General features: G+C 30.1%; 1 protein-coding gene across 2 annotated transcripts; it reads right to left on the reverse strand.

The window, feature by feature from the left end:
• Window positions 1-31,270: 31,270 nt before the first annotated feature.
• On the reverse strand, window positions 31,271-108,433 carry LOC121130356 (potassium voltage-gated channel protein Shab). 2 transcript variants are annotated; one of them, XM_040726111.2, is made up of 5 exons: window positions 107,570-108,433; window positions 107,059-107,117; window positions 106,824-106,871; window positions 73,392-73,969; window positions 31,271-32,325 (listed from the first exon to the last, which is right to left on the reverse strand). In XM_040726111.2, exons 1-5 carry the CDS (start codon window positions 108,248-108,250, stop codon window positions 32,060-32,062), a joined length of 1,632 nt encoding a protein of 543 aa, XP_040582045.1. In that variant the 5' UTR covers window positions 108,251-108,433; the 3' UTR covers window positions 31,271-32,059. The 2 variants fall into 2 exon arrangements, with proteins under 2 accessions (XP_040582045.1, XP_040582046.1); XM_040726112.2 differs by lacking the exon at window positions 106,824-106,871 and having other exon boundaries at window positions 107,570-108,401.
• Window positions 108,434-144,179: the final 35,746 nt, after the last annotated feature.

Consider the following 144,179-nt stretch of genomic DNA (forward strand, 5'->3'; position numbering starts at 1 on the left):
TTCTACGTTCATTCTCAAGAAACTTAATGGTTTAGAAACAATTATATATTAATTGTTTCAAATAAAATTATTACATAAATGGAGACAATATGTTCTAAGATGTCTTACATGTTTCTCAATTTTTTTTTAATAAAAAGAAATAATAATAGGAGTCATTTAAGAAATAGCAAAATATGGTGAAGGTCACTTAGAATTGGTTGATGTCCTAGAATACATCGATGTTGTGCATGAGCTAATAAAACAAGATTGTCTTGTGAATTCCCAAGATATCGAAGGACTTTTTGGGGATCGGTATGCCCAGCATCCAAAGGATATTGTCTCAAAATTTGGCTAAAAAGAAGAATTTTTCACGTTAGATCTCACTTAATCTGACAAATAATCAAAAGAAGGCTCATGTCAATTGGTGCCAGGGAATGCTAGTAACTTTGTTCGATATGCATCAAAAAACGTGTATAATATCTCCAAAACTCACAAATCCTGGAACACAGCATATACACCATACACAAATAGCAGTCGACTGTACATATGAGTCTTTCAACGAGCAACGTAGAACAGGTAATTCTGAATGGTACAAGACCATTTGTCTGCCAGAATTCGTTCAAGAAGTTCGAAAAAAAGAAAGAAGAGGCGAAGTATTCTTCATCATGGAAGTGCAAGTTAGCAGTTTTCATAACCAAGAAGAGTCCACTGAAGCATTCAATAACTATGTTTTGGACTTACCTGAATAAGAATGGGGAAAAAACCCTCTAAAAACTAACTCAAACGTATGCCAAAGTATATTGATCTATATGGATAATATTTTGGAAATGAATATAACCAATTTCACTAGTATTTATTTGATTTTTCATGATTAGACCAGAAATATAAATACCATTAGTGTATTTTGCTTTCTGACAACTATAAATAATTCAATTGACTTTATTTATAGATAATAAACAGAACAAAGGATATGAAGCAGAAAAACACCATAACATAGAAGTTGATAGATTAACAGACATATATTGGAAAAACGGTTCATTTCAGTAGCTTACAAATATTCAAAACTCGCTTTTGACTAATTATTAAAAGATATGAAACATAGTTTAACATCTGAACTATCCAAAAAGAAAAGAAAGTTCAATATAAAACAAGCACAGGAACCAATATTGAATTTCTGGGACACTGGTGTCCCAAGGATGCAAAAGGGATCTTATAATGTAAAATAACTCTCTTGCCTACTCATAAAAAAAGTTTGTGGTCCTTCTGTTTACTTGTCCTTGATCTTAATCTAAATTTTAGCTGTTCACAAAGATACCGAAAAGTGAAGATTTTGAGAAGAGAAGAAATATTATTAATTAAAAAGTTAATAATTATACCAATAGGGAGTTATTGTTATGGTCAATCATTAAATCAATTCTATTAACTCAGTTGTTGTAAAAAAAGAAGAAGAAAAAAAACAACAACGCAATGAGTTTGGTTAATGTTGAATTGTTGAATTTTTATTCTCCTGTTTGGTGAATAAAGACCCTCTCTTTCTCCTCACACACCCTACCAATAAATGTACCTTAATTATCACGTACTTATTTGTGAGCAGGGAGCGTTTAATGAGCCTGTAAGTAACCCAGTTTGTGCAATAAGAAATTGGAGGGCATTGAGTGCTTTTTAAAATCATCTGGGTACATTTGTTGATCCCCTATATCTTCCTGAATTTTTCGATAAGACTCAAACCAGATGAGGTAGGTAGAGTTATGTAACAGTTCTTGATCCTCTCCTTCGAAATACTTTTTATTGAATGGAAAAATGCATTGACAGGTCTTTCAGGATAAACCAAAAACGCATTTTTATTAAATAATAAATTTATTTTTAATTTATGCTTGAAGACCCTTATTGAGTATATTATCAATAAGTTTTAGTAAATCATAAATAATAGTTACTACCAATCCTAATGATTAAGTAGTATATCATTTATCCTAAATAATAAGTTTAGTAAAAAGAGATCCTTTATTTTTCCATCATTGTCTTTAGCAATATACACATATATTACATTTTATAAGTGTGATTGGTTTGCACTAGGCGTTGTTAGAAGGATAAGATTTTGTACTAAAAAAACTTGAAGTATACTTTTGTGATTGTTCAACTCAGTATTGTTTGACTGGCTGTCAAAGGGAATATACACTTTTTCCCCAAGTTTTTCTTCAATAAAGCCCAAAACTCAAGTCAGACCCCTAAAAATGTGAATAGTACAAATGGTTTTTATATTGTTGCAGCCAATCATACAGTTTCTTTGTTTTGTCGATTACTTTTCAATTATTTTGATGTTAAAGATGCACTACGCTCTGGAAGGCCAATTTTCGAAAATGTGAATAAAAAAAAAATGGAAATCTTCCAGTCCAAACGTCAGGTAAGCACCGTTTGGAAAAGTCCGTGCAAAGTTCGAAAGATGGTGCGTATTGAGGTTATGTTTAGTTAGTAATATCTTTTGGACGAACAAACACCAAATTTCAGTCAGATTGATACCTTTCTTTCTCAAAATTAATGGAAAAAGGTTCCTACTCGAGATGCCCATAGCACTAGTAATCTCACACACATTCATTCCTCTGTCATCAATTGCAGTATCATGGATTTTATCAATAATTTCTGGAGTAGTAGCCTCAAAAGGGCGTCCAGCATGTTCAGCGTCACTTGAGCCCATATGACCACTCTGAAAATTTTGAAACCACTGATAAAATGTTTTAATCGAAGGTGAAGAGTCCTTATTATGTTTTTAAGTTTCTTTTTAGTATCCTGAGGCGTTTCACCTTTCATAAAGTAATGTTTAATCAACACAAGAAATTCTGTTTCGTCCATTTTTTGAAATCACTCTAGTTCATCGATACAAGCAAATTCCAAACAGACAGAAATATACATATCTGGCAAATAGCTGGTGTGTGCTCTTCCAAGAGATGCTATTAAATAAACATATCCTCAGTACGCACCAGAAGTGCCATTTCTCGGACATTGTACGGAATTTTCGAACAAACATCGTAATATACAAAGCAAAAATTGATATTTATGAAAAAGTCTTTCAAATCACCCAAATATTAATTCATTTCTTGATTTCATTTCAAAGTATATTTTGTAATCATTTATGCAATTATATAATAATCATTTTGATTAAATAAAGAACCATTCTTTGGAATTTATAAGGCAATGCAACATTCAAAAATTACATCTGTTGGCATAAAAAACGTTAAAGCACCCTTATTATATACCTACATATATAAGATGAAAGTATGGCTTTTTATTTTTATATGATAGTATTAGGCGGGAATGTTTTTTTATATATGAAAAAAGAACAAAAAAAAAAAGTTATATTAAAATGAATAGGGGATATGCAAAAAAATAAAAAGAAAGAAAAAATTCGTATCTGTTGAATAAAAACACTTGTTGTAAAGATTATAAGGGGGTGTTCACATTTACTTACACTTTCTTTTCATAGAAGTAAATATGTCTTTAGTTTACACGAAATCAATCTGAAACAAAAATTAAGAGAAGGAAGCCAAGAACATTTATATTTTATATTATATATATATAAATATATACAGGCTATCTATACCACCGCTTGGGTACGCTCTCTTGTTTTCTCTGTGTTAGAGAGTTTGTTCAAATTTGCACCAGTTGGGAAAAAATGAAATACATTGGAGGATTTATTAGCCCAAAATATTTGGAAGGCCCCTCCATGGAATGCACACTGGAAGCGACAACAAAACACTTGCCCTGACTGTGGGACTCAGTGAGACGTTCTTGCAAGGTTGGAATGAATAACGTCTGGTTGCAAGACTTGGCTCCCTTCCACACCTCGAAAAAAAGTCTGAAATCTCTCCAAGACATTTTGACGGCTTCATCTCACCGCATATTTGGCCTCTAAACTTGCCAAATCTGAAGTTTTTTTTTATAGGGTGCGATTGAACGACAAACCAACGGAAACCCATGTAACAATAAAGACAAACTTATCTGTTGGATCAAGAAGGAATATTAGGGTTTACCTACGGAACAATTGGCGATGGCTTGTGCTTTTGGGCCGTTAAGAGACTATAATTTAGGCTGGTGGTGATTTTATCGAACAAAATAAATCAGAATCATATGAGCTTCTTAGAATCAGATTTATTTATTTAATCTGATGACGTGTTGCAGAGAAAATCGCATTTGCAAAAAATTGTTTTTTTGTGGCCCAGATAACTTGTATATATATATAATTATATTGGAGTAAGAGTTGCTCTCACAAAAAAAAAATATATATATATGTATATATATTAGTAGTGATGTGTCACGCGCAAAACTCGTAAATTGGTACTCAAGTGTTATGAAGAAAATATAAAAAGACACAAAAAAAAACCTACTCGTGGGCATAAAAAGCCGAGTGTTACTCGTAACTTGTCAAAACTTGGGATTCTTTGTTCTTTCTTTTTCGAGTCCATTATAACATGTGCCGTTTCCTAGACTGACTTCTTTTCTTTGATATATTTATAATTAATGTTTTTTCCGAGATTTTTGTTGACTTTTGTTAAATGTTTACTTATAATCCCAGTTCGTTTCAAATGTAATCCTTGTTTAAATGTGTAAGTCTAGCAGGAGTACTCGAAATTGCTTGGAATTATGCAGTTTATTTAGCACATACTCAAAAGTCCTCCTCAGACCAAAAGCCATGAGACAAAATGCCTTATAGCTCCGATATCTCACAGAAATCTAAGAAGAGGCGAGAGGACGTTTCCCATTCGTATTTGTAGAAGCTACACTTTCTGTCTTCTTTAAGGGGTGTGTGGAATTCGTGAAGAGAGAGAGCCCGGCGCCAAACGGTATCGAAATAAGTTTTGATGCAAGTTTATAAAGGGGTTATTATACGTTTTGTGTTATTGAGAACTGAGTCGTCAAGAACCCTGTCACTCTGAAGTAGCCGTTTCTTCAGCCAATCTCTGTGTTTGATGTCCCTTAAACTCCTTGCTATTACCATTTTAACAGATCTGCCGGGAACATTTCCAATAGCCAAGAGACCAGGAATATGTGGTTCCTAACAGCTTTGCTTATCTTTGAAGCTCTACCAAAGCCTTATGACATGACCTCTTACCAGGAAATTGTACGAGGTGAAAGTTGGTTTTCTACATATGTTGTCTAAGTTGTCCAAAAGAGGTGAGCCCGTCAAATTTGAGTAGTTAGGTTTGGTTTAATTACCTATTGTTGTAATTTAGGTACTCGTGTGCACCAAGTAACGGGAGAACTACTGGGAAAATCGAGATTTAGTCAACTTAGTCCCTAGTCTCTTATGGGAGCCTCTAACCAACTTAGTGATATGTACGGTCTCTTTGTATCCCATACGAAGTCCTCTCGAATCCTTTTTTATTTTTTTGCAAATATCCTCTCTGAAATGAGTGTACCATAAAAGATAAATTACTTTTGGGATCATAATGGAGTTCCAGACCTTGATTTTATCTAAAGATTCAAGCGAAGTGATAAGTTTTTTATATTTTCTAGTTGGGATGTTTCAATGTTCACACCGAGGAGCAAGACGAAGTGGAGAACTCGAGGTGGGAAATTTTTCCTTAAGTTAAACTCATTGGACGTGAGGACCACTATTTTTTCGAAATTAACTCTGAGTCCAGAGTTCTTATTAAACCTCTCTAGTGTGAGAAATACTTCTTTTATAGAGCTTGTTAAGGTTTCCACAGTGTCCTATACGGTCGTGAGGTCATCTGCGTAACAGAGTAATTTATAAACTTTATCAACTTGTTGAAAGGACTTTTTATTTTTTTCATTATGTCTCGTTGAAGACTTCTAACAGCAATTAGAAACAGAGATGGGGACAAACTATCCCCTTGTCGACACCACCCTTATGCTATGGAAACTGGGCATATATCCCCCTATTTATATTATACTAGGAACACTAGTACTCCCATTATCCCAAAAAAATTCTAACCCCTTTTCTCCAACCACAAATGTATATTATTGATTATTAGTACTGTTCTTCGGTATATCAAGATACTTGTGCATTCAATATGGTACAATTCTAAATTACTGTTGAAAACAGTAATTACAGCGTCATCACAAGATTTGCTGGTCCATGACGATGTCGATTCTTAATTTTACTCTGAGTCTAACAAGGACTTACATTTATATAAATAACAAAAAGGGAAAAAAAGAAAGCTAAATCTGAAATATCAACAATTTATTGGGTGTGTAAAAAAATTTCCCGGCTAAGTAATTAGCTTTATAAGCATAAATTAGTGAACTCTTCTAAATTAATGACGTTATTTGACTCCTTAAAGGTTAAGTTTCAAAAGAGGTGTAACACGTGGAAGCAATATTGGTTTATTTTATATAAAAAAATATTCGGAGTGACCGAAAGACTATTTAGAATGTCCAAGAATGGATAAAACTCAGGATAAAGCCGTGGTACGAACCCCCAGGGATTCGGAATACCTGGTTGGGACGATTGAGACGAACTGATCGCTAAATGGTTAGATTTTGACCAAACTGTATGACCCTGAGCTATGGGTAGGGAATTTTCCGTCATCCATAATACTGAACGGGCCCTTTTGAAGAGGATGGGCCTCAAAAGCTATGCCTGTCATCCCATCCCATTCTTAATGTTATATTTAGGAAGGTTTACTATATTCGTCATTTAAGTGTCAATTCACTCAAGGACTCACTGAGATAGGAGATGTAAATGTACACAGAAAAAATCTACTAGGCGAGTCGGAGTTTTTATCCTTGTCTAAAATAAAGGATGACAGCTAAGGGCTCAAATTTTGAGCTTTAAATGAATTGAATATGCTTCAAACTTTATATTAAATTTAATAAATATTTATATTGATTAATTAGTTATCGAGTTGTCCATTAAAATCTGAACCCCTTGAATATTAAATTTCAATAAGATATAATTTATTAATTTGCAGTATAATTTCAAAAAAATTATACAATAAATATATGTGTATCTGAGCACTCTTAATATTTAATGTAACTGTCTTTAGCGGTAACTAAGGATTCCAGGTGCCTACTGAAGGCCTGGCTATACGCTACGGTGTAGTCCTGTGTCTCAACCTCACAATTTTTCCTGATAGTGGCTTTGAGAGGATTGGGGATTGGATGCCAGGTACTGCAGGCCTTGCCCTCAAGATGTCTTCAGAAGATGTAGTCGAAAGGGTTAGTATCACGGGTGTAGGGGGGTCAAAAGTGTCCAAAAAAGAGTTCAAAAGCACTCAAAAGAATTATTCAAAAGAGTTTTGCAGCAGAGATCTTTTCGCCCTTTGACAGAGCCCTTTTTCCTCTCTAACGTTTTGGACTTGCTGACAGTATCAATGGTGGTCCTGTGGACCCTCAACTTTTTGGAGTGTGCAAATAGCAATTTGTCGATCACGTCAAGCATTAATTTTTCGACTTGTACATAAGCTAGAGAGGTGTTGTCTATTTCTTTGTAACTAACTGTTTATATTTTAATATATTGAAATGTGAATTAATTTAAATCACTTAACCTTATTTGATTATTGAATTAGTGAGAGTTCAAATTTTTATGAATTCCCCGGTATAAGGACTTATTTATTCAGTTTTAGAAACCGGAAAGTTTATTGTTGCCCCGATGTATTTTTCATTCCATATTAATGTTGTGTAAGTCCTAATTTATTTGGTCCATCCCCAGTCTTATGACCACTGTGATCAGTCCTGGGGACTGCTCTTTCGGACTGTCAGTAAAAAAGAAAAAATTGAGTTGAGTCACATCATCACCTTTATCAGATTTAGGACTGATGTCCATGACTGAACTGGACCGAACCGAGACTTAACTGTTTGGAGCTTCAGTCTTCGACACAACACAAGCCATTATCAATATTCTTTAAATCCTTAAGAAAAACACCTAAAAATAAAGTAATCATGAAAAAAATATTAATTTTGCAATATATGAGAAAATATACATATGAATTTCATTGTTTGCTCCTTGATATACCTACTTGAAGTATCTCATACATAACTCATTTAATATTATGCATCTAAATTACATGGAGTTTATATTTTAGCAAATTATGTACACATGTATATCATATATATCTATAATAAATATGTCTATATGTTTATGTACTAGTTATAGTGAAGAATATATCGAATTTTCACTTTTTTTAAATTCCATTTTGGAACGCTATAACACAAATGGTGTCAACAAACGGAAAAATACAGATTAACTTTTTTTATGTATACGCTTAACTTTTAAGTATGCTTTAAGTTTTTTTATGCAATGTACTAATCTTGAGATATGGCTAACAAAAAATGCTCAGAATTTTGATTTAACCCAATGTATGGGATACGGCAATCAAAATAATTATACTGTTTTTGGTAGAGGTTTTTAATCAAAATAATGAGTTTATTGTAAATTAGATTTTGGAAAGATAAATAACTTTAAAGAAACTTTGTTTGTCAGAGAAGACAAATTTGTACTAGGGATAGTTGTTTTAATTGTATAACAATATTGAGAAATGTTTTTAATGATTAAATGAAAAATAGGTCAATTATTAGATCAGATGAAGAAGAAGAAAGATAGGGCTAAGCTTACATTATTCTAGTAATTAAAACACAAATTGCAGAACATATCAAATATATAAAAAAGATAAATATATAAAATAGATTAAGCGACTCAGAATGAGGACAACGCACTTGGTTGAAAACTGAATAAAGTATTTCAATGCTCTGGGTGACAGTATGGCCAATACTATAGGGTATTATTTAGCGATAGGACAATTAATCGGAACTGGATAATCGGGTGCTTCTTTCTGGAATTGAAATCGGTATCGGGCAAAATAAATTTGCATTTCCAATTCGTATTTATTACTGGTATTTATGTGCTAATTGTACAAGTTACAAGCAAAAAAATGAGATAAAAGATTTACAATACTTAGGATGAGGATAATAAAAGAATTGAATTTTCATTCCATTGATGAGGGTAGGGCAGACAACGTGGAATGTTAATGGATGTTTATTTTCTCATTACTATGAAAAAGCTTAGTTTATTTTTTAATATTCTGTTTTGTGCCGTCCTTTTTACACAAACAAACTATACCAATCATTTTGTCATTTCATCATCATGAGCAAGCAAAAAAACAGACCATCTCAGATTTCCTAGATACTGCAGTTGATGTGATGAATATGAGGGACATTGTTAAGTACTCTAGGAGCCTAGTTTTTATGTTGGCAAGATGAAAAAAATAGAGAAGACCTCTCCAGGTTCTAAGGAAGTGGAGGGTATAATTTAAAGAGGGATACAAATTTCTTGTTAAGTTTGGGGAAGAATAGGAAGGAGGATCCCACTAGGTCGATGAATCGCCTCGTCTACGCCTTTTTTTGCTCTAAAGGATTATCAAGAGGCCTATAAAGCAAATTTGGGATTATTTTCTTTCACATTGAATCCACACACCCCTTCTGACAGAGGGCATTAAAGCCAAAAGGCTCGAAAGGTGCCTGAAAATCCAGTTTTTCCAAAACTGTTGGAACGACTTCTGGCTTGAGGAAACAAAAGAATAGACCCAAGGTGTTAACCACAATAAATATCCCCCAAACATTAGTCCTCAGCGTTGTGGCCTCTGATGAAATTTCAAGCTTGGACACAAAATTAGCCAGGAAGCTTACTCTAAGGAGCTTGCCTTGGCTGAAGGCCAACTACCCGGTGGGAAACTACGTTTGGACTTTGGTGCCCCCTCTCATACATCCACAAAGTCCCAAAAGTTCTGCACAGATAACATGACTCGATTCTGGTCCGAGAGATATGGCCCCTTCCTCACTAGATTTGAACCCAACTGAATTTTCTATACGGGATATATTGGAGAGGGAAACCAATAGGAGGACCTCATTCTCAAATGTAGAATCCCTTAAATCCTCCATAATGACTTTATTGGACAACTTGTCAAAGTTGTTTGTCATCAACTACTGCATGGCCTTCAGGCAACGTGTAAAGGCTATGATTGATAATGAAGGTGTCCATATTGAGAGTAAAAAGTTTGCAAAAACTTTGTCTACATGTTTTGTTAACATTATTTTTTTTCTTATTATTAAAAATATCAAATTATTCATATATTTCTAGATCCATCTCTCGAGTCTACACTTTGCTAACCTACCCTGTATATCAATCATGCAATTTTTGACAATTTAAATGAAAATTACTAACTAATAAGTAAATATGTATTTAAAAAAAAACAAGGGTGCTTCAAATTTTATTTCCTCTTTAAGGAAGCAAAAGTTTTTTTCTATAAATTTCAAAATTGAAATAATATTAGGTATAAATGACTATCATTTTTTAAAGTATTTTATTGCTTTATTTTTCTCACAAAGTTAAATGTTTCAACTATCATTTCTAGACATTTCATGCAGCTGACATGAACCATCTATATAATATTGTATGCCAAAAAATCATAATATCGAATTTTAGTTGTACACTAATTTTCAAAAGAAAACACAATATGAACAAAATGAAATTTTTCTCATCGGTAATAAAACAATCACAATCCGTAATCACATTTGATAAATATAATATTTATCTTTTGATAAATATATAAATAAAAACACACACGCTATGAAAAATAAGCTCATATTGAAAGCAATTTTCTCCATTTTTTGATTCTGTTTCTTTAATGTCCAGATGAAAGACATTCCATAACTTTTTCACATTTTTGTGGGAATCCATCATGCTTCGTGCTCTTTGTTTTGGGGATTTTTAGGTTCCTTTAAGATATGATCTTCTCTGAGCATGGCCATAGGATCTTTCATACCCTAATTGAATTTGTGAAATCTTTGTTCACATTTAAAATTGAGTTCTTTTTTACATTTCTCCAAGCGTGTGTTGAGAATACAGTTGTTTCCCTACTGGAAAATGTGTTCTTTTCAAAAGGTTCTTCAATTTTGATTTGATTGACTTTTTCACATAAATCATTCCATCAAGTTGTTTTGTTTACTTATACGTATTCTTGCCAATGATTTATTTTTTTGGAACCATAGAGCTTATTCTTGGGGCATAAAAAAATAAACAAAAACTTCATTCTGAGATCAAAGTTAATAATTTTCTTTATACAAAACATACATCCGTATATGAGTTGTCTAAAAGTTGCAACTTGTATAAGCAAATTGTACAAGTCGCTAATAGAAAAGGAGATGAAGGATGAAGGTATTTGGGAGAGAAATTATATAATAATTGAATATTCCATGGATGATTCATATATCAATAATGTCATTTGACTATTTAACATAAAATACTAAAGTACTAATAAGTGTTTTGTTGAACCGTATAAAATTCAAGTACCCATAGTTATATTACTGATAAATACATAATACACAAAGTAGTCTAAAATGAAATGAAATTATTTATGAATAATTGGTAAATTAAATAATTAATTGTCATGAAAGTATGCGTTTTAAAATGAAGAAGTTGTAATAATATGTTTATACAGGTTACACTTGTACAGAACATATACGAATAAGGAAAAAAGGAACTAAAAATCACTTTTTATTAGAAAGTGATTTTTTGAAGAGTATATTTTAATGTTATGAAATTTTAATTTGATGAAACTTTTGAATTGGATAACTACTTCTTAGCAAAAAAGAAAAAAAAAATGTTTCTTCGTGTATAACTTTTTTTTCCTTTAAGAAAAAATCTATTTTTGAACTTCAAAGTAGTCTATTATAAGTCTACATAATAAATAATATTTTTAATAAAATATTGAGTTCATTAAAGGAAAGTAATATTAATAATAATAATAAAAAAAACAGGTTAAATTCTTTTTACGTTGTTTTTGCTTTTTCTTTTTCAATGGAACAACGTAGCTCAATGGACACTAAGCTCTGGAGAAATTATTCTCTTCAACTCAATGTACGTAGGTTCACGCTCAGAGAAATAAGAAAATATACTGAACTTGTATACAGCATGCGCAAGCTGTCAATACTACCACTTCCGTGCTGTCTCTCAGGCAAATGCAAACACATATGCAACTCATTTTGTATTCTTACATAAGTTGTTCAAACTTTCACCAGTTGGAAAAAAATGGAATTATTTGACGAATTTTTTGTCCCAAATATTTGAAAAAAGGTACGGATCCCTCTTTGGAACCCACACCAGGAGGGACAACATAACAATTGCTGGGACTCAGTGAGAGTTTGTTTATAAGATTAAGAGGAAATTTGAGGCATCTACAGGTGAATTTGAGAGAACAATAATACACACTGAGGTCAAAGTTGAAGTGACATATTCAGTACACCAGAATCCGTTGTCAAAATCCAGCAAATATTCAATGATGACCCAGGGAAGTACATCAGGGCGATTTCTCGAGAAATTGGCCGATGAAATTCGCTGATCTGGCTTTATATTCACAAAAACCTTCTTTGCACCTTGAAAAAAGTATCAAATGGCTCCAAGACAAGTTTGCCCATTCTATCACGCCGGACTTTTGGTCTCAAAACTCGACATATCTGCATCTGATGATTTGTTTTTTTTTGTGTTGGCACAATAGAACAACGACTCAACAGAACCCTCTACAACACCAAAGACGAACTTATCAGTCGAATCGAAAGGAATTCACGGATTTTCCAAACGACCAAGTGGTCAGGGCCTGCTTGTACTGTTGGTCTCTTATAGAGACTCTGATTTAAGCTGGATGTTATTTTATGGAAATAAATCAAAGTCCATCATGTTTTTGGCATTTGCTTTTATTTTTGAATCTGTTAACTGGTTGAAGAGAAAATTGCGTTTGAGAAGAAATCCCTTTCGCGGTATAAATAACTTGGAGTGAATATAATTTTATAATGTTTTCTTGTACTTAAACAATGCAATCCCATCTGACCAAATAAGGGAGCATTTAAAAAAAATGCTTCATCAATGGGAAATAATAAATAAAAAATCATATAACATCAGAAATAAAATAAAAACCTGTCGGAAATACTGAATGGTAGAGTTTGTTTATACATTAGCTTTCTATTTATAAAATATGTATATGTAGTTTCACAACGCATAACACACTAGAGATATCATAATCAGAACGTTTCGTCTATGTAATAGCTACGTTACCTATCTTCTCATTTTTAACTGAATACAAGACCTGATAATCATCTTTCTTCAAGTAATAGAAAACAAAATGTTCACCGATGGTGTTACAGAGTGCCAACGAGTAAAACTGCTACACTTAAAACAAATATGTCATTTGAAAACCCAGATGTATTATGAAAAACTTTGATCAGTATTTAATGCAGATACTCTCTAAACCTATAAAAAAAATGAAAATCGGACAGACGACAAGAATGAGGGAGACAAAAGGGCAAAGACTAATGGAACTTGCCCACGCCCAAGTGAGCAAAAAGGGGATTGTAGAAGAGAGGCCATTCTCTTATTAAAACCGTTGTAGGAGTCTTCTTAAGGACTCTTCAATTAATTTCTGGCTACCCCGGAGCCCGGATATCGAATCGCTGGACTATATCACCTGTTACCAATTCGAGTCTAACATCTGTCGTGTCTACCATAGCAACATCGCCTATCTCAAGGTATTTGTGAATAATTAAAAGAAGAATATAAGCCATAGGTACATCTCAAATGAATTTGCAACCATCTATACTCGCTTGGAGGCTGACTTTGTTATCTATGGTGGCCATGTTTACTTATAATGTTCCTGTAAACATATTGAATTTTTTTTATGTCTACCATGCAAAAGTTCATTCAACTTTATTATAATCAAAATGAAGAAAAACATTGCAAGATGTTGCTAGATTTATTCACTAATTAACAAATCCCTCCGTCTTTGATAAGGACACACAATTCAAGCTCATATGCTCATTCGTCAAAATGAAACAATCATTATTTGAATAAAAAATAAACCCTGTATTGGTCTCCAATTACAGAAAATATCCTACAGTAATAAATGTTTAGAATTAATAACTCACCAAACTACAATATAAATAAAGGTTTTTGTATATTTTCCTTGTTTGAGGAAAGATTGAGAGATACAATGAAGATTACTACGTGATGATATTTCCTTTGTTCTGGGTTACTCAACAAGAAAGTTTTATTGCTTTCATAATGTAATACGTTCATTATTATTATTTGCTGTCATTGTTGAGGGCTCTTAACATTTTTTTAGATGTAAATATTCAATTTCAGTATTATCTTAGTTCCAAGACATCTGACTTGGTTATTTTGTATTATTTTCTAATAATATATGCTTGTATGTTGTATATCCTTTGTATCTTCAAAAAGTATTGTTGTGGCGTACTGATTGTATGTAACAGAAATCAGAGTAGATTTTAAACACAAAAAATTATGTTATATTTTCAATAGTAACGACTAGATTTGTAAATTATTAGAACTGCCTGACTGTGAAAAAAGAAGGAGAAAAGTGTTTTGATAACCTAGACAATTTGAATAATGTTTAGGAGGAAATTAGCTAAGCTGACATGACGTTTTAATCGATCAGCTGTAAGTAGCTGCTTTCATAAGAAGGAAATAAACACAAATCCCATTTCGTATATTAATGTTAATCCTCATTCTGCACTTAGTCGAACAAGTTATTTTTAAAGATGAAAATCGATAACATTTTGGACATGGAAATGCTGACGATTTGCAGCCATCGTGATAGGAAATAAATAAATACAGATTAAATTCCATAAAGACAGCAAAGCCATATATTTTGAACTTAGTCCGATATCGATTCTCATTCTACTTGGCCTTTTTACATATAACTACTGATGCAAATTGTTAACATTTTGGGCATGGTAACCTGGACCACCCTGACAATTTGTTCAATGTTTGGTCGGGGGGAAGAAGCTTAGCTTTCATGAAGTTTTATTAGATCAGCTGCAAGCAATTTTCGGGATGTGGAAAAAACCAAACTGAAAATTAGCATGGTAACCCAGCATTCGGAAGACTGTTTGGAAGGAGAGAAGTTCAGCTGTCGTAACGTTTCATTAGATCAGATACAAGCAGGTGCAACTAGAAGGAGAATGAAATATACTAGGGCATATCTTAGAATGAAGTTCCTTAGAACACCAAGGACATATCATTATAACTTTGCAAGAAATCCTGAGGCTTAATTAATTTTTTTATGAACAAACGCAAATGTTCAATTCGGTTTTGTATTACTCAATAATATGGTTTCAGTTATACTTAGTAGAAAAGGAAGTTCACATCTCAGTAATTACATAATAATGATAACAACTTAGACATAGAAAAATAATGTTCAAGTTGCTCAGTCCAAAAAAAAATGTGGAGGCATAAAAATACTTTCTATTGGCATAACTGCTTATAACAAAAATTAGTAAACACTTACAGGGCATCCACACAATTTTTTTTTTTTTTTTTTTTGGGGGAGATAGAGTCGATCTCTGTAGTTTAAGGAAATTTTTAAATAAAAAAAACATTACGTTCGAGTTAACAGCCCGAGTTTGAGAGTCTTAAAAACTATTTGGTTCCATTTTTTGCGATGAAAATATTATCAACAACCATGGAAGCAACGCAAAGGTCGACTATTTCTGAATTAGCTCCATTAAGAAATATTGTCATGATATGATTAACTCCACTAAGTACCCCAACACAAACGTCTATGACGTTCTAAAGAACCTAAATGAGCCAAGTAATGTCACCAGAAGACCTTAACAGCTCAAAAGTGACCAGAAGAATATCTCAAATCTCAATATCTCTGGTCTGTCTGAAAGGATCAATTGATGCAAATTTAGCAAAGTCCATGTCGAAGCTGGCTAAAGACCTCTCTGTGAGTATGATGGCGGTGAATAGGAACTTCAAAGACTTTGGCCTTTCTCCTTTGTCCAGAGCCAGGCACACTTCCTATCAGCCCCGTCGAAGACATGCTCCTGGAGCCATCGTAATGAGTTTAAGAAGCTGAATCCTGCTTACGTCAGAAATGCATGCGCCAGCTTCAGGGGCAGGATCAAGCGCGTGGGAGTCACTGAAGACAGCGGAATATAATGTATTTATTTTATTAAAGCCCATAGATCTTGAATATGTTATTATTTCATACTTGTGTCCAGATTTATCCTGTAGTACTAACATAGTGAGCAACAATAGTATGCTTCCATTCGAAGAATAAACGCATTATTTCTTTTGAATTTTCTTGATGTATTCTGTTCCTGACGCCTTTTCAGTCAATCATTCATTACTTTCCATTCAGTAATCACTATAGTATGTAATTTGTATTTGATGATAATACCATTGAATGAAGCGTATAAGAAATAAGCAGGAATAAATTTCATTTACGATTTATTTTATTTATGATTTGACGTTAATAGAAAGGAAAGTTAATGAGATGCTTAATGGAAGAGTAATAAAGGTTAATCATCCTGTTTTAGAGATAGTTTATTGACATCAAAGATAATATTATATAGGATGTCGTTACCTTTTTTGTATCTTTATTCCAAAAAGAAACAGGAAAAAATCCCAAAATTGATTGGTTAGCCAAATAAGTCAATAACGCCAAATAATATTTATGAATAAAGTACTCCCAGATTATTATTATCATGTAATTAGTTTTTCATCTATTATGATAGGTCGTCCAATGCGCCTTTGTTACTCCGATGACCTAATTTTTATTCTTTGTGGCAAACCTTCATAAACTGGAAGATCTATCAAAAAGAGTAAGGCGATACTATAAAAGTTTTTATATATGTATATCGGGATTGAAGATCAACTCTGATAAAACAGAGATAATGAGCCCTTACCACAGCCTAATAAGAAAGGTTTGACCATGTTTCCGAATATTAATTAACATTAACCTTCTTGGATCCGGGATTGGAGGTAGTAGTAGTCGTCTACTTAACAATGAAGTTATTACCAAAATCAAAACTGCGAGTTCTTATTTCTTCAAATTCAACTCGAATATGTGGGATAGAATCAAAGTGGGGAATATTTATGTAATCCCAACAGTAATGCATCTATTAAAAGACACACCATTTCAAAACAAAATAAGAGACTCAGTAAATCAAATACAACAATCCTTCCTGAAACTTGAAAAGAAACAAAATATTTCCTATAAGATGATTCACAGAAAACTCAAGTGAGGTAGTCTCTCGGTGAAGTTTATCTCAAAGATGAATTTATAGTGTGTGAGGAAAATTTTGTGTAGCGATGAGTTTTGGAGTAAAGCGTTAATCGATTTTTTTTACAGAAAAATAACCCTCTTTTCATGGACAATCCTCATGATAGTTACAAAAAGTTCTTGAAAAACTAGCAATATACTCTGAGCGTATGCAATTCTTTTGTGGAGGTGCAAGAGTAGCCATTGAAAATCTAAAGTCATATCTTAATTGGGAACGTCCTGTCAAAGAAACCATAAGTCTATCTGAAATCCGAACGGTCAATGCTGATATTGTGGTGGATGTTATATCCTCAGCTAACTTGATGGACAGAATCTTCGGGCAAGCCTTCAAAGGCTGATTTGGAATTTCCAAATTAGTTCAGAGGCCTTTGCGAATGAACCGTGGATATGAAAAAATGTGGAAAGAGACCAACAATGAAACCATTTCAATGTTCATTGGAGAGGAGACAAATAAAAAAGACCCAACACACAGCTCCCATTCCATGTGAAACGAATACTTAGGAGCACCTGAGAATTTGTTTAAATACTTCCTTTTATCATTTTATTTTGGAACTTTAAAAGTTGGAGCCAAATTTTTTAAAGACCAAAGACTTTTGTGCTCATTTTGTAGCACAGATAACGAAACAACGAACCACCTCTTCTGGGACTGTGACATATTGAAGTACCTGCGCAAACGGATCTCGCAACTTTTCTTAGAGAATTTTAATCCCAAGACTAATCGGTACGACTTTTTAGCACCGTTTGAAGGCAAGGAAGAAGATAAAGTAAACACCATAACAATAAAAACCCAAGAGGTTATTTATGTTAAAAGGACGACAAAAGATACAGATCTTTAAGGCGTAATTCTTACGATAAAATTGGCAATCACAGTTCTTAAATCAATGAAATAACTGTTTTAAATTCTTATTTAAATGTCGCCTTTATTTTCATTTTAATCTTTATTACTTTGTTTTATATGTTCCCTAGTACATCAATGTTTCTTCTGTTGATCCTTTTAACATAGTTTTTACCTTACTTGGTGCTGTTTGGGCCAAGTAGGGAGCGGAAATAACATTGGCAATCATTAAAATAATTAAAAAAATATTTTGAAATTAACTCTATATACAGAATTATTTTATTGTAGTTATAATATGAATGTTTCGTTGTTGCCGAGAAAAATACAGATCATTCTAATTGTCTTGCTATGATAATAACGATGGAGTAGGAAATTGACTATATTTTATACTACATATAATAATCACACCATAATTCTTACCATTGGCTCTTGTTAACATAGTAGTATAACTACGAGTTTTTGAACAAAAATATTGTTTTAAAAACTTCAAATAATATATAACATATTTACAAATTCAAATAATATGTTTTAAAAAATAAACCAAAAATTATCGTGGTCAACCCTAAAATTTGAAAAATCTTTGGAAGGAAAGGGGAATTTGATTAACCGCAAGTAGCTGTAAGATGAAGGAAATAAATATGGTAGTAACATTGGTCAGGTTAGAATTACAAAAAGAGTCATCTTCCAAGGTCATGTTTTTAAAACCGTTTATATATTTTTACTTTAAAAAAAAAAATCAAGGACTTTATGTACATCATAAAGTAATACTTAACAATGATTGATACCTACCGAGTGGTCCATTGAAATCTGAAGACTTTGAATTTCAAACTTTAAAAAGATTTAATGATTATTTAAAAAAAAATATAATTTGGACAAAATAAGTACAATAAATAAATGTGTGTTGAGCTCTCTTGATCATTTATGTAGCCGGTCTTAGCGAAAATGATGGATTCTAGAAGGCGGAGGAAGGCTTAACACCCGCTACAGATGTATTCCTCTGTTATGTCATCCAAGTGACTTTGAGGCCATGGGTGTTTAGATGACAGACACTGCACCCAAAAGGTAAGATGAGAGAGTTGGTATTTTGGATGTAGGGTGGCCAAAAGTACCAAAAGAGTTCAAAAGAGTCATGCAACGAAAGAGATGTGGTTCTTTCATTACTGGTGTCAAAGATGACTTTTCCACCCATACAAGGATTTTTCCACCCACTTTTTTGATAGCTCTTTGGATAGTCTGCTGTGAAATCCAAAGATCGCCTGCATGCGCCCTCATGGACTTCTTTAGCTCCTCGTGACCCAGTATTGGTTTGACTCTAACGTTTCAGAACTTGCTGACAGTGTGGAATGTGGTCTTGGAGACGCTTAACTACTGGGAGTGCTCAAATGGAAATTCTTTGATCAAAGCAAGTGTCATTTCCTCGACTTGTACGTAAGCTAAAGAGCTCCTATTTTTTTTTTGTCATGACTTTTTTATACTTTTATATATGGAAATTTGAATTAATTTGAATCACTCAACTTTAATTAATTATTGAATTAGTATATGGCCATATTTCAATGGTCCATGCAGTACTTACTGCTGTTAAAACGTTGATCAATAAATTAATAATTGTAGCAAGTATTTGTATAGTTAAAGACACTTAGATAGCCGGAAAAAAGTTAAAAAAAGGAGCAACATTACGTTTTTATTTTGTAAATGACAACTAAATAACAATTTAACATTTCTCTGTTCGCTATCTCCTTTCCAAGTATTAGCTGGATTATTTATTTAGTATTTTAGGAAAAATATTTCTTGAGAAATTGTTCGTTCATTGTTTCATTAGTATCAATGGGAAAGTTAGGTGAAGATTGTGGCTTACTGGGAAGTTCCATGACCTAATTATAATCGATAATTCATCGATTATATATCCAATAAATTAAGTTTCATAAAACGATGTATAAAAATCAACATATCAACACCCTTCAAACGCTCCATTCATGCCACTTAATTCTTGGTTAAGACGTATGTACAAAATAAATCCAAATATATGTTATTAATCCATCAAATGTGTCTATACCACACTTGAAAAAATGACAAATCCAGACATCATTCATCACCGAATAAAACACATTTTTATAAAAAAACAGTTAAAATATTACCTAAAGGTTCCATTTTTTAGTAGGTCATTAAAAACCATATTTAAAATTGGTACTACATTTTATATCTGATCAAATCATTTTCATTTAAAAAAAAAAAAAATACAATTGCTCAAATATGAGAAGATTTGTTCTATAATTAACATATCCAATAATGGAAAAAAATAGGGGTTTTTTTCCTCCACATAAAAGAATATAAATAATGCTATTTGCCTCAATTCTGTACATTAAATGAAATATACAATACAGACAGTTTGAAGTTAGTTATTTCTCAGAGAATAACACTTACAAAATCTAGTATAAATATGTATAAAGGTAGGGCAACGAAACGTGGACTCGACAGATACATTTAGAAAAACATGTAGACAAGGTTTTTGCAAACTTTTTATCCTCAATATGAACAACTTCATTATTTATCATAGCCTTTACACATCCCCTGAAAGCAATGCAGGTGTTGATGACATACTTCTCTAACAAGTTGTCCCATGCATCTACTATGGAGGACTTAAGGGAGTCTACATTTGGATCTGAGGTTCTGTTGGTTTCCCTCTCCCAAGTGCCCCATATAGAAAAGTCCAGTGTGTTCAAATCTGTTGAGGAAGGAGGGCATATCTTTTAGACCAGCAATGAGCCATGTTATCTGCAGATAACTTTAGCAATTGACGGACATGTAAAAGGGGACGGCGTCCTGAGTCCACACGTAGCTACCCTCCGGATAATTGTTCTTAATCCATGGCAAGATGGTGTACATATGTGCCTTATAGAAGGCCTATTGGCCGAATTTTAGTCCAGCCTTGAAAAAAAATAAAAAATGGAGGCATTTTCTTTCCATCAGAGGCCCCAACGCCGAGGACAATTGTTTCGATCATTTGAATGTTTTAGTTGGTGTGGTAAACATCTCCAGGATATCAGGATGTAGAGGCCAATTGTTTTCAGATTGGTGTGGTATCTCTTCTTTTGTTTCCGAAAGCCAGTGGCCGTTCCGGCTGTTGATCAACTGTGAAAATCTTCTTGTCCGAGAAACTTTTCACAATTGATTCATTTGCATTTATCCATATGAAGATTTTTTTACACCTTTCGAGCCTCCTGGTTTTCATGCCCTCTTTCAGAAGGTGGTGTGAATCCCAAGTTGTGTAGATAAGTCTTTGGCAAGGCAATTAATCGACTTAGGGGGATCCTCCTTTAATTTCTTCTTCAAACTTAACAAGAACTTTGTAAGCCCTCTACATCCTGATATCCTGGAGATGTCTTCTCCATTTTTTATATCTTGACCAACTTAAAACCAGGCCTTAAAACATTTAACAAATGCCCGTAATCTTCATCACATCAACTCCATCATATAGGATTCTGAGATACGCTGGCGTTTTGCTTCTTGCTCGCACATGATAATAAAATGACTAAATGATTAGTATATCTTATTTTAGTAAAAAAAACTGCGAAAACATAATATCAAAAAGTAATCATCAAACCTTTTCATAGTAAGGAGAAAATACACATTTATTAACAGTCAACGTTTTATTACCCTTCCCTGTAGACAAAACATTTTCATTCAAATTTTCCTCCATTTGGGTCAACGACTTTTTCCACACAATCCCTAAAAATAGAAACATGCCCTAGTTACTTCTGCGGGATCAAGATTCCTGGCTCATAAAGTAATAAATTGCTACAGGGAGGTAATTTTGTTTTGTTGAGTCTAGCAGGCAATTGGTTCGAAACTTCCCTAAAGATAGTCATTGCATGGATTTAAACTTGTGGAGCTTGTAGGCCATCCCTTAGGCGGGAAAAAGTTTTATAAATTGATGTCCAACATTCAGTTATATTCTGCGTTTTCTGTTTGGGTTCAATGTTTTGCTGTAATTTGTACGGTCTCTAGCAGTCATAGTCTTCTTCCAAATTTAGGAGTTTTGCAATGTTTTTTGCTTTCATGGCTTGCATAGAATAGAGTAACAACGACATCTCTTTTGAACACTTCCATGTTTATCAATGGTTCATAAAAGAACAAAAAAAAACATTTAGATAAAAATATAACAAATTATCATAAGATCTATTCTATTTTGTAGTTTTTGATTTGAGTTATGATTAAGATTTTTGATGGTGATTAAAGATTAGGACAACTTACCCAAAATTTCTGAGGGGGAGCGGCTGTTAAATAATTCCTGTAAATCTTGAGAAGAGATCCTTTATGATATTTCGGGGCGGCCTTGTTGGAGGGATGAAGAATGTGGGGTCCTTTAAGGATCTTGGAGTGCTAACATCTTCTAATATGAAATTCAGCATTCACATTTATAATATTGTTATAAAAACAAACAGAGCGCTTGGGCTTATTAAAAGAAGTTTTAAAACCAGAAATATAAAACTGATGAAGAAGCTTTATGAAGCACATGTGATGCCTATTTTAAACAACGCTTTTGAGTTGTGGACTCGAATGTATAGAAAGGAAATCAAAGCTCTCGGAAATATATAGAAACGCATAGATGGTATGCAGCGATATATCCTATGAGTTTATTTTACATCTAGTCGGGTTGTTGTTGCTTGAAAAGAGGAGGAAACTTCAGGATGTGGTTATGATGTTTAAATTTATTAATGGACTGACTAATTATAATATCATGCCAAAAGTATGTAGTAAAGGATACAACCCTAGGTCGTATTCCGATTTTTACTTAGTTCAACCATTGGCAAATACTAATTACCTCCAACATTGCTTTTTAATCGAAATATAAGGACATGGAACAGCCACTTTACGGTTTTAAGAGACTTTTAAAAAATAGTCCACATCTACTTTAATTCCACACCACATTATATCATTTCATATTACCATATAATGAACACATTTTTTCTTCATTTTGTTTTATTATACTCTATCATAATGTTTTATAATATTTTATCATGAGTCGACAATATTTGGCTTTTTTTTTAGTCCCTAGTCGAAACTAAACAAATACAAAATAAACGTCTTTATTATCAATTCTATGAATTACAGAAAATTGTACTTATTTGAAATATAATCTCTGCAAGTCTAGTTTCAAGTGACCTAATACTTCCTGAATCAAAGTTTTTACAGAATCTTTCTTAATATAGCTGTGTAATCTACAATGTGATATATTTCACCTTCTACAAAAAAATAGGTCTCAAAGCTCAGAAAGAAATTGTGATAAACAATGTTAGCTATAAATTGGCTTGGATATTCATTTATTAGAATGTTTGTTTACACAACTATTGAAGGGTTTCATTGGTTAATTAAAATAATTTCTCTTACTGAAGATTAGTGCATATATATATATATATTGTGTAGTTGAAACTACATTTGAAAAATATATATACGGAGAATGAATATGAGAAAGTCCGCTTATCTCAAATTGCTAGGGATAAAAAAAAGCTTAAGTACTCTTTAGATTTTCAATCAATGCTTGAATGTTTTTGTTTAAAGAACATATTTAAATAGGATTAGTACAAGCTGGAAATCTCCCTCCAAAAATTAGTAGCATCATGGGGTTAGATAATACTTTAATAGTCAACAAAAAAAAAAGAGTCTCGTATAAAGTTATAGGAGAATTATCTTGAATCAACCTGTTTACTCATGTTGAGTAAAGTAATACAGTGACAGGATTACTATGAATTAATTTCTAATACATTTGTACATAGATTTTATTTCCAGGATCTTCAAAATAGCTATTTTTTTATCATCCTTTCACAAAAACAAAAAGACCACTAAAGGTCAATAATTTAAATTTTAAAAACAGATCAATAAAAAATAGAGTGTTCTCAAGTTATTTAAAAAACAAACAAACATTAAAGTTTGAAAAAATATTAAAATGATGGGATAACATTCTCCTATATAAAATTAAAAATTTGTTCACTTGAAAATTTCATTTTTTCTACCTATTTATCTTGTAATTGCTTTGTTTAGACCTGCATGAAGTGGAGTCATTTTTGATCTACAAGCATAAATAATCGTGAGAGTTTTTGATACTATAGTCTCCACTCTATAATTATTTTCTCCTCTCGTTGAAAGGGCAATGAGCTGATGCCTTATGAGTTATATTAAACCTATCTGTAATTATACTCTCCACCATCAACAGTAAAGGTTTCACTCGATCACAGAAATAAAATATGTGGATCGAAGACTCCTCTGCTTCTTTACAGAAAAAATTTCCGCGGTCCGTTTTATTTGACTGGTTGGTGTATATCAGCCGAAACCGAAAACACATATGTGACAATGTTGTACAAGGGTTTGAGTGTATTATTCTTGGATTGATTTGTTCTTCTGCCATATTAAGTTTCTTCCTGCGTTATACCACCCACAGGCTTGGTGTTCATTTTTTTTTTTTACGTTTTTTTTTGGTTTCTTTCCTGTCCGCTATACCAATTCCTATAAAGAAGGAGATTAGTGGGCCTTGTTGGAGGAAATTAGCAGAACGAGTCATAGAAGTGACCTCTGTGTGAATAATCTAATCTCTAATTTTTCCTGAGAATAATTTCAGTTCGCCTATTAAAGTTAAGGGATGTTCTTTATAGTATTCATCGTCTATAATTTTAAGGTGTGGGTTAAAGTTGAGTAGTTCATCTGGACCATAGGCAATGAGAGTATCAAAGATTGAACTTTCTCAAGAAACTGGCATTCTATACAAATAATTACCCATGGTTTTTATTACTTTAAAAACTCTGTTCGGTCAGGAAAATATTCAGTATGATAATTCATATCAAGTTGATCTTGTGAACACGTTTGATTCTTGTTGCCCGAACTTTGTTGCTTTTTATGATCTTTTTAGCCAACTTATTTTTAGATTTTTCCAAAATACTTCTATGTTGGCTGAACTCAGTCCCCAGCTATTAAGTGAGGTAATGAGGCGGTCATATCGTTTGTCTCCCAGACAAGGTATTTCATGGAACAGTCTATTTTCTTGCATATGTTTTTGGAAAATGGTGTGTATTTCAAGAGATATACAATTTTGGCAAGTACCAACAGACTTCCTTTATAACTGTCTCCAAACTTTTTTCGTGATTCTCTTTAATTGTATGTATTTGGGATATCAACGAGACCACAACACCAAGTAGAGTGCTTGAGGATACGTGAAAAAAGTTTTGAAATAACATTTCTAGCTCGCTTTTTAGAGAGAGGACTAATTCTGTTTTAGTTTTGTTCAATTTCAATACTGATGTTCCTTCAAATTCGGCAAATTCGGCTATAAAGTTCATGAATTAGATTTGGATTTCACTTTTTTACGGGATGATGCCAGTGGTCATGAACTGAGGTACAACTCCAGTGTGAAAAATTTCATCGTATACTTTTTCTAAGATTTTGGATAATGGCTTATTGAAGGTTTGACTAAATCCCAAAGGGACACCCGAAGGTCCAGCCCAATTAGAATGATTGACTTTTATTTTATATTTCTTCAATAAAATCTATTATTTTGTTTCTGACCTCACGATATGTAAAAACAAAATGTATATAACTTGCCCTCTATGCTATACTATTTCATGAGTATTTATTATTTTTTTAATTGAAGAAAGCCAAATACATACATTAATTATATTTCCTTCTCTATGAAAAACCAAGACACAACACAACAACCTACACACATTAAGTTCAAGATAATATTTTCTCCTGAGCGCGTTGTCCATTGAGGTACATTGTTCAATATGGAATTTTTACTTAGTAGTAACATTTATATTAATAAATGCCCACTATGATTGAAAAATTTCATTTATTATACGAGCGATCGAATTTTAAGCTCTTGGACTTTCTAGTTCGTAATAACAAATGTACCATTTGTATCAAAATTACATTAATTGAGTATCTGAGGTCTAACTTAAAAAAAAAAAATGAAATGAAACAGACCTAAAATTAATCAATAGTTATTCATCTCTTCGTTGCAGCTATAAAACTATTCTTCATCTAATACTATAAAATATAGTTCATAACTTAAGATGAATGAATTTGAGCTCATTTATTCAACATTTTGGGATGTACTAAAAGACTTATAGTCCAAGGGAAGATTTTAGATAATCCTTTACTCTTCAAATGGTTCAAATTATCCAAAGCTATACACCAAGTAGTGCGCACATCTGTTAACTTGAGTAGATTCCTTGGTTACGTGAAAAAAAATTCCTCGGGTTTTATCAGGCAGATTACGTCCACTATAGTATATATTTGTTAAAAATATGCACTCTCAATATGCTAAAAATAAAGAAACTGAAGATATGACAATGTTAAAATGCTTAAAGGAATGCACCTTTTCTATCATGAGGTCCAGTTAGATTAGCTGCAAGTACATATAAATTACGTAAATAGTTCAAAGAAAATAAATTTTTGTAACAAGGAAAAGTTTCATTTATTCTGGAATTATATTTCGGGAGGATATTAATTTTATTTCTAGCATTAAAATCTATTTTAACCCGATTTTAAGCAATTTTATCAAAATTGTGCTACAGAAAATCCCGGATCATTAACGAAGTTTAAAATGTCCAGAATGAAATACACTTAGCTGTCTTTTAGATTAGTTGCAAGGGCCTCTGCGTGGAAGTAAATAACGATAACAACTTCTTTGTATCTAGCAAGAACATAGATAGGTGGGAACTTCTGCTCTCTTTGGGCCATTCTTTATATAGTTCGAGTTACTCAAAGATGTAGGACAAGACGCGATGCACGTCTGTTAGCTTGAATTGATTCCTTGATTAAGGGAATATTTTTTCCCTTGCTTTTTATAATACAATGACGTGCCATTATAGTTTATAAAAATATATATTTTGAATGTCCTGGTCGTATGCTAAAAAAAGAGTACAGAAGAATGATATGTTAATTTTTCCCATTTTTAAATATGTTTTGACGAAAGCAGCTTTGCTATCATGCCGTTCTATGAGTAACTATGTATGCCAGGAAATAAATATACCTCGGTTTTTTTGGTTAAAATAATTTTTTTATATTCTACAATTCTACAAAGAAATAATTACAATTAAAAATAATGAATACACATAAAGATAAAAGCAGATCATATAAATAAAAAACAACAGGACAATTAAATTTAAAAAAAAACAACATAAATGAACGTTATATTTCATATTTAATGTCCTGAAGTAAAATAACCTGAGATAAAAAAAAAATTCTAAACATCAGCTAAAGTTAATAAAAAACGACGATGTCTTCTTATCATTGACTTGATGAGATTAAAATATTGCACGGACCCCGAAGGAACAAATTCGATGATATTTCCGGCCCATGCCTATGACAAAGATTATGACAAATGGATTTTGATAGAAAGTGCTTCCAGGCATTATCATTATAGCTCTTAATTCTTCCACATGTAATGGAGAGTCAATATTTAACTTTTTCGCAGTCAATGGTTTAATATTTAATAGAGCAAACTCCACGGCCTTGTAAACAGGAGAAGTATTTTTATTTCTCTTATAAGCTACAAATAATATATTTGCCTTTATTAAGTTAGAAGTAATCTCTTCTGTCACACAAACCTTGGGTTGGATAAAATATTTGACTACTCTCAAAACCGGGCAATCAGCAAAAGCGTATAGGCTAGAGTTGAGCATAAAACCGAAGTCTTTGCACGGATAATACAATTTGATATTAATGAGAGATTGTGCTGTAAATTTGGTCCCGTCTGAAATTCCAGAAATTGATCGGAGAATTCTTCGTTCCCATGAAGGAGGAAGATTGAGTAGTATCATATGTATATCTGACACAGACTTCACTTCCACCGATGAATTTTAGCAAAAGCTCATTTTTAAAAACCATGGTTTTGAAGGAGTGAAATACTTAAGAGACCTCTCAAGAGGAACACGGAACCTCCCACCCCAAAAGATAGATTCCAGTCTTCAGTCATGATAACTTAAAATTCTATGATGGAGAGCAGTCTTCCCTAATAGAAACGGATTCCCAAAGTTATTAACAAAATGCATTTTAGTCCTATTTTCGTGAATTTTATATATAATTGAATCTGAATTAAAATTATCTGAATAGACGCTAGAAGTGGTGAAAAAACTTTCAAATCCCGATTATTTAAGGGTGTTCCCATTTGGATCCATTCATAATATTTAGAGGACGTGTAATTCACCCTATAGTCTCTCAACGGGTATACACCTAATTCCTCCATACCCTTTTTGTAACATTTTGGAATTATACTAGATAAAAGGCAGTCTGTATTTATCCACTACAGAGGCACTCCGATGTCGATCCTCAATTCTACTCTGAGCCTAACAAGGACTTACGCCTATTACAAATCTTCCATGTAACTATTTCAATATTTAACGGGTTTTTTTACGTTACCGTAATGCTTAGAATACATATTCCATTTTATAGGTAGTGGAGATGGGGAGGATTTTATTGTATAGTATCATTTTAGATAATAGTTATTTGGTGGCAATTTTTAGAAAGGACAGGGAGCATCGCTCATGCACTTTAGTTATTTCCACTGTTGCCTCTGTCTTACTTTATAATGGATAAATTATAATACCTAGAGTTGTATTGAATATGACCTGTCAGTAAACCCGAAAAATCGCATGTTAACCGTGATATTTCTGTGAAGAAAAAACTAAGTTAATAAACAAAGAACAACGCGGTATTTGCGTGTACTCTTTCTTCTTCTTTTGTTCATTATCTAATAGGTCATTGTGTTGTGACATTCTCCCTCTGAAGTAAGCATTCTTTCATATCTTTTAATTAAATGGTTTTTAATAACACATAATTAAATTATATGTGTTGAAATTTAAGTATGAGAGGTTAATTTTTGGTGGAACAAATGGGAAAGAAGAAATATCCCTCATTGCCGTATGGAACCTTCCCAAAAGTTTGTATCCTTTTTTGTTTTCGATTTTTGACGTAGTATCGGGTAAATAAGCATATTAGAAATATAAAATCCTACTCCACAAAATCCACGAACAATGATACAAACAATAGTTTTACTTTATTCAATGCTCAACCAAAAAACTACCTAATATTTTCCCTGCACTAATGATACTTTAAATATAGAATGTTTTCTTTTTTATGGCAGAGAATACATTCCCCCCTGTTATATAACAAGCTGCTAATAAATTAAGAAGGTATTAATTCATTAGTACCAAATACTTGGCTCACGCCTACTCCTCGTGCTTGTACAAAAATCCCATCCCTACTCTTATATTTTGATCCATAGACATATATAAGTAGATCATATATCTCCCAACAACAGCTCGCCAGCTTATGTAATAATAGTCATATCACTAAAATTTAGTTACTATCACAACATTCTCCCCGCGCTCGTTTTTTCTTTTACAAAAATGTCAACTCCAGGCATAAGTCCCTTTGATGTCAATAATGAGCGTACACACTCGTCGTAACTATATATTTCAATGCTTTTTCAGCAAAAATGAAAGGAATATATGCATAAGAACAGCTTTAGAAAAGTATTGCACTCGTGTTAGGTCATATTTTCTTATATCCCCACCCCCTCTGTTTTACTTAAATAACGACACCAAACATTTTGTAAATTTTTTTCTCGTTTTTTTATTCAAGATCTTTATTTATTAAAAACATTTAGCAAGCATTAAAATACATATATTTGTATACATATATTGTAATGAATTAATTATATGTAATTGAATCTACATTTTTGTTTGTTTGTGTTTGTTTGTTGAAACAATACATTTATATTTTTTACAAAAAGAAAATGAAATAGATCTATATGTATTGATGTACTCAAAACTATTGAATACATTATATACCATATACATATTGTGTTTTTTTTTTTTTTTTTTTTTTGTTAAAGTTGTCTGTTTATAATAGTCTGAAATCAAGTGTACATATTGTATGATAATTATATTACTAATTTTTTTTAATAGTATAATAGAAAGTTCAATCATTATTTTGATACATTTATAAGTATTATAAAAATGAATATTCACATTTAAAAAAAAAAAAAAAAATATTTGAATGAGATTTTATATTTTGTAAATATTTTTTTACCATTTTTTTTTAGGTAACATAGAAATTGCACTAAAGATAAAAATAATATTACTATAATAACATCAAAAAATTCATGCCTTATGAGTAGAGATATATATATATATATAGTTTTACTAAAGTTGGTTTTTAATTTTTTTTTTTAAATCTCAACATTTACTAAAATTTAATTAAAGTTTTTAATGTCAATTTTATTTAATTATTCATTCAGTAATACATCAAAACATGCACTTTATACATATAAAGGATTTGTATATATGACAAAATTTACTTGGAAACTTTTTGTTTAGATATCAAAGTTGGAAAATTATTAATCTTTTTTTGCATAAAAATATTTTGTTAAAAATAAATTCAAAATAAGGATATGTATTGACAAAATTTTATAGTTTTTATTTGTTTATTTGCCTTTGTTTTGAGAGAATGATTTCTTTTTTGTATTGAGTGTCTCTGGCACCAACGTTTCAGCTTCCTAATGACACATCAAAAGTAGTGGTAAGTGGTATGTTTCTTCCTTGCTTATAATAGTCCATATTTACAGAGAGAAATAATTCAATTACATGCAAATTTAAAAAATAAATCAAAATCAAATTCGGCTTCTGAAAAACCATTGAGCTTTAATATATGTAGTAGTGGAGTTTTAGGGGGGTAGGGGGCATCACTGGGTGAAAATTAAAATTATCAATGAAAAAAAACTTTCCCGCCAATTTTTTGAATTTTTTTTGTGTCATAGGAGCACCTATCAGAATAAATATTTACAATGGAAAAAAACAATGAATAATTGACGAAATTTGTATGTATTTTTTACCTTTACTTTTGAAAGTCAATAACAGCCACATGATACCAATTTTGTGTATTTATTTTTTTGTTTTTGATAAAATGAGAAAAGGAAATTAGATGATGATGTCATTTTTACAAGAAGTTTTCGTTTTTTTAAAAATTTTTTGACGAATATTTTTTGATAAAAATTAAAAATCCATTTTGTAGATCGGGAATTAAAGTGTTTAACAAAAAAATTATGTAGTATATTGTTGTCATTTCTGTGTAATTGAAAGGATTATATTAATATTTGTTAATTTTATATTTTTATTTTTCTGTCAAGTTTTTTTGAAAGCCCGTTTATTGATACATCTTCTGCTACAAATAAAGTTTGGTTTGTTCCGAAAAAAAAAAAAAAATACAATATCATTAACCCTTCGCTATTGAACTGGGATTTTCTGTGCCCTAACGTTATAAAATTGCTTCAAATCTATTTATATTAGATTTTATTCCTCCTAAAACATAGTTTTTGTTTTAATAAAAAATGTATTTTCATGGAATAATTTATAAATTTTATAATTTTTAATAAAAGTTTGTTGAGTTTTATTAATTTGTTGACTTTTAACTCTTCTTACAAATTTGATATCAGCTGAAATTGTATATATCAGACTCAACTTCATCAAAATTAATAAGTATATTCTTGTTACTTAAAATTCGTTAAAAGTAATTAACATTTGATAGAAGTTTGATCAATAATGAAATTATTATGTTTAAACTATAATAATCACAAATGATATCTTGTTCATATCCTCAACTAATATTATTCAGATGAATTTACAAAAAATAATGCATATTTTCTCCTTCTCTTAAATCAAATATGTATTTATAAGAATTTTAATTAATATTTTCGAGTACAAAATGAATGAAATTGCCAGGAAAGTATTACAAATTTAATCAGAGTAATTTTGAATCTATGTCAACTGTGTATCAACCAATAAAATTTGCTGAATGTGTAGGATAACCCCAGTTCCCTAACTACATAACGGAGGGTTAAAAAAAGTTATATATTTAAAAGTGGCTTTAACACCATCAAGTCAAAGTTACACAGAAAAACACAACAGGGTTAAAACAAAGGTACTTTTATTAGGATGTACACTGGCGTCTCTCAAAAAAGTTTGCCTGAATTAAATATGATGTTTTTCTATTTCCTGTTTTTGTATAACCCTTCCCTTCATTTTTTGTTATTTTAATTTGTTTTTGTTGAAAAAATTATTCTGCAGCTTTTGTAGTAGTTTTTGTAGTAGTTACTTGATGTTTAGATCCCATTCATTTCCATAATCATGTCGCTGTTGTCCTTATTGTCTGAGATTCTGTTGAGTGAAGGGAGATTGGGTGGGGTTTGATTGTTTGCAATACGTTCCTTTTTCTTAAAAGCCACTTCGTTTCTCCACAGACGATTTCGGTAAAAGGCTGCGAAACTGTTGACCACAATAGGAATTGGTAGAGTAATTGTAAAGATGCCAAACAGTGCACAGAATGCACCAATGAATCTCCCTGCTCCAGACGTAGGGGATTTTGTTCCTAAGGGAGGGAAAATAGAAAGTAAGTTACTTTACTTTGATTATATTAATTTTGGGCGTACAGTAGACCGCTTTGATTTTCTACTTTTTTGAAAATGAACTATTAAAATTACATTGTCCTATGTACTTATGTTTAAGTCGTTCATTTCGATCAAATTATGAAAAAGGTAAACAACTCTTTACTTAGTCAATGTAGATACTAAGATGATTTTTTTAGTTAATTTATATAAATTATATATTTATAATTTAGATAAAGTGTTTCGAAAGTTTAGTCTAAAATTCTGCAATGGAACAAAAAAAAGAAAAAAAATATTAGGGAAATTTGATGATCTATTTATAGCGTGCATCCTTTTTTTTATTTTTCATAAAGTAGCTTCAGAAAAAAAAGTTAGATATGTTTTGAAAGGCTAGAATGATGTCCATTTTAATCCTCATACTTAATGTCTCCTTCAAACTTTGATCAATATGTGTTACCTAAAGAAAATATAGTAGAAAAAATAAATTTTGCATAGGTCATTTTCATACCCCAAAAAAACTTTTCCGCACTATCCGTAATCAAAATTCGAAAAAGTTGAAAATCAAACCGGTCTAGAGTACAGGTTACAATTTGACCGTATCATAACTAGTGTTGTGTCATTCCTTATCTATTCGATCAATCCAGTCTTAGTACAGCTCCAATCAGTCCTTCGGACTGTCAGTACTACAACGGACTAAAAAAGAAGTTGAATGACGTCATCAAAGACTAAAGTTCAGCAGTTTTAGAACTAATATGCAGGACTGAACTGGACGGGACTACTGCAGTCCGGAATGAGGATCGACACATTACTAGTCATAACGACTAATTTAATAATAACACAAAAAGTATTTTATTTACTCCTAAATAAATTAAAATGTATTCACAGTGAGATATAACTCTCTAAAGACATTTTTTGAAAAACACTCAGAACTTTTTATTTAACCTAATACAATGCCTATAAATACCTTAATGCTGGCCCTTTGCTATTATTTTATATTTTGTAATGATTGCTGACATGCTAGGTAAGTTACAACTTATACAAAATCGCTTCTTGACAAAACATGTGTATACTCATATACAATACCAAATGCAAGTTGATTTATCACTATTTAGGGATATGAATCTGGTCATTAAAAAATCATGATCCACACTCTCATACATACATCTAATTCAATTAAGAACATCTCTAAGGAAATCACTTAGTTATTAGTGGGGTTCTGTATTCCTACACTCGTATATAAATAAGATTATCATTTACGGCATTATGTAAGTTATGAATATCTTTTTGATGGAACTTTATGGGAGAGATTATAATGGGGGGGGAGGGGTTCTTTGTTTCCCTTTTATTCCTCCCCCCTTCCCCTCCAAACCAAAACGAGGAGAGCTCACTCATTCACAAACAAAGAATTAATAACAAAAAAAAAGTTCTATTCTGTTAACATTCAGAAATGTATTTGAGTACCATTAATTAAAATGTTGACATTAATTAATGAGTCAATTAAATTGACTAGATATTCCATTTTAAAAATTCTGAATTCCTTATTAATTACTTATATTCATGTATACAGTCTACATATTTATATTTGAAATCACTCTGATTAACCTATGGTTTTTTTTAATTTATCACAAGTTTCTACGAGTTTTACTCCGTAACTTTAATAAAATTCCTACCTATAAACATTACATTTGCAATGTTTGTAGGTTTGTTTCATATACTACCTAGAATTAGTGAAATATATATTTTTTCTACAGTGCGTTCAAAGAAAAAGTAGGAAATTTACCTGTACAAATAAATCGGTAATTTTTTTAATGTCTTACAACCTACAAGGACAATTTATACTTAATTTGATATAGTTTTAATAGATATTTCAAATGATACCACAATAATAAAGATCAATGGCAATAGAGACAAGGATGAAGTTGATTTTGAGGTATTCATACATTCCAATTTATTTTTAATGCTGTAAATATAGACTAAGGTCTATCCATCTGGAACTTTAGCCAAGAGGATACGCTGTCACATGCTACTATTTCAACTTTTTCTGGTTCTTGGGCTTTGACCCTGATAACATTAGAATATAAAAATCATTTTTATGGAATCAAGAAAATATAACTTAACCCCAATTTGTGATATGTTCAAATATTATATTTAGCTATATTTTGTATTCAATATGCCCTCCTTTATAAGCATTAACCGCCTTTACACGTAGGCGAACAAATTGTAAGACGATGAAGACCATTTGCAAGGCCTACCTCACTAAGGCGATGACAGCTCGGAGAGAATCCAAATTTGAACGAGAGGTGTGCAAAATGTTGCTCTTCACCACACCTAAAAATATTAAGTCCAGGGATTGATGTCAGGGAAGGGGGAATCCCAGATGGAGGCAGGCCAGAAATCCACCATAATTTTCCTGTACAAGTTTTGGTTCTTTTTGGCTATATGGGCAATTCAACAAATTTCAACAAAAAGACTACAGAATGGGATGGGAGCCCCAGTGGAGGGTATTCTCCAAAAAATAGTTTAGAATATTTTTTTTTTTTTTTTTTTCCCACTTTAAGGATTCTTGTCTGGAAGCCATAATATAGCTTTGAGAATAGCGTCCAAAGCTATGGCAAAGTTCAAGACGGTGGTGACGATGAGGGCATCCATGGGATGCCACATCTCAAGAACAGTGGCCCAGGTCGGAAGAAGGGAATTTAATTTTAAAGAAGTCCTTAGCCGGAGGAAGTTTGTTTATGTCAGATTGATATTTTGTTTATTTATACTGTTAAGTTGTCCATCATTTTACTAATTAATTCATTAGAACAATTTTAAAAAACGACGAAACCTCAAGTCTATGAATTGTATTTATAATTATTTTATTATTCATAATGAGATTTGTTATTTGGTTTAATGAAATTTAATTAATTTATTGTGTGTGTTTATTAAACATGTATTTATTATACTTTTCTGTCAAGACAAACTTGTTTATTTTTGTTTCAGTTGTGGTTTGGTTGCATATTGAGAACTTGTAATTAAATGCAACTATAAACTTAGACTGATGTATAAAATATGACCCCCTGCTATGTAAAAATGAATTAAATCTCGCAAGCGTGTCGGTCAATTCATATTTTATACAACTCTAAAAAACATAAACTTATTTTTCTTTTATACTATGACGGCACCCCGATACCATATTCAAAATGCATGCAAGATCTCATAATTCCATTCCTTTTTCTTAAATCACAAATGAATGTATGGATTACATATATACATGTATACAAACAAGTAAGCTTTAAATTGTCTATTGTGTATAAACATTCATTGATAAAGTTTTGTATAAAACGATGAATGATGTTTTAATCGATAGTTCAAATGCAATTTAATCAATGAGGAGATTAATATATACATACACATAGAAGTGATCATTCATAATGTAAGTATCAATCTTGATTCCTCAAAAAATGCTTACTATAGGAGAAAAGATATAATTATGACTATAAATTGATACATTATAACTTTTGTATATTATTCGATTATTGTATGATTAATCATATATAATGTAGACATACTCTAACGATTCGAAGAAGAAAAAAAATACTTGGTGCATTCTTATATTTCTTTAATTACCAATAATGTTATTTAAATATATATACGTAGGCCTTTTGAAAAGTCTGTGCAAAGTCAGAGAGATTGCACTACAAAGGTGGAATGCAGGAGGTTTTTAATTAGTTAGTATCTCTTAAAAGAACCCATGCCAGCATTCAACTAGATCAGTCTATTTCTTTCTGTTTGGCATTCGTTTAAATCCAGGAATTGGCCGGAAGATTATGGGAGTGTCTTTTGGATTCTAAGGAATAATCCTCATCGACTATCTCGAAAAGAGTGAAACATAATAGATGCAAATTTTCATCGTTATTGGATCCTTTAAAAACCAAGCTGCAAGAAAAACGCACAGTATTGGTCCACTAAAATGTCATTTTCTATCATCATAGTACACCAGCTCACACCTCAGCAGTTTTGATTGCAAAATTAATGGACACTGGGTTCCAACTCAAGATGCCCACAGTAATAGCAATATCCAGCACCTTCATTCTTCTTTAATCCATTACGTTGTACATTTAATCAATGCTTTCAGGAGTAGTACCAAAACAGGGTGTCTAGAATGTTCAGCGCCACTTGTGCCCATATGACCACTATTAAAATTTTGAAACCACTTACAAAAAAGTTATTATAAACGGTGCCGAGTCCCATAATCTTTATCCAGCTTCTTTTTAGTCTCTTGAGAAGTTGTGCCTTTCATAACACACAAAATTATTTGCCGACCATTTTTTGAAAATCCTCTTCTTCGATTCAAACAAATGCCAAACATAAATTATATGACCAATCTAGCTAAAAGCTGGTGTGTGTTCTTCCAAGAGATGTTAATAGCCCCAAACATTAACATTTATTACAAAAGACAAGCTTTTTTTTGTTCAATCATAACCTTGACTTCCAAAAGATTTTTTTATTTTTCGATTTGAAGGGATTTTTAGTTTAACTATTTATTTTCTTATAGAATATTTAATAAATAAGTAGAGTTGTAGCTATGATTAAACTCCTGAGTTGTGAAAGTCCTTTTCTACTACTTTAAATTACATATATTCAGAACCTTATTGAATATTCATTTGTGCTCATAAATGAGGGAGATTCACCTTTCGGATTTGTTGCAAAGTTATAATTGTAAGTCCCTGTTGGATTCAGAGTGGAATTGAGGACTGACAACAAAGTAATTCTGGCCAATGTTTATTTTATTTTACCCTCCACCCTTGCCATAGCTAATTGTAGCTGCTCTACTGCAAATAAATCTTCAAATCGTCAGGGTTTACATATTGATTTTTGGATAAGTTTTTTAAGACCCCCTAAATACACATGATTTTCATCACTAGTAATAAGTGACAAAAGTAAGGAGATCAACAACTAACAAATAAAATATAATCCATGGATAGACAAATTCTTCATGCAATAATAATAATAATAATGGTGAAGCTACCATTGTGATGAGTGGTTAATAAAACTCCTCATATAAGAGAGTAAAAGCAACAATTAGAAGGGGGGATAGAAAGCTGATTCAAAATACAGTTTTCCTCTTCTTTTTTATGTGTAATACTATGAGAACACAAATGAATAATTATATTTGAAGTTTCTTACAAAAGAACCATCTCAATATGAAATATCTCCACCCATCATCATGCACCTTCTATCTCCCACCTATGAATATTGTTTGACAATGAAGAAACATACTTCTTTGTTTGCAGGTTACGTACATATGTAAGCATAAAAATTATAATAAATTATTATAAATGAGAGAGGGGAAGGAGACAGTTATGGTTAATTATATTTTTTATAGTATTGTGTACATGGACTTAAACAATTATCGACTCAAATAGTTGGACTCATACCCATAGGGTTGAGATTTTAAATGCGGAACAAGCTTAAACTTCAATTTCCTTGAAACCCTCAGATATATGTTTATGATTAAGTGTGCTCATCAAATAAAGCTGACTAAACTCTCTCTTTTATTACAAACTACTCGACGCTACTCATACATAAAAGGTGGTAAACTTCATTTTCACATTATGAGGTCAATTTTTAATTTGTATAATGTTCCAAATTAAAATATAATTGAAAAAAAAATCAAAAAGCTAATTAGTTATATTGAAATTTAAAAATTATTTTTGGATTTTCGGACTTAGATTTTCAGATTAGGGATTTGCTATACTTACTTAATTGAAAAAGTTAATAATAACTATTGAATGTTGTGTATTCAACTTTGTATTTATAAACTATCAAACTTTTTATTTTCAACCTCTTTTTCACATTCAAAATATACTTATTTCTTTTGAATATCAAAAATAAATTTTTTGATATGGGGCCTTTTTGTAGCCACAAGTCGAAACTAAACAAATAAATAAATATTCTAACTTTATTGGTGTATACTTATAAACATTACTGTTCCTTTTTTTTCAAGTTATTATTCATTTCAAGAATTTTTTTATATCCTTCTTGTATTTCAAACTTTACTTCTACCGAGTAATCCATTAAACTCTTTACAATTAGAATTTTAAGCTTCAATTTTTTAGTAAACAATAGAATTTTAACAAAATTAATTATATATGTGTGTCTGAGCTCTTTTAATCATTTATGTAGCCATCCTTTGTAGCAATGATTGCTTCCAGAACTGGTACCTACTGTGGAAGTAGTCTTCTCTCATGGCGCCCTAATGCTGGCTGGCAGTGGGTCTCTTTGTTTGGATTACACACAATGCAGACCTTCAGACAAATCTTTGATGACGCCCCAGAAGCTCGGTGAGCGCTGATGTGAAGTTCTTATGCATCCAACATAAACTTTTACAAACTTTGTCAAAAATCCATTCAATTCTTCGAATCAAAAATGGCTATGTTACAGAATCCCTACCTCATCAATTTATACTAGTAAGTCTAATCATCAGGACGAGAGTGTAACTTGAAGGGAACTATGCAGTTGGATTCTTGTTGGCAACAAGTTATCAAACAGAACAAGGCATATTTGGCTTAAATTGGATCATTGAAATAAAGGAAAAAACAAAACAAAAACGGAAATACTTTTCCTCAACTTATTAAATATATGAAATTCATTTTAAAAATTTGGATAAATAATATGAAAATGATAGACCGGGAGTACTTAAAAGATAAATAGCCGTTGGTATGATTGACTTATTTAGCTGACTACAAACTGATTTCATGACTTTTTTCTGGTTTTTTTTTAAGAGGAAAGGTTGGGTGCTACTATAAAGGTAACAACGAGGTGTATGATTTTCCCTTCGCTATAAATTGATGACAACTCATATCTTTTTATCGATTCAATGAAGGTTTAAAAAATAAAAGAAGAGAGTGGAAGACGTAGAATAAGAAGAGGATAATCTTTAATCTCTGTGAATATACATAACTCAGATATTCATACTTTCAATCTACATAGGTACACAGTTGAATATATTTTGCTTAACTTTCATATTCAGAGAGAAAATAAAAACTTTTTCTTTAAAGAAAGAAAGTTTTTTTTGTGTGTATGTTTATCAGATGTGTGTGAGTCTATAATAGATTAATATACGTTAGGACGGTCTGTTTTTCCTTTTTTGTTTCGAAATTTCGACTGCGGCTAGTGTGGAAAAGTTGTCCTCGTTTGGTACGATATAAGCCTCCACAGAGTAAGGAAGCAAATCGTGAAAACTTTTAGCCTTGATAAACGTCTTTAAGTTTCCCAAAAAGTACACAGAGTTTTGCTTTAACTTTGACATCTTCTTCTTTTATCTATATATACATATAATGTCCCCAAAATTTTTGTTTCCGTTTGAGATACTTTTCACTTTGTTAGTAGTTATTTGATTAAACTTTAATTGACACGATTGTAAAAAACAGAATCTATTTTTTTTTAAAAAGTTGTTCATTCTATTAAAATGGACTGAAACGTAGCCATAATTTTAACTCAAAACCACAAGAAGTGTTCTTAATTTACGGCCGGCATCTTTTAATGTATCAAAAACAGTTCCTTGAGAGCCTGAATGGTAGATTGCCCAAATGCTTGAGGCCATTGCTCCACCCATCTTCCCCTCAACCTTGCTGTGATTACACTTGAGGGCCCTGATAGCCTTCTGAATGCTTTTCATGTGCTACCTGAAAGACTTGATAATCTGGCGCGTTTATTCCAGCTTCATAATGGTCTTTCAAAACTGCCCTGTTGTCCCAGACTTTGGTTTTGTGGCCGCTGGGTCCCATCCTATAAATACCCCAAAATATTTAAGTATTTGCAACTGCGTAATTTTGGTCATAGATTGATTTGGTAGAGATAATTTGAAACTTACAGTTTTCTTTTTCAATTAATGGTACTTACATTTGCATAGGATTGCGGTTTTTTTTTGGCACAAGATCACTTTTGGTTGCCGAATTTTATCTGGCTCAACTCAGTAATAATGTGCTACAGTACAACAAAATATGAAATAACTTTTACGGAATTTCGATTACATTTATTAATTTTTTCTTTCTCAAAAACGTAAAAAAGATGCGTTCTTTACGTAGATCATCAAAATTTCATTTTGTTATTTTCCTTTTTTGCTCCAAACATTGACCAAGAAAAAAACTTTATAAATATTAATTACAGCATATAACCAGATTTATCTGAATATTTTACTAAAAATGAACGAAAATTATTGTCTTGAGTGCATGTTTTGATCTTTCCTTTCTAAAAAACGTGAAAAAAGATGCGCGAAATAAACAAATCACTAAAATTCCACCTCTTTTTTCTTTCCTCTTTCTGCTAGATACATTGACTTTAGAAATACACTTTAAAAATATTATTTACAGCTTAGAAAACTGTCTAATCAAAGACTATTATTCAAAATAACAAAAAATGTTTTAAGTCTTTATTAATAACTACATATATTTAACCTTTTTTCGAAAAATGACATCATCGTGGAACAATGACATTTTACAAAGCTTCTTTCTTGACGTATGACACAAATTTTCCTTACTAGTCGTATTCGAAATTCGAAGCACATTTAAAATAAAAACCTCCTTAATGTACATACATTTATACCTATTTATTCAAATATATAGAATATATATTGAATTCTTAATAGATAATGATATACGTAAAAAGTATTCAGTCGAACGTTTTTATTTTATATCTTTTTCCAAGTTTTAAAAAATATTTAAAAATGCAAAACATACATTTTCCCGCTTCTACTAAATTTCCTTTGGAATATTTTATTTTTCAATATACATGCTTATAATAAAGTACTTATACTGATACATAAACATAAAGATTTTTAAAGCCATGTAATACTTATTTGTTTGAGTATTTTCCCAGTGTATATAAAAATTCTTTGCATTCGTTATCTAGCTTTTAAATTAGATTGGAGAGGCTTTTATGATATAAATATCTAATGTGTCAAATTCTGTACTTAAAAAAAATTTTTTTTTATGTTTTTAGTCATCAAAAGAAACATTAAATATCCTAAAACAGTGGCTTTAGCCAAAGGGAATTTTTAATATTGTTATTGTGGTCCTTTCTGTCAGGCAGAGGCAAGGGTTAGGACTTACTGCTTTTTGAGTGATGATCTCGGAGACCGACTGGCATATAAGAAAATATGAATTTGGAATGCATCATAACAGAGTTTCTATTATTAATTTATGAACATAAACATAAAAGTAGCTATCCCAGGCCACTCTTAATAAAACATTAAAAAATTATATTAACTTGATGATCCTTCTTTGATGTACATCGTTTGTTTCATTATCTAATTAATTTTATATTATTTAAGTTACATACACGAATTTATTTTGTAGTGCTTCACCTCTTGTTTTTGTCTTATGTAATAATTATGATCGTGCTTTCCACTTTTCATTTAATTAAAATTGTTTCATTCTTACTTTATAATTGTTAATTTCAAGTATTATAATTGTACTTGATCAAGTTAAAGATGTATCTACATAAATGGTAGTAAAAGGTAGAACATGGATTCTTATTATGACGACAGATCTGCTTAGACAACATGAATGGACATCCAGGTTGCATAATCTTTTAGTGGACGGTCTAGTAATTGGAGATACGAGGGTAGAACCATATTTTTTTATCATTTCAATGCTACATTTAATAACATTCAATTGTTTATAATAAAGTCCGTCTCTCCTATAACCTTGGGCACACAGCGACAGAAGCTTTGGCAGGTCCGGCCAACCTTGTGTGGATTGTTCTACATAATCTAATTTGTTAGTTATAAGTTTTAAAATATTTTCACAATTTATTTGTACCACTCTGTTGCTCGCTATTTGTCAACAAAATGTATGTTGGGATGTAAAAGTTAAATTGGAATAGAGTTATGCACTTACCTTTACAACTAAATTGATAGGTAATATAACTTCCGTTGAAAGTTGTAATGTTATTTAAAATGCATAAGATCCATTATTTTGCAGTTTATATTTTAATTGAGATGTCAAAATGAAACAAATAATTTGGATAATGTTTAATCCAATTTGTTTTTTTATAGCAAAATGCTATTTCTTTAAAACATACATTAGTTGACATAGTTTTAGACAAATTTTTTATACAAACTGGAATTAATTTGAAATTACCGATCTACATATGTATGTGTCAATATAAAATAACAAAGGAACACATTCATTTTGTACTAATGAATTCAAGACAATAAAGGAATTTATGACTGATTCAGATTCATTTTTCATTCCTAAAAGAATCCTCAAATTAAAAGTAGGATTAATGAAACATATGTTAAAGAGTTTCTTTATAACTAAAAAGTGATTTCATAGATTCTATATCTTGTTCTGAACTCGATATATTTCCAGTTTGCCTAAAAAGGGATGAAAAACAACACTCTTCTTTATACCCTTATAACTTATTCATAATAAATAGTGATATAGAATATACAAATATTCTATATGTAATTTAAAAAAAATATATAAAAAAAATCTCTTAAAAAAATATGCATCCTCAAGGATTTGTGTTCTATTTTGTACTTTTTAAGTAACACAATTTTGAAATATTTAAATTAACTACTCATTGTGAATGGATTCCTTTATTGTTTCTATCTGGGTATCTCATTCCCAAGGATGAATTCTCCTCCCGTTGTCCCTCATGGAATGAGGAATCCGAATTCGAACATCTCTTGAGACTGATATCAAGTTAGAAATATCTTCCTTCAATTGTTTAAGTCTTCCTTTTACAATTCATGACGTCATAAAATTAGCATTAAAATTAGAACAAAATGTGATGACAAAACTAACTATTTGCTTGAACACCCCCATAAAAAATGAAATCACTACAAAATGGAACAAAAAAACCCACTTCTAATGAGTCTTTCAGTATGTTTAAAACTACCAAAACTGATCAAATCAAAAACTAAAGAAAGAAAATCTTGATTTCGCGGCATAGTATAGTTATTGATTACTACATACATTGAATTGATAAGCGTATCAATAGATTTATTATTTTTGTGCAATTTTTTGTCCAAAATAATTTCCAAACGAACATTAAAATTTTGAAAAATGAGCATCAAAAATATAAAAATGAGGCAATTTGTATTTAAATAAAAATACATAATTATTAGGACTATTTAAATTATCAACCTTTGTTTTATTCTTAACATAATTTAATGATATATTTAGCTGTTATCTAAATAGATACAGTCGGCGTTGAGAGCGGGTACAAAATGTAAAATACAGATGCAACTTAAAATATTAATTTGCGGACTTACATTATTAGTTATAGAGTAATTAATTGTTGCCAACTAAAATTGGATATAAAAATCTATAATAAGGGGAGGGTCACTTGTTAGAACTCGCTCGAGAACCTTGCTTTTTTAATCTGATTAGTTATCTACCTGTTTTTTTTTTCCTCATTCATAATTGTAATTAAACTTATAATATTTTTAATTCTTAAACTGACTTATTTGTATAACTATTATTTGGATATATTTACTGTTTTGGATTACAAGCTTTTATGATTTTTGACTGATGTGATATGTTTAAATATTATGTCTAGGTCTAAGTGAAAAAAAAAAAGTTGCTGTTTCCACGAACTTTTCTCAGGCCCAAAGTAGCACTTTCTTATCCACAAATTCGACATAAGTATCCTATTGAGCCGCTCCTTCCTCTCACCGCAAATAGAGGCCCAATTTTACATGCCCTTTCCGTAACGTAAACAACTCTGGTTCCTATTGTATTTTATTCTCAAGACATGTATCACTGAACCTGCACCCCAGCTTTTTGAATAAGGCACTGGGAAACATGTCACGTGAGAGAAGCTTCAAAATTTAATTCCTTCGTTGCTCTATTTTACTTGTTCTCATTTGATTTATTTTTACTTGAGTCAAAAGATTACATAAGGAATCTTTAATCCCAAAACCTATCTTTCTTTGAGTTTGAAGACAATCGACAAATATATTTTTGATTTATTAAAATATAAATTACGAGTACTACTAGATGAAATCAATCCTGTAATATTTGACGGGATATATAAATTTATAAGAAATTAAAGTGTGAATCGATTTTGATCGAATGCTACAAAATGATCTCATTTAAAAAAAAGTTCTTACTATTCATTGAGTCAATAAGCATATTAAGAAAATTACAGAAAGAAACGCAGAATGCCAAAAAAAACAAACAAAAAACACACAAATATTTTATTCTCCTTCAAATACATACAAAAACCATGGGATTCCTAAATTAGATCAAAAGGCTTCCCAAAAAAATATATATTGATTTAGAAACAAAAAAAAATTAAAGAATTATCTTCCTGTTCTAAAAAAAATTCATTTTCTTCTATTTTTCCTTATACTTTATTCTTCCGTTTCTTTCCTTAAAAAATCTCATTGAAAGCCTATTTTAATATATATATATATATATGTTGCTATAACGATATTGCTTCAAAAAATGTAATACCTAATAAGAACATGATTTAAAATTTAATCATGTCAAGAAAAAGAAGTAATTTAATTAGTTTTTTTGAAATATTTATATTTAAAAATATAGTGTAATTTGTATCATTATATCTCTATAGAATGTTAAAACATTTTAGTTAAGTTCATAGTGTTTCAAAACCCTAAGCGATTCACAACAAAAGTTTAATAGGAGTTATTTCTATATTGTTTCAAAGTTATGAATACGCCATAATTTTTTCTTTGTTATTTATGTATTCATAAAATAGGTCTAATTTAATTTAACGAGATAGAGAGTTAAAACGCATCAAATATCTCTCCTTTACCTTGTTAGTGCTCAAAAAAATGAAATTAAGAGGTTAAGGGTGTATACAAACTCACAAGTATGGTTACGTTGAAGAACTTAGCTTAAACTCTCTGTATCTCATTTTCATTAACAAAAATCGGATGTGAACGAAATTCTGGCACCCTTTAGATCAAATACTCTCAACAAGCGGCCCTTAATCCAAGTCAGGTCCACAAAAACTATTTAACGACAATAATGATAGAAAAATAATTTTGGAATCGACATAGCTCAATGGACACTCGGAATAAATTATTCTCTTGAACTCAATCTACGTAGGTTCAAGGCCCGATCATTCATCAGTGACACTCCATCTGACATATTTCAGGAACCATAAAAAAAAAAAAAAAAAAAAAGAATATGGAATTAGATGAAAGATCTAAAAAGATATGATGGTGGATTTCAACTGGTTCAGTAATTGTTTTCATCCTTACCCAATGGTGTATGGAATGGGCATAGGTTCATTAATTCTAAAAGGTGGAATGTTTAAATCGCCATGTTTGGGCAAGTATTTTTACACTAAAATAAATGCGATGAAATAAAAATATTGTACTAAACTCACTTAGATCAGATAAGAGTAGCTTAGTTGTCATAACATTTTATTAATGCAAATCCCGCTTCATTAATAGCGAGGAAATATTGGCTTCGATAACACATTCTGGTGTCTATTCTCAGTTATACTCCAAGTTCAACAAAGGATTGCAATTACAATCCTGAGCAAAATCTCATTGTTACTAGTGATGGAACGATTTAAAAAAAATCTAACTGCCAATACTTTAACTTTTTATATGACAGTTAAAAAAGACTATTTTTTTATCAGAGGCGTCCAGAGAATTATATATATTTTTGGGTTTTTTGATTTTTAAAAAATCCAAAAATTCAATTTTTTTCGAAAAAAATTTGAAAAACGCCATTTTTTCCAAAAAAATTTCAAAAATCCACAAATGGTTACAATAAAGTAATTTTTTGGGGGAAAAAGTAAAAATCAACACCTGTTAACAAATTTTTTTTTGTATAAAAAATTTTAAAATCTATATTTTTTCAAAAAAATTGTTTTAATTAAATTTCAAAAAATCAACAAATGTACAGAAAAAAGGAAATTAAAACAAAATTTCAAAAATCCTCAGTTGTTTTCAAAAAATAAATTGTTATACCAAAATTTCAAAAGTTTTGGAAAAAAAATATTCAAATTTTAGATTTTTGTTGAAAAATTTAAAAAATAAATTTTTTGGAAATAAACTTGACAAATTAAATTAAACCTCATAAATTAAATTTTAGAAAAAAAATATTTTTTTATTAAATTTTCTATTAAAAAACAAAAATTCCTTTATTTGGGGGCGGGGGTATTCATAATAAGAAATAAAAAATATTTTTCCGATGCTAATCCTAATTTTCCGATTCTAATTAATACTTCTATCATTAGTTGTTACTCTCTATCTTTCATAAGCAGAGGTGCTAGATATTACTATATACTTAGATATTCTCTCTTCATGAATTTAACACTAATGATAACAGCTTTGGAAAAAAAACACCCTGTCAAAAAAAAAAAAAAAAAAAAACTGTTTTCACTTTCAAGGACATAATTTAAACATCTCTGCATATAACTGCTGTCTAAAGCTTTCGAATAACAGGGTTAATGGCTTTTAAGGAAACTGCACTCTTCATAATGTAGAAAAACAATATGGTAATATTGGAAATCTAAAAGTAGAGGAACTGATAGGCAATATGAGTGTTTGAGATACAAATATTTATTGATTGGAAAATGTTTCATACTTTTTCACTACTCTTAATGTGGGTAACTATGAATTATGTACATATAATTATATTTTAAAGTTTTTTTTTTCAGTAATTGATTTATATCTCTATTAGTATTTATCTAGGTACTTGATAAACATACATGGTTTATTATAATTTACTTTAAAGTAGACGTTGTTATTCTAATATTACTAAAACCGTCAAATTGAAGAGTTATTTTTCAAAGTCAAATTATTTCTCCTTCGTTTTTTTTACTATGATGTTGACAAAAAAAACAACATTTTATTCATCAGAAATTATTTAAAATAATTATGTCAGATAAAATACTTGTATAATTTAATTTGATTAACAACCTTTGTAATTGCAAGTTTGAATATTAAGTGTGTACTAAAAATTTTAAGTCTAGTTATCACATCAAATACTTTCGGATCATTCATCCCTCCCCTATTTTGTAATATCATACACTTCTATCATATGAATATATAGACGTAGTTTGAACGAACTCATCAACAGATACAAAAGTTCTTGTTTACCTCAATATATAGTTTATCATTATATATAAAAAAATCTGACATGATAAGAATATACCGCACTATACAGGGAGTAAGAAAAATTCCAAATAGAGTGTTATTGCTAAATCTGCTGTGTTTGAAACTGCCTTATGCGACCTCTTGTTTCAATATTTTTAATAATTTAAGTCAATTTATGTTTCAATTTATTGCTTATGAAGTTTGAGTTAAAAGGAAAAGAGGTAAGGTAAAATAAAATAGTAAGAACTAAATTGATACACTCACGCACATAAAAAAATGACAAAAATAACTAAAAAGATTTACAATATCTACTGAACAGTGGGAGATAACATTATTATAAAATACATTTCTTTGAAGAATATTTTTTTTTGTATAGAACAAGGTTACAAAATAAACTTTTTCTTCTCCAATAGCGCTACGGAAAAAATTTAAGAACATCAAATAGGTAGGTACTTTTTTTTTGACTTAAAATAAATATAGGTATAACTTTCATTTTATGTTGAAAACTTTTATTATTTATTTAAAAAAAAAAATCTGAAGAAAATATACTAAGGAAATATCGAACTCAACCAATCGATACTTTTTATTCATGTGATGTACAGGGTTGATATTTTAAATCCGAAAATGTAAGGATAGTGTAGTACATGGCCTAAAAAGTATCGGCCTTAATAAAGAAAACACTTTCTTGGAACAAAATTTATAACACTTTTCAAACTATTGCTTATCTTGAACAGTATTTTTTCCATCGATAAATAACTTAATGAATAATCCGTTTGGGGGATTTATTATCCTGAATTCAATCTGCGTAGTTTTGCACCACGGTCATTCCTAGAGAAGGAAATATACATTATGTATGTATATGGACTTCCAAGAATATTCTTAGGTAAGATGGAGTAATTGTTTTCGATCCGTTGTAGTGACACACGTACCGCAATAACTCATATACTTGAAGAAAATATTATCATGAAATTTTGACAACCGTCTTTTGAAGGTTGGCACAAACTACAAATGAAGTGTTTCAAAAAAATAAAAATAGTTCCATCTATGTTTGAAGACCATGACTTTTAGCCCTATATCAAAATTTATTTCCAAAATTAATTCTGCAATTCATAAATCTTTACCTCTTATATGACGGTGTACATAGTAGAGTAATAAATCATTTATATCTTCAACTACAACCTCTAACCTTACCCTGAACACGGAAAAGGGTGTCCACTGCACCCAGAGTGAAACCCCTTAAGGAGTAATAAGTCTTATATGTACGTTTATTGGACTCTCTCGCCAATACTCCCCACATACATTAGTGCAAGGGTTTCAGATCTGGCGAGCCAGGAAGCCTCATTTCCTTTTGTCTAAAATATGTCTAAATTGTAGGAACACCAATTTTGGATAAGATGGGAGAAGGGTGGGACGGACTAACATCTTGCTGGAAGACATATGACCTTGTAGCAGCCACCAGATACATCCAGGGGTCGCACGCACCCTCAGGATATCCAGGAGACGTCTTACCCATTAACAAAGAAGTGCAGGGTAATAAAATCACCATTACTGGAGGCATGGAGGAGGACGCGGAACATTTACTGGAAACTTGGTCCTTCCTTTGATTTGGATATCATCAGGATCGTGTGCAATCTACCTGTCATTTCTCCTGGCGTCCACACAAAATATACTTTCTTCGAATCATACCATCTGCTCCATACTTTCAAGAGATTCGGAGCTTCCAACTTCACTCAATTCTCTTCCCCTTCAATGTCTCCGATAATATCTCCCTCCTTGGGGGTGTACCTGGGACGGAGACACACAATAATAGCTGCATGGAGTTCATATTTGGAGCACATCTAAAGGATTTTTATTTTTTTAATCCACAGTTTTGTTAGCTAAATCTGATGAACATACTTTCTTAAGATTATATCTCAGAGTTTCTAAGATATTAATGACGTAACTTGCTCCAGTTTTAAAATATCCAGCCTGTATACGGGCATTAGTATTGGGTTTTGGTTTGAAAATCTAAAACCAAGTTTCAACACAAATCTATATATACATATATCATATTTATTTATAAGTATTTGTTTTACTTTGAAAACAAACTATAGGTAGTATAACTTTATTATGAGTTTCCTTTGAATTTTTAGGTTCATTTTCATCATACTTAATTTTTACTCATTGATGTATTCAAATATTTAAAAAAATAAGAGAGTTATTTCAACTATCGGATAAAAAAATATTAATTATAGCCATGTCTAACTTATATAAAGAAAACAATGGATCTACAGGAATCCTAGGTTCTGACACCTACAAGAATAATGAAATCTTGGTTTAAATGATTTTATAATTAGAGATATAACATCCTCAACAAATGTAACTTTGAGAGATTACATATCAAGTTAAGTCTGGTTTCCGTCGGAAATTCTTAAGCCGCTCCGAAATCGTTATGCTTTTTAGTGGAAAAAACTATTTTTAAAGAAGTTCGGTATGGACCTGTCTCAGAGAAAAATTCAATGTAGACTGGTTTTTACAAAACCACGGTATAAACTAATGCTATAGATGAATTGTTAAATTTGGTCCATAAATCATATTTGTACAATTCATAAATCAGGCTAAATGAGAAGAAAATCGGTCCATGGATTGAGACCTGTAACATTGATTCCCAATTTGAAAACGATTCAATGTGTTTGGGAGTCGTGGCCTCTGCGGAAACTATCTAACCCAAAACTTTGCCGTGCTCTCATGGGTAAACATGAACACGTAAGCAGCTAGTTTTTTATTTGTTTTTTTTGTTAGATAGCTTGTTCAAACTTGCATCAGTAGGGAGAACATGGAATCAATTTAAAAATTAGTAGTCCTAAATTTTGGAAAAGTCACAGAATCCTCGCCGGGAGCAGCAACATCGACTTTTGAGAGACAAATTTGAAGCCTTGGATCGATATGTTTGCTCATGGGAACCCTTAAATATGGCACACTTTGACAAAAATGTTCAAATGACTCCAAATAATTTTTACTATTTCATCTCTTGGGATTTTTGGCCTCTAAACTCCCCAGATATAAATATGATTGATTTTTTTTTTTGAAGCACATTCGAACAAAAAACTAACCGAACAACACTAAAGATGAACTTATACGTAGGATCAAGAAGGATTTACAGGGTTTGGCAAGTGACCAAGTGAGGAAGACTTAATCGTACTTTCGGCCTCGTATAGACCCTGTAACTGAGAATGGAGGTGATTTGATTAAAAAAAGGTTTCATAATCTGGGATTAGTAATTAATTGAAGAGAAAATTGCGTTTGAACAAAAAAATTAAATCATTTATCGCTGGACAGATAGCTTGTACACCCTGTATATAAAATTACTGAGCTTCTTTCAAAATAAGAAGTAAATATAAATCCTCAAAAAATAAAGGCTACTATTGATAATTAAAAGGAAATGCATTACTGGGATCTGTCAAAACAACATGTGAAATTGATAAAAATATAATTTTTATTGTTGCAATATGAAGGCTCAAATATTATATAAAAAAGGTCGTAGTTGGCGAAAAAATATGTTCTTACCTTCCAATCATAAACTTTTCCTTAAAATTAAAGTTTTTTTATAATATCAATTGACTGTTGTTGTCATAGCAAATTGTCATTATAGGTCGTGGAAGGACGTACGGTGTGGGCAGAGGGTTGAATGAAAAATGACACTTTTTCTAATAACATATGTATGCAACAGTTTGGAAAAATATTTAGTATTTTTTTATATGGGACAAAGTGTGATACTAGTTATTATCAGTAGTATTCTGTTTGAACCCCTTTGCTAAGAAAATATAACATATAACTAGAGATAATATCCCAATCCCGAATTTAAAGATAGAAGCACAGAAGAAAAGCTCGAGGTTGACGGTGCTTAGATTAGCCCAAGTACGAATAATGACTAAAGGGATGAGAATACTCTAAACTCCACTGGAAAAAGATGAGGTGAAGATATTACTGTAGATACTTCATGTAGTAACATTTCTTTTAATACTATCGGTAAAGGAGAAGGTGATACAAGAGTTTTAATACATTCAAAACATCCTGTAAATTTTTATTCTGTTTATCACGGACAAGGTGAGGCTCTCTCTCGAAAAGAGCTTCTAAAACTTCTGACTTATCTCTGCAAAAAGAAAAATCGAGCCCCTAATAAAATTTAGAGAAATTAATTTTGCAAATTTTAATCGTTTATCATACTTATGTTGTTTAAAAAGCATACCAAAATGAAAGATTTTTTTTGTTCAACCGATCTCTGGGTCTCAGAAAATCAATGCGGGAACTGTTAAAATTATTTCATTAAACACCAGTGGAGGAAAAAACCGTATTTTTGTCACATTTTAATGAAATGGTATGTTCGTGAAACTCTGAAATTATTTGCCTTCAAAGATATTAGGGCTCCTACTTTTGCTTTTTGTAAAATAGCCTATTTGTATTTCTCGTACTTATAATTACTTTTTAACAGTATGGATAAGCGACTACTTTCTCTAATTTCAAAATCAATCGAAGAACCTAAATGTGATAAAGAATTATCATAATTGGCATAAAATATTGATTCCTTCAAAAAGTGGTAGTTTATATGTAATTAACGCATTTGAACCTAATGTAAAATGTCCAACCTTATTTGAATCTATTATAAATGTTTGTAAGAATGCCTTTTATCCTCGATTGATCATAAGAGATTTAAATGGCTACTTATATAATACGCAAAAACCTCATATTCCCAAAAAGTTGAAAGGGACAGCCTTATCTAAAAATATAATCATAGTTCATGATCTTAACTATAATTATTTCTTCACTAGTGGAAAAATGTTCTTTCCACGGAAAAGAGCTGCAAGCATCCATCTTGCTTAAATTCTGTACCACATAAGAATGAATATTCCTTCCAACTCTGAAGAAGAGGCAGATAAAATCTGCGATGGATGTTTCAATTTTTTGGATTTACGGAAATCATGGAAGAAGAGGATCAAGAGCTGGATATGTAAAATGAGTGATGAAAAGCGATTTACGTCCCAATTTCAAATATCCTTGCTGCAAAATATTCAACACACATATGAATATGTTTGCGAGTTGCACGGCACTCCAGATTGTGAGAGATTTGATCACAGTGACCATAGCTGGAATGACAGAAAATTTTGTAACGTCTTTAATTTTATTTCGTCTCTCCAAAGTCCTTCTTGAAAAACAAAAGCTTTGGAGTTTGCCTTATGAAGCTGTTAAATCATGATTAGAGAGAAATTGATAGTAGTGGAGACTATCGGAGTGAAAAAAATTAGAGCTGTTTTGATTGCAGATAGATATTCTGCCTTCTCTTCTAGGATTCCAAGGGCGTATGAGTCTTCATGGAACTATGCTGGGGGCATATTACATTACTACCACTCATTGTCCGATAAAAACTTAAAATTCTTGTACCGTTTAATGCACAATTATTAGAAATTTTACTGCTATTCCTGATCAACCAAATAATCATTTTTTATCCTTTTATTTAAATATTATTTAGCTACTGTTTATGGTTTTTTATTAAATTTTTTAGTTATTTTGAGGCTTTGTTGTGTTAATTTATTTATTATCGAATTTTTTGAACGTTTTGTTGAACATGGATTGGTTACGAACATCATATATAGACATTAGTATGCAAGCGAATTTCCAGAAAAATTTCTACAAACTTTATTTAAGAATCCAATGTTTCATTCGTGTTTCATTTTTTTGCATCTGAAAAATACAAAATTGCAATTTTCACAATTTTTTTTTAAACGCCAATAAATTTTTGATTTTTAACTAAATACCCTATTTAGTCTCTGTGAGCTTCTAAAAAAGTTTTTGTGCTTTGGGTGTAGCATAAGCCCCCTTTATATGACTCCACCCCCTCCCAAAAACAAAAAATCAAACAAAAACGGTACTCCGTTTTAGCCTGACCTGGTTAAAAAGAGGCGAACATGAAAAATTTCAGTCTCCTAAGTTCAACGGCGTGGGCACCTATAAAGGACACAGACACACAAAAACTCTATTAATAAATATATATATATATATATAGATTATAGTTTTTCTTCAACGTTCCACATAAATTAATTATATATTTACAAAACTAATTAAAACTTATGTTTTAAAATAATTTAATGAGTGATTTCCCTCGAAAAAAAAACATAGAATACTTTATATCCTTTCCTGTTTTTGTACGAAATAGTTTTATTTAATTAAAACGTAGCTGTTAAGTGGAGGATATTTTCTTTTGGTAACAAGAAAAAAAAAGTACTGCAAGATGTCGTATTTAAGGTACACACATATTTATATAAATTAGTAACATAAAATACCTTTTCTCTTGATTTAAGGAATATTATTTGAATCTGTTGCAAAATTCACATTTAATAGTCAATTAAGCAAATTAATTTGCCTACATTCTGCCCATGGAATTTACATCACTCCCTAGTAAGCAAAGAAGTTATTTCGTAGCCTGCAAGCTTTTTAAATCAAATGATCATTTTCATAGCTTGAAAAAGTAGACGAATAAAATTTCTTTATTATCTACTCTTTTGAGTAATGTAGTCATTTTGCAAAACGGTAATACATTACTTAATTGGACTATGGAGTAAAGAAACTTTAAGAGGCCTTTAATTTATTCAATTAACTATATGTGCTCATTTAATTTGATTAAATTTATAATTTAACACATTTATAAAAATCGGATAAATAGACGTTGAGTTAAAACAAATCTACTTTAAAAAATAAAAAACAGTATGAACTATTTCGTGTAGTATACCTTCAGAATGAGTTAAAGTTCTAATTATTGCATCTTACAAGACTGTATGTCGCTAAAATGTTGAGCTAAATAATTCTGACAATATTCATAGAATTATCAAAATTTTAAAATTAACTTATTTAAATAATAATTTATGGAACAAATATGTTGATCTATAAATGTACATTATATTGAGTTTTCAAATGCACTTTTTCCACTGAAAAAAAAAAAAAAAAAAACCTATAAAAAAGTTTTTATCTTATGTTCTACATAAATGAAAAAAAAAATGCCTGCTATGATATCTTATTTATCATTTTTTTGTAGAAGAAATAATCGTTTTAAGAGGGGGAAAAAAAACTATTTAAAAAAACTCTTGAAAAATTGTTTATTCATCTAAAATTGTTATTCTATAAATATATTTTTTTTTTTATTAAATTTAGAAAATTCAAAGACTACAAGAAACTTCTTAATATTGAAGAACATGGTTTGTGCTATATGTTTCTTCATTTTGTAGGAAAAGAATCATTTTTGTACTACATATTTATCACACACATTTAAAAAACAAAAAAAAAAAAAAAATTCGTCAGTTTTTTCAGTGTTTCCATGTTGATGCACCCTACACATTAATGACATTATTTTTAGAATTTATCAGTGAAAATTACTAATAGAAATGTGTTATGTGGCGTATTTTCTGTTATGATAATAGAGTTTGAGTGCTTATTTTACACCTTTAGGCCTACTAAAGGGAAACAATACAATGGGGGCTCTGTTGAGTTTGGTCCGACTTAGAAGCAGGTGCCTATTTTGTAACTCAAATAACGACTGGTGTCGAAAAAAAACAAACAAAAAACAATTTTACAAATTTATTTAAAATTTAAAAAGTTATGAGCAAAAAAAGAAATCATGACATGTTCCGGTTTTTTTAGATGCAAATAATTTATTTTCAATGGAATATTCGATTTGTAGATTTAATAAAGTTGATAGTAATGTGCATATAAGTTCGTTTCTATATAAAATGGACACATAAATATTTGTATTTAAATAAAATATCTATCATTTTTTGTATACTTTTTAATTTTTATCAACGTCAATTTTCTTATAAGAAGAAATGCCACAAAACGTTGCTTTTTTAGATATAAAATTTAAGTTTTTACCACTATTATATTGTAATTTAATTTTAAGGAACATGTAACATATAACATAACGTTGGGAAAATTGAAGCAGTTATCGAGGAACATTTTTTCGGTCTTGCTAGTAAATAAAAATATTCTTAGCTTTGTGTTCTTTTTTGCAATTTGAATAAATGTTAACAACTTTTTTTTTTTGCAAAATCAGTGCATAATAGTTTTTGAAATTTTCTTCACGACTTTAGATTGAGCAATTTTTTGATAAAAATAATCTTCTAAACATTTTTTTGTATGTACATATGTTGGTATGTTTTTGAAGTTTATGAACCCACTTTTTTTGTATGTTCCTTTAATTAGTTTGATGAAGTTGCTCTGATTAAGTATCAGTAAACATTAGAGTATTATATTTACTCCATCTAAACTAGGAATCTGTTGGTGAAATCCATATACATAAAGTATATTTCTTTGTCTAGGTATCACCTGGGCGCGAACGTAGACACATTGAATTAAAGAGAATAACTTTTCTCGATCTCGTTGTCCATGAGCTACGACGACTCCATTAAATTTCATGAAAATACATGTCAGATAATATATAAACGCTACATTAATGCACTAAATATTAACTTAAAGCTTGCTCGTAATGCAGCGGTCTAAACATTAAGAAAAATGCATTGATCATTATTAATAATGTTTCCCGGCCCCTTTTTGGTGCGAGCAACGCCGGAGAACATTTTTTCAACAGAGCATAAACCCCCCCCAGAGATTCACACATAATTACGTATTACGAATTTATTATAATAAATTCGTAATAAGTTAGCATAAAATGAATCAATTAAGAGTTGGTAATTAAAATGACGGATTTTGTAATTCAATAAGACGTTATGAGTCTTATAAATGATAACTTGTACATAAGTAGTTACTTGTATTTCACATATTGAAAAATAGAAGAAATCATTAACAAAAATTAAGTAATTTCTAATCAAGATGGACAATACAAGCATTGTTTTTCACTACAAACTAAAATTGCATTAGTGTTATACATTAACAAAGGTTTTTTTATTACATTGACAGTTATTTGTTCGTATAACTGTGCCAATACTCTTTTAAAAAAAAGTATATTTCAAAAAAAAAAAAAAAAAAAAAAGAATATATATGTATATAGCCTTATTTCAGGGGTTCTATTTAAATGAACACCTTCACTGGATTCCCTTAAAAAAACTCTGATACAAAGATATTACTCCCCAGAGAGTGAATATAAATGGATAAAAAGAGGTCATTTCTTAGAAATTGTGTTTTTTTTTCAATTCAAGTGATAATTTTAATTTAAGTAACGTTATGCGCTGATTTTTTAAATTATTTAGTATTTTTTTACTTTATCTCGACTTATAATTAAGTTAAGAGTTACAGCTGCAAAATAAGTGACGTAACATGCCAGTGGCATGCAAATAATCAAAACAACAACCGTCACAAATGATTCAACTTGCATTTAAAAAAGCTCATCTAAGCAATGATTTAGTTTTATCAATTCATAGATGATAGGTTGGAGAAAAATATCTATGGATATAGGGTAGGTTTTTTTAAAATAATGTTACTTTAATTGTCCATTTGGAGTTGCACTGATTAAGATAAGTAAGTAGTATAGTATAAATAACGCTCCATCTGACCTAACAAGGAAATTAATTATATATGAATAATGGATATTTTGTACCCTTGAACCAACTCACAATCAAATCTATGCACATTCAATTTGCGAGAATAACTTCTCCCAAGCGTGTTGTTTTGTGTTGTAGAAAATATGATTTGACGGTAAGGTAAAAAACCCCAGAAAAATGACGTGAAATTAAATAATGTTTGGAATAAGGGAATCTTCGTTGTCGTGACGTTTTATTCGATCTGCTGAGAGCAGTTATGAGAAAAAGAGAATTAACACGTATCAAGGACATTGTCAGAAATTTCTCCCTATTTGATACTCAGTTATACTCAAAATCCAACAAGTTATCCGTATTACTCTTCATTTTTCATGAACACACACATTAGTGACGGATTTTTTTACTTTTTCAAAAGTTAAGAAAAAAAAAAAGTTTAAAGTTTTTAAAGTTAAGTTATTTCTTTAAAAAAATGATAATGATAACATTATTGGGAAATCAATTTGAATCATGTTACATTCCGGTAGCTTTTTTTCGCATGACGGCAAATCATACTTTCTACAACTCTAAACAATCCCTTTCCTTACACACATTTTGGGATTCACACATAAATGGATCTATTTTTTTAAAGTTCACCTCATTTTCAGTAAGTTCCAACATTCAAAAGGCAGCTGTCAAAGTTTCATGTGAATATGTTCTTTAGTTTATGAGTTACTGTGGTAAGAGTGACCATACTTTTGTTATTCCCCCCGAAAAAAAAGCATCAAAAACAATTTTGTGTTTTAATTCAACCCCACTTCTTGAAATACCGTTCATGCTAAATAATGGCTTCATCAAGTGAAAAAACTTTGTTAAGTACAGAACATTTCAGCGTATGTAATAAGCTGACTAATATAGTACATTTTTTTGATATTATGAAGAGCAATGGTTTATTTTTACAAGCCAAATGCACTCAAATATCCTTCCCTAATTACTTAACAAGATTACATCTAATTGCCCTCTATTATAAAGTGGGGATTTTTCAACCTTTTTTCATTTATGTACCACTTATAAAATATTATTTTCAGCCAAGGGTCCCCTTAACCAGCGCAAAACACTTTTAGGTGAAACCTTCTTCGCCCATGGTAAACAGTTTTCTATTTTTTAGCTATTAGCAAAAACATTGTGCAAGAGGCCTCTAGGGCTTTGGGCGAGTTTGTGTAGGTTTTCTACGTTGTGTCTTGAGATAATTTAAATTACAACATTTTCTTCTTGAAGAACCTAGATTCCCTACCACCATAAATAATATTATGAGATTGGTGTGTTGTCTTGAGATGATACTAGAGATGTGTTGGCCTAATTCCACACTCCATGGGAGGACTAGAGCTGGTGGACGGGAATCCCATCAAGACAGAATACTGTTATAATTTTCGGGGGGCCTGTGTTTTTACATTATTGGTAACCTGCACCTTTGTGTTCTCAGCAGCAGTGCTGGTGTGAATTAACCAGAACTCTACTGTTTGTCTTGTTAAAACGTTATTTACAGGAAAAAAATTTGATAAGAACAAATATGTTTCTCTCTAAATAGTATCAACACGTAAAATATATTAGTCATACTGATCCTTTACTTTTTTATAACTCTCTTTTGCCCTAATAGATGGCGTAGCCCCTGGAATGACGCAAAGTAACCCAAGGGGTAAACGTAACTCGTTGGAGGACCACTACTTTATATTATCTTATTTTCCTAGCAAAGACCTATATCTTTATAATTTTATTTAACAAGTATAAGAAATACAGCATAACTACTATGAAAAACTAACTGCTATTTTTAACAATATTGTTATTTTTCTATTTAAATGATCTTGTTAAAGATCAGTTTTATTTATATAACTAACATACATTCATCTATAATATAACAATTAGTAAGTTATATTATAACTAAATATACTCTTTTACTAATTAGGTAGTTTTATTTCTAAAGTGTTCAATCGTTTATTAAATTATAATACCATATACAAAAAGAAAAACTATTTGGTTCTAGAAAAAAAAAGAATATACTCTGCCACAGGGGAATAATAAACTTATAGCAAAAGAAACCATTCAACTTCATTTCTTATTTATCCACTCGCACCTTCGACTGACAAAAAGGAAATATTTGGAAAAAACATATTTGGCTCGTAAATACAAAAGCAAGCGTGAATGTTTTTTTCCCAAATTTAAATGTAGATTGCAGTCGTATTCTTTGCTGAATTATCATTAAGTTATGCAATAAATGATTCTCACTAACATTTCAGTGTTGTGCAAATTGTACAAAAAGTACCAAAATTCATCGTCACAATAAAAGGACTATTGATTGACATATTTCATTTAAAAGGTCATATTAGGATGAAAATAGATTATTTGAATGAAGCATTTGAGAAAAAAATAGGGAAATTATGAGCACTAATTTCAAATTTAGAAAAAGATAAGAGTGAAAAAATGTACTTTTATGAATGATAGTTTTCTAAATTTAACTTAATTAATTACTATAAAAGTTTGAAGAAGTAATAACGAAATTGTAGAAAAAGTTGAATGAATAATTAACGTCAAGGGACTATATGTTGAGCCTAATAATTATACTGGTCTTGGTGGTTGTAGTAAATACTACAGAGATGCCTTGAAGGACAGATGAGGAAAAAGGTCTTGTGTGAACAGCCGTTGAACACAAATCATTCGACCCTAAGGCTAAGGGGATACCTAATATAATTTTGGAGGTTAGCACAATTCTTTTTTTTAAACAAACATTATAATACAAGACCATCTGGTCCATATTACAGAACCTGATACCAGAACCATTTCGGATTTCCATCCGTCGTAGCAACACGAAACAACTAAGAGACGCACATTTGAGCTCTGGAAAGATTTTTATTGTCCGTATGAGGCACTAAGGCATTGGAAAATTATACTATGACTATTATAAGTCTGTTAAATCTAATAAAGGCTATAAGCAATAAGAGATGGGACGATTAATCGGTATCGGGAAAGTAATGCTTAACTTGCAATTCTGATTCTGATTTATTAATGGTATTTAACTATTTTTGTACTTTACGAAGTTGTGACCAAAATATCCCATTTTTTCTGAACATCTCTGGATTTTGGAAGTTTTTCTCCGACAAATTATTTTTTTAGTTAATAACTGTGGGTTTTGGAATTTTTGTTTGAACAGTAGTGGATTTTGGAAAAAAAAGCTTAATCTGAAGAAAAATTTAAATATCAAATTCTATATTTGAAATTTTTTTATCAAAAAAATAATACTTAAAATTTAATTTTTGAAGTTTAAAAAAAAAAAAAAATTTAATTTCTTTTTATTAAAAAAATCCACCAAAAATTAACCCTGGCACGCCTCCTCCACCAAAAAAATATATATAATCATACGGTACCCCTGACAGCAAAATGCTACTTTTACTACATGACTAATAAATTATAGCTAAAAGTCATGGTGTCATAGATCTATCCACTACTTTGAATACAAGACCTATAATTTACTCAAATATGTCTTTAAAATATTTGCCTATATTTGAAGTGCATAAATATAAAGGGATTGATCTTTTTTTTGTCTTTTGGATATTACATTCAATCCCGTATATTCCTAGAGCTTGAGTAAATAAGAATATCGATATGTAAAAAAAATAATTAGGATAATAACCTTGTTATAACATAATTTTTAATGAGTAAAGAAGCTTAGCTATTATGACGTTCCATTAGATTAGCTGCAAACAACATAATAAGAAATAAATTAACAATATTACTCTATACGTAGCAAGAGCATAAACAGTAATACCGCCGATGTCCATCCTAAAATTATACAGGGAAACATCATTGCAGTCTTTTCTACAAAAAGTATCGGGCTCGCTTAAGGTCATATTTATTTAGAGCTCTATATATCCACTTATCTCTTTTAAAACGTATTCATATAAAGATGTCAATTTGGTACTAAGTAAAAACATATAATGCCAAAATAAGATCAATTACTTTCTTATTCATATAAAAGACATTTAAATACTCATTATGGGCCATAAATCATTGAGAAAGAAAACACAAAAATCCATTTATAGAACCTTGTTGATCTTTTAAAGGTAGCACAAACTATATTTATATTTCTTCTCTAAGACTAGTGCTGTGTTTCTTATCGAATTGAGTCAAGCCTTTGAGGTATTTAATTGAGTAATACTATAAAAATTAATAACCAATACTCATGTATTAATTTCAGTGTTTTTTTTTTTGCATACAAGTTGCGTTGCAGGGTCATATAGGTACGTATCTTCTGCATAATGGGATTTTACAGGTTCCACAATGTGAGTACTAGTTAATATTGACATAATTCATCATTTTTTTGAAATATACTTTCCAAAGTTTCAAAAGATTTCCAATATTTTCACAATATGGAAGAGTTGCTTAAAACCCCACGTGATGCTTATATAAAATTACAACTATGTAATAGCTTCATAATTGTACAAAGATTCCATGAGTAACAGGAATTTCTCATCAGATAATTTCACTACAAAAGGTTGCGTGATCGGAGATTTTAATCATTCAAATAGTTTTAGAATTTATTGGATATTTTTTTAAAAGTATAAGTTATTTCATCATTATTTCCCTTTTTTTATAGCTCTATAACTAATATGATCTAGATACAACTGCAAAGTTAGAACTGATAATATAAAAAAGTGGCAAATATATTATGCGGCAAAATATCCTCAAAGTAAGATTACCAGTGCTAAAAATGTAGGTGGTTAAATTACCGGTGGCGTAATTTCCAGTGACAGGCTGATCCCGGGCTTAACAATGGAAACACGTAATTTTTTCATTCAAAATTGTTTTTTCTAAAAGTATTATTATTTTTATTTTATTAACTCTATGGAATAGAGTCACCATGACACTTTTCAAGTCATTGCTTCGCTTGAACGGTATTTTTCCCATCAAGAAGCAGTGTAAAATTAAAATACAAAATTGTTTCTAATCCATTCTTTTGGAAATAAGAAAATTAGCGTATCACTTAGCACAATAACTCAAAAACTAAAGAAACATATTGTGATGAAACATTGACGGATGTACTTTGAAAATTTGTACAAAATGAAATATAAGTAAATTTAAAAATAGAAAGAGCCATTTATGTGTGAAGCCCGGTAACTTTCTGAATAATATAAGGACAAATAAGTTGTGTTTATAATGTTTAAAATGTTAAACTATAAATTACAATAGAAGTATTTCTTCCGCATAATTTATATATAATAATAAATGATGGATGAAAGTTTGTGTCTGTTAATTTAACCTAAAAAAATATAGTCAAAGAATCATCAAAAGCTGTTGTGTTATTTAAAATCCAATTTTTCGATATTTATTTCATACTAATTAAAAAAAATGAATACTTTTCATACAAAAAGGAAAAATGAGCTATTTTTTGAGCAACGCGAGCAATTGAGTGACCGCTAAAAAATCCAAAGTCTACTGATTAGAAAAAGAATTAGGTTTGGCAGTCCCCAAAAACTCAAAATATCTTTGGACGAGTCTTTTTTTTCGAGTTTCAAAATCCTCTCTCTGCCATTTGATTTTAGTTGGAAAAGCTCTTTTCGCACTGGTTTGAAATGAGTGTTTTTGTTAAATTGTTCGAGTCGTTACAACGTGCCTAGACACCCGCCTACTCTCCCAATATACAAAAAGTAAGAAAAATATTCCTGTAAGGCCAATTCAAGTAGCGTAAAATATAGTAATATTTTTTACAATTAAGTTAAATTTAAACGCAATTTAATCATTTTTCAAATGTATAACAATCAAAATTAATATATATAGAATTAATTTGAGTTAAAATTTATTTCTACCCGTCTTCATATGTATATATATGGTGGGCCTATATGCCCACTTATAAATACATAAATATATCTATTCATTTAATGTATTTTATTTTATTTTGCTAAGTGCTTTATGCTACGAAAGAGAGATGGAGTGATTATATTTTATCACTTATAAGTAAGCATATACAGGGTCTAGCAACATATTTTCTTTTTTACTAATTCATAACAATCAAGCTGTATAATCATGGAAGTCTATTGTATTTTTGAAAAATATCCAAAAACTAATTATTTAATGAACAAATGATCCATAACTTATAATATAATATGTTGTTAATTAAATATTGAATTTACTTTCAGAAAATAGTTATCCTTCTAAAGCAGTCGTCGCGGGTTATTTAGTAAGCTTTTGGGTATATGGGTGTGAATATTATTTGCATGCCATACAGCAGTACTTTTATTTTATTTAATTTTTTGATTTTTTTTCCTAAAGTATTAATTTCTTAATTTTTTTCCAAAAAATTAAATTTCTTCTGAATAGCTTTAATTTTTTGACATTTCTCTTCAAAAAAGGAAATTGCATGTCAAATAGACAAAGAAAAAAGCAAATTGTAGTCCGATTGAATATGTTTTAAGAAAGTATGCTCATATCAGCTTTTAATGTAGAAATATATATGAACACTTTATTGTATACTGCAATCTTTCCTCCGAAATGAAAAAGAATAAAAACCCAAAAACATGAGTTGTAAGACCATTCCCTTCCCCACAATTAAATTTACATATATTTATTCTTGTAAATTGCCCATGGCTTATCAAGAGCTAAATTGAATTAACACAATTAGCGTTTAGAATACTAATACAAGGAAAACAATAAAAAGATGTACAGCTGAAAAAAATACAATGTAAATTTTTATTTTCCCGAGATAACGTTGTCTTTGAGAGTCAATTTAGAAGGGTTATATTTCCATTTTATATTTTCAGAAGGACCTATTTGTATTATATATTTCATTAATGCTTTAAATAACTAAAGAATTTTGTAGAAATTGTCGTTCAATAACGTTTGAAGTCTTTCCATCCTATGGCCATTATAATTGGAATAATAAGACTTAATGTAGACACATAATAAGACTAACTTGCTAATATTCTCCTTCCTTCCTTTTTATAATTCCTTTTTTAATTTGTATTCAACATACGTTCTCCCTTTTTCCGTCAATCCAATCATTCGTTATTATTTTTTTTTTTGTGTATTTCCAAAATCAACAACCTATGCCTTAAAAACACGGGGAATCATTGTTTTGTAAAAAAAAATTAATTAGCAAAAAAAGCAACTTGCATTCCAGAGCCCAGGAATCTGGTCTGATCAGAATGAAACATAGCCCTAGGAATTTTATTTTATCTCTAAAGGATTTATCTGTCTCTGCTTTTGAAATAGCTATCCTCTGGGTTTTTAATAACCTACATACAACTACAATATTATAGTATTGTTGATATTTTAATATATTGCTGCCAAAAAATGTAAGGATATTGGAAACATAGGAAGGCTGCTACATACCTTTATCATGTAACTGCGGTAATGGATTATTTTGAAATCAGTTCATATCATTTATTAAAATTCACAAAGCACTCATTGATGAGAAGTTGGACATATTGTATCACTCAGTATAAAGGGGATTGTTGTAACATTTATAAGGTTGTATTCAATTATAGCATTTATCAAATATAAAATATCAAACATAAGTCGACTAATAAATTGCAAAAAAAGTCAAAAACACAGCACGCCTAAAATAGTTTTAAAAAGCAATATAAAATTCAAGTCATAAATAGTATAAATTTTAATCTATTTGACTCAACATAAACTCGCCTCACGACTACAATCTCATTTTTTAACTTTTTTGCATATACCTATATAACTATGCTTGCAAAAACAAATATAAATATATGAAAGCCACACTTTTTTTGGGGTTATTATTACTCGTATTTTTAATTGAAAGTTTATAATATGCACTCCTTTGTAACAAAAACTAAAATACTTACACACATAGTAAATTCAATATTAAAATGGTTTTTGGCTTTTTACAAAAAAACCTTGAGTGCACATTCATGTATATTTATGCATAAAGTTTTAAATCGTATGCATTTTGACATGATAAAAAAAAAAAAAATAGACCGAAAATCAAAATGGTAATCTTGACAATTTGAAGGATTTTAGGAGAAGAGATCAATTTTAAGTGTCATGACGTTTAATTAGATTTACTACACGCAGAGCTATGAGAAGAACGAAATAAGCAAAATCCCAACTCCATATTTTGCAAAGACATTGGCAGGAATTACTCTGTTGTTAATCTTCAATTCTGCAGTCTTCAGTCCCAAATCAGGACTGTCACAAAGCTAGTCATGCTTACACTTTATTCTTGCAATTAGATGTTCTCCCTCCAATAACTAACAAATAATGATGATAACTATAGAAAACACAAGACTGTTCAGGCTCCCAACAACAAAAATAAAAGAACATATGCCACAAATGGGGTGTGTCAATATTGTTTTTGTTAATAACAAAAGTGGCGTCACACTTACATTCCAAGGAACATATTGTCATGAAATTTTGACAGCTGTCTTTTGAAGGTTAATAATAACTGAGAAGGAGATGAATGAAAAAAAAAAAATCATAGCGCCATCTATGTGTAAAGCTTGGAACGCTTCTGCCCATGTGCTACATACAAGCCAGTCATCCATAGGCAATTTTGAGTCAATTATTGTCTTTGTATTGAAACTTAGGGGATAAGTTAATACATCCAAGTGTTTTAGCTATGGTATAAAGTATTTATTTGATCTAAGAGGCTTAGACAATACAACCCTTCATATTAAATCCGTCTATTCTGTGTTCTTTTATTGTGATAATAAACTTTCACAGCTTTAAGTGCAATTTCCGATGCCCCCAATTGGTTAACAAGAATAATTTGTGTTAGAATTGGACAATAATTCCTGCAAAATAAAAAATGTAATTCACACTCAATTTCAAGAAAAATAAAGACTTATTTTTCCTGAAATTGCTTTTGTGTCGACATATATATATATATGAGTAGGGAGATGGAAAATTGATTTGCTATCTGGTAATAAAACTAATTTAAAAATCGTTTAATACGGAGAGAAAGATCATAATAATGATAGGAATACTATTAAGTTATTTGGGATTATAGTATTTTTTTCCTGAGAAAATCGCGAAAATGCATTATGTAAATATGTATATGTTATACTCTAACTCTATAAATAAATGAGTTCAAATAATGATAATTTATGGGAAGTAAAATCGAAAAAAGTATAAATTTTTGCAATTCTAAATTTATATTTATTTCTTAGATATAACCTATCAATAATGCCCATATTATTTGTGAGTGTATTTAAGGGTAGAGTATATTGCAGAATATTTCCTTAAAATAATTTAGGACTAAATAAATATATTTTTTATTTCATGACGAGGTCCATTATGAAGTTAATCCCTCAGACCCAACCACCTACAGTTTCAAGCACAGCGTCCAACCTCCCCTAGGGTTGGCATATAACTTGATGAGTAACGTCTTACCATGTTGGGCACTGCCTCAAGAATGGAAGCCTGTAAGGAGTGAACAGTGTTCTGTACACGTTTATTGGACACTATGTCTAATCAAAAACATCTAAAAGGAGGACAATGCGGTTTTTATCAATTTCCTATCATTTTTACGAACTCAGGCCTAAAGGATATTAATGTCTATGACTTTTTTATTTTTTTTGTTTATTATTATGTGGGACTGAGTGCGTTGATAAGGGCATGGTTATCATATTGAATTATTATGTGTTGCGGAATTGGGAAACAATCCCACTTTGGAAGATTAAGCAGGAATTCGAATCCGTTATATTTCGCCGATTTTTAAGGATCAACATCAGGATTGTACGTAGGAAGACTAGCAAACTAAAGGTGTGTCGCTTAGCGTCTGCATTCTGATTGGCTGAGCTGAGTGACGTCACAAATGTTGTACTCACTCAGAACAGAAAACAATAATATTAATATAACAACGTGAGTTGAGAATTTATGAAGGGGGTAGATGACATAACTCTCTTCAATGTCAGGGTAGGGTCAAACAATCTCGACCCTTAAGGTGAAATCCAAAGAACAAGTGTTTCACTCAGTGGACCTTATACTCCTTTAATGTAAAGATTGTGCAGGTATCTCTTCTTAAAATGGTGACTTGCCACTTCTGATCTCATTAATAATTGCCCCTATACATAAATTCTTTTAGATCTTCCACAGATTCATCGTTTATTTCAACATATAAGAACTAAGGAGTTCCATAAAACGACAGAATAATCGACTTAGCCACTCAGAGAGGAGCAGAGAGAGAGTTCTCATCCTCCACCCACAGCTCCTTCTTTGAAATTTTTGGAAAACAATTCTGCTTCGTCTCCTACTCTAAGAAAACTATTCCATTAATAAAAGTCCTTCAGTTTCCTGGGTGTACATATATAACGCAGAAAATCACTCATCTCTATCACATAAATAACAATTCCATTTATATGTTGGACTTTGTGATATACGATCTATAAGGATAATTATATAAGCTAGACACTTCAAGTTCACCCCTGATTGCTTTATTACTACTGAGTCACTTTTTATTGGAAAAGAAGTTTGGAACATGATTATAGACTGGTGAAGATAATGTTCTCCATATTTTGGTCTGCAAAGCTATTTTTCTTTTACATATAAATAGTTATTTGGAGCTGTTAAATGATTATGTGTTAATAAAATATATAACAACCCTCTTAACTCTCCTAGACTTATATTGAAATATCTGAATGTCATTAAAATTCCCAATCTTATTGAGTCGGAAATCCTTCTCTAAACGACCAAATTGCTTGTAACCATTTTTGAATATTCCTTTCGAAAATGTGTTGGATCTCAACACAAATAAATAAATTATTAAATGTTTTCCATAGTAAATAATTCAAAGTTGTTTTACTAAAAACAATAATTAAAATGTAACAAAATAATCATACGATTGCTTTAGTATTTATTGAAAATATAATAAGGTATCATTGATATTTTTCAAAATTTACATTCCCCAATTATAAGTTCTCGGATATTTTATTTTTTATATTATTGATTAATTCGGTTTTATTTTGGACATGTAAATGCTATTTTGTTATTGTGATTGTTATTAATAATTTGAAACAGGGAATCTATAGAAAATTTGATTTCCCGAGTATTATTCAAATATTTATTAAACTATATATCTCTTTCTGGAAAAAAAGTAAAAATCACAAGGCAACAGAGGCTTATTCACTGCATCATCTACAGTTCTGCTAGCAAGATTAACTCTATTTCAATATAAATAAGAAATTAAGATCTATCGGTTGTAAGTTTATTTTTTTCACATGAACGTGTCATGTTAAGAAAATATTATATCCACTTATTTTTAATATATAAATGGTTTCTTCGCTATAATTATTACTTTTTTTAATATAAAACTATACGTAATATTAAGACAATTTTGTACATCTCCAATCTAAAGAAAATTGAAACATATTCACAAATGATCAAATACAGTTGTCCAATGTTACTATTACAAGGCAAATAATGGTCATAGCTGTCTACCGTATTATATTCATAAACGTAAATAGATATTAACCTATTTTCTTATTTTCATATCGACGAGGGTATAGTATGAAAATAGAATGTAATTCCCCCTTTAATATATATCCAGGCCCAGTTTGCAAGTAGCAAATCTTATATTTTTAGTTAGATTCCTGGTAATCTTATATTAGGTAACAGGGCCTTAAAACATGGGGTGCCGCTAGAAAATTCTAACCAGAAAATGATATTAGATACAAAAAGGGCTGCAGCTATCTTTTACACATAGTGCGTAGTGCCCGAGCTCCTCCAGGGCCCCCAAAAATAAGGTTGCTTATAAAAATGTTTAGTATAAAGGTACTTCAGTTACAAATGTTTAAATGTAGGGGCCATGGCATAGTTAATTTTTTTTCTCTTTCTTTTTGGATGAAAGGTTGGGAGATACAATACGGGTATCGACATGTTTCATTTACATAAAATAATGTAGATTGAATATTAAAAGGTTATAAATATACCAAAAAATGCAAAAAAAAGAAAATGAGCACAATAAACAAAACGGATAACCAATATATTTCGGTCTTGGTTCGGCTTTGTTGGTTCCGGTTATAGCAGTTCAAGAACTGGAATCGCTTGAACCACTAGATGGATAAGGGAACAACATTGCTTATTAGTTATAGCTATGAAATTAGTCAACTCTTCTGGGAGACACGTGATTTAAAGATTTAATATTAATACATATGCAGTTATATATATTCAGGACATATAGGATCTGAATTCTATATTGTCTCCAAGTTGTAACAAAAATTATATAACATTTATATACTATAATTTTAGTAAATTAATTTGCTTCTTCATTTATTCTCTCTCTCTATATTTAAAATATAGGGCTGAGTTTATATACTCCCTATTTATATGTTCTCCTTGTCTCTAGTACTTCTTGGTATAATAAGCCCCATACATTGTAACCCAAAGGGTTCAGTTCCAGGAAGCTAAGAGGCCATATTTCCTTTATCTAAGCTATGTATGTCTTCAAAATGTTTGGTTTTCTGGTATAAATCCGTTTTCAATAACGCAATTTGGCCAAACCGCACCAATATCAAATTTTGGTATGACATCCGATTAGTTAACATCAATATAAGCTCTCTAGCATCATTATTGATGGAGTTATTTACGTCCTTGGTACATAATAATGGACGGACGCCGTTCGTATTTAGAGGATTGCGAAAGGATTTTGTATTTACCAGTTTTATCAGCTACATCAGAGTTGCCAAAATATTGAGGTTTAAACTTATTCCGGGTTTAAAATCTCCATCTTGTATCAATATGTACTAAGGTTTCTGATTTCCAAATATCCCGGGAATTGTTTTTGTTTTTTTAATCTGAGGATTCCTTGGAATATCATCACACCGTACATATATAATAATTTTGTTGTTGTACTTTACGTGTTGGTGCAGATGTATTTATGCAGAATTATTTAACAAACAACAATTAGTTACTTAATAAAACAAACTTGAGCTATCTAGCTTACGTAAAAGTCAAGAAAATCACACTTGAACGTTATCGACGAATTTCCATTCGCTCACTCCAAGTAATTGGGTGTCTCCAAGACCACCGTTTACGCCGTAAGCAAGTCCAAAACGTTGGAGAGGAAAAATGGGTCTGTCAAAAAGGCCAAACTGGACCAGGAGGAGAAAACAGCTAGGGCCAAACCCCTCATGTTCATGAAGCTATTCAAAAAGTGGGTTGAAAGAACCTTGTGAGGGTGGAGAGGCCGCTTTTGACACCTGCTATTAAAGAAAACTATCCTCCTTCGTTGCAAGACTTTTTTGAAACTTTTGGCCCCCTATATGCCCTGATGCCAACCCCCTGGAATAAACCTTTTGGGTGCATGACGAGGATCTTAAAATTTGAACTGTTCAGATTATGCTGGACCACTCAGAAAAAGATGTCAAACTAATATGTATTCGACGCCAAACAGACGTTTCTTACTATTCTAGAGCAAAATAGCAACCAAGAAAACTTCAGAACCTTGCCTCTAGAATGAAACATCGTCAACATAGCTATTTATTCTACAGTCTGATATCCACCCATTATGAAAATCTAAGTTATGTTGCCCTACTTTATATTAAAAACAATAGTTGAATATTAAAAATTTAATTATTTTCGAACTAGATAAGAAAAAAATAACGGCACACTTAAGCTCTTACTTTTAATGAATTTGTAGAAAATCATTAGAAACTTCGATAACTCACAATATAATCGTTTAATTTTTTTGAACAACGACGTACCGTCGTGCTAGTGGACACAAAACCCACTTAGACCACTGATTTGACAAATAATGCTTCTTTTTTTTTTGCCACTTAGTTTGTAGCTTTGGATAAAACATAGATACATACTAGGCTATCGACATAAAATAACAAATAATCGTAAATGCTACATACATATATATTTCATTTGTAAGTGTGTTTATGGACCGTAAATATGGTGGTTCATCCAATGTGTGAAACATACATTGTAAAAAAACATTAAATGTACATAAGTATACAATATAAAATTAAGAGCATTTCCGTATTGGTTTTCAATTGATTGTTTTTCTGTTACTGTTGTTACATTTTAATAGTTTAGAGTCAGAGGAGGGGGGGGGGGAGGTAAAGGGAGATGTTGGTGACATTTGTTTATAGTCCGAGAAAAATCCATATTATTAAAAGTAATAGCATCTCAGCTGTTAGTCGGTAATTTACTCATAATATAATAGAATAATTCGTTTATAAGAGAAATAATAATGTTCCCGAACAGAGGCATTTCTAAGTTTTCATCATTGGGTGGGGGAGGGGGGAGGTGAGCTTAGTCCGAGAAAATATCAACATCATTATATAATTACTAATATATGTAAATGGGTTAACTTTATATATATACTAGTAAAGAGTTCCCGCATTGAAGGGCTGAATAAAGGAGAATAAAAACAAAGAAAGAAGGTAGAAGAAAAGAGCAAGGGATGTAGAAAGCCACTGCGAGAAAAGATGGAAAAGACAGATGGAAGGATAGATATATAAAAAGAGAGAAAGTTCTTCTTTTGAACGTCTACTTGGTCAATTTCAGACGGATCCGTACGATCATTTTGGATTCCATGTTTGATAACAACAAAACAAACTTATAAATATATATAAGATACAATAAAAAATAAATTACGCAGGCTCCAAATACTTTTAAACCCAAAAAAGGGGTACTGATCTGCAACCATTTCAATTTTTAAGTCATAGTTAAAAAAATGGTGTCGTTACGGCATAAGTTAATATTAGAGTTGATAATCAGTCCAAGAAATATTTTTTTTCTGCCAGGTTGGTCTGAAGTGAGTTTTTCTAGATTTAATTGCGTCGATATTACTATTGTTTTGTCTTATGACCCGCTTTCAACTTTAACCAACGAAAAATACCTCTTATTAACATTCATCAGACTTGAAATTTCTGGACTTTTCCTAAATATACATTAGAATAAGTAAAAAAAAGTAATTTTTATTCATTTTATTTTTAATGAAAATGAATTGTGTTAAAGATTGTATTTCGGGTCATTTTGACCCAGTTATTATGACTAATATTTTATATCATATATAATTTTAGAAAATTATATAGATATAAAGGAAACTCCAAAGGAGTATTGATGTATATTCTTGTAAAGACCTAATATGATCATTTTGGACAGAAATTAAGCAACAAAGGTTTTTGTAACACAATATGGATGTGAATGAACGTTAACCAAAAGTACTTCTTAATAGAATGGCAAACAAATGCATACACATTAGTTTCTATAATAATAAAAGATATGAACAAACAAATGAAAGCATGTTTATATTGATAAATTAAAAGAATTCGTAGATATAGAGATTTTAAATCAAATCTATTTTTAGTTTGTGCTAAAAAATGAGTTCAAAAATAAAATGTAAAATAAGTAAACATACTGTTAATTCATCTTAATTTTATCTTAAATTAAAAATAAATATGGTGTTTATAGAAAATATTCAAGAGCGTCTCATTTTTCCGCGTAAAGTAAGAGTTGTACATAAAAAATAAAGCCCACAAAGGAGTTAAGTAGTTGAAAAATACTTCTTACAATTGTATCTATAAAATCGGATTGAACTGCATTATACGAATGTTACGAATCCAGATCGTGTTTTTTTTTTGTGTGACTGATAGAAGCATTTTTTTCCTTTTAAGGTTAATATGGACCAAACTTAACGTACCAAATTAGTTAGGTCTAACAAAAATTAGAATGTTTTCAGAGGGGTCTAGAATTTCCAAACCGAAACACAACATTAATATTCATCAATGAAATATATATATATATATATGTATAAAGTAAACTTTGTCTTAAAGAATACATGGTAAATAACATGTGTTCAAAGTAACTTTTAAGATTAAGTAAATATATAACTGCTAATGTGATGTCAAAATATTTAATAAAGAAAAGAGATTAACATATCACATATAATCGTCATTTTAAGCAACAGTTACTTACTATTTTCAAGTTCAGTAGAATTCGAGTTTTAACAGTTATTTGCTATTTTCAAGTTCAGTAGAATTCGAGTTTTGTCGGTTACTTACTATTTTCAAGTTCAGTAGAATACTATTTTCAAGTTCAGTTAGTTTTGTCGGTTACTTATTTTTTCAAGTTCAGTAGAATTCGAGTTTTGTCGGGTCTCTTTTTTTATTAGACAAACTCTTCTTTTAACTACAAAGTTGTATCATTATTTTTTACTGTTTTTTGAGTTATACTAGAAATTTGACTCATATACAAATGTTTCAAAATTTAACTATTCATGTTTAAGTACACCTTTCAAAAATAAAATTTCGGGTGAGATGAATAATGTTTAGCCTTAGTTAACTCGATTTTTTTTTCTTTGAGATTAATTATTGATTGAATCCAGTTTTAATTTTTTTGGCTAATGTTTAAAAATCTGTGAGTCTCAGCAATATATATTTTTATTTTTAAACTATTCAGTATTCGAAAACAAAATATAAATTCAAGTGAGATGAAATGTAAAAAGAATACTCACCATTCCCAACTGTTGTAACCGTCATGAGACCCCACCAAAAGCTGTCAATGAACGACCATCCCTTTTCAATCACTCCATCCTCATTAATTTCCTTTTCCTTTTCAGCAAAGTAGACAAGACTCGAGAAAGTCAGCACAGAGATCCCCACAAGCATCACAAGCATTCCCAGTTCCTTGTAAACTTGCTTCACCGTGAAGAAAAGACTCTGGAGACCAGCAAAATGTCGAACTAATTTAAAGACCCGAAGGATCCGAGTCACACGAACGAGCCGCAAAATTTTCCCTGCCTTTCCAATGATGTGAAACTCTGAGAGGTTTGTGAGCACAAGGGTCACGAAATAGGGCAAAATAGCAAGTAAATCAATCATATTCATGGGATCCACAAAGAATCTGAGCTTCTGGGGAGTGCAAACGAACCGGATCACGTACTCAAGTGTGAAATAGACTGCTGTGAAGTAATCAACGTAGATAATGATTCGTAGAGTAGTTTCGTCACGGTCGCTGAGTCCAGATGTGGAGCTATTTGAGGATCTTGTCCCACCTCCACCGCCTCCACTGTCCTTGAAGTCATAATCCGTGCTGCTCCAGGAAGAGAATAGAAGATGAAAAATTAAATAATCGTTGTAAAGATATTCAGAAAGATTTGGGGGAATCTAAAGGACTCAAGGGTAAAAGAGAACATCTTATATTCAGCGTCAAATTATAAAAGGAAACCATTTCAATCTAAATCTTTTAAATAAATGTGTCTTTAATTCTTCAAATCTTTTTAAAGGAGCTCAAAGTTATGAACAATCCTCCACTGACAATGATTTAAAAGATAAAATTGATTTTGATGTCCACTCTTTCCCGCAAGTCCTTTAGGGGAATCAATTGAAAGAGTAGTGTGTTGGGGATATTAAATAATCTAATTTAATATTTTTCTCGTCAAAAGTATTTGTTAAAAAAAATGTCACACTAAAAAATAAATATATAAATGAACGGACAAAATAACAAAGGACAGACAACTTTTATTTTTATTATTTGTAATATAAAAAAGAGCATTATATTCTTAACAATATAATATACTTATTTTTTCAGTGAATGACTATCATGGTATTTCTCAAACAATATGCAAAAAAAAAAAAAAAAAAAAAAAAATATGGAAGAAGAAACACACTAAATTTTGCACAAAACATACAGGCTGAGTAATGGAATATAAATTCCACACCCGTGGAATGAGATAAATCCCTTGACTTTGTTTTTCCTTCGATCAAGTCACCCAAGTCTATCATGAATGACGAGACTGAACGTGAAATTGTTGCAACCCTGTGAGGTCGGTTGAATAATTTATTAAACGTTTATGAACATGAATTTGATACAGCCACGCAATTTATTAAAATGATTCTAAATCCTTTGAAGCTACGTTTTATCGCCAATATATTTATTCGCAATGTATGGTCCTGAAACATTCAATCACATTATTTCCATTTCTTTATTTATCCTGATAATGCATTTTGTAAGATTCATTCGTATATTTATTAATGTCTTAATCGAGGGTTAGTGAAGTCAACTATTTTGTTAAAAAATAGTTCCTTTGTTTTTAATTTTAATTTATGGGATTTTCTTTTTTTTTTTCCCCCCTCTAAATAAGGATTGAGGCGTAAAAGAGTAATTATAATTTTTTACCTATTACTTTATTTAATATATTAAACCTATCACAAATAGATGGGATGGAACGACGTGGCTCATTTGACAATTTATTCTCTTGAACTAAATGGGCATAAGTTTGCGTCCCGGTCGTTCCTAGAGAAGGAAATATACATAATGTAAATGTATATGGATTTTAAAGAAGATTCTTAGGTCAGGTGAAGTAAATGTAATAATATGATGTCTACTTATAATTAATCAGTGCAACTCTACCTCACCAATTAAAGGAACATTAAAAAAAGGTATATATTGATACTGGCTTGATTCCCAAAATTTGCATAAAGTAATGAATCGATGTTTTTACGATAAAAATAACAAATAGGAAATTATATCTCGTTAAAGCCCTTAACCCACGTTGTTAAGATTATTTGTAAATAAGGTTTTATTTTTTATGTCTTATATTTGTTCAATGATTTTTATCCTTTTAATTGATATTTAAAAGTAAAAATGGATAGAATAGTTAAAAATGATGTAAAATATAAAGACCTAATTTATAAAAATCGTTCAACTGTTTCTTATGTACTAAAATATGTTTGTTTTTGGGGTTTTATTTTTGATACAGGTCACTTACTACGTTTTAAAATATGTTCACTAAGAGGGGTTAAGGACCAGCATCTACAAATATGGATAATACTAGTATTGAAAGGCCTCCAGTCGCTGTTCTCAGATAGAACCGGCTAATAGTCGATTATTAAAATTGTAACCCTTCCATCCCAGTAATAGTTTTCAGACACTTATGGGCATTGGCTATTGTTTATCAAATTATTATCTTACCAAAATTATATAACAGGCTAATCAAGTCAACACTGGTTCTATTTATTAACTCAATAGTAATACCGAGTCCAATCTTGGTCTCGTCTACTCCTCCCGCTGTACAAAATATATACCCCCTCTACCATTGACCTTCTCTACTGATGACAAGACTTAGGATTTTCGATATATGTAGTTAATTGTTCTAGTGTTCGTTTGGCATTATTTATTAGAGTATGTATATAATTTAGCTATTGATGAATAAAGCTAACAAACAACTTGTAGTTAATTACTATTTAACAATAAACCCATTAATACGGCATCAAGCAACTACAAAATATAATCCACTAGGTGGTCTGATAGTCTGTAGCTTGGAACCACAGCATACTCGTACATTGTTCAAAGCACCCTCTATGAAAGTGAAATACAACTATGTTTTATTTAAATAATATTATCATTCAGGGATTTGTATTATTTAGCCACATAGCATTCTAGTACGTCAATATAAAAGTAATTTTGTGAAAATATCTAGGAAAATTTTATTTCTAATATATTTTTTGCCTTCATAATTTCTTCAAGGGAAATAGGTATCACTAAAATGTGACACGGGTTCGCGTCTTTAATATATATATAGAAAAGTAGAATATAGTGTTGGGTTTCGGTCTGGAAGTCACAGACCCATCAAAGATTGTAGTAAATTTGGTTGAACCAAACTATTTCGGTTCTTTAAAACCGTTGGGTTGGGAATAGACCACAAAAAAAACTCAGTCTATAACAAATTCATTTAAAAAAGGTCAAGATCCACCTCTATAGGTGTTTCTGAATTGTAAAAATCTCTACAATGACGTCATATGATGTGTTTTGTTTATGTATAACTCATTAGAGTCATTGGGATCAAATCAATCCATTGGGTAAGACGAAAAAAAATGATCCACGATTTGAAAACAATTACATTTCCGTATAGACTGATATACTTGTCCACATTGGTCAAGAAAAATCAGCACAGACCAAATTTTTAATATATCAACGAAACTAGAAATTGATTTTCATTTATAATTTTTTCCAGGAAAGTAAATTGCATTTTTTTAAAATCTCTTATAACAATTTCGGCAAGAACGATGTTACAATATGGTCCATACTGAAAATTATTAAAAATATTTAGTTGCAGCATTAAAAGATCGTGCGTGATCTTCTTATACAGAGTATCACTTTATATGGAACTGACTGAGATACTATAGTCTAAGGCTTTCAATAAATTATGAAACTTTATTGTCTTTGATTTTGCTAAATCTATCATTTAACCTATAATTACAAATAAGGATTTTTGAGAAAATTAAGGGGGATTTGTTTCATCTCCAAGGAGTAATCAAGATAATCTATCAACAGAATTATAAAAAAATATATTGTTATGTTGAAAAACTAATTATTTATACAAAATGTTGAATTGGTTCCAGATCAAAAAGACGTAAAAATTATGTTATTGAAAATATAGATTTCTTAACGAATGAAATAAAATTACTTGCTTAACATTATATACTAGGGATAAAACCCTTTAAAAAATATGAATTCTATCAAGCAAATAAATGTAATACTGACAAAGTACATTCCAAATACAAAAACAGACAAGCAAAAAAATGAATAAATCAATCATAGTTGAAATATACTGAAATGAAAGATAAATTCAATTCTATCAGTAAAAAAAGATTGTTGATTCTTGTAGACCAGAATAGTTGTGTTTGCATATATATATAAATTGATTTTTCTACATTCATCATCATTTAGGACTAAAAACAGTAATTCAGACACATTTTTAAGAAAAATCATCGTAATTAGGTTATATATTATATAATTTATTGCATTTTTTACTTGCAAAATATTATTTGAATCATTTTTTGATATAGTAAAAATATATGATTCATATATACATACTATGTACATTAATACCAATTTTATCTTTCTAAAATTGGAAAATAGATAAGCAAAGATATCTGTTTTTAAAATAAATGTAATTTCAACAAATGTGGTTTGTCAACGGAGAAACAATTTTGAACAAATATCAGGAAAATCCCAATATACTTTTTTACTTCATACAGACTAATATTTGATTTACATATTTGAGTCTTTCAAAGGATTTGTACTCAAATTTACGGGTTGAGTTGAACACCCAAAAATTGTTTATTTAGTTTAAATTTATGATTTAAAGATGGCCCCTTTCATATAAAATCAATCAATTTTTTTTTTCATAAAAAAAATTATTATTTGGGTACTTATGTGCATTTTGTAGCAGGCTCAAATGGTTAATACGAATATTTTGTGGATAAAAAGTGAAAATAATTCGTATAAAAAGCTACGAGATATTTAAAAAAGAACTATACCTTCGTTTTTGTTGACGAAATGAGTTATTTTATAAAATTTGTTGATATAAATTGACGATATTTGTCGTTAAAGATTAACAATAATTTAAAAAAAAGATTAAAAATGTAATTCACACTCAGTTTTGGAAAAAAATAAATATTTTAAGCTTGCTTTTGTAGCAAGTGTAACAGACACACAAAAAGAGAGAGTAAAAAGAAGTTGTTTCTCTTGACCCAACCTCTCATTTACTTATAATATAATTAATATTTGCTCTAGCTGAGTTTTAATCTACAGAAAATAGGCACTTTCTCAAATGAAGAGGGCACTTTTGATTAATTAATCTTTCCCATAATGTGTAATCTCTAATTAACCTTCTTTGACTAATTCCAGGATCTACATTTACATCTGTTGACATTAACATAGTTCTTAATCATTTTTTTTCAAGTAATTAATAGTATCAATACTCATAACATCATAATATATTTGTAAATTTATAAATATAAGCTAAATATTGTATATGTGTGTGTGTTAATTTAAAAAAAATATGCATTTGTTTTTTAGTTTTTGGTGCATAAAAAAACCAAAAAACTTTTGTTCTTTTTGTTTAAAAAACCAACCAAAACTTTGATAAAAACTGATTGATTTGTTATGAATTGCAATTATGTGGCTGTAATATCTGTTTACAAGTCATTTTGTGAAGCACAAATTTAGCACTTGAGTCTACTCAGAAGTCTCAAATGATTGATTACATACCTAGAAATGAAATTAAAGTCTATATCTCATTGCGTATTAAATAATATCAGTTGGCAATCAGAAAAAGTGCAAAAAAATGTCTAAACAAAAAGTTATCCGGTGTATTTACGCGCAATCTGATTATCGAGATATCCGGTTTATTTTACAGGTTGTACAAAATTCCAGGGTAGGTAAGTAGCGATAAATAATGATGTACTTCTATAAAAGTATCTGGAACAGGGATATCCAGCCTTTAAAATAATAGAGCAGATTGCCACTTGAAATATTTTAATGTGCCACAGAATATATTAAATTAAATTTCCTGAAAAATAGCTTTATCAAACTAAACTATATATAATACATATTTATTATAAATTTTCCCCTAATCTAATTTTAAACTGCTTAAAAAACAAGACCAATGTGGGAACCCTATTCAGGGGCGTCCAATTTTTTTTTTTTTTTGATTGTTCGGAAAATATTTAAAAAAAATCTTCTAGTGCATTATTTGTTCAAATTACTTTCTTTTTCAGAAAATAAATCCTTTCAATTTTTTTTCAGTGCTTTCTTATTTAATTATTTTTTTTTCCAGAACAATAATTTTTCAAAAATACGACTTCAAGTGAGAATGAGACGTGAACCACACTTAAACATTAAGCAGGGTGCATTGTAGCCTGTGGGCCAAGTATTGGACATCCCAAATCTACAAAATATTTTTGTCAAAAAAACAACAACATTAGAACTAAAAAAATATGACAAATACAACATTTTTTATAGGCGTGACTTCTCAGTCATATCCATGGTACCAAATGACCTTTTTTACTTAAATAAATAGGACTATTTCCTGATTATGAACGAAATAAAAAAACGAATTTTCTTTTATTTGGATGATAAACAATAGACTGTCGACAGATACTACAACATCAAAATGACGGATAGTGGACCACATAAAGAGCTAATATCCCCATTATCTCCTTGGGATCATTGAGAGACACGGAAGAGTCATGTCTCCATTTTATTTTACCCAAAAGAGGGGTTGGGTCCGACAGGTACTAATAAATTTTGTCTGACCGAGGATACTTCGTATGAGAGATGACACCAAAGGTGTCGAATACCTGTTTCAACAAGACTCTGTCTCATTTACAAGACCCTAAACTTTTTTTTAAAGAGAAGGGGATATTTTGAGACCCCCACACCTAACCCTCAAACTTCCCCCCAATATAAATTCCATTGTTCCTCTTTTTAGGAGGTGTTAGAGAGTAATGTCTCTGCCAATTCACATAAATGCATCGACTCCTTGAGGGCCTTCATCATCTAGTACTGTGACAAAGTCTCCCAGCTACGGGGTCAAGCTCTACTAATCCTTTAGACCTCGTATCAAAGTGAATGATTGACGAAAATGAAATGAATTTTTCGTTTTGTAATATTAGAAATTGTAAATATTATCTAATAAATATGTACATTGAGCAAGTAGGTCAGTGGACAACCTACTAAGGAAAAAATATTATTTTGAATTCAATGTATGCAATATTATTCCTGCAAACTTAAGCAAGACCATTACTAGTACAATATTAGGGAAGAAGGTTCTATGTAGAGGGTGCTTCAAATTGTGTAACATTTTTCAAAGACCAATAGCAGGTCCGCCTTTAAGTCTCATAATTGACAATTGATAAATAAATAAACGATAAAGTAATTACTTTGGAGCAAAAATTCACGTACACTAATCGACCAATCTCTTTGACAACTATTTTGTCTCAAAAATATTTTTAAATATTTTAAAGATTTAAATTTATTTTTACACGAAGTAATAAGAATATACGTCCATTTTTCTTCATATTAATTTTTTTCCACCTGTCTTTTTTATCTAAATGGTGCATCAACATAAGAATAAATTGAATAAATATTAAGAAATCTATATACATTTTTTACTTCGTTTATATTTCATAGGCATATTGAAGTCCATTATATGCTTAGTATTCAAATTTGTTGAATTAGTTAAATACTCAAGAATTTTAACTATAGTTTTTACCCTTTATTTGTTTAAAGAGAATAATATTACTCCAATAGGCCCATTGCAAACAAAATCCTTCAATTGGGAAACTGTGATCAATTTTTTCGGGTTTAATTTCAATTTGCAAAGTTTTCAAACGGTGAATAAGAATATTTTGATGATATAAATTGAAAATAATTTGCTAAAAAAATATATATTGTTTACACTCAATTTTTATAAAATCCTTCTAGTTTGTTTTAGAGCTGACATTCCACATACGTATATTGCAATCTACGCAATTTTTAAGTACAAAAAATATCGCTCTAATTAAAATTTATATTGTTTGTCAATTAATGATTTTTCAAGATTTTATACTATGATTTGAAACCATAGAATATTAATATTCAATAATTAATCTTTTTTCATACCTAATTCCTTTTCTTTATTAAGAAATTAATTACAGAGTCAGAAGAAGGAATACCAATTTCTAAAAGGTAAATACGAAAACTAAAAAAAAAATATAAAACTTTCAAGGATGAAAAACTATCAAACTTTTAAATTGTTTTTTTTTTTTGTTAACTCTTTCTCTCTTCAAGTAGACCTTACATTTAAATATTTTATTCAATATTCGAGCTCTACACAATTATAATTTATTAGACGGTTGTTGGAATGTGTTTTTTTTTTATCAAATAGGCAATTAAGCTTGCTTATTACCCAATGTATAAACTATTCTTATTATGTTAGATGTTGTAAATTATTGTTGTTTGTTTTTCCTGTTTTTCTATTTTTTTTTTTTCAAAATCATAATCCATTTATTTTCTTGGGAAGGGGAGACTTTGTTTTGTGGCATAACATATAAAAATGCGTATATATACAAGTACATAAATTATATATGTACAATTGATATCAAAGAACCTCTGAGAATCAAATAAATTACACCAAAAATATAAAATAAATAAAATGTATATAGATTGGTCCGTTAACACAAAAGCAAGTGAAAATGTTTTTCCTCAAAGTTGAGTTTGGATTATATTTGTATTTTGTGACGAATTATGTTGCTTAACTCTCTGTGTGTGCCTCAAATAACATTTAAAATATCCCAAATTGATTGTCACAATAGTATAGTTATAAATTGACGGATTTTATTAAAAAGAAAATTGTCAGAAAGTATATGTGTGCTGTCAAGACAAAAACAAACTACAATAATTTTTCTCAAAGTTGAGTTTTGTATTCTTCTACAAATATTCGTCAATATCTATGATCCAAATACTTTAATACCTCCATTGGAGACGTAGCAAATTACGTTTGAAGTTATCAAAATTGATTTTTATAATCAAATAATTAGAAATTGACAGATTTGATTTGAAAGACCATATCCGAGCCAATATAAGTCTGTTAAATCAAATAGAGGTTTTAAACTATATCTATAGTTATGATGTACCTAAATTACTCTTAAAAATTGGCTCAAATATGCATTGAAATATTGGGTTGTACGTATGTGTAGGTATATCGAAGTATTTGTAAAATTACAATCAATGAATCCTTAAGTAGGGAAAAAATCGAAGACCTGGCTTATGACCTTCCCGAGTTGCAAACGTCTTCGAAAAACCACTCAAATTTACAAATCTAATTTTAAAGATGTTATATTTCATGAGGAGTCAGTAAACTATTTGTTATTAAAATTGTGTTTCTCAACTTTCAATCAAAAATTCAAACATTTTCAAATTTGATTGAATCGAAAAACAACTAAAAAACCTTTTTATCCACAAAATAAACATGGATTATACTTTCCAAAAACTAAATAATTTAGACTATGTATTGACTTAGTTAACGAATTTTAGAGATTAGTCCATACATACAAATTAAATTGAATAGAGTCGAGCAATCATTATAAAATATTTTATCTATCAGTAAATCATTCCACAGTAAGTGCTATAAGAATCAACAAAAACAAAACAGCCTTTAATCATGCCTGAAAAATGCAAGAAATCCATTGTATAATTTGCATACAGTATTTAAAATACTTTTACAAGTGCACAAACTATCTGTTGAAGGATTTAGAGTTTTTAAAAATTGAGAATATATATCTGTATAGATAAAGTACATTTGTATTTCTGGACAAATTGTTGTCAGATATTGTGATAAAAAACTATTTTGATTAATACTTTTAACGCACCACAAATTGAACTTTTAAATACCCAAAAAATCCTTTTCAGAATTAAATAATAAGAATTTAATGGATTTTATTTTTAATAAGCCATATTAGGGCCAAATTAGTATTAAATTTAAAATGAAGGCCTTAAAATTTGGTTATAGTTCTTGATTATCGAAAATCATACCAAAAATTTGAATATAAAGCCTATTATTGACCAAAAAATTTGATTGTATATACAAAATACCGCTTTTCTTGTTCTTGAATTTAGTTCAAGATTGTTATTCTATTAACTTACCACATAAATACATTGAAACTCATGAATTACCCCTCTTAAAATGGAGAAAAAGTCATCGAAAAATTATTTATTAGTCATTATGGCCACAATATACATCCTATACTTTATAATCATATACCTTGAATTTTGTACAGTTGTAATGTTTTGTGTAAGACTATGAAAATATCTGAATTTGTATACAAAAATATTTTTTTTTATTCAAAATAAACTCATTCCCCTTATAATATATCAATAGATAAAGATTAACTCATTTTTAAGATACAAAAAAGTAGTAAAAATGGGTATTAAATTATTTATTTGTATAAACTTTTGTTATAAACTAAGTCAGCTCATTTTAAACGGAACTATAAGTTTTTTTAAATAATATCTATCAATATATATAAAAGTAATTAATTTTATTTGTTTTTGTAAAATAAGAAGCTCTCATAGCCCAGTACACCCGAATATTAGAACTCTATAAAAAAGTTGTGTTTGAGTATACCATTTCTATAGCCAAGTCAAGTCCGATTCCATTGCGTTTGTGCCCCTATTGGATCCGGGGTTATTCATTCCAAATCTGAGTAAACTCTGATTATAAGTCATTAAAAAAAATAGAAAAAAATAAGAATAAAAAGTTGAGAACCACTGAACAAAGTACAGAGTGAGTACTCAAAACTTGCAGTACCATTACATAATTAAGAAAAACGTGGTTTCTATGGAATCAAGAAAGGGCAACTCATAACCGATCCATGATATGTGACAATACATTATTTAACTATAAGTTTTATTCATTATATCCTCCTTCACAAGCAGTCACAACCTTTACACGAGGGTGAAAAGAGGTCTTGACGATGAAGGGGTTGTCGATGGCGTATCACGCTGTCATGATGACAAGTCGGAGCAAATCCAAATTTGAAAAGTTTTTGACAGGCTTTCTTTTCCAAGACGCTTCAAACTACAAAGTCTGGGTAGTTACGTTGAGGGCTCGAGGAGGGGTATATGGAGGCTGGGCAGAAGTTGTTGCAGAAGTTTTGGTTCTTCTTGGTTGTATGATACTTTAAGGAACTTTTTGATATTGTAGGCAGTCCGGATGGAGATACCGACAACCTATGTAACCTACTCGGCACTTACACCGCCACGGAAGAGATTGTACACGCGTTGCTTTTTTAATGTTACATTGACTCTTTGAGACATTAACACCTTAAGTTGTTTATTTTTGTTTCAGCTGTAGTTTCGTTGCATATTGAAACCTCTTAGTTAAAAATAACATAACAAGGATAAAATCCTTTAAATACTATAGCAAGCTTTGGGCCCCTTCTCTGTATTTAATATATCGAGGATAAGTTTTTTATTCATCTATCATAGGAAAATAAGTTTTATCAGAAGAATTTTTCTGACACTTCTTGTTCGTATTTAAGGATCTCTTAATGGAAAAAAATGAGATTGGTGCCAATATTTTTCATGCACAGCTATGTAGCTGAGGAAAATATATGTTGAAACACTTTCAATAACTGTCGAATAAATTGTTGAGTACATGTTCTACTTGATTTGACCATATTTACATAGGATAACGTCTTATTTAACTATAAAAGAAACCCTTCTAATAACAAACTATTAATTATTCTAATAATTCATTTTGATTTATTGATACTACATATTTGTTACTTATTGATTTATGGTTGAAAGAATCATAGACTATGTAATATAACTGAATCTGTCGGATTGTAGCCTAGAGAAAAATAATAAGATGTAACGTATTTTTATTTCAATGTATCGACTCGCAAAGTTTTAAAAATCAAGAAATTAATCACTTTGTATAATAATACATTTTTGTCAAGTAGATTTTTTTATAAAAAATATTGAATATTTTCTTAGACTATTTTTCAAATATATAATTTTTTTAAATGTATTAAATTTTTGCCAAAAGTGACTTTTTAATCTTTGTTCTGGGCCTATAACGTTCTCTATGACAAAGTTATTACCTAAGGGTCCACAGTTTGTTTACATATATTTTGGATTCAGTAGCAAAGAAGTCAAGTTTCTTTCTACAGACATTGTTCCAAAGTAAATGCCAATATACAATTACAATGACATCATTGAATGGTTAATTAAAGAATGACTACATCTTTGCGATAGTTTGAGATCATTTGATCTAGAAATGTGGGAGAGATAACTCCAAAGGACATCAGTAGTATATTTAGTTCAGCCCCAAATTCGTTCTTCTAAAATATTAAGGATTGCCGGAATTTCTGACCGGGTAATTAGAAGAATTCGAGGGATCTGTAAGCTTCGAAGTATAAATACTGAAAGCATTATATTAATGGGTAAAAATGAACTGATATCATCAATTAATAGTTGTTAATTAAAATGACTACTAATACTGTAATTAAGAACGACATATCAATTAGTAATTTTCATCAAAAAGTCTAAAAATATACTTACAATTCATATACAGTCTAATAGAAATTTAATCATTATCCTAATCCCAAATTATTTATTGAAATGCTCGTTTCCAACTGCATATACCTATTTGCTTAAAGAACAAATTAATATTTGAACAAGAAACTATCCCAATGGAACTAAAATTATATAAACGGATAACAAAGAAGTCTATAGTTATAATTATATAACTTACAACAACAGCATAAAAATCTGATCATTTTTGCATTCATTCAGTTTTAGTAGTTTTAAACATGGCTCAAGACCGTTTAACGTCTATATTAGTACTTGACACAAATTTAAATATGCAAGATCTTCAGGAGTCTCGTTAGACGGAGGCATCTCATCATTATCAACACTAATTATAAGTTCAACCTTTGGCAAAAATGGAAAATCAGGATTTTTGTGAATCAAAAAAGTATTTGTTCTCTGAGCTTTTCCCAATTTTTCTCATAAAATTGTTTTAATCTCGTATTAGTCTTAAGAAAGTATATTCAGAGAATCAAAAATGAGTATTTTTGTTGTTTCAGGTTTTTTAATATTTTCCAGTCAATATGACAGGTTAGATTTGATGAAAGAGCTTCCAAGGGCTAGATTTTCACGAACTTGCTGGCAATTTTCAATTACGAGGGCATCTGTTTGGTTCAATTCACATACATTTTTTTTTTTGCATCTCTTCAAAATATGTTGCGTAATACATGAAAGATCCCTCACATATTCTATTTAAATTGCACACAACCCAATCGCAGTTAGGATTTTTTTTGTTGCAAAAGTAAGATTTTAAGGATATTATTCAACAGTAACTTTGTAAAACAATTGATAGAAGAACCCTTCCTTTTTATTAGCTGGTGTTGGAATTTGGCTCATTTGTTTGATCATGTAATCATAACCTTGATTCCATAATATAGATAGTTTTTTTATATTTATTTATAACCAAACTAGAAAAATGAGTAATTTTCAACCAAAACAAGAGCAATTTTTTCCGAAAAGGTCAAAATGAGATATTTTTCGTCCGATTGAGCAATCGCACACAAATTCTAAGGCTAATGATTACGAATGTTCTTTTTATTTAGATTTTAGTTGTTTTGTATTCTTTCAAGATTATATGTATATTTATTGATTTTAGAAAATGATTATAATCTTTACGTTTTTTTTAGCTAGAATATAATTCAGAGGAGGATAACTTTAAACTAGAATGTTCATTTATGATTTGCATTTCCTCTTTATTTATAATTACTTCACGATGTAATGATAATGTTGGTCTAAAAAGACTGAAGACATAATAAAATTTGTCTTGCTGTAGGACAGGTCCTTATTGGTCTTTTATGATGACTAGAACAGTTGAAATGGCATAGTTACTACCTATGTCCTTTCAAATGTTCAATGTGACCTCTTTCAAGATATAAGATAAGAGAAGTTGAAAGTAGGAAGTGAGTGGCTAAAACCTTATTATTATAGGTTCTAACTATCAGGTATTATTTTCTTCGTTTTTATACTATTCAATCCAAGGTTTGAATGCGGAATATCTAGGAACGTCGGACTCAAATACCGACGTAACAGTCCTTTGGACAGTTGAATAGTAAAAAAAGATCTGACCCATAAAAAAAAGGCAAACAGTCCTTCCATCGATCCAACATTATGTTATGTATGTTTGGTATATCTTTTTTATGTTACTAATAAAATATTATTAAAAAGCAATATACTAAAAAAAAACACCCCTAAAAAAACCTCATTGAGGTAACTCAAATTCAGTTTTTATTCCATATCTCCAAGGAAGTTGCATTCTGCCCCCCTTCAAGAATCTACATTATACCAAACGATTGTGATTTATACTGTGCTTTATTTTATGTTTGAGACACAAAGGATTGTTACAACAGGAACACATCTCCCCTGGTTTTCCCTACGTCATAAAAATAGGTCCTTTCTTTTTAAGAAATTGGAAAATCCATAATATATATTACTTTATTTTTGAAAAAGTTCAAAGAAAATAGTAAAATGAAAAAAAAAAATCTTCTATTCGATGGGAAGTAACAATAAGAAATTAATTTCTTAGACTCTTCTTCTTTAGTTTATATGTGATATGTCAACATAAAATCAATTTCGATCAAAAATTATGAAAGGGAGAAATTCCTAATATATCTACTTTCTTTATATGATAGCTTGGAGAAAATTAATTTTATATTTTCCGCTCTTCTGTTTAACTCAATATATATCTTCTTCATTATTGATCAAATCGGATCATACGATGTTCTGTTGTAAAGGTGTGAGTTTACACTACAACCCACATTATGATAGTAGTTTGCATGGCTGATTCAGTTGGGAATTATCGTGCGTCGAGTATAGATGTATAAAAGCCATATTTGACATTTTTATTACGCAAAAATGGTTCACGTATAAAACGCGATTTCGTTCTGGTGTTTTTATTACGCAAAAGTGTGGACGTGGACGAATGATGTTCCACGGACTGGGAGCCCTTTTGTCGAAAATATCAATAAAATCATATAAAATATTGAAATAGATTGTCATATTAGTAGTGATAGCATCGTCCAAGAGCTGATCATTTATCATTTTTTATCGCTGTGAACCATTTTGAGAAAGCTAAATTTGGAGAAACAGGAATAATAGACGAATCGAATTTTACCAAACAACGCCAGGCAATACACATCTTTGATGACACGCCAGAAGCTCTAAGAGCTTGGATGCGAATATATAATTTACCCACATTACAGACCGTACTTTGTAGCAAGTACGCCTGCTCCTTTTTATGGTCAATGCGCTTGAGGGTACAAATTTGGCCTCAATGGAGGCCTGTTATAATATGATAGTTAGAGTTTTTTCCCAAATGTTTCTACAATAAGGGTATTAAGAATTTGGATTCTCGTTTGCTACAAATCATCTCACAGAACAGGACATACTTGGCTGAAATGGAATGATTAAAATCCTTCTTTTAAAACAGGGATCCTCAACATTTTTTTAAGTGAGATACCCCTAATTAGTTTTTTAATCCGAGTAAACCCTTACCAGGACAAAGCCTTTTTAGCTTCAGTGACAAAAACTTCCACAGGATTAAATTTTCAAGGAGAAAAATTCAAAAGTCCACAGTTTTTGACACAAAAATATTTTTTTTTTCTAAAAAATTTCAAAAATCTCTAGCTATTCAGAAAAAAATTAATCTTTTTGGAAAACAATTAAATTTTTATGAAATTTTTTTCAAAAATCCATATTTATTCACAAAAAATCAAGTATTTTTTGAAAAATTCCCAGTTTTCCTGAAAATATTAATTTTTTTCGACAATAAATTCAAAACCCTCAGCTCTTCACAAAAAATAAAATTTTCTATACAATTTTTGAAAAATATTTTTAAATATTAAATTTTTGGGTAAAAAATTTAAAAATCCTCTTCTATTCACGAAAATTAAATTTTGAATATTATATTTTTTGAAAAAATAATTCAAATGTTAAATTTTAGGTATCAAAATACAAAAAATTTCGTCATTTGGTGGCTACGACCCACCCTTTGTGGACAACTCTGAATTAAGTTATCACTTAAAAAATAATCTACTCACTAGAATTCCAGTTTTTAAAAATTATAGATACCTGTTATAAATACCAAATTTATATCATACATGCACCAGAAAGTACATTTTTGCATGCAAAATGTCTTAAATTCAGGACTAAACTTTACTGTCTGGCTTTAATTGCCTAATAAATTTGTTATTCTAAGCATATATGGGTATTTAATTTAATTTAAGAGATGATACACTTTACTAAAAATGTTTTTGTAAGCTAATACATATAGTAATTGTCGTAAAATATTGTTATAATTATATGTGTGGATTGTAAATCATTGCAGCTAATTGTCACAATTTCTTTGAAAAAAATGTAACACTTCATTGTAAATATGATGGCTAAAGCAATAAACTATAGTTTTGCATTGAATATATCCAAAAAAACGTCATCGTAGAATCTGAATATTCATCTGTGGCAGATTCTGAAAATTCTACGGTATACTGGATATCAGTTCGAATTTTGTGTTGCAGTAAGCTCTGTTGTTGTGCCACTCAACTGATTCCAACACAAAAAAGTACATGGGGTTTGTGGTCGATGTAGTTTGGAGAAGAAACAGTGGCTCAAACCAATTTAAAAAAATAATTCTGACAACCAAGTCAAGGTTTGTTTTGCAATGTGGAATGGAACAGAATCTTCAGACTCTTTTAATTCCTTCCTTTCTCCCCAGACAAAGGACTTCCCAAGGTTAAAAAGTTTGCAAGCTCAACATTCTGTCTCCTGGGTGCCTTGCAACAAAGACACAACCTTTTACAAGATTGCGAAATAAGTACTTTGCTGATCGAGGAAGTGTTGTTTTTGTTAAATTTACACCAAATACTTCGGACAAACAGTCGAAACAACGTACTTCCTGCGCATGACCTCAAGTTCGTTGTTAAACAAGGGCTACAAGCTATACATACAGCATTTTAGCTTCTTATATTCTCTTTTTTTTATCTTGATACAAATAAAATTTCTTTTGTATGGGTATATAAAATATTGTATTATATATTTATACAAAGTAAAAAAAAAAAAAGAGGCTCTTTGAGAATATTCTTTATTTTTGCCTTTCACATCCCACCTTTGCACTCTTACTCTGCTTATTCTCAAAAATTATAACTACTACTCTTATTCACCCCTCTTGTGATTAAAATATTAACATATGAAAGACGCTTATTGAAGTATTATATATATATATTCTATTTTTCCTTCTTTCTAAATAAGAAGAAGGATCTGTGAATAGTGGCTTTTGTCAAAAAAACAAATCTTTTCGTATAAATAGTAAAAATAAATATATAATATGTCGAAACTTTAATGTTATTTTTTTGTGAATTCAATTTATTTTTATTTAAATACCTTATTTTTATGAATAAAGGATTTCTTATTCACATACCTCACATATGTGAGGTGTTATCATAAAATTAAGCTGCAATTGGTTTCTTAAAAAGTAATATGCTCAAATTAGTTACGCTTTATTATATATATTTATAATTTTTTTCTGTTTTATTCGTTATGTAAACTCCGTGGTTTTTAAATTTTTTAATACTGCGACAAAAAATTCAATATAGAACGTAAAACCAAGTATTTATAATATTATCTACGAAGGAGCAACAACTCCAATCACGCGAACGGTTGTAGTGAAAAACGTCCTTTTTGAAGAAAAAATCCTACTGTTAAACTTAATTGATTTTTGTACAATTTTAGGGCTTTACTTTTCTTCGTAGTTGTAATTTTATATTTATATCCTGTGGTAGTTTAAGCCAGTGACTCTTAAACTTTTTTGGGTTCGAGACTTAAAATATGGGCTTAGACCCCTGCACTTGATGAAAATAAAATTTGGATTACCTTCTGTGCAAATTCTATAAAGTTCCACCCAAAATCCAAATAATATGAGCTATTACACAATATTGATAAAAAAAAAAGAATTTAATTCTAAATATATTGAAAAAAATGATACTCAATATAAATAATATTATAGGTTGTGGATGTGCAATTAGGTTTATAAAATAATCAAGGTCTTATGTGACGGATGTGCACTATTCATTGAGCAGAGCAGGTTTATTTTAGGTTTAATTTTGGACACTGCAACCTGAAAATCATCCTCCCCGTAAATCCACGATCTGTGTATTTATATTTGACATAAGTTAATACAGAAACGGTCTTCTCATATGAATTAAATGAGGTAAATGGTATATGTAAATCTAAAGATGATTTTAGAGGGTATCACATTGATACAGTTTCATTCAAATAATTTGTAATATAATATTCTCTATAGATCTTTGAATAATTATATAATGGAAGAGATTTTTTAAAACATTTTGCAATGAAAAAGGCCGTTATTTATCAATGATTTGGATTCGAAAATCTTCAAAAGATGAATTCAGAGGTATTGATCATCATTATATAGCTGAAAGCCCTACTTATAATCAAATGATTATTATTTATGAAGTAAATTTAACTAGAAAAAGACAAACATATTTCTCCCTATCTTCTTTGTTTATCCACGTTGCCTTTATGTCGATACGTCAAATAGCCTCATATTTTTTTTTTGTGTGTGGGGGGGGCAACAGCTTTTCAAGATATAATGTTCACTAAAAAACCCGTATATTATTAAGGTTTAAGGTTCTCTACGATGCAACAGATCCCATTTTTATCGAATAAATTAACAAGTCATTTGGGGAATCTCTCCGAAAAACATATCACTTTATTTATTTTTGTAAGTAGGAACAAAAATGTTTTATATAAGTTTCCTCCAGATTTTATAGAAAATAAATAAAAAGTGAAAAGACAAAATAAAAAAGAAAAATACCGAAGCTCTCAACTAATAACAAACTATTCATATACTAGGTATCATAACGCAAAAGGATTCATTTTGCATACATTTAAAGTAGATACTACCTTCCTTTTCTATTAATTACCTTTCAAATCTGTCTAAATCTGTGAATACTATCCAGGGGTTTTTCAATATCCCAAATCAAAAAATCTTAATATAACCATTTTTTCAAATAATTCCTCCTTACGATAAAGACTATACGCATTTTTTCCCCAATTACTTTTGATTAAAATGTTTTGTTAGATTTTAATACTAAGGAGATATGTATATCATATTGTTAATTACCTCGAACAAAATATTTTGATCAATTTATGCTAAAATAAATATGTAAATCACTGGAGTTAGAAAACTTTTTCATTTTTAGGGGCACACTATGAAATGGGGAATGTGTTCAAGGCATCGAATGGAAAGGTACTCTTATTTAGACTCTTATAACTTATTTATAATACATAGAGATGATATATATTAAAGCGTTTAATATAGAAAAATATTCAAGGTATAACTTAAAAAAAAATCTATTTAAAAAATATGGATTTCTATTATTTTTTGTTTCGTTTTATAATTTTGAAGTATTAAAATTCTTTTTGCATCGCGAATGGATCGCTTTATTGTTTCAATCCTGGGTATCTCATTTCCAGGTATGGAGTCCACTTCACTCCCTTATGAGGTCTTTAAGTTTTCCTTAAGAATGTCTCTTGAGATGTATAATCAAGTTATAAGAATCTTCCTTCGATTCCCTCAATTTTCCTTGTACGATGTATGACGTCATGAAATTGGGATTCAAATCGGAAAAAATATGATCATAATATTGATTCTATGCTTTTTCAGTCCCCCATGGAAAATGGGATCACTTAAAAAATACAAAATGGAACCAAAAATTTTGGCGATGCATATTTTTTATATCAACTTTTTTTTTATTATTATACATTGAATATTTTTCTATAATATTATCAATATTATAATAGTCAAGTTAGGAACCTAGAAATGGCATATATCATATTTCCTTTTCTAGGAATGAACGAGTATAAAAACTACGCACATTGAGTTCGTTCATTCAACTACGTCGTTTACTAAAGATAAAAAATTATTTTTTTAAATTGATTATTTTATTGGAAATTGAGATATTTATTATTTTTCAGAGAAAATATTACTTTTTTTTTGGATGTACAAACTAGAAAAGTTCTGCAATAGCGGGGGGTCACTTTGCCCCTATCAGTGCCACTGATGTTACAGTCTTTGTGTTTAATCTTTTGTTTATAAAAAATGCACATTTTAAACAAATTAATCCTTTTTTGAGGAAGTTATTTGATCATTTCTTTCATTGTTTGTATTATCCTTATTTCCACTTGTGTTCTTTCTCTATTTTATGTCTATTATAATACAAAAACCAATATGTTTACTGTGCTATAAAACTCACCTTAAAAACTGGGGGCTTTATGTGCCCCATGAAAGTAGCAAAGTTATACAACTATTGTTGAAGCAATACAGTTATTATCAGCAGGGGATTGAAGGGGTTAAGAACAACACTTCAATATATATACACCAATGTTTATATTATTTACGTCTATAATATCTAGAGCGTGATCTAATTAATAGAGAAGAAGAATTTGGTAAAGTGTAAGGTAATTTATTAGCCCAATATTTGTAATGTAATATATATAAATATATCGACTGGTGTTTAAGTCGTCACAATTTATGTGTAGTTATTTGCAAAATTACCAACAGAGATACCTTCATAACTATGTATATATATATATGTGTGTGTTCTCTTATCGTCATGGGATATTGAGGTAAGAGGCAGCTTTAGTAGGCTTAATATATATATATATTTAACTTTAGAACCAAGGTGGTATAGTAGATACTTTAACGGACTGCTGGTATAAAAAATAATCCGACCCATTTTTAAGGAAGGCAAATTAGCCTACAATTCTTTTCTAAATTTAAAAATAGTTAATTGAACATTCAAAAAAAAAAAAAAAAATTCTTTTTTTAGTAAGTTTTTAGTAATAGATAGCATAACAAGTTATATTATATTTGCAGTCATACAAAATAACTATGAGAAAAGGGATTATCACAAAAACTACAAAAAATTTGTTTTTTTCTTGTTATAGACTTGACCTATCAGGAATCTGGGTTGTAGAAAATCCAAATTCATTAGGTAAGATTTAAGAAATATTAGTAAAAACACACTAAAATATTAGGTGTGGTAAAAAAACAACATTATTTTTAATCGATTAATTTTATTTTACATTATGTGTATTTCCTTGCAAATCAAAATTTGGTCGGACTCGATGATATCCGTTATTTTATCCACATTTTCGACAATTAACCTTCCAAAACATTACAATATGCAATGTTTTAAGGCTTTATAACTTATTTGTTTTTAGAAAAACACTCTAACTGGAAAATCTTATAATTAAATTAGTGTTGTATACAAATTGCATTTCAGAGTAAAATATCCATATAATTAGATTTTTATTCGTATGACTTTCTGAATATTATATTGGTTAATTTTCAAAAAAGAAATTATTCTTAAAAATCAATATTTTTACCGTATTATACATATTTTTTATTTGCAACCAAAATGATGGTTGGGATTATGTGAGAGCCATTGGCTAGGACTGATTTTGTAAGATAATATAATTTCTTTGATGTGTATATTTTAAATTTCATATTATGGCTATTTTTCCATATGTATGGAATATTATGTATATTAGGACCAAGATTTCTGATAAAAAAATTTTCTTTTTAAACAACGTGATCAGAAAATTCTTCATTACCGTAGTAATTGCTTAAACCCTGGTCGATTTTTTTTTTGCAATTATTTGTTCAAAATTGTATTGTAACTTTATACAGATACTTTAACCAGTCATATTGAATATTTGGTTATTTTATTATTCAAATAAGTCGTTAAAGTATCAAAAAACTGACATCACCTTTATCTTTTATGACGAAGGAAGATTAAGGTATGGTATATGGATTTTTTACGATATTGTATTTGTCTAGCCTTTAGTTATTGCAATCTATGCGACCGCACTTGATTGAAGAAGCACAAAATTAAAATGCATATTAGAATATATAATTGAAGAAACAAAAGAAACTTCAAGTAAAAAGGTGTAACATTTTTATTTTATGAAAAATAAGCTTTGAAATTAATTTCAAATTTTCAAAAAACACAGAAAAAACAACAACTCCCAAAAGTGTATTTTGCTTCACCACTTCAACTCTTGCTAGCTCAATCCGCCCACCCCCCTCCCCTTTAGGTTTCATTACTTAATATCTTATACCTATCCAATATCTTTTTTTTTTTTTTTTTTTTTTTTTGCATAGGGCATTTGTAATAGTTTAGGTTAGCTCAAATTTTACTATGGTAACCGTAATTATTTACTCATCCATACTATACAAATTTTCAGAAGTTAAGTGTCATTTTTATTACAATTTTCCCCTGGACAATATAGGAGAATATATAGTTAGTTGTCAATTGCTAAGAAAAACATTGTCTTAGTTGCCATCAATAGCACAGATTACGAGAGGAGGATTGAGATAGCTCCTCCACGCTGGATTGTGCTCGAAAGCCATCAGAGAGCAGACTGGGCATCAAGAAAGACGATTCACAATGTAGTCTAAGATAAATGGAAAGTATGGAAAGATAAATAAATAATAATGGTGGGCCCCATAAGTGTAATTTTTAAAATTACACTACTATATCTATTAAGAAACAATTTAAAATTCCATTAAGTTCAATCACATTAAATATTATGGATGCATGCATGTATAGGCTATAGGACTTGTCAATCTGTTTTTAACAACATTGACATCAAAGAAACTGTTATTATTATTTTATTCAATATAAATTCTTTTAGATAGGGGAACAAAGCAACGTCTTTATAGACACTGAACCAAAATAATAAAAACAAACAAACAATGACCTTGAATTTTATTAAAGTTTTTTTTTTTTAAGATGAGGTCTCAATACGGTGTCCTATTATTTTATGATTGTTCAACTTTGTACAACTTTGTTTGTATAAGCTCAAAGGTACATACAAAAGCTTGATTTTTATGGCAACTTAGTGCCCTTAATGCATCATCTGTCTTATTCTTGACAAGCTTTAATATTGCATAAGTATATTCTATAATATGTAACAGATTTATAGATATAAAGTTATGCAAAAAAGTGCAATAGGACTCGAATCACAAACAACATTGTACATGTGTTGTTCGGCATTGCCCATAGTAATTAGGCGTTCGCAAACAGAAAGACTTTTCTTTATTAACATAAGATATATCTTGCGAAGAAATTCTTAGTCCTTCTCTCCATTTTTGATGAGTTACTCATTACTTAAAATAATAATAATAACAACTTGATTTAAAAAAAATATAATTTGACGTGTCATGAGTACTTTAGGCTCTAAAGTACTGTCTGGCTAAGCTTGAGCAACAAAGCTTGATGTTAAACTTTTCCTTTCCTAAAGTGACACTCATTATTATTTTTATTTTTTTTAACTAATGTGATATTTAAATTAAAGGCAACAAAAATTGAATTGAAGCTTAGTCCTAATTTTTGGATGCATGAGCACATTCTTTAGGAACTCTAGGAAAAATAATTTCGAATTGGCAGCCAAAGCTGGAATGTACCGGCCAGCCTTTAGATTCATCAATATTCATGTAACCTTGGTCAACTTACAAGTGTGTAAGTGTACTTAATACGCACTAACATATGATACATTTACGTAAAATAGTCTAAAGATCGTTAGCAGTGTTATAAAAAATGTTAAAATCAGATTTAGAATTTGATTCCGGAATTGAAATTTTGAATTTTTACGAGAATTGACAATCGGAATTTATTTGAAAATAAAATTATTAGTATTTAAAGTTGGTTCATATTTTATAACAAACTCAAGTCATTTGTTATCTTGATAGAGTTGTTATAAGCTAAGATCAAAAAAAGCAAAAATATTTGATAGAGGTTCAAATATTCAAATACTTTTTAAATTTTAATTTTTGAGTAGGTACTGTATTTTAGTATGAAGTTCTACTATATCAATTACGAACAAACTTTAATTTCTTTCAATGTGATAAAAAATGAGGAATTTATTAGATTTTCAAAGAAGAGTTCATTTTAATTATACTTAAAAGGCATTTTTTCCTACTCAGAAGAAGTTGTAAAAATAATTTAAATATTTTTTTAAAATTTAGAAACATTAATCAATTTTTTTAAGCCTTTTGTTTAGATCTTTCTACTCAAAATATAAGCATCCCACTAAATCTTGTAGATGTTGGAAATATTTTTGAATAAAACACTTTAAAAATATATAAATTGTGTCTTATAAATGTCATTTTAATGTGTCTTTTTATAAAATAAATCAAAAGGCAAGAAAAAGTTGACATTTGTGAAATATAGTTAGTCTAATGGTTACTATTTAGTGACGTAATAACCTAACTACACTAAAATTTGAATAATTATATTCTTCCATTTTTAAAATAATATCAAGAGAAACATAAAAAACCATTATGCGATATTTAATTTGACTTATAAAATTGAATGATCCGAGTGCTCTCTTAATTGTATAAACTTTTGTCAACTACTACGTAGGAAAGAAAATTCTATTAAGAAGGGGATCATATTGATATAATATGAAAGACCTTGTGAAAAAAAAATGATCAAAGGGATTTTGAAGCTTACAAAAATGAAGCTACATTGTTGATTAGATATATTACTGCAGAACAAAGAACGAAAATTACTTTCCACAGTTAAAAGACCACATATTACTTTGTTACCCTATGATGTTATATTAGAGTTGATTTTTTCGTCTAATTCACAATGTAAAAATGGGTCTTCCCACAAATTAAAATATTTTTGTTACGAATCGTAAACGATATTTTGTCAGATAGTGAAATTAAAGTAGTATATGTGTAGCTTAGTAGTTTAACTATCTATAAAATATCAATACGTCATTTTTATTTTCTGATGACGTCAGGTATGAACGTACTTTTAGTATATATATATATATATATATTTAATAATTTTATGTATCATTTAGAAATTATTATTTTTATGTTGAAATAGTGTTATAGTTGAATTTTTTTAAATAAGAAAGGGCTGGTTGTCTGATCAAAATTTGAATTCAATTGTTAACTTATGGATAAATTTGCGTTTTTGATTATGAAAAAAATCTAAATTTAATTTCAATTGACATTTTTTGTGACAAATAACACTACTTTAGTTATTTAGTTCTGCCTCTTTTGTCAAGGCTCTCCATTTTACTTATATAAAAGGTTTTGCAGGAGAGCCACATTAATAATTAATTTTGTTCATGTATAATAAATTCAAATTTAATGGAAAATTTACTTAAAAAAGAAATATTTTTCACATTTATAAGTCGATTTAGACTGTGCTCACGTCATGAATAATCATTTTAACTTTTATTTTTTCAGCTTTAAATAAGGAAGAAAATGAAGAAGCTCTTGTTACTTAGTTACTTCATTTCAAAATGGCTTCTATTTAAAACGTTGAACGCCTAAAAAGTTGTTCATTTAAAAAAAAATCATATGTATTGTCAAAGTAATTTTAATTAATTAGATGTGTCCTCTACGATAATAGGACATGATAAACTAAAAATATATATGAATTATTCTGAGCATGTCCCATTTTTTAAACAACAGACTAAAGCTTTTCTCAACACCTTGCAGATAATTTATATATATTTTTATTTTTTGGGAGCAACTTCTATGTGAGAAACATATGCATGTTATTTTTTATAAGATAATAATATCGTTCAGGGAGTTTCATTATTTACTAACAGATGAAGCCACTCTCTGTCGATTTATTTTCAAACGAGTATAAATAAAAAACGCTCAAAATAAATAAGAATATTTAATATATATCTACCAATAGCACCAAACAACTACTTGCCAGTTTAGCAGGCAATGACCACGGTCTGGGACATTTGACATTGACGTAAGGGATCCATTTTTAATCGCTTGTCACATTTTGCTTCAGAAATGGATTGATTTTCTCGCAAGTCATCAGCAATTCACTGATACACGTCAGTTTTCTTTTAACATTGTTGTTGTTCGTTTCTTTTTGTAATCAGTCTTCTGGAGATAGTTCAAAACGGTTTTATGATCGATGTTCTGCTCAGCGTTTTCAGTAATGCTACTACTTGGCTTGTTTATGTTGATATTTTCAATGATTTCATTGACATTGCTGACGATAAGCCAGCAATCGCGTGTTACATCATTCACCTTTTCTACACAAGAACGAAATCGTTTCAAACACCGTTGTGCATACGAACCAAAAGAGTATCCGCCCCGTAAAACTGCAAATTTTCTTTGTCGCTTTCGAAGCGTTTTTAACTTTCAGCAAGTAAAAATCCAAAATATCGCAAATTTATTCCTTTGTGACTTCAATACTCGACGCACAATAATTCACGCCTTAACCAGCCAAGCGTAATACTCTCCAAAAAATCACTTGTATTATACAATCAAACCTCTATAATACTTTACCGTCTGATACGATATTACTTTTCCCCAATCTAATATGAAGTAGGTGAAGTATATATACTACCTACTTGTTGCTTCTTTCGGATAATATACTCTGAGTGTGTATTCCAAAAATAAATTATCTTTTTTATACTTTTCTTCATAATAATGAAGATGCTTTTAGTGAGCAAGAGGCATGGAAAGGTTAAAAATACTCAGTATCATTACTCAAAATAGCAACCTTTTACTCAAATATGTTGTGTCACAAAAATGTGTTGAGGATTATCTCCAAAAACAATTTTATGATAAATGATTTTTTTCTCATAATTATGAGTCGAAGAAGAAATTTATTTTGTATCTCTTACTAATATTTTTTGTTTTTAAAAAATATAAAGAAATACTTTTGTTTTTTCTATATAACATATAAATGAAAGTTTTCAGTTTTGCTTTACTTAGTGAGATAAATAAAAAAAAATAAAAAAAGAAATGGAAAGTAGAAAAAGTTAAGAATTTACAAAGATATACAGCGGAAATTACGGAAAAGCTATGAGACAACTTTTAAAGATTCACAATTTATCATATCCTCCAATAATTTGACTATTTTTCCCTTCTACAGAGAATCAAGAGTATTTTCTTTTAGTTGACGTTCAATTCAAAAAATTAAAGAGTACTATTATTTCGCAAGAACAAGAATGACGAAAGAATGAAACCTTTCTTATGACCGAAATGTTCCTAAAAGCATTCATTCTGGCCAAAGATGGCTCAAAGACAACAACCTAGTGCTTCAAAGATCCCTTGAATAAGATTGAGTATCTCCGACAAGACCCCAGGAATGGTCGTTCAAGAAAAAGAACTATTGAACTAATGAAGCTGTAGTCAAAGCCTTTCAAGAGCAGCTACATCTCTCTATTAAGACTAGGGGTGTCAATTATTTTATGGCACATATCAAGCCTCATCAAAAAAGGCTATAGAGGTATCTGTACGAGCCCTAACAGCTGCAAAGATGGCGAAAAAGTGAACCGTCAGTTCAGTACAAGTTTGTTTTTTTGGTGGGGGTGGACTCTTGGCCTACTTAATCAACAGATATGAATCCCCTAGAAAATAGAAGCTGGTGGCAATGTGACACCCGAATGTTGTGTCCTTAAGTAACTGTCAATAAACAGTGGGCTGACATGTTACAGGTCTGCAACAAAAGCACCTCCATCAAATTCCACATCCGCCTGGAAGCTATAACTGCTCCTATAAGGTGGTCATACTCAATGTTAATTATACTTAATATCATTTTATAGATTATACGTATATTAATCAAATTGTTTTGGAAATTAAATGTACAAAAATGATACATCATTGTATAATTCGTTCATTTTAGTCTCAAAACTTTTGCATGGACCGGTACATAGTAGATCCGATCATTCAAAACTAATTACTGAAACCTATCTACAGCCTAATCTAGTGAGAGTAGCAAGAATTTGTTTTCCTAAATGCAATGTTAGTAATACCATATCAAATATGTAATCAGTGTTAAGGCGAAAAAATTAAATTAAAAGATACGAAGGTAGATTAAAAAAGTTACTGAATTAGTATTATCATGATTTTTTTTTTCGTTACTCAAGAGGAGAGTTTATGGTACATCCTTAAAAGGTTTTAATGGATAATATAAATTCAACAAGCTAAGGTATGATAAGAAAAGGAGCCTCTATTTTTAATTCATCCATTCCCAAACATATTGTTTAGTTGTACACGTACGATATAAGTGGAAACTCACTTCTAAAAAACAACAACTATATAATACCCTGAAAAAGGTGCAGAGTCCCCATAATGTATATCAAGCTTCTTTTCAGTCTCCAGAGGCGTTTTGCCTTTCATAAAGTAATGTTTAATCAAAACAGACGGAATTCTTTTTTGTCCATCTTATGAAAATAATTCCACTTCCTCGATTCAAACGAGTGCCAAACATAAAGAAATAGATCAATCTGACTGACAGTGTGTGTGTGTTCTTCCAACCTTTTGTGGCATAAATATTCATCTGAAATCCCCAACAAAAGGATAAGTACTGTAACATATCCTTAGCATGGTACACTTTTTTTTTTTGCATATATATATATATATTTACATATATCCACATGTAGGTAGAAGATGTGAGATACATGTCAAGCATGAAATTAGTTTCAATATTTTGGGAGTAAGGATTATTATTATCTCTTTTTGTAAGGTTCTTTATTTATGCTCGTATTTGTGTTCCATGTACGACAAAGTTTTTTATATCTTAAGACATTACATACCCTTTTAGTATTAATACGTTTTTGAATGACCAAAGTCCAAACTCTATTTAAATTGCTCATATTTTTTACTTTATACAAAACGCAATGCAACAACTTTTAAACCTGCTTTCACTTCCCATCACTGATACAAGTTGCTCAAAATAAATTGGGAAAATCTTTGAAGACTTATAACGAACGAATTAATTATGGGACATCCATACCTTCTATTATTTGACAGTTACAATAAATGATATTCAACTATGTATAATAAGATCCACCTCTCTTTTATCCTCGGCCACATGGCCAGTGAAATTTTGATAGCCAGGGTGGCCTCGTCGTGATCCAGCTACTGGTTCTGGTTTTGCAGTTTAAATATACATTCTCTGGGTGGATGGAATAGCCCAAGAAAAAAAAATACACCTTCCATCAGGACAGAACAGGCCAAAAAAGCGCAGGATGTCTTGGCTACAGAATATCCTTAGTTTTGGAGCACGAATTTTTGGGCTGTAAACAGCTCATACACGATTTCTTCCGCTTTTTATCTCTGGGGAGGGTCAAGGATGATGGATTTTTCAAGTAATGCTCATCGGTGGAGGGTCTGAAGAAGTCAAATTACCCTTACAATGGCCCAGCTGTACCTACACCAAGTTTCCCTGGGCTACCCAGTTTCCAGTGCCGTGTGACCGAGCTTATCAAGAGAGGCAGATCTCATTATGAATATTTAAATGTCCTTAAATGTAGCTTTCAAATTATTTACAATAAATGGTTCTATCCCATCACAGCCTTGAAAGATTATCCAAATTTATCTTGAACAGCTTATGAACGTAATTTATTTGAAGAACTTTCATCCATATTATAATGTTCTTTAAACTTCGACAACAACTTTCTTTTTTTCAAATAACAGTATTTCTGTGATATAAAATGTATATTTTCTACACTACATTTTCTATACTCCTACAAATAAGGCACCTTTTAAATCAAAGATTATCTTTAGCTAGTTATGAAGAGTTCTTGTGACTTGAAGATATTAATATGCAAAATTTATAGAAATAAATTTTCCCTATATGTATGATACTCTGTCAAACATTGTTGAAAATAATAGGATAATCTATTATGCTTTTTTATGCATTATTAGTGGTTTTTCTGACAATTAGAAGCCATGAAATAAATAAAAATCCCACTTACAAAGCAATGATATAGTCAGGAATTACTCTTATGTCGATGATCATTCTATTTCGAATGCAACAAGGACTTACACTCCAGCAACAAATCTTGACTGTTACTCTTGGTTTTTCACCCCCGTAATGATTGCTTCATACTGATATTTTATCTCTTCAATATTAAAATAAATTGATAACCGCTTTATAAAATCAATAAAAAAAACAGCTACTAAGGTAGCAGCTGCCAAAATCTGCTCCCTCTTCCATTATGATATTAATTTCATCTAAGGTAGAAAACCCACCTTTATCTTACTAGATACACTGAACATTATCCTGTGTTCACTAAACATTTCAATTGTTTGAATAAATAAATATTTTTCCTTTGAAAACGTTAATACCTAAATATGTATATTAATTCATAGTTACTTCTTGTTTTAGATATTTTAAGTGTGGCTATACAAACTCTCAACTTCAAGTTTCTATTCATGAACATCCCCGCGTGATAAAGCGAATTTCCACATCTATTGGACGTGTTCACAATATGACCTGGATATTTTTTAAATAAATAAAGTAAATTTTTGAATTTATTCTGTATATCCATTGCACAAGATATGATAGTTATAATTTTGGAATTGACTAGTGGACAATTTATTTCAAAAATATTGTATCTTGTGATTTTCAAGCATTTGAAATCTCTGTCAAAATGAAACGGTTCTGTGATTTAAAGAATTACTCGTTTGTAGAAGTAAAAATGGTCGAATAAACTATATTTTTGAAACTCGATTGAAATTACTTAATAACGTTTTTACTATTACATCTTTTTGTGTGTCATTTGCTCTCCTCCGAACGAGAACATTTCGATACATTTATTTGTCCACGCAACATTTTCTCTGTAAAAAAAACTACAGGAAAAAAACCTAACATGAGTTAGAAATTAGTCAATTCCTCTTCTCAACTATCAAAATATTATTCAATATTTCTTAGGAATTGTTCAAACCTTAAAAAGAGCTAATTATCATTCAACCAATTAACTTTCAAATCCACGAACCCCTTTACTTTGAAACTAAAAATATTTTTGATTTTTGTCTTTGCTTAATTTATGAATTAATAATCTATTTAAATTGAGTCATTTTTCCTTCGTAAAATTGGACATTTCACAAATTTATAAAAAATATCCCAGACAAGCTGTAAAAAGATAAACAGTCCATGGGAAAAAATACCTGGTTGGACATTCTAAAAGATAGTTTGTACATTTCAAATACGTTTTTTTATGTGTACACGTCTGATAGAAGGGGAAACTCACTTTTAGAAACAAATATATATTATTCTCAAACAATCTAACAATAAAATATTGTTTAAATTTTTTTATGGAAATGATTGAAAGGCTTGGTCCACATATTATAAAAGTTCTTTGTCTTTACAGACTAAATAAATATTTTAAAATAAAGATTATAATAATTATTTAAGAACCAAATTTATCTTTTTAATGCGTAAATTATGATGGAAAAAAATTAATATAAAATCAGAATAAATCAAATAATTTTTTATATAGACAAGATAATTAGAATATAATTTTAAGCATTTAACATATGTCTCATTGAAAAATGCAACATATAATATTTAGATAATAAACGTAATTTAGTAATAATAACCGAAACGAAAATAATATTTTTTTAAAAACCTTTTTCAAAAAAATTATCGTAGAAAAATTAGGTGTAGTAAAAATAAATCAATTTTCCCCCATAAATGGTATTAGAAATGACATTTACCGCTGTCATTAGTGCAACCTGAGACATGCTAAGATTGCTTTTGAAAGATGAGAAATTATTTGACTAATAATAGTTGTTTAAATTTGTATCAAAGATATGGAATAGTAAAGAGAAAAGACGCTTTATTTGAAAGTTTTTCCTTCATAAATGCCAAAAATAGTTATCCCCTTTAATAAATTAGACCTAGCTTTGACCAATAGGGGGATAATTTTGTACCATATTGTTCAAACGCAAGAACAGGCACAGGCTCTAGCTTCTTCAAATGAATGAATTTTTGTATTGGTCAAGAAAAAATTATTGTTTTGTTTAATATTAATCTAATGTGAAAAATGAATACATTTTTTAAAATTCATTCAAATTCTGGAGTGTGGAAAATGTTTAAAGTTTTGAAATTTTTTCAAAATCACAAAGAAAAAACCACCCCTCCTATAGTTATATCCTGCGGACGCCCTTGCAAAGAGACAACTCCTTGAAAGCCCCGGGACCTTGGTTAATAGGCACTTATTCACAAGTATAACAAATAAATAGTCCAGACTTGATATAATGTGCTTATCATATTTTTCTGTTTATGTCGAATGAATAAGCTGTTGAATAATTAAACAAAATAGAAACGTGTAAATATTGACTATTCCAGGTTTTCCATGTAATGATATAACTATCACTACGGCTAGGGGAGGGTCCGTTCCCCTTACTTAAGGTATTGCTGTCTTTTTTTTTTTTTTTGTGATCACAGTTTTAAAATTTGACATTTTTTAATCAAAGTTTTTTATTGTTCAATTGTAAGAAAAAGTATTTCTTCAAATTGTTTTTGATAAAAAATGGTTAAACTATCGTTTTCCGCCCCCCACCTCAAAGAAAAAAAAATACAAGCTGTACATTTTTTCAACAAAATTTTTGTCCAAATTGTTTTGCAGAAAAAACAAAACTTATGTGTCAATTTTGTTATTTGCGACTTTTGTAAGACTTCATTTGGCATTTTCAGGATTTGTATATTACAAAAAAAAACAAAAACAGTCTGTAAATATTTGTGAAAAATGACACGTCTCTGAAAGAAAAATTCTTATCAATGTCTATGAGTTAGGAAAATGATCTTTAAAAAAGAGGAATAATTAAACTTATTTTGCAATGACAATGAAATTAACGAATCAAAACGATGCCGTTTTGACTTAACTTCCTTTAAAAATATTCGATTTCTTTTTACAACACCTAATAAAAAACACACACAAAAATTTACCAACCCCACCTGAATTATAATTAAATTTTCATAAATATATGATTGTAAAAAAAAAAAGTGAAATGAATGGAACATGCCCTTTCCAAGCATGCAAATCTGACACACACACACAACGCAACCTCATTTCCACACTTTTATCAACAACAAAACAACATGGCTGATAAAGGAATAGAACTGATGAAAATTTAGTAATTATTAATTTTTTTGTTAGGTTAGATCGATAACCTGCAAAGTCATCATAGCGCAAGCTTACAACAATTGATTATTATTTAATTTTAATAAAAAAAACACACACGCACACACAGAAAAAGATGGAAAAATATAATTTAAGTATTATGATAATCATTAATTCATGGGCATAAGACGATTAAAAATATATATATTCAGGACAAAAAATCACACAATATAATCTAATGTAAAAAAGTTTTATAAAATTAAGAACAATGAAATTTGTGTCTTTAAAAAAAAAAAGATTAAAGAGTCAGCAACCTTTTCTAAACTATTTTTTTTAAAACACTTCAAAGATATATTGATTTTTATTAATAAAAAAAACATTCTATCTCTAATTTATTAGAGACAATCATGATTTGGTTACGAATCTTTAATCCATTTAATTTATACGTATAAATGACAAAATTTGAGGAAAAAAAAAAAAGATTAAAAATCGTAGCTCAATGATTTTTTCTTTATTTACTTAAAAATTATTTATGTTAATTATATTTTTTCTTCTTCAAAATGAAGTTTTTTTTTTTTTTTTGTTAAACAAGTACCTGTGATCATCGTATTCGTCATAGTGTGATAAATCCTCTAGAGCAGAGCTAAGAACACGTTATATCATAAATATTTTAATATTCATTAAAAATATGATATTATAAGTAATAAAATAATAATTTTTTTTCGCAAAAAATATTTATGTATGTATAAAAGTGTTATTCTTGTTGATGAATAGGATAAATATTTTTGTATGAAGCATATATATATTTTTATAAAAAAATATGAACGTACCTTAGAATGAAGCAAGCAGTTGAAACGATAATCATAAATAGTGACCATAGGGCAATTCCCTGTAAAAAAAAAAAAAAACGATGAAGAAAAATTGAAGTTTTGTCTCTATAGATTTAAAAAAGTTTAAAAAAAGAAAAATCTTTATAATCCTTTTTTTAAATTGTAAAAAACTTGATTTTACGTTTAAAATGATTATGTTAACGAAATAAATCGAATGAATTACAAAAAGTTTTTAAATTACTAAATTAATTGGATAAATTGCAGCAACAATTAGTGAAGTTGAGTGATCTGTGTGTGAAAGGGATTTTAGTTACTTAACTATGTGTGAAATATATATTATATTAGAACAAATTTTCATCCAACTGATGGAATCCACAAACGTTTTTATGTGTATAAATGAAGTAGTTTTATCGAGTTTTAATATTACAATGAGAGGGTTTTTTTAAGGTAGCGTTGTGGAAAAAATTGGACTGTTTATCCATTTGTAAATATTTTGATATATGGGATTTACCTGAGCAGCTCGAGATGTATGTGGATATTCAAAGAGATCCCAGAGGTATTTCCGTATCTTGCCTAAGAATGAATCTCCAAAATTCTCGATATCTTCTCTTGCTTTAATATCGAGCTTTTCACTCTCTTCCATGTCGATTTCCTTCATGCAGATCTCTATCTCAGGATAGTACTTTACAGCACAGCAAGGCTCTACAAGGAGCTCATCAATTCCCCAATAACGAAGATCATCCCTTGTGAGATAGGCGCAATTATTGTTATTTAAATGCAAGTGACCAGAACGATAAGCGTCAAGAATGTGAGCAAATCCGTTCCAACTTCGATCAAAAAAGAATTCAGGGGTCTCTTCGGGATCAACAAGTCGATAGCGGTCACAATGATTTAAAATATCATCAAGTGCTGTACAATGCACTACTTTCCAAAGGCGAGAGCCAGGGAAATTGGCAAAGTTTTTCGAGAGGACCTCATACTTCCGCCCTCCTACATTGATGATGATGGAGTTTGGACATGTCATCATGTTATTTTTCTCTGGAGATTTTCCATTTAACTCAGAGTTGGAGGATTTCTTGTTGTTCGCAGAGTCATCTTCCTCGGTGTTGTTACACGTTTTGTTAGTCGCAGAGGAAGGTGTCAGATTTTTCGAACCAGCGTTATTGTTATTCGAAGTATTAATTTGGCTCATAGTGAATTATTAATTTATCCTGTTTCAAGAAGTAAAGTAAATTATACGGTTTACGTCTTAGGTTCTTAGTTATTAATAGTTAAGTGGTGTACAAGTGATCATTCAACGACTAGGGGCCTTAAACAAAACTGAATAGTAAAAAAAGAAAACTGATGATGGTAAAAAAAAAAAAAAAAAACTCCCGAAAAATATTTTTTTATTTTTCGCCAAAGCGATGTTTGAGGGCAGAAGAACGGCTTTTTCTTCTCTTCTAAATATATATATATATTAATAACCCATAAAGGGAAGCCGAGAAAAGCATCACGGCTCAAGAAATTTCTTCTTATAACAACAGACGAGGACGACAAATAAAAGGGGGGAATTACTCCTTCGGAGAAAAAAAAAAGAGGCTGTAGGTAAATGGCCCTTCTCCTTCTCACCTTGATGATATAGAAAATCTTCTCAACAATTATAATATTAAAAAAAAAAAAAAAAAAAGAAATGTGACATTTTATAATTGGTAATTCGTATTTTTTTTTACATCTAATTCAAAAGTCTAATATTTAAATGTTACCTCTTTTAAATTATATCAAACCTAAATTCTACAACAAGTGAAATATGAACTTAACATTCTAAGGTTAATTCATTGACATTATTATTGTTATCTTTTCAGTGAATATTTAAACTTAGTAATAGAGTTGACAACCACGTATGAATTCGGCCAAATGAAACATTTGAAGGTACAGAAAGTACATTAGTCCCTTCCGCCTTTATCTTACAAAAGGAGATGAGTAGTGTATATTTCATGTTATATAGCTTTAGTTTTTTAAATAAAAATTTACGGAATTTATAAATTCACATTATTAGTGAAACATAAACTATGTAGTCTGAACATATTTTATTTCAAACTTTGTGAATAGTTTTATACTTAATAATAAATATAATAATACTATATATCCTGATCTACTTTTAGTGAAGTTATACTGTAATCCAGTTTGATTTAAGCCTGACTTAAATGCAAAAAGTTGATGATTATTACTGAATGTTACCTCTTTTAAATTATATCAAACCTAAATTCTACAACAAGTGAAATATGAACTTAACATTCTAAGGTTAATTCATTGACAATATTTTACGTGTCCAACTCCAGGAGAAGTAAATTTGAAGGTAGATATGTGATAGTTCTTTATTCTTATTATAGGACACATATACTTGTCTGAATTTTTTTTTCAATTAAACCACTGTATTTGTGGGTATTGAATATTGTAGGAGGATATAACATTGGATTTAGTAGACAAATTCTACTTAATCTTCTACAAATTCAATATTTGGTTGATTTGAAATTACCCAAGGCTGCAGTTTTGCAAAAACTTTGTACGTTTGTCAGCAACAAATAGCTTAGAATTTCATCAAATGAACCACAAATAAACATGTATGATTGATAGTTATAATTATTTAATTTCCTTTCTGGCCTTGGATTACTGCGACAGAAAACATTCGATAGAAATGTACCTGCTCACTTAGTCTCATCAAATAAATATAATTGGATGTTCATCAATTATCAATAGTAAAAATTGATAGCATTATAAACTGAAATGAAGTGTTTATTTTTTGAATTTGAATTGACGAGTAAGGAATTCATTTAGCTATATATAGAAAGTCAACAATCAATAATATAACAGATTTGAGACGTATCTATCCCTCGTATTGTAATATCTGCAATATCTAATCAACCAAATAAATTTGTTTTATAGATTCTCTAATAATGAGGTCAATTCTTGAGAATGATGATAACAAATATGGCAAACATCGCATTTTTTGAAACACACAATTTTCTAATGACGAATAAAAGTGGATCTACTGCAATATTTATCGTACCCTTGATTCAAACATGATTCTGTATACTTATTATATACAACATCCCTATTCAAATGATTTGGTTAACAAATGCTTTGAAATCATCATTAGATGTAACTTTTCCCGTAACAAATGTACTATGATCCTTCATTAGGTTCTTCATAAAATGTCTAATACTTCTTTCTTTAATATTTCTTTTGTAAGAGTTATTACATGTATTTCCAGTCAATTTGTGTTGTTTATGAGTAAACCCATTTTTAAAATAATGTGTTTAAAATCGTGGAACTCCGGATTTCCCTATGAGGAAAGAAAAAAATGTGAGAAAAACTTTCGGTCCACTAAATTTGATTTTTTTTTATCTTTTCTGTCCAGGGCACCAACATGTCCAAAAACATAGGGCTACAGAAGAAATTCAATTGTAATCGAATCAATTCAATCAAGGAGTTTTGTTTCTTAATGGATCAAATGGTACTAGAAAACAGGAACAACTATTTTCGAGATACTTTTCAATTCAAAACGTACTTCGAAAATTAATACTTCGTATTAATTGATACGATAAATTTAATGGGACGTATCTCACACTGTGGTTATGGTTATCTTATCTGATGAAAATCTATCTGAGACCACCAAAAGTTAAAAACCTCAAAATGACTGTTTATAGGACGAATACTCCATCAACATCTTTTCAATAGTCCAAAACGTGTACATGCCCCGGAAGCCAGCCTTGGTTTGGTGGAGGAGATTTGTCTCAAATGGAGTTAACTCTTTACAAGCCATAACCCTCTTGTAGTCATAATCAATTGATTTGTGTACTTCAACTTCTTGTAAACAAATGTTTATCCTTCGATCTAGAAAGAATAGTATCCGTATCTGCTTTCAGCAGGATGGTGTTCGGCAAATTATAATCATTTCTGACCAATAAACTTTTGGCCTTCTCCCCCCATACTGATATCCTTAAATTTTACAGTGTAGATTATGGTGCAGATGGAGACTAATGTAATTCATAGGAAGAATAAGGATGATTTGATAATCGTGGGTCAGATATCATAGAAGGACATCCTAGAAGAAACGGTGCGTGCAACCTGCATGAATGGTTTCAATTAATATCCATGATTATAAGTTGACGAAAGCAATATCCTAAAATATCAACTGTATTGAATAAATATATTGCAAAACGTGTACTAGTAATTTTAACTTTCTCATAAATGTATGAAGTTTAAGTGAAAATAATTCAAACAACTTACTCGTCCGTGGCTGTTTGGGTAATCAGGAGTACTTTGCAGGGCCACTTACAATTTTACCATCAATGAGGACCCAACCCCACCTAGAAGTCACTAAGACCAGGAGGCTTGAGAGTCAATGTTTTTTTTCACCCACTTTGTCTGTTTAACTAATTTAGCAGAAAGTTATATTTCCCCTTTTTATGTAATAATACATAGAACCAGCTGTTTTAAATTATTAAATAGTCAACTCAGTAAAACAATTGAGAGGAAAGTTCACTTTATCTTTTTTTTTTTTTCAAAAACTTGATGTGTTATGTTTTTTTCTTTACACATTTCTTTTCTTTTTTGTCAGTCAAATTTGTGAGTGGAAGTATACGTCCTTTTTTTAAAAATTCAACATGAAAATATGTCCAAATTCTTATAACAAACATCACTAAACTTCCCCGCATTATAATTAATTTTCTTTATTTCATAACAATATATTATAAAGTATTGTATTTCTAGTTACAACAATACAAAGGTATTATATTATGTAGACTCAATCAATTTCCATTTGGAAATTTGTTCGTAGTCAGAATTGTATTTGTATTTTATAAAAGTCTATATATACGTATTATTTTGTTAAAACACTACAAATAGTACATACAACAAATGGAAAAACGGAAATTCTCACAAAGTATTCTGACAGCTAAAAGGTTAAAATTGAAAATTAATGTTTATTTTTCTCTTTCCAAGAAAAAGAATGATTTTCTTGATTTTATTTATTTATATATATATTTTTTTTTTACATTTCATTTTATTATTCTATCTTTTAATCTACTGTAAAAAAAAAAAAAAAAAAAAAAATATAAGCACCTTCATCTTTGGTACTTTTGAATTTTTCTTCATCCTCCTTTTACTAATCATAGAGCAACTACTTTTCATCTTATTTCTCTTGCAAATATTTTGCTTCAAATTGCTTCGTTTCTCAAATATTTGAATCATTTTTCTCCCTTGTTAATTATGAATACATATATACTTGGGCTGAAAGCCACCAAGTTGATGTCCTTTTAAAAAAGGTGCCTTTAAGGTGATAACAAAAATTGAAAGCTTTTCAGGCTCATTGATATTTTACAGATACCAAATGCATATAATATTAGAAACCTATAAGTGAAGGCTCAAACGTGCCCACTGCATGGAGTAGAAAAACTTAAAAATTAATGCAATGCCATAAACTAAATTTAAAAAAGTCATTTGCCGACTATTAGTTATATTTTATGAGAAAAAAAATATTTATTACACTTTAATAGTCCAAAAGTATACCTATATAAAAAATCTGGCCTGTGAAAAAAAATAAATCACATTTTCTATGAAATTATTTAATTCCAATATCAAACTTAGCACAGGCTTCTTTTTTAGGTAAGTATAAACATTAAGTGCATCAAAACCCCCTCCCCCCACCCTAGTAAAAATATTACCTTGACGGTACGATAAAAATATTTTACCTAGTATAAAATCTCATGAAATATTTTTAAATTCAAATAAATACACCAGGGACCACATTAAGCATTTTGAAATGAGAATATTATGGCATTACTACTGCAAGCAAGTCCAACAACATTCATGTTTGCTTTTGTCCAAGAATTATATGTTTCATATTATTATTGTTAACTTACACTTTCTCGAAAAAATATATTTTTTTAATTTTAGTTCGTAAGAAATACATGGTTACTAATCTAGGAATATTTCTTTAATGGCGTAAGAGAGTTCAAATGAAAGAAATTGCATCATTTATGTAGGATTCAAAACTCATGGGTTTCTGGGTGCATCAAACCCACTGATTTAAAAATGTTTTTTATTTCGTTATGCTGGTATAGCAAAAGTGTTTTATTTCATAAAAAATAATTTCAAAGAAATTTCATAAATTTTTGTTTACATTTATCGGCCCCAGATCAATGGTAAAAAATGAAGATATTACCAGATTTACATATTTTCACTTGGGGGCTATCTGATGTACATTTTATTATTTGAATATAATAATTTTTTTTCTTCATAAACATATGCAAATGATTTGCATTATGAACTTATGTTACGTCATTGTTGTAATTTTTCAGTTCTTCTACTACATTTTTAGCGAGCGCGCTTGAGCCTTCGCTAACAGTTTTCTTGTAGTATTTACCTGTAGAGATATATAATAAAATTATTTGTAAGGCATCAAGAGCAGCTTCTTCTAGTTTTTTCTGAAGAGGCTGTTTTTTCCAAATCCGCTATCATTGTTATACAATTCTTGAGGAGGGATCATCCAAGTATAAAGCAATAACTATTGCGCGTGCTCAGGAAAGACGGAGAGTAACAATAAGGGGTTGTTCAGGAGTTATAAGTATAAGCCCATTTTAGACACGGAGTATAACTGAGAATCGACATTCGAGTAATTACAGCCAATGTCCTTGCTCAATACAAAGTGGAATTTGAGTTTCTTTCTTTATTCTCACTTTTCTCCTCCCAAACCTTTTTCAAATAGTTAGGTTGAGCAAGTTGTTTTTAACTTCTTTTTTTTTTAGCATGGCAGGTCACATTTTTGACAATTATGTTGATACATTTGGGTTTGTTGGGAAATTGTAATTTAATTTAAAATACACTTTTAAAGTACAAACAAAAAATTCTATGTCTACATAAGTAAACCTGAACTCCAACCTTTTTAAAATTATTCAAACCTTTTTTTCTTTCGAATCTAGGAAATTCACCCTGTTGTAGATAGCTCCTTCGAGTGTTTGCGATATTATTCTTTGATTACATTGGTATTATACTGTATGTACCGTGGACTTAAATAAATAAAAGCTTGTCTAAGATTTTACAAATGTATTTTTCATCCTTAAAAAGTTGAAAAGCTTTGCTCCAGTGTTCTTTTGTGAAATAAAGGTAATGTTTTGATACAAGCGGATATCAAAGTCAAACTTTTGGTGTCTAGTTGTATTGTTAAAGAAAAAGGCTGCTTCTACTATGTAACACTGCCAAAGGTATATTTAACATGTCCTAGAAAGCGAGAGCGTCCATTTTTAAGTTGGCAATCTGATCAGGCTTTGATATTTTCCAAAAGCTGCTTTTCTTGAAAAAATAACGTACAGGGAGCGGGGATCAAATTGTCGCCTACTTTAAACCTTGATAACTTGAAGACGACATTATCAAATAAAAAACCGGTTACCAAATAGGAAAGCTATTCTTGTCAACTGACGATACGTAGTTCAGTTAGCATCATGGCGTCATCATATGAGGAGATAAAGAGCTATAAGTGGAACGAGGAGCTTTCGAGGTCCGCCGTAGTCATGGCATTGGTTAATAATGGAGGTGAAATCTCCTATTCAACGATTGCTTCAACCTTAGGAGTGAATTTACGGACTGTTCAGCGTATCTGTAAGAAGCTAGAGGACACCTGGGATGTTGATGCCACCATAAAGGGGGCACCCAAGGAGGAGGGCACCGACAGGAAGGTCAGGGACACCGACTTTCTCGACAAGGTGAAGAAAATGGTTAAGGATGACCCTACCAGGTCCATCAAGGCCATGGCGAGGGATCTGGGCTGCCTTGGTTGTGGCAACAGGACTCAGCATCCTGCCATGTGTCCAAAATCTCCATGCAGGGTTTAACCGAGAACTGTTATGACGTCGTAACCAAGGATTTGTGGCCTCCTAACTCTCCCGACCTTAATCCTTTGGACTATTTTGTCTGGGGCTATGTCGAGAGACATACCAACAGACATCCCCATAGCACCAAGGCCAGCCTGATGGACTCCATCAAGGAGGTATTCGGCAATATGGACAATGAGATGGTCAGAAGAGCATGCGGCCGGTTCAGAGGCCGTTATTGATTATATCGAATGAATGGCTACTCTATACCTATATGCTCGTCATAGTTTGGATTTTCAATAAAAAAGTTAAAAAATGTATATTTTGTGTTGTTTTTTGTAGAAAAATATTTTGGCGACAATTTAATCCCCGCTCCCTGTATATGTTAAAAAAAAGAAACCAAAAATCATCATGGCAATCCTGACATTTAAAAAAATTAAAGGAGACTAAGAATAAGGATCATGAAGTTTCATTAGATCAGCTACAATCCGCTGTGGTGTAAAGAAGGAAGGAGAAAACAACCACATTTGCTAGAATTACTCCAATCTCCAATTCTACTCGTCAACAAGGACTTCCAATTATAACTCTGCGACAAATCCTCAGGGTTACGCTCCGTTTTTTATGAGCACACCGCAATGTTCAATCAGGTTTTGAATAAAATTGATTCTATTTAGTAAACGATGCTCACTGCTCAGGAGTTAAATAATTATGACAACTGCTAAGGAAAAGAAAATTCATTCTTCAAATTACAAATTAAAAAAAAACATAAAAAAAAACACAAGTAGATTTAAATTACTGGCTATTAGTGTAAGTCCTGTAGGACATGTAATAGAATTGAGTATCGATATTGGAGTAATTCTATATCATTATTAGAAACGACGTGGGATTTGTGTTTCTTTCCTTATTGTCACAGCTACTTCAAGCTCATTCAATAAAATGTCATGACAGCTAAGCTGTTCTCCTCCCAAATATTCTTTAAATTTTAATGGTTACAACACTTATATACTATTTCCTTTTATTTTTGACAAACAGGTGAGACATGTTTAATGCCTATAGACTATATGTGGGTTCACATATCACGTACTTACCTTTATTATATCTTATAACCTTTTTCTTAGAAAAGAAACATGTAAAAGAATTCCCAACAATAGAATTATTTTTCAATAGTTTCACAACATTCTTCACGGCTGAACGAGAGCTTATTCAATGGTTCAATCAACATTCTAGCACAGATTAAGGGAAAATAAACAGAAATATCTACATTTAACAACAGAGTATACTTTAAATTTTTGTGTTGGAGTGGTAGTACATTGATATCTGATTATTTTCCGGCAAAACTATACAAAAAAAGAAAGCAAACTTTAGCAATGATAATTAAGGATTATAACTTTTTGATAACTAAAAAGTAGCTTGCACAGTTTTGCTCCTGCCTCCTCTTCCTGCTCTACAAAATGCCCATTTCTACACATGATTATTCGATAAACGATTTATGAAGTGTTCTTGTTTTAGTTTAGCATTGTTTATAAGAGAAACACTTGGAAATAATCATCATTTTCGGACAATCATTTTAATCAGTTGACAAGGTTGTGGCCTTAAGGGTACAGCTATTCCAATTCTTGAAGAAAAAAAAAAGGAACCAATTAGATAAGAAAGTACAATGTATATTATAAAAAAAAATTAGCTGTAATCACTAATTCAATTTACAGGGTTTTGTGTGTGCAATTGCAGCGTTTTTGAATGATTTTGTACGTTCACAGGGGGGATTTAGTTGGATCTGCTTGTACGATTTGCAGTGGCCTAGTTTATATATAATATCATTTCCTGGCCCACAATTTTCTAGAAAGCCCTTTGTTTTAAGTGACTGTTACTAAAATTAGTGCTGAACCTACACTGGAGACAACCTTGCAATTATGATATTAAAAATATAATGTTATGATGTGCCGCAAGTTCGATTTTGCTGCTTGATCATATTTGAGTGTTTTGAAAAAAAAAATAAGGAGGAATTACGAGCTATACTCTTTACTCAACAGAATACTTGTTACTCGTCCGAACCCTTTTTGAACGCTATAAAACTCCTCAAACAAAAAAATGATAGTTTAAAAAAAACTTTGTTTTCAATGCGTCAATCTTTTTTTATGGACACATTAAAAACAATATATTTTTAATGACACTTATGCTTATTAATAGCAATTCATATTAATAAATAATGATTGTAGAAAAATAATAGTTTTTAAATGGTTAAAATTTATGGAGAAAGGGGTTGACAAAATCCTACTGTAATAAGTAGTAATTAAGATTCTCATTAAATAGCTCAACATTCTTAACCAGATCGGATTAAGCAGATTTCTTCCCTGTGTGAATGCAAAACTTTTTGAGTCTGAATAGGATAAATAGAAAATGTTTAAATTACCAGACGTACACACATGTTCTAAGAGTACAAATTACACAATAATACACATACATATTGTTACCTATTGGAAAATATCCCATTTATGCAGAAAGACAGTCTGTCTAGAAACATATATATGCTATATTAGTGATAAAAATTGGATTCATTTTTGAGTTTGCCTGTTTTTTTGGAATTCGTAATATGAAAAATGAATCTTCTTTTCTTCAGCTCCTTTCACTTAACTACGGAGTAGAGAATATTTTCCTAAATAGATTCAATTATATTCAAAACCTAATTATACATTCGTGTGTGCCCATAAAAGATCGATAGTATCCTCGACAATTTGCTTTGGAGTTATAATTGTCAGTATTTGTTTGACTCAGTGTAGAAGTGGGGTTTGACATTAGAGTCATTCTTGCCCACATCCTTGTTTATTTCCTTCTCCCCCTTCAAATAGTAAGAGTTAACATGGAGATATAAAAAAATATTCATTTAACAAAGTAAAATAGTTAGTTTGTGAAAATTTGTTACAAATTTTTGGTTTTTAGTGAGTTTTGTAATACTTTTCTTTAGTATTTTTCCACTTTTTACAAGTTTTAGTTGGGGAAAAAATATAACTAATTTGACGGATAGTAGATAAGTCTAATTGTACTTGAAATTATGCTTCAACGTAATTATAGAAGGTTAATTTATGATAACGTCACTGGAAGAAGCATATGATGACGTCAATTCAATAATTTTAATGTGACCTTTGCGTCTAATTGAAACGTGTCTTTAATTTTTAGCACGGAATTAGAGCAAATATCGAAGTTTTGGGATTGATCCATACCGACCATTCCTCATAAATGTTACACCCTATTTCCCGTGGGTGCATTTCATAAGAACCACGAAAATGGTTCAATACGCAGCAATGATATTAAAATATAAAAGAAAAAATAAATTCAAATATATAAAAGTTATGCATTCTTATGTTCAATTTTTTTTTTTAAATTGAGTGTATTTGTATATAACTTTATCACAGAAGTCGATGGTAGTATTATATTTGAAGGAGACGCTATCTAAAGAGACTCCAAGAGAATGTGTATATTCTATTTAGTTGTTTAGTTGATATGGTAATTGTGGTGAAATGCATTTAATATAATCTTAAAAACACATGAATTGATGGGTGCGTTGTAACGTGTATTAATGCATCTATCTGTATATGTGGCTAATCAACACACAAGCAAGCCAGAATCACTATTCACAAAATTGATTTAGAATTATCCTCAATTTTTATCTACATATGTAGATTCCTCTTATTTATTTTTGAATGTGCCGGAAATTTCACTTACAGTAGCCTAAACTGATCACTTATTAAAGAATATAAGAAATCGACAAATTTTGTTTGAAACGCATATCCTACCCAATATAATGTTTTAAATTAAATAAAAATTCTTAGATATTTTAATTCATCCCACAAATTTGAATAAGGTATAGCTTATAATTATAAAACTATGCAACAAAAGGAAGATCTTCGAGCGCCTAGTCACTGAAATTCAGATATATTGCTATCATTTAAGTCGTACAACACGAAAAAAAGGATTAAAACTATCAACTTTGACATGCCCCATTTCGACATGAAATAATTATACACATGAATTCAAAATAAATAACATATTGACACAAACATTTCAGCATTTGAAAAATAAATTATATATTAGTTTATCTTGATAATAAAAATGTATATAACCACCAAAAAATACAGTAAAATTAAGTGCTTTAAATTCTTTTTTATTTTTTCTTCAAGTGCTTTATATCATAGTTGAAGTTATAGAATATACCTGTTATTTCAATTTTAATAAATACCTTAAAAAAGGTCGATTTTCGTTGATTTGTGGGGAATTTAGTTTCTAATATTTATTCAGAAATTTAAAAAAAAGCTAGTTAGGTTGCATGAATAAAGATATCAATTAATAAGTGCGTGAATACAAATAAATTATTTTCAATATAACGCATCTATAAAATTGTTTTAATCCCGTTATTTCATTTTTAATTATTCTTCTGTTTAATTTAATTTTTATTTTTTGTTTGATAATTTTCTTATTTTTACCGTTGTTTGTTTTTAAGCTTAAAATTTTATCTTTTATGCGATGTGCTAAGCTTTTGTCAAAAAGTTTATATTTTGTTCTGAATAAAGTTACGCCATGTGGCAAAAAAAATAAATTTTTTTTTTAATCCCCTTATATCTAAATGATTAACAAATAAGCGATTCACTATCTTCCCCGAAATATTATTGATGAAAACGCTTGAAGAAAAAATATAACGATATTAGCTGTAATAAATAATTTTGGTTTCAGCTTGCAGGAAAAAATGCTGTTGCATAGTCTAATTACCTCAAACATTTCTAGAAATAAAAAAACTTATTTTTCAGTTTGTTATCTCCAAAGGAACGAGTAAGCTAGAAAATGCACCAGATTTTCATTACTAAATAAGACCTCCACCCTAAAATATTTTCTTATAAACTTGAATTTTAACAATGATATAAACTTTGGTTATGTGTATTCAGACTCTTTCATTAATGTTCGTTAATGTTCTTTATTTTTTGTGAAAGGTAATTTCCGACTCGAGGGGATAATTTATCCTTAAAATTTTACAATTGTATATACATTCGTGCAGAGATAATATCAGAAACCTAATACATTTCCATTCATTTAAAAATATATATAAATGAATTTTAGCTATTTATCTTAAATAGAAAAATGTTTCGAAGGAGAACAGCTTAGCTACTGTAAGATTTTATTTGATCAGCTGTAAACAGCTGTAAAAGGAAGGAAATAAAAACAAATCCTACTCCGTATGTACATATCATCATATATCATAAACAGTCAAAAGACTGATCTACAAGAGGTAAATTTTACAATTGGACTTGACCGACAAAATATGTTTGAAATAATTTAAATATGATTGGAGTTCTGGTTTCATAATATTACTTTGTGTGGATATACGACGTATATTATAGTTTAAGTGTATATTTTGACGTCAGTCACAATTTCCCTGGAACGGCAAATGGGTCATTATTAGTTGTTAAAATGATATGATCAGCTGGTGTGCCACAAAAGAAAATAAACTTGAAATTCACGTGGTAATTTTGAGGATTTGAAGAGTATTTTAGAGATAAGCAGCTTAGCTGTTATGCCGTTTTTGTAGATTAGATGCAATGAAGATAAAGGGAATAAGCAACCTATTTTATATCTAGTAATAATAAAGGCAGGAGGAAAGATGGTTCAAGTATCAATTACTCTCAGGAACGTTGAAGGTTGATGCAAAATTCTTTATTACCAGATCAGAATTTCCCTGTTTTGTAATGAAGCAGGGGAGACTACTCTGACCATCTCTTCTAGAACTGAGGCTTTTAAGGGAACTTATGAGCGTTTCTCATATGTACTAGTGGATAATTTGGAAGAACAACTGATTTTGAGATGAATTTTAGGAGACTATTGTGGAAAGGGGAAAAACAAAGTCAAGGCCATTACTACAAAAACTCAACAGTGAATATATGCGAAAAGGACTAAAAAGGACTTAACACATACAAACGCCAGTTCCTTTATTAAATTGTATATCAAGGTCCTTTAAGGTATGGCCTAATTCTTTAGTTAACTGAAGACTAAGTTAATAACGTTATTTCATTTTTAATTGTTCTTTTGTTGTTTTTTTCTTTATTTTTAGGTTGATAATTTTCTTATTTTAACCGTTAATTTTTTTTTTAAATTAAAATTTTATAGTTAATTGGCTGAGCTAAGCTTTTGATTTTGTCTAAAAGCTTATCTATAGGTCTGAATAAAGTTACGCCATGTGGAAAAAATATATAAATGATATAGGGAAGAGTTACTTTTATGTCGATCCTTAATTCTGCATCAGAGTCCAACAAGGATTTACATTTATAACTCCACCACAAATCCTTACTATTACTCTTCTTCTTATATACGCTAGTGATTACTTTATACTTAGATGTTCTCTCTTCAAGTAAAAAATTATAATGGTAACATCTTTGTAAAATAAAAAAAACCATTCAAGTTGCTACAACAAATGTCTTGCGTTCGTGAAATTTAATATTTTTTTAGCTCTAAATATCATTTTTATTATAGGGAACTCATGAATGACTTTTATAAATATTCAATTAGAGTGGTTGTATAATTTTTTGAACTCAAAAAGTTCATAGATACAATTACAAAATATGTTATCTATAAATGATTAAAAATGTGGAAAATGTCATTTGATTATATTTAAACCTTTCAAGTGTTCCAAAAATAATGTTTATAATTTAAAAGGTCTTGAAAGAAGAGTTCAACTGTTGCAACAATTACTAAGTTGCTTTATAAAATATATATTCATTTGCAACTACTACCCAACGTCTCAAAAATCTACATATAAAATAGAATATCCTTTTTTTAATTTTCAGAGACAAAAAAAATCTTAATTTCCTGTTTCATTATTATACTCTTATTACATCATGAAGAACCCAACATTCATCTATTTTATATATTTTTTCTCCATTAAAAGACACAGGGGGCACTATTGAAATCTGTACACTAACTAATTTACTTTTTTAAGGTTGAGTCGTTGAAACTATTTCAAATTTCATTATTTTAAAGTACAAACAATGAATTACAAAAAATAATAATAAACAGAGCTCTCTATCTTATATACAAGTCGAGAAAAAGGCACTTGAACGTGATCAAGGAATTTTAAGCCTTGTACTCTTTGATGGTGGCCGTCTCCAAAACCTCCGTCTATGCCCTCAGCAAGCCCAAAACGTTGGGTAGGAAGAAAGAAGGATTCTGTCGAAAATACCAAACCTGTAGGAGTTCAAGAAAACAGCCCAGGCTAATCCTTTCAAGTCTATAAGGGCCTATGCAAGAGATGTCTATATTTCACACTAGACTGTCCAGAGACTTATCAAAAAGAGGGTAGAATGGACCTTGTGAGGGTGGAGAAGTAAATTTGGATTCTAAACTGAAAATTTATTTTCTTTTAATGTGATGGAAGGGATCCCCCTCCCTGTGAAAGGACTTTTATGAGAGGAAGATGTAAAAAAACATTAAACTGATACCTCATGAATGACCCTTTTCTTACTCCAGGATTAATATGGCAATTTTTTTTTAAAATTTACATTGTACAAGAGATTGATCAAAAAATATACTAGTCACTACATTTATCTTAAATATCAAGTACGCAGAGGTTTTTGAAAAAAAGTCATAACCCTCAACATAAGCTTTGTGATGTCGTATAGGAGTTACACATGTTTTGCAAAGAAAGACCACTGATATCCTACAAGAATAATATTGATAATGATTTCGATCCAGAGTGTTCATCTTCAATTGTTAAACTCGAAACAAAATTGTGTGATCTTGTATAATATCAATATATCTTTGAATAATTAATTTTATATCTTCATTCATATTGTTTTTATATTTTGACTTTGAAAAAGCAAGAAAGTTTGAGATGGAAGTGTTGGTTGTGTTTGATATTTATTGTATAATAAAGTTTTGTATTAGTAGATTTTCACTATTATTATATAAAACAAGACATAAATTGATATTCTCAATATATATTATGTAAATTGTAACATACCTACATAGTTAGGAACAAAATTGAGCTTCATTTTCAAGCCAAGTAGCTTTTGGAACGCTAATCATATAGATTTTTTTAAGTTAAGATAAAGTTCACTATTTTTGATATTTTTGCAGTGTTGAGCTTCATTATAAAAGTATTTTTAAGATTGAATGGTGGAAATAAATTTTCCTTCAACAAAACGGGTTTTATCAGTTATTCCGAGCAAATAAATTTCGTCCAAAAATCTTCGTCTTTGAAATGAAGGGAATATATAATTATATTTTGAGAATGAACTAATTTTTCATATGAAAAATAATACACCAAATTATTGATTGAGGTTTTTTAAATTTATTTTTAAAGATATTTGTAAAATATAAGCATTTTTAAAAATCAAATAAGTTGGTTCGATACTTTTATTACAAAAATTTATAAAAATGAGTTTAAAATTTTTTACAGATACTTATAGACATACTTTTCGTCAAAATTCAGTCTTAGGGGGACGGGGGAGGGAATTATTCATCATGGCAACGGGCTTGGTTATCTATATATTAATAGTTACATTAATTTTTTTTATCCAAAATATTCAAACGTAAGACTTGGAGCTCTCTCCCTGTTTCTTCATTCACATATTTATTTTTATCATCCATCAATATTTTTATGAAGGACTAATAGAGTGTTTATATAGTTGTCTTTTGTTATTTTTAATAGTAAAATTTCAGTCCTGTAGTTCCTTGTATCATTGTACATTGGTACAGAATAATAATTTCAAATCTTAATAGAACCAAATAATTGTTCAATTAACTGTGTTATCAGAAAAAGGAACTTTTAAACTATTAGCAATGAACAAACTTTCATCTCGGACAGGAAACGAACAAGTCAATACTGTATTTAAAGTAATGAAATATATTTGAATATTGGACACAACATCAAACCAAATATGTAAATATAAATGAAATAAGTACTTTTTCATTCATTTGATATTTCATCAAGAACAAAGAAAAAAAAGTATCCAAATAATATATTTTTTGTAGATACCATCGTCTACAAGGAACTAGAACTAGATTTTTGTTGCCGATTTCATTTGTTAAAATTGAATTAAAAATGTCACTCTCCATAAACAGCATGAAAAAAGGTCACGAAGGTCATTTTAGCTAAAAATTTAAACTTTTTAGTTGAATTTAATGTGAATTAAACGTAATAAGAAATTTGCAGATAGATCAGTCAAATAGTTGCGTGGAATATGCTAAAGAATTAAAACAAGGCACATGACCTAAATTTTATTCAACATCAGTTAACGTTATTTTGAACATATATATATATATATATCGTGAACGGAAGTTACACCCTGTGCAGTTCTGCTCTGGGAAGTTACACCCTATGCAGTTTTGCTCTGGTAAGTTCGCCCTGTGAAAGTTTCGCCCTCATACATATGTATATTCCACATATAATTTAAAGTCTTCCTTTACTTATACTTAAAGTCCTTTGTAATTAATTATGAAACTATGGCTATTGAAAGATGAATTGTTTCTTATTTATTATAATGAATTCGCTCCGTTTGATATGTTTTATTTAAAATATATTAGAATTGAATTAAATGCACTCATTTTAAACTACTAAATGCAAAAATGCATTAGAAATGACTTCAATGGGGGAGACTAATTTTAAATCTTAAATTTTATATGTAGAAGATACATTTATCCTATAATATATAGATGAGGGGAAAACTTCTGCAGGGCGAAACTGCCCGGGGCACAACATCCTAAAGCTTATATATCTATCTTCACAATAATAGTTAAAATATATTTCATTATAAATTTATTTAGCACAATTGATTATTTTTCAAAAACAAAAACAACTTTAATTTGAGATATATGGACAGTATTCAAGCAAATACAAAATTATTTCATAAAAAATATCAATTTCCAAAACTTTAGGGCCTTTGAGCTACTTCTAAATATTTTTTAAAACTATACAAACTTTTTTTAAATGTTTTTTGTACAATTAAGCGCCATTTTTTAACGAAAGCCATTTACTTTTCCAATTTTTTATATATTTTATTGTTACTGTAGTGACGAGGTTATAGTAAGTTAGTAAGATCTTTTGGAAGAAACCACACTCATTCCCAACCATATAAGTTTTTTCTTTCTGTTTGTCATCCGTTTGAGTTGAAAAATATACTGAAAAAATTATGTGACTGCCTTTTGGATTCACAAGGAGTAATCCGCATTGACTATCTGGAAAAAGGTAAAACTATTACAGGGTGAACATTCATTATTCATCGTTATTGAACCTTTTGAAAACCGTGCATTAAGAAGAAATACCATGATTGGCCCATAAAAAGTATGTTCATTACATAATGCACTGGCTCACACCTCAGCAGCTGTGGTCGTCAAATGAATGGAAATGGCTTCCAACTCAAGATACATACAACACTAGAAATTTCACGTACCTTCACTTTTTTGTCATCCATAATAGATATTTTTATATAATAAACGCAACCTCAACAAAAAATGATAGTTAATGATTCAAAAATTAAGCATATCTCATTTCATTTTTTAGTTTTCATTTTTACCAAGTTTATAAACTGCGTTATTAAAAGTATTCTCACTCATGGCAGGTTAAAAAATATCAAAATTTAGGAGGATTCAACTACTACTGTTTTATACCTTCAATGGCTATAGTTTAAAAAATGAAACTAAACTTTTATATGTGATTAAAATTCTAATGTTCCTTTATTATTTTGAAAAGTGAATCTCTAACTTTCCATGAACAAAAAAGAACAGTACTGAATATTTTAGTATATAATTATAGTTATTTACTTATAAACTCATTCATTAGTATTTTTTGCAAACAACAAAGTAGCAGAATTGTTTCTACATCTAGCGTTTTGACATTTTCACCTTTTCTATCTTTTTTAATCAGATTTTAACTAAAAAAATGTGTAAATTGTTATAAAATGCACGTTTGATTGTATTTCTATTTATTAAATCAAGTATGAACACTCCAAAACGACTTACTTTCATCATACAAACAAACTTTTTTTATTAATATAGACTTTTTTTTTTTTTTGGGGGAATAAATTACTGTCTATCTGAATAAAATTTTTTAGAATCTTGGTCGAATTATAAATTTAAGAAAAGTGTAAGATTTAATCCAATATGAAATAACATTTTCATAGGGTGACATTTATTTTTTTTTCGAGCCATTACATAAATAATTCAATTTTTCATAAAAAATGTTGTTTCACCAACTCTTGAAATCAATGGGAGGTTAAGGTAGTGACTCTTCTCTTAGAATCGGTCTTAATTTAGGTTTTTACCAAGAGTCGAGGCTAGTGGGGAATATATACTAGGAGTTCAAGCTCTCCATACCGCCACTTTGATGCGCTATAATACGTAAAAACGGGACTTAGGGAGGTGATTTTCTTTTCCTTAGATAACTTGTTCAAATCTGCACTAGTCTTGGATTGACATGGGATCTAATGAACGGCCTTACATGTAGCAGCAAGACTCAAATCCCTTCTGCAAATCGAAAAAAAAAAAAAAATCAAATGGGTCCAAGATAATTTTGAAAACTTATATTTGCTAGAATTTCGGCCACCAAACTCGCTGGATCTGAATCTGATGTTTTTTTTTTTTGCATGGGACTATCGTACGAGAAACAAACAAAACTCCTTACAAAACAAAAACGAACTTAACAATCCGATGAAGAAGTAATTGCAGGATTTGCCGAGGGAACAAATAACGAATGCCTCTTCGTTCTTTCGGCCTCGTAAAGAGTCTGTAATTAATGCTGGAGGTAGTTAAATTTAATAATATAAACCATAATCCACCAGGCTTTCATAATCTAGTTTTATTTTTAAATCTGAAAGCTGGTTGGAGAGAAAATTGCTTTTGGAAAGAAACTCCTATACGGGGAACACATTCCTTGTGCATCCTGTATGTACACTTTCCTTAAGATATATAAATTTAATTGTCTTCCAAATTTCTTTGCGATACACCTATGAAATAGATATTCATTATCGGTAAGGATATTAGAGCAGGCAATTTTAGTTTGCACACTGTATATGGAATTACAGATTGAGTTATTAATATTGAATTAATGTTATCGACATTTCAATTTGTATTGGATTTCAATAACCCGAAATTAATTAAATGTAGTATACACATAAGTGTTGAAAGCTACTTGATTTGAGAGCAAAAACATTATTAAGTGGGGGAAAAGTTCAATTTGGTTATGACTAAAGATATTTAGCTGGTGCTGCATTTTTTTAAAGTTATGCTATCATTTTTTTTTGGAAGTGTTGCTTTATATATTTCTCTAACATTCATCACAAAAGAATGAAATAAAATATAATTAAATAACATTAGAAGCATGACTAAAACGATTTTTTTTGTAAGCCTGTTTTTCTTACTTTGTTTTTTTCTTCTATTGGAGCTATTGCGATGAGTCATTTTTTTCCAGTGATACTTTTGGTTTAGGATTTAGATGATGTTGACGCCATATACTGTTCCATCTTCTCAATAAATGCAGTATCAGAAACCCCCTTACTCTAAATAGAGGTAGATGTATTTAGATCTTTTGAGATTTATTAGGATTCTGAGATTGTCTTGAAGGCCTTCCATGGGGCTCTGAGTAAAGAGAGTAATATGTAATATATAATGAAATATGTTGTGAAATACAGTAATATGTTGTGAACAGTTGTAGCTTTTGAGTTGGTTTTTTTCCAAAAATTTTATTTTTGGAGAATAGGTATGAATTTTTGAAATGTTTTCCAAATTTTTTTTTTTGTGAATAGCTTAGGATTTTTCAAATTTTTTGAAAGATTTTTGATTTTTAGATATTTTTTTTTGAAAAAAAATCCCCCTACCCCAAAAAAAAATGAAAATTAATAAATATATATATAATCCTGCAGGCGCCCTTGTTGTTACATGTTGTAGCTTTATTGTGGTCTTATCCCCTCACAACACTAAGGAAAGGAGATTGTCCACCTAGATTTCCCAGTACATCTATCCTCTCCATCAACGCAGTAACGTGGTTATTTCTACTCAGATTTGAAACGCCTTTACTACATAATGTTTCCTCATAATGATAGAGCGTTCTTTACTTTGTCAATGGGAAGTTATTAACGATTATTCATGGTTGTTTTCTTCTAGGTTGAGGTTTAGTAAGGAAAAAAAAGGTAGTGCTTTGTTATAATTGATCTTGGATGATGAAATTAAATAAAGTATGAGCGATAGACGAAGGAAAAATACTAAACCCATCAGGAGGTCATTGACAAATGACCACAGCATCTCTTTAAATAAAATGTTCGATATTAAATTTTCTTTCAATCATGAAATAATTTACTTAGAGGCTCTGGTTTACATAATATATATAGATATATTTTATTAGATAGGTACAATAATATTACATTCAAGGTCGTAATCTAAATCATATTTATATTTGCTCGATATTTTGTTTTTATAAAAAAATAGATGAAATATAAAGTATGATCAAAGGGTTCCTCGATACACGTATAATATTTTATTTGCATAAATTATTTGAATCCTTTTCGATCCATATGGTATCTAAAGGTATTTTTTGTTTGAATGATTTTTTTGAGGACTCTTGAATCATACTAACATTACTCAAATTAATGAAAACATTCCAGCTTATCTCATTTGATGACAAAGTTATGGGAGGATTTGTCAACGTTGAAAAAGTTTTTAATATCAACATTGTCTCCTCCGGGACGGATCGCAACTCTGACACTCTGACTTTTCCAAGATTTTGAATCAATACTACGTACTACAAGTTAATTTTTAACTGACACAAACACCTTTCGGCTATCCGCCAAAACAACAGACAACGTTCTACATGCGTATACACTCAGATTTTGTTGTTTAACTGTTCGCTGTATATATCTTTGTTAGAGGATTGAGGCATATTCTAAATTAAAGTGATCAACCATTCTTTTTTGACATTCTGTTGAAGGGCTTTGCTTAGTAATGTTTCAAAATGCTCGGTTTTATATTAAACGTATACTCAGCTAAAATTGTATTTAAAATTAAAAATCTTTGATGTGATTTTGCTGCTTATTCCATTACATTTTATCTCTCTAGCTCTGTTAGACATTTTAAACTCCTTAGTATTATTCTACAAAATAAATTATAAAACGGGTATTTATTGTTAATTGTCAATAGTTTTCTTTCAATTTATTATCCTTTTGGGGTTAATTTTGAAATTATTTTGTTCTGCTTTTACTTTTTTCTCTATGATTGATACTTTTTGCACCAAGAATACTGTGTCTGTATATTGACTCTATTTTAAAAAAAAAAGTAGCTTCATATTATCGAAAACTATATGAATGTTCTGAATAACCTTTGTTTATACATTGTAACCAACTTCAAAACTAAGCCCTTGTCGTTGAGGACTAAAATCATGAACATTTCGTTATAATTTGAACCAATGAGTTTTGAACTCATTCTTATTTTTTTATTCATTTTTTTTTAACAATACAAAATTTTTTCACAAATAAAAAGGCACCCTCAAAGGTCTAATAAGAAAAATTTGGCTTTAAGAATTGACGACTATTATTCATAGAACACAAATTTTAATTTTGAGAAAAATTATTATGGATGATTTTTTGTTGACAAACAACGTATATATTTTGGTACCTTTGATGTAACCTGAGAGTGTTTATGAGTTTCAATTAACTTGAATGACCCTCTAATTATAAGAAAAAAAAAACATTGCAGGGGGGGGATTGTTTAAAAACCACTTGTTTAAATATACAATAGATAAATCTCAAGTTTTTATTTTTCAAGGATAAATGTGCTCATTTGTTGAGTGAAAAACTGATTCTATCATTTCAAAAGAGGGAAAAAAGAAAAAAAACTGATGTTGAGAAAATATTGTTACAGATATAATGATTAGATTGCATTTTTTAAAAATAACTAAACATACTCCAAAATGATTATAAACACAAGCTGATATGTTTTTCAGTAAATATTAAGGAAATTTTTTATGACAAGTTTAATACTCATTAAGTTATTGATAACTTCGTAAATAAGTTATTTGTTTATGGTTAGAACAAACTATTTCTCAAGTGTACCGATAATTACTACGTATTTTTCCCCTACTTATTTATCCGAAAAAGTTGATTCTTAGTGAAAGGTGAATTAGTTTTTTATATTATATTTATTATTTTTATATTTATTTGGTTTTTATATAGCCTAATAGTTTCAGAGTCTTTGCAAAGTTGAATTTATAATCTTGTACTGGTATTGAAGATAGTAGAAACATGACACATTTGACGCCTTTAAAAAAAAAGAGGGATTTTCATTGTTACAACTGCTCGCTATACTACTTTTTAAAGTTAAAATTCCAGATAATAATATCTCACAACAGAAGTAGGAAGGATATCATTAAATTTCTTCCTACATTCTCATTCAATATACTTGATTATTTGCAATTTAGAAAAGTTCGTTTTTTTTATTAAAATATTCCTTGATTTTTTATTGTTTTAGTTATTTTCTTTTAACTTTGTAGTTGCTTTTTCAATTTTTATAAACTTGTTGTTAGTAATTTTTTGTCCTTGGTTTAAATATGTTTGATATAATGGATTGGTGTATTTTATTCTAGGAAAGTAATTTTAAAAGACAATGTTGCTTATTCATAGCTTTTTTTATCCTTTAGACACAAGACAGGTCGGTATTTTTTATTCTATATTGTACGACTCAACTTTCCCTCCAAAAGGAAAAAAAAAAAAGGCCAGAGATAATCTATAGTTTTCCAAATAAGTCAATTATATCAATTGCAATTTATATTTTGTTATTTCTTTTCACTTTTTTAAATGAATTTCACATTTATTTCTTGTCATATTAAAATCCGATATAGTATTTTTAATAGATATTTTGTTATAATATTAGTTAGTAATATTGTATTAAAAGTGTAGCTATACATTTAAATATGTTTATCATAGCCAAAAAAAAAAAATGGAAATAATAAAATGGCTAATATATTTGCTATATAAACGATGAGGGATCCATAAGAAATGGTATTCTTTTCCTTTAAGAAACGGATCATAACTATGGAACTACTTATTACTTTGTGCATCTGTCAAAAAGAATAAATTATAAAATAGTCATGACGTATCAAGCAAGAAGAGAGAATCAACAGCTGAAAACAAAATATATGAGGTATTTTTGTGTTTGCTGAAAATACACCAGATTTACAGTCCTATTAGCATGTCTATTTCTTGACTTGAAGGATAAATGATAGCATCTAATTCTATAGAAATCCTATTATAATCAACGTTATTTATCAGCCATTCATATGATAAATAAGCGTACATACATACATATATATAAATATATTTTTGAAATGCTCTGAACAATACAATAAAACAGTTGTAAAAAATATAATTTATATTTCTTTTTCAATACAAAGAAATTTTCTCAAGTAGGGGAAATCCTTCCACACATACTAAAAAACCTTAAGAAAGTGGGAAAGGAAGAAAGAAAGAGAGAGAGAAAAGGAGGAGGGGGGGGCAACCACCAAAAATCCAAGAGAAATGTTTCTATACATGTGTATTGTACATCACAATGAAAAATCAAAATGTATTGATCACTTACATTGAATTCTATCGGAATGGTTGAACATAAATATATATGTTTTTAGATGAGTTTGGACTCCTTACGAAATTGTTAAAAATAAGAATAATATATTTACAGACCTTGTGTTCTAAAATGGCACAGCGAATACACGGATCATTTAATATAAACTGATTAAGAAAAAGCATGTTCTTACTCTCCGGAGTTACTAGATTTGCCTTGTGAATGGACAAACATAATTATAGTCTCATTCGAGAACATAAAGGATGTGAAAAAATTTACCACGCATTTTCAAATTTCATCAATCTGCATTTATTTCAATGCTCCCTGTAAGGATTGCGGGGAAATGTCTAATTCAACAACTTTACCCGGCTCTCAAAATTGTAAGAGGCTTTATCAAACCAAATGTTCCAAAGATTCCAGATAAATTTATCACCCCTTTATTGTTATTTGTACTCCCCTCAAAAAACCGTAATGCTAAAAATCAAGTATTTAAACATGCTTTTTCAAGCTACAAAAGCATGTTCGCAGAAAAATTAATTTATTACAGAGCCGATCAGAATAAAAATTTTAGAACAATAATGATTATAGCTACAGCAAGATATGTATCAATCAAGATTCCTAACATTGGTTTAACTTCATGGAACTATACTGGAGCTGTTTTTTTTTTAAACGAAAAAAGGTATACAAAAGCTTTAAAAGGACTGTTACACATCAAAGTTTCATTCATTTGATTGACTTTGATTGATGAAATCTGACAAAATCTTTCATATTTAAAAAGGCAAATCAAAATATTTGACAAAAATATTTTTTCCTTGAGTTATATTGAAATTCTATAATAAGTATAGTCAAACAAGAGGGATTCACATTGTCTTTGATTTTTCTTTATATTGTTGAATTTCATGCTTTTTTTTCGAAGCTACAAGTACATACTTACCCTTTTTCCAAGCCTAATTGATCCCCCATATCCTTTGGATTTGTGAAATAAAATTGCATTTATCACATAATTAATATATAGGGTCGTACAGGTAAATCTGGACCACATTTTAACTGCATATTGATCAATAAGGAAGAAATTAGAGTCTTGAAATTATATTCACAAGTTCTAATATTACTAAAGTAAAAATTCATTCAATGTGTCTGCCGTTTTCGCCAATCATTCGCTCGATACGAGGCCTTAAGGATTTGTAGGCCTCGACCACGTCGGTAGGCTAGACTTGTCCCAGTACTTGATGATGGTCGCTTTCAAGGTTTTGATGCTGTTGTGTTAATTAGCAGATATATTTCTCTCTAATTCCCTCAAAAAGAAGTGATCAATGGTATTCATATCAGGGCAGTTAAATGCCCAAGTTTGTGGGTACCAAAATGCCACCTTCTCTTCTTTCAGGAGTTTTGGATGTTGTGGGCCTTTTGAGAGGAGGACAATTCTTGTTAGAGCAGGAACTCCACACCATTGACCTCAGCTTTCATCCAATGTATCAATTGGTCAGATATGAGTTCTTGGTACCTTTCGGCACCCACCCTCTCTTTTGACTAAAGGAAAATGGGAGCCGTAACACTACCATTGCTCCAATGACCCCAACGATTATGAAACTGGATCTCAAAGGCTGTGTGCTTAGAGTGATTTCAATTTTCATAGAATGGATCTTCCTAAAAAACATTCCCATATAAGGGTCCACATTCGCTCAATGTTTTCATTTGGATACGTCTTCATCTCTGCTTTGCAACGTCAGATTCCATTCAAAGGATCTTCTCTATTCCTTCCTCTTTCCCTGGATGGGACATTATCTCCTTGTAGAGAAGGATCCTTCAGTGGACAGATACCCTTTAACATCAAGATCAGCGATTTGTCTAAGTTCTTAGCTTTTGACTCATTGTCTCTATCTTCAAGATTACATCATTCCTACAGATCTACTATGGCCTCATTATAGACTTGACAAGAAACACGGAGCTCCATAAAAACAGTCAAACTTAATCAAAGGCCTTTTGTGACCCATAAACAGAGAGAACTACTCACTGTTTCTCCCAATCCACAACTCCTTCATTGAAATATGTGTGTCCATTCCTACTTAAGTCAACTCTGCTTCGTTTCTTACTATAGAAACCCAATTCATTGATCAGAGTACTTCAGTGTCCTTGATCTGGATACCACAAAAATCACTTATCTTTAAAACATTTATATAAACTCCATTTATTAGGTGGAGCCCGTGATGCACCGTTTACATGGATAATTATAGAAGCTGGTCTCTTCAACAAGCTCAACCCTCATTTCCTTATTACTTGTGAATCTTTTTTCTAACTCAAAAACAAGTGGAAGATGATTTTAGAATCTTAAAGTCTATATTCTGCTATTACACATGAATAGTTATTATATCCTGTATGTTTTATTTTAACAGGGAGGCTTTTTTTAAGCTGTGTATGACTTTTTTTTCCATATTCCATAGCCCTTCCTATTGCTGAAATATTTATAAAAAAATCTTGGGAACAATAGATTGAACCTATGTTTGATCTGTCATAAGCATTTTGTGCAAAATAATATACTATTACTAGCTTCCATCTCACAGTGGAAACTCATGTAAGAATAAAAACAAGAGCTTGGGTAGCACTGCCTTCAAAATATGGAAAAGATGATTCTCCCATTATAGAGCCATTCTTGCCATCATAATCAAGTGAAACCTTAATTGAACATTCATCTAATATTAAAGACTTTTTCCTATCGAGTTATGACATACTTCTGACCTTGATTCTTCACTAGAGATTCTGTCATGAATCAAAATAATTCTGTACTTTTTTGTAAAGTTCTACTGCAAAGCAAGCGTAAATACTCTCTTCATAAGTCATAATCAGAGGTACCATAATCCATTCTAAATTTCAAGGCATCATTATTTGAATCATTACAGGAACTTAACTTCAAGATTTTTGATCAAATCAAAGTTGTAACATTTCAATTGATAAATACTTTCGTCGTTTAGACGACATATTTTTGACACATTATTTTAACCTTCAAAGAAGATAAAACAGTATCCTGATGATTTATCTTAGGTTTATTCATAAATATAGCAATCATAGTACTGTAACTTCTTGCATAAATTTAGAATCAAATATAGATGAGGATACATGTTTATTTAACATTCTCATCTGTGATACATTTATCACCGGATCATACGAATGATAAAATTAATATAATAGTTAGGATCAGGTCGTATAATAACTTGAATCCTAGGAATTGCTTCAGATTTTAACTTTTTTGTTCATTCACGATGGATTTGAAGGAATGCCAAAGAGAAAGAAATATACCAATTTGTCTAAAAGTTGATGTGTGTTCTTCCAAGATATGCTACTAACTAAGCATAACCTCAATACGCGCCAGGCAGGACATCTCTCGGACTTTGCAAGGACTTTTCAACCCACCCCTGTAATAGCAGAAATGTTAATCACATTAATTTTCAATATGACCACCATTGTCCTCAATCACAAGCTAAATTATGTTACAAAACACTAAATAGGCTTTTATGATATCTGTAGAGGGAAAAATGCGCCCATGTGCTAGATAGTGGCCTTAAGAGGGTTACCACTTATGTGTGATGATGCGCATGCGTGTCTTTCCATCTCTCTCTAGACTTAAAAGTCAAAAGGGTTCAGGCCGGGGGGATACTTGATAGATTTTTTCAGACCTATCTTGAAGGTAGGAATCGTTTTCTTTACCTGAGACATGAGCTGAATTTTTCTTGGGATATTGACGGATTTCTCCATCTTCTTATGCCCCTTCAGACTGTGTTTCTGTTTTATCCAGTGAGATTAGTGGTGGGATTTACTTTGTGGTGCACGTGGAGTATTCGGCAATTGTGTTTCTACTAATCTACTCCATTTCGACAACAGACTTAAATGAAAATAAATGTAAATTTATTTTCATTAGTCTCCTCATCTCTTGTATGTGTAAGCAAAACTCAGCATTGATGCACTCATACGGGATCTGAATGAGGGCAAATTTTTTCTAATTGTAGTGTAAGACTTGTATATGCAATGGTGTCGTCCTTATAGTCCCACAATGGTTATGATATAACTATCCCACTTAGTGTAACAAAGTGGAGGGGACAATGCCCCCTTATAAGTATACAAAAGGTGAGGCTAGTTTTCCCCATACCAATTCGTTTTTTTTAAATATTTTTAAAAAGATTCTTCAGGTTGTGTCCAAACACTTTTGTAGAATAACTATCTATTAGTGTCGAATAAGATGCTGATTTTAGATTGTGGATTGTTTGCCAATTATCAGATATGATACATTTTCTAATTTTACAGACTTTGAGTATTTGTTTCCATTTTCATTAATTTTCTTTCGAAATTCAAGTATCAGCTTAATTTATAAAATGTTTTTTACTCTATAAAAATATAATTATTTTTAAATAATTTAGGAGCAAAATAAAGTTGATCGTTTAAGTATTCCGATAGATATTGATGTTTGAAAAGTAGCTGGAGGGCAAATTAGCTAACGTAAGTTTGGTAATAAAAAAAATTACAATACCAAAAAGCCCTCAAATTCCTACAATCATAGATACTAGTTTGTAATATCAGTTTGAATATGTTAAATTTAATATTTAAAAAAAGTTTGTTTAACTAAATATTTATTTTCTAAATGTTGATTACTTTATTTAAATATTTATTTTTTTGGTTAAATGAAACTTTTTTAAATTATTATTTCTACAATTATTTATCAATAATCACTACTACGCCAACTTGTCCTACTAATGGGCAATTTGACTTAACAAAATTATCACTATTTGATATCCATATCTGTTTGTTTGAACTTTGTAATTTTTGAGTTTATTTTATAACATACAAAAGCAAACCAACTTGTACATCATATCAAAAACAAATGAGAGTATATACACATATAATTATATAAGAACAGTATGACAAAATGAATTATATCTCGAAAACATTTAAATCTATTTGTATTTTTACAATTCTATTCAGAATAGAGTTGTATAAAACATGATTTGATGACTAATTTTTAACAACAAGCTTGTCAAACTAAAGTTCTTATAAAAAAAAGTAAGTACATAAAAAAAGTAACTAATGAATGTGATTTTATATGAGATTTAGTAACGAAAGTGTGTCCTCTCATTCATTCATATAAAAAGTTGTAGTATGTATAAATTTAGTCGTAAATCCTAAGCATATTTGGACGTGCAAATTTTTTATAGTACTGTTATCATTATTGTTTCATTCCTGATAAAAGAATAACTGACATTTACATATGGTTATGTAAAACGTAGAAAAAAAACCAAGGATTTATGAGGAAGTTCCCTTTAATATTAAGAAAACAAATCTTTGTTATTTTAACAAAGTGTGTCTATTCGTCGAAGTGTAGTAAGTACCGGCAATGCCGTGTACTACCGCTAGTTACATCAACTATGGGGTTCATACATTTAAGATGGTTAGTTGACATGAAATAGGGGTAGGGGATGTACTGATTTAAAGAGTATTTAGGAGGAAGGGGATGGAGGGGGTATGGCATATTTTTCAGTCTACTACATGGAGAACTAATATCTGTTTCACTGATTAACAAAACTTTTACAATATGAAATATATTAGGAAGGGCGTCCGCGTGGGGTGATTGGAATAGCTGTATCTCAATAATATAACTTATTCCTACGACAGATTAAATTCCTTACGAGTAGCAGCACTGCCCCCCTCTACCCTGGCACAAAAAAAAAAAAAAAAAAAAAAAAAAATTGTTAAATATTTCACTTCTTCAAATACTTAAAAAAAAACATTCGTGGATGAATACATTTCGTAAATTCCAGTCGGACGAAGTTAAAATTTTCATTTCTAAAAAGGAAAACACACGGCTTGATCAATGAGAGTTTTAATGGTAATACTTTTATCAACTTACTAAAATGTAAGAATACCAAGAAAGGTTGATAAACTTCGATTCTCGAATTTTTAAAATCTTGCCTTTTTTAGTTTGAAGTCGAATGAAATTCCACAAAAAAATGTTAAGAAGTCTGAAATGCTTCCAACATAGTGAAAAAGAGTCTATTTGTTGGGAAAAGGACAGTTATTAAGCCTAATTTACTGTTTAGATATAATTCGATTAAAAAAACAAAAACATTTAAGACAGTGTGGTTTTGTATACTGACACTATAGTATTACCACCGGGATATGATCACATTTTAAACGACAAAATACCAAATAAGTATCGTAACTGACACTTTCAGCAGTAATTATGTCTTAAAAATATTGAACAAGGTATGCCATGATCATCAATTGTCTTAGCTTGATCTTTGCTTAAAAGTACTGCTATGTATATACAGACTACCTTTTTATATCTGTGTATACAATATGTAGGGTAAGGATTTTGTTATAAAATAAATACTTATATATTAATGAGTATCAACTTTTGTCAAATTGTAATCTAAATTAATTCAATTTTTTTTGTTCAAAATTGCCACCCTTTTCCAGATTAAAGAGGCCAGAGGCAGGACAAACAAAAAGTTTTTTTTGCCTACGCTCTGTGCTTTGTTCAGTTTTCTCAATTTTTTATGTGCCCAGGCTGTGTTAATTAACTTATAATACGATTTTACTCAGATTGGGATTTGATTTGACTTAGTCACTGTAATTGTGTACTTGAACAAAGTGTTCATATGGTTCTTAGTTCGAGTGTAGAGGGTTACAAGTGTTTTTCTTATTTTTTTTTTTAATTATTAAAATAAAGATATTATTTCAAAATATCTATACACTCTGTAAACATAAGCTCTTAATACTTTCTCTTGTATACTTTGCATATATTACCATGGATTACAATGTAAAGGCCAAGAGATTGATGTGGTAATCAACACCTACAATGCATGTATCCATTTACTAATTTAATTCATTACTGTTATTAGATTGATAATTTTTTGAAAGGCAATACTTAAATTGGGGTATAATGTGTATGTAGGAGCGTATATCAATCATTTGATTGTAGTCGTTAAGCTTGAGTTGATTATTACATTAAAAGATAATGTTGTCATTTAAATGACACAAGTGCATTTCTGATGGGAGTTCATCCTTTTCGATAAAGTGAAGCTGTTTCTAGCTATCCATATGTATGATATCTACATAGAGAAGCCGGAGGATACTCTTAGGAAAAAAAATAGACAACCCCAGTTGAATCATGAAGAAGCAAAATGCATGAGTCGTTTGAAAAGTCTGTGCAATGTCCGAGAAATGGCCCTACTCCAGCTTATCGAAGTTTATGTTTAGTTAGTAGCATCTTTTGAAAGCCAGATTGATCCATTTCTTGCGCAATAGTATTTGTTTTAATCCAGGAATCACCCGGCGACTGTCTTTTGATCATTTGCAAGGAATAATCCTCATCCATTATCTGGAAAAGGGTAAAAATATTAAGCGTACATATTTTATCATTATTGAACCGTTTGAAAAGATGCCCACAATTGTCCCACAAAAAGTCATTTTCCGTCATGAAAATGCACCAGCTCTCACTTCAGAAGTTGTTGTATAAAAATCAACGTAAGTAGGTTTCCAACTCGAGATGCCCACAGCACTAGGAATCTCATGTACCTTTACTCTTCTGTCATCCATCATCATATCATGGATTTTATCAATGATTTATGGAGTAGTAAACTCAACAGGGTGTCCAGAATGTTCTGCGTGACTTGTACCCATATAGCCACTCCGAATATTGTAAAACCACTTGTAAACTGTTTTAAGCAAAGGTGCCGAGTCCCCATATTGTTTATCAAGCTCTTTTTAGTCTCCTGATACCTTTTTTGTTTCATAAAGTAATGTTTAGTCAACTCACTTAACTTTTTTTTGCACATTTTTTGAAAATTACGCCGTTTCCTTAATTCAAACGAATACCACTCATAAATAAATAAACGGAGCTGGCTGAAAGTTGGTGTGTGTTCTACCAAGAGATGTTACAAACTAAACATAAACGTGCTATTAGTGCTATCTCTCGGACTTTACACCTACTTTTCAAACGACCCTCTTACTTGTATCAATAAATAAAGTTATAAGTTCTAAGCATTTTTGGCATGTAAAAACAAAACTGATTATGAACAGGGTAGCCCATACAAAGTAATAAAAGTGGATTTATATTTTAGCTCGCCAGTTTTTTAATAGTTTGGAATTTTCTTTTCCTAAGCTGTTATCATTATTATTTAATATCTGAGGAGTGAACTTCCTTTTGTAATACATACATACAATATATCCTTTTTATTAAAAAAAGAAACTAGATTGAAGATTTTGTGTACCCTCATTAAAGTTGGAGCTTAACCTACAGGATTTTTGTAGAGTTATAAATGTAAGTCCTTGTTGGAATAAGAGAAGAATTGAGGATCAACATCACAGTCATTTTTTGTATATTTCATTGTTTATTTCCTTCTCTCCTTCGTCACAGCTGTTTGTAACTAATCAAATGAAACGCCATAACAGCATAACATCTACCATTCTTTAAATTGTCAGACTTACTCTGTTTATTTTTCTTTTCTTTTTTTAACATGTCCCAAATGCTCTCTTTCAGCATCACTACCCATTCATATTGAATAACTTTTCAAGGTATAGTAGATTGACTGACATGACGTTCCATTACATTAGCTGTGACATTAAGGAAATAACCACTAACCAAACTCCGTATCGATTCAATAAAAATCCCATTTTTCGTAATTTAGTCATGCTACTTCAAGTGGCAAAATACATATCACCCTTGTATAACTTGATGGTGAAAAATAATCCGTTATTTTTGTCATCTTTTCTGTTTAAGATTTTTGATTAAAACTAATCCTGAATTAGGAATGAAATTTTTGGAAGAACAAATACTTTTTCAACAATAATGTCGTCAGTTTTCTATTATTTTGGCTGTAAGCTAATCAATGGAGTTATTGTTTGTTTTGCTATCAGTTTTTATCAATTATCAGAATTCAGTGACTTAATATTTTAACATTTAATAATGAGGCTACATTGTGAAGGTGTTAATTGTACAGCTCATTCTTCCATGTGATATCATGTAAAGGATCCAAGACCAGTTTTATTTTTTTCAGTCATAGTTTATTTTTTATAAAACGATTTATATATACATTTTGATCAAAACCGCAGTTTTAGACAAGAAATCCTTCCCAATTTGAGGATATATTTTTTCAAATCTCATATTAGGGACAAAATGTATAATTCATATGATTTACCAGCTGTTGATGTATTCGTTATTTTATATACCAATCTGACTAAAATACATTGAAATTTTTTTAAAAACCAGTTACATTTAATGTAATGGTCTCATTCATAATGAGACCCACCTCACTTGATTATCTCGAACCCACGGCCCCTGAAAGCTTCGACCGGCTTTCGAATCTCATGTAGATCCAGCTTTGCCATTATCGGGATAATGGACTTCATCAGGACCTCATCAAACAAATAATACTTTGCACAGGCCTCAGGCTTGACTCTCACCAGAGATATAACTTGTATAGATTAATGTCCGTCTATTTGCATGCCAAAAATCCGAGCTTTTTGCAGGCCATAAATCCAAAAGTGAGAATTTTATTGGCCTAGACATCTTGCACTTTTTTGGCCTTGTGGCTATTCCACTGCCTTCTCCATTGGTGACTCCATCCATCCAAAGGTTCGGGCCTCATGTGTCTAAGGTTATTAAGAGAGGCAGATCTCATTGTAAATAATTGCAGGTTATGACAAATAATTGAATGTAATTAAATGTAGCTTTCATTTTTTTTTGTTTTGTTTTACTCTATATATTTTGTCCGTTATAACCCTTTACAGATTTCCCCAATTGGTTTGTACCACCCTTTACACAACGTATTTACTTTTATTGTATCACGTAACCTTTTGTCTGAAAAGAAAATGGAAGAAACTACAAAATCCTTAATTTTTTAGCAATTTTAATGACTTTTTATGTTATATTTTGAGGGATTCATGTTAAAAAAATGAGGGGTTCGACATGGAAGATCTAATATTTCTTACACAATTTGACAGGCCGTACAAGTTGTCTACAATATTTAATTTTTGGAGCAGTGAAAATCTCCTTACCATTATGTAAATAAAGAATAGACCAAAAATTTGTAAGCATGAAGTACTAAATTTGCTATTTACTAACTGATGTTGTACCCATTTTTATTAGCAGGGAGAATAAGAGTATAAAAGAAGAGAAAATTTAATTTTATCCTACTTTTACCTTTAAGGCTAGATCTACACAATGGGTTTTCACTCACAAGATAAATCTTTCCAGGTTAGCAGTTTTTCTTGTTTTAAAGATTTATTAATTATCTTCTTTTACTATGCTGATGTGTATCTTTTGATGCTAAATTTCAAATTTCCTTACAAAGTAGGTAAAATATTCTTTCTTTTCTAATAAAAACGCAAAGTTCAACAGTTGGAAAGAATGATGCCATTAACTAATTTTTAATATTTTTCTCTTTTATTAATTATGTGTATTTGAAAAAATGTTTCGTTTTTATTAGGGTTGCCATATTTTGATGTTCCATGATGAAGAACGTTAGCTTATGGAAAAAAAGGAAGCGTTTAATATTCTAAGATTAGTAAATTTAAGAAAAAAGTTTAAATAAAATATTCCTTTTTATTTTTTTTAAATTTAGTTGGGATCGTGTTTTTTTTTTTTTTAAAGAAAGATTTTTAGATTTTTATTGATAAAGAAATAATTTGGATTCTTGTCCTTTATAAAAAAAAAGAAGATATTTTTGTACAAAGTCCCTGAGCACTCACGACAGGCTGTAAAAAGAGGAATTGATCAGCGAAATGTGAATTCTTAGTCACCCTAGTTATATCTAAAATTATAATTTCTAAGAAAAAACCCGACAATTGAAGAGATAATCCTAATTATTTAAAGAATAATTTACAGGAGAGCTGCTCAGCTATCAATAACTTTTATGATTACTGCTAAATGCAACTATGGTAGAAAAGATATAAACACAAATTTAACTTGGTATATGACAAATAATAGGTTTAGGGAAAAGTAATTTTATTTTCCCGCCTTTTTTTAAAACTAAGTATATCTTGTTCATTATTGGTCACATCAGATCATACGATAAAACATTATAAAGATGTAAGTCTAGATTACAAACGTTTTTGTGCAGTATTGCGCTTGCTGAGTTTAGTCGTGAATTATCGTGAGTTGAGTATGAAAGTGTCAAAGGAAGAAATTTGCCATATTTTACATTTTAACTAACTGAATAAGAAATTTGCATAAAAAGCAAGCTAGACAATTTGTGATTTATGCAGATCCAATATTCTTTTGGGTAGTGTTGCACACAAGTAGTTCCAGCAATTTTGTTCTGATTTAGTGCAGGTGAAGTATACTCCAAGCACTGGGTGGCCTCTCTTCGAAAAGGTCCATAAAATCATGAAAAATATCTAGATAGACCGTCTTTATAGCAGGCGTAGAATCCCCCAAGAGCTGAACATAAATCATAAAACCGTTTTGAGCCATGTGCAGGAGGGTGGATACAACTAGAAATTCTTTGGCCAGTAGTTATCGAAGAGAACAAAGCATACAGAGGATTTTTTTGTGGTACAATTGTGGGCTTTATTATCGAAGCAAGGCTTTTAAATACTAAATAACGATGAATAATATCCACCTATAATAATATGACCCTTATCAAGATAATCGATGAGGACATTCTGGAATAGTTATCTCAACAGGCCACAATGAACTTTCAGTATCACTTGTACCCATAGGGCAACTCTGAATATTTTGAAACCACTTATAAACAGTTATTATCGAAGGCTCAGATTCCAAGTAATATTTATTAAGCTTCTTTTTAGCCTGATAATGTTTAATCAACTCACGAAAATATTTTCCGTCCATTTTTTGAAAATCCCTCCACTTCCTCGTTTCAAAGAATGCCAAACCAAAAAAATAAACTGATCTAGCTAAATGTTGGTGTGTGATCCTCCAAAGCATGCTGCTAACTTAGTATAAACTCAATACGGACCAGTAGTGCCATTCTCAGACTTTTCATGAACTTTTTAAACAACCCTCATCAGTAGCTGTTGACCAAGCCTAGATTAAAACCGATCATAGGAGAGTACATCTTGCTTCCTTTATGTAGCGGGATTACTGGCAAAGTAAGCCCCGATGGTAACAAAAGTTAAAAAAGTTTGGGTGAGAGTATTAGTTTTGTGTTGTATTGGTGCTTAATATGAGACTTAAAATTGTTCCTGTTTCATGTGCCGAACAGAGTCACAAGTTTTAAAAAGGCCTCTATAAGACAATCACTAATAATAAAGCATAAAAATATACTATTTAAATTGTTTTATTGAAATTTTTAGTATCTAAAAAAAATATGTATGTATTTTCAATTCATCTTTTGTAGGCCTAAATCCATACATTAGGCTTTTTAAAATGATAAAATATGAACGTGCTTATTTTTATAACCAGAATTTATTTCAAACATTTTGAAATACAGAGAAATGTTCAAGGCCTAAGCCTAATCGAATTTACAACGCCACCATACAGGGTGTTACAGAAAAATGAGATTCAATTTCAATCGCTAATATCTCAGCTCCTATAGGTTGTGTGATATAAATGGATTTAGTTCCGAATAGCATGTTGATTTTGGTAATTTTTTTTTTTGAAAAAGTCAGTAATAGTTAAATTTGGATTAGAACAGAAGAACCGTTAAATGCTAATTGTGTTGGATATCTCTCTAGGGT

This window comes from Lepeophtheirus salmonis, chromosome Z (assembly GCF_016086655.4).
Source record: "Lepeophtheirus salmonis chromosome Z, UVic_Lsal_1.4, whole genome shotgun sequence".
Taxonomy (NCBI): Eukaryota; Metazoa; Arthropoda; class Copepoda; order Siphonostomatoida; family Caligidae; genus Lepeophtheirus; species Lepeophtheirus salmonis.

Excerpts from the sequence above, each read along its gene's own strand:
- LOC121130356 (XM_040726111.2), bottom strand. The coding sequence starts at position 108,250 with ATGAGCCAAATTAATACTTCGAATAACAATAACGCTGGTTCGAAAAAT. Across the intron at positions 107,118-107,569 it reads ATACATCTCGAGCTGCTCAG|GGAATTGCCCTATGGTCACT; the intron begins GTAAATCCCATA and ends TTTTTTTTACAG. Across the intron at positions 106,872-107,058 it reads ACTGCTTGCTTCATTCTAAG|CTCTGCTCTAGAGGATTTAT; the intron begins GTACGTTCATAT and ends ACGTGTTCTTAG.